General features: G+C 44.2%; 9 protein-coding genes and 6 non-coding genes across 27 annotated transcripts in view; 11 read left to right on the top strand and 4 right to left on the bottom strand.

Moving 5' to 3' along the window:
- Positions 1-2,298, top strand: part of RACK1 (receptor for activated C kinase 1) — a 7,483-nt gene extending 5,185 nt beyond the window's left edge. The window contains exons 6-8 of the mRNA XM_007431301.3: positions 660-800; positions 1,415-1,525; positions 2,152-2,298. Coding sequence (XP_007431363.1) covers positions 660-800; positions 1,415-1,525; positions 2,152-2,217 — 318 coding nt within the window. The 3' untranslated portion in view covers positions 2,218-2,298. The remainder of the gene's footprint in view (positions 1-659; positions 801-1,414; positions 1,526-2,151) is intronic.
- Positions 2,299-5,478: 3,180 nt separating this feature from the next.
- TRIM41 (tripartite motif containing 41) lies at positions 5,479-15,946 on the bottom strand. The gene is made up of 6 exons (XM_007431300.4): positions 14,407-15,946; positions 13,745-13,840; positions 12,646-12,876; positions 10,541-10,563; positions 9,042-9,169; positions 5,479-7,457 (listed from the first exon to the last, which is right to left on the bottom strand). Exons 1-6 carry the CDS (start codon positions 15,310-15,312, stop codon positions 6,937-6,939), a joined length of 1,905 nt encoding a protein of 634 aa, XP_007431362.1. The 5' UTR covers positions 15,313-15,946; the 3' UTR covers positions 5,479-6,936.
- Positions 15,947-17,798: 1,852 nt separating this feature from the next.
- TRNAV-CAC (transfer RNA valine (anticodon CAC)) lies at positions 17,799-17,871 on the top strand. The gene has a single exon. It is a non-coding gene; the product is annotated as a tRNA-Val (tRNA).
- A 348-nt stretch (positions 17,872-18,219) lies between these two features.
- Positions 18,220-18,292, top strand: TRNAK-CUU (transfer RNA lysine (anticodon CUU)). The gene has a single exon. It is a non-coding gene; the product is annotated as a tRNA-Lys (tRNA).
- Positions 18,293-19,170: 878 nt separating this feature from the next.
- Positions 19,171-23,891, top strand: LOC103062470 (uncharacterized). Of its 2 annotated transcripts, none has more exons than XM_025168599.2 (2): positions 19,171-19,303; positions 20,362-23,891. In XM_025168599.2, the coding sequence occupies exons 1-2, from the start codon at positions 19,294-19,296 to the stop codon at positions 21,489-21,491; spliced, it is 1,140 nt and encodes a 379-aa protein (XP_025024367.1). In that variant the 5' UTR covers positions 19,171-19,293; the 3' UTR covers positions 21,492-23,891. The 2 variants fall into 2 exon arrangements, with proteins under 2 accessions (XP_025024367.1, XP_007431368.2); XM_007431306.3 differs by having other exon boundaries at positions 20,359-23,891.
- A 459-nt stretch (positions 23,892-24,350) lies between these two features.
- LOC103060712 (E3 ubiquitin-protein ligase TRIM7-like) lies at positions 24,351-35,921 on the bottom strand. The gene is made up of 7 exons (XM_007431298.4): positions 35,432-35,921; positions 33,811-33,906; positions 30,195-30,413; positions 29,737-29,759; positions 29,356-29,471; positions 28,071-28,196; positions 24,351-26,835 (listed from the first exon to the last, which is right to left on the bottom strand). Exons 1-7 carry the CDS (start codon positions 35,687-35,689, stop codon positions 26,312-26,314), a joined length of 1,362 nt encoding a protein of 453 aa, XP_007431360.1. The 5' UTR covers positions 35,690-35,921; the 3' UTR covers positions 24,351-26,311.
- Positions 35,922-42,502: 6,581 nt separating this feature from the next.
- On the bottom strand, positions 42,503-54,967 carry LOC103060242 (zinc finger protein RFP-like). Its single transcript, XM_025174055.2, has 9 exons — positions 54,829-54,967; positions 53,358-54,073; positions 49,169-49,264; positions 48,845-49,072; positions 47,823-47,845; positions 47,188-47,303; positions 44,485-44,559; positions 43,096-43,275; positions 42,503-42,728 (listed from the first exon to the last, which is right to left on the bottom strand). Exons 2-9 carry the CDS (start codon positions 53,778-53,780, stop codon positions 42,682-42,684), a joined length of 1,188 nt encoding a protein of 395 aa, XP_025029823.2. The 5' UTR covers positions 53,781-54,073; positions 54,829-54,967; the 3' UTR covers positions 42,503-42,681.
- Positions 54,968-55,198: 231 nt separating this feature from the next.
- Positions 55,199-74,913, top strand: LOC107326025 (zinc finger protein RFP-like). 6 transcript variants are annotated; one of them, XR_003085971.2, is made up of 9 exons: positions 55,199-55,799; positions 56,524-56,619; positions 57,037-57,267; positions 58,449-58,471; positions 62,955-63,070; positions 64,502-64,534; positions 64,885-65,869; positions 67,980-68,059; positions 74,689-74,913. XR_003085971.2 is itself a non-coding variant. In XM_025174054.2 (7 exons), exons 1-7 carry the CDS (start codon positions 55,371-55,373, stop codon positions 65,394-65,396), a joined length of 1,440 nt encoding a protein of 479 aa, XP_025029822.1. In that variant the 5' UTR covers positions 55,199-55,370; the 3' UTR covers positions 65,397-70,694. The 6 variants fall into 6 exon arrangements, 2 of the variants coding, with proteins under 2 accessions (XP_025029822.1, XP_087990694.1); XR_015795028.1 differs by lacking the exon at positions 74,689-74,913 and adding an exon at positions 71,311-72,546; XR_015795027.1 differs by having other exon boundaries at positions 64,885-68,059.
- A 154-nt stretch (positions 74,914-75,067) lies between these two features.
- Positions 75,068-88,497, top strand: LOC148216788 (zinc finger protein RFP-like). The gene is made up of 7 exons (XM_088134584.1): positions 75,068-75,763; positions 77,795-77,890; positions 79,235-79,465; positions 80,750-80,772; positions 81,766-81,890; positions 82,634-82,690; positions 86,163-88,497. Exons 1-7 carry the CDS (start codon positions 75,368-75,370, stop codon positions 86,678-86,680), a joined length of 1,446 nt encoding a protein of 481 aa, XP_087990710.1. The 5' UTR covers positions 75,068-75,367; the 3' UTR covers positions 86,681-88,497.
- A 2,944-nt stretch (positions 88,498-91,441) lies between these two features.
- Positions 91,442-104,175, top strand: LOC103060480 (E3 ubiquitin-protein ligase TRIM15-like). 6 transcript variants are annotated; one of them, XM_088134556.1, is made up of 9 exons: positions 91,532-92,497; positions 95,877-95,990; positions 97,068-97,298; positions 97,854-97,970; positions 98,874-98,906; positions 99,134-99,156; positions 99,856-99,971; positions 101,771-101,827; positions 102,755-104,175. In XM_088134556.1, the coding sequence occupies exons 1-9, from the start codon at positions 91,547-91,549 to the stop codon at positions 103,336-103,338; spliced, it is 2,226 nt and encodes a 741-aa protein (XP_087990682.1). In that variant the 5' UTR covers positions 91,532-91,546; the 3' UTR covers positions 103,339-104,175. The 6 variants fall into 6 exon arrangements, 5 of the variants coding, with proteins under 5 accessions (XP_087990680.1, XP_087990681.1, XP_087990678.1 ...); XM_088134552.1 differs by lacking the exons at positions 97,854-97,970; positions 98,874-98,906 and having other exon boundaries at positions 91,447-92,497; XM_088134553.1 differs by lacking the exons at positions 97,854-97,970; positions 98,874-98,906 and having other exon boundaries at positions 91,448-92,497; positions 95,895-95,990.
- Positions 104,176-107,090: 2,915 nt separating this feature from the next.
- LOC103059856 (E3 ubiquitin-protein ligase TRIM7-like) lies at positions 107,091-124,552 on the top strand. 2 transcript variants are annotated; one of them, XM_007439640.3, is made up of 7 exons: positions 107,097-108,382; positions 114,548-114,643; positions 116,692-116,922; positions 119,128-119,150; positions 120,257-120,372; positions 121,405-121,440; positions 122,634-124,552. In XM_007439640.3, exons 1-7 carry the CDS (start codon positions 107,837-107,839, stop codon positions 123,146-123,148), a joined length of 1,563 nt encoding a protein of 520 aa, XP_007439702.1. In that variant the 5' UTR covers positions 107,097-107,836; the 3' UTR covers positions 123,149-124,552. The 2 variants fall into 2 exon arrangements, with proteins under 2 accessions (XP_087990691.1, XP_007439702.1); XM_088134565.1 differs by lacking the exon at positions 114,548-114,643 and having other exon boundaries at positions 107,091-108,382.
- A 2,531-nt stretch (positions 124,553-127,083) lies between these two features.
- TRNAT-UGU (transfer RNA threonine (anticodon UGU)) lies at positions 127,084-127,156 on the top strand. The gene has a single exon. It is a non-coding gene; the product is annotated as a tRNA-Thr (tRNA).
- A 574-nt stretch (positions 127,157-127,730) lies between these two features.
- On the top strand, positions 127,731-127,802 carry TRNAP-UGG (transfer RNA proline (anticodon UGG)). The gene has a single exon. It is a non-coding gene; the product is annotated as a tRNA-Pro (tRNA).
- Positions 127,803-128,329: 527 nt separating this feature from the next.
- TRNAV-AAC (transfer RNA valine (anticodon AAC)) lies at positions 128,330-128,402 on the top strand. The gene has a single exon. It is a non-coding gene; the product is annotated as a tRNA-Val (tRNA).
- Positions 128,403-128,859: 457 nt separating this feature from the next.
- Positions 128,860-128,941, bottom strand: TRNAL-AAG (transfer RNA leucine (anticodon AAG)). Its single transcript has one exon. It is a non-coding gene; the product is annotated as a tRNA-Leu (tRNA).
- Positions 128,942-138,952: the final 10,011 nt, after the last annotated feature.

Raw genomic sequence — 138,952 nt, 5'->3', positions numbered from 1 at the left:
CTGTGCCGTTTCTTCATCTTAGCTTTTTTCCTGGCGGGTGACATTCTTTCCATCCCTATTGGTTACAGGAAGTCTGGCTCAGCTATGATGAAACACACGAGCGCCATCTGACTTTATCCCCGTGCAGATAAAACTCACACTCTGTTTCTGAGCTGTCCAAAGTTTATATGGGAGGTCTCCTTCCTCCCCCCACAACACTTTGGAGAAAGTAATTTATCTCATTAAATTGAAGGATAGGGTATGACTTAATTAAGCGTTCTGAAGGGAAGGTAGATCCACAATTAAGTATGTTAGCTTATGGTATAATAGCTTGTGATATATTCATTTTTATTATGTGGCCAATTGAGACGTTCATCTGGCATTAAAAATGGATCTGTACGGTGACATTCATATTCAACCTGCTCACTTGGAAACTGGATGCAGTAGAGCGGAAGAGTGTGCTGGCCAGAAATAGACCTGGTGTTGAAGGGAATCCCTCAAGGGGTGTTGTATTACGAAGGGGGATTATGTAGTGTGTTAATACAGGTTTATTTTTGAGCTTTAAATGGAGAATATGTTAAATTTTGGAGAAGTACTTGAAAGTTTGCAACTTTATAAAGAAGGAAGAAGAACGAATGGCTAAAACGGACTCTATCAATTGACTTCTTTCTCCATTCTAGGATGGGCAGGCAATGTTGTGGGACTTGAACGAAGGCAAGCACCTGTACACGCTGGATGGTGGGGACATCATCAACGCCTTATGCTTCAGCCCAAACCGCTACTGGCTGTGTGCTGCCACAGGCCCCAGCATCAAGATATGGGTATGCTGAAATAGCCGATGTGTTCTAAGTGCTGTGCAAAGAAGAACAGTTAAGACAACCCCTGCCCACGGGCTCAGAGTAATAACTGACACAGAAGGACCAAAAAAAAAAAAAAAGCTTTGGAGCATTAATTTTAAAGAGTTCCTTCTGGCACTAGATACTGCTGCTCAGAGAGGTATCTGTGCCTCTCTTTGATGTCTGTTGGCTTTTGATATTTGTCATGCCAGTTCTAGGAGTGGTGTAAATTGTGTCTCAGGCTTACAGATTGGACACTAAGTGGAGACAACTAGAGAAGAACGGGAAGGAAGGATCATCAGAGGACAAGGGCATACCAGAATAGATACTTAATTTTTGCTGATGATGGAGAGAGCCATCTTTTGAGTTAGCATTGTATGCTCCTGACATATCTGTGTAGGTTTGCTGTGATTTCAGGAGCTTAAGGGCAAGGGGATGTATTTATGCTGTGATGAAACACAGAATGCCATCTGACATTACTTCCCATGTGGAAAACCAGAGGCTGTTTCTGAGCCTGTTGCCCTCAGTATAGTTGGAGATTGAGGAAAAGTCATGGTGATCTCTCTTTGATCTCTGTTTCCAATCTTACTTTCTGACAGGATCTAGAAGGTAAAATCATTGTGGATGAGCTCAAACAGGAAGTGATCACCACCAGCAGCAAGGCAGAACCCCCTCAGTGCACCTCATTGGCCTGGTCTGCTGATGGACAGGTAAGATAGGAGAATCCCAGCGGCCTCTAGGGAATCATGTAAGTGGCCTTCTCCATTAGGAGGGCAGGAGGCTTGACCAGTGGCTGGACTTTTGAGCGGGGAACTTGCACATAGAGATTTTGCGGCATGGTTCACTTTGAAGGGAAATCATTTAGGGAAGGGGTGTTAGTAGGGATGAAAATCCCATGTGCCTGGTCCCTGAATTCCTAAATCACTGGCATGTTTTCAGTGATTTATTTTTGTATACTATGGTAAGTAAATAAAATCAGTTGCCTTACCGAGCAAGAATAGAACCCCTGAGCATACTTGCTCCTACTTACATGGTATACAAAATATTTAAATACGTTACCGCATTTGGGCTAGCGGCCGTTCAGAGCGCTTTAGTTACAGTGCTTTGTCTTACGGCTGGGAGTTGTGGATGGCAGGAATAGTTGGGAGTGCTACCAGCATTCAGCTGTTGGTATAGATGGTGGGCAATTTTTGTGTGTTTCACCTAGTTCTGGGTGTGCAGGTTTCAAGGGCTGAGTGGGGGAGAGAGAACTTCAAGAAACAGCTTCAACACCATTTAGCATCCCGCCCGCTTACCCTTCGGTTCACATTGCTTTTTTCTCTCCTTGTCCTTTCAGACTTTGTTTGCTGGCTACACAGATAACCTGGTTCGTGTCTGGCAGGTCACTATCGGGACCAGATGAGAGAGTACAGTCGTTGACTCACAAGGCACAAGCTTTTCATTATGTACAAATAATTCAATTAAAAAAGAAACAAGGATTTGAGTGCTGGAAGTGACCTGTGCATTTTATGGGGAACTTAACATCCAATTTCTTTTTCTTCTTCTTCCCTCCAGAGGTAGTTTTTTTGGCTGACCCTCGTCGTATTTTGGAAGATCTGAAGGACTAAGTTAGGGACAGATCATCATGGAGAAAATGCATGTGTTCCCTTAGAGTTGACACTGACTTGATGGCACATAATCGATCGCTGTATTAATGTTCGTTTGGATGAGGCTTTGTATTTACCATTGTGGGTGTCCTGAGGGGCGTGAATGGTGAAACAAACCCTGCCAGGCAAGCTCTGCCCATTTTGTACATGCATTGTGGTGTCTCACACACATACAAAAAGGGTGACACTTGTGTCAAGATAATCATTTTGACATTTTGATGGAACCATCAGATCCTGCGGACACCTCTATTCCCTGTTCTTTTCAGTTAGCGAGACAGCACTTGAGTCTTGTACTGTCCAAGCTAACGTGAAAAGTTCAGCAAAACAAGTGAATGTGGGTAGCAGCAGTTTGAACAGGGCAAAGGCCCTGTTTAGAGATTAGTAGGAAAGGTACCACAAATGATGGATGTAGCCTTGACTTTTCTAAAAAAAGTCACGGTCCCACATTTTCAGTGCTTTTAAGAACAGCTACAAGCTGAGAAGATATATGCTAAGGGATTAGATCAGTGTTTCTCAACCTTGGCAGCTGTAAGATGAATGGACTTCAATTTCCAGAATTCCCCAGCCTGCAGGGAATTCTGGGAGTTCAAGTCCACTCATCTTACAGCTGCCAAGGTTGAGAAACACTGGCTTAGATGCATTTTCTCTCCAAGGTGTTTTATTTCACTGAGCAGAGGAGGGCCTCCTACAATAACTGCTACTCCTGCCTGCTCTGCTAAACACAACTAAAGTCTTCTGCTGAAAGAGGAGAAGCTTTGCTCTTAGAGCAGACATTGCTCAGGGCTCCAAGCTTTCCTCACTTCTCCCCACAGTAGCTGAGACCCAGTTAGGTGAAACCTAGTTAACCTTGGGTGATCTCAGAAAGCTAATTTGGGCTGGACCTGGTAAGTACCAGAATGGTACAAGGTGGTAGGCTAGAATGGGAAGTTGAAAAAACATTGCAGAAGGCAGCCACAGCAAATCTTGTGTATTAACACGACAATTCTGCAACTGACTAAAGGCATCAATAATCAGGCTTGGCTAGAAGGAGTCTACCTTCATAGTAGCTGGAGAGGATGCAGAGATCATTTGGTATGGGATTTCCTTCCTTTCCCCATCATATTCTGTAGCTGCCATCAGAGACCCTGGCTGCAACCGTGGGATGGAGCCCAAATGAACTAAGCAGTCGGTCCTTGCTGCCCTGGAGCCAGGCTTGTAGACTCTTCCCGTGCAGGCGGTTTCTCTAAGGAAAAATGGGAACTGGAATGTTGGCTGCTCACCGTGGTGCTGTCTGGTGTCCGCCCCGATGCAGTGCACTCCCATGAGAGTAGCGTGCAAGTTTACTAGTCCCAGACAAGAGTGTGGGACTTGGGTGGGTGTGTGTGGGTGTGTGAATGTGAGAGAGGAATCCAGGAGCAGCTCTGATCCATTCTGAGGGAGAGCCAGGCCCTGGTTCTTAAAAGAGGACACACACTATCATGAAATAAAGTATTCATTTTCAATTTTGCAAGCTGGACAAAATACCCCTCTAGAAGGGCTGCTGAGGCAGCACATCCTCTTAAAGGCTGCTTCAAGGGCTTCCTGAGGTGGTCTCTATACACGCAGAGGGAACACTTCCACTGAAATCTGTGAAGCAAAGTCTATGCAGGCAGCCTAGGAGCAACTGCTGAAATTTTCCAGATACGCTGGTCTCAATACTTAAAGGGAGGATAATTCCCAATCTCCCAATCTTCATAGTTAACAAGAATCAGGGCTTTGCATATAGCGCGATGTTACCTCCCATCCACACGTAAAAAGGCTTCTGCGTGATGATTCCCAAAACCACCTCCAGTGCGTTGCTTCCCTGTCTGGGACCCCTGCTTGGTTCCACCCATTTTTAGCCTTTATGGCTCATGGCTGGTTTATGTACATGGCTGTACTGGTTTTACCCCCCTTTTGTCCTAAGTGTACTGCAAACCTCCGTTAGAAAAAGTAACACAAGCGAGACATAAACAAAACCACTAAGATGTTCTTAGCTAGAACTGACAAATAGAGGCTGCCCCATTCTCTCTCACTGATCCCCAGCCAACTACTGTAGATTGCAAAACTTCTGGTGGGAGTCATCTAAGTAGATCTGGGAATGCATTTTGCTAAGCTTCAGTCTCGTTGCTTTGGCTGGACTAGCTCTTGGATCTTTTCTAAGCTTCAGTCTTGCTGCTTTGGCTGGACTAACTCTTGGATCTTACTTTTTGTGAGGCCTTTCTGCATCCAACTTTCTGCAGGTGGGCCCTTCAATAGATTGTCAAGCCATAATTTTTCAGCACTGTATTTTCCTCCAGTTAGAACAGCTTTAGGAGGATTCTCTCTACCACCATTGGAAAACAGAGTATTGGAATTAACTGCAATGCAGCCAACAAAGGACATTAGCACTTTACATGCTTTGTCTTATTGCCTTTGTTATGGTTTGGCTTCTGATTCTTTTTTCTTTTCACTTACTGAGTTCTCTGCACTTATATGAAACTGGGAAGGTGGGTCCTCTTTCCGCATAGAAGCAAGTGGGAGGAAGAACGCACTGTTGGCTGCTCTCTCCGTTACAATACAGAAAAGGACCTTCATGGTAAATCCATGTCCCAATTGTTTTTTTTTTAAAGCATCTAATGGTAATGTGAATAATTTGCAACCGTAGAGTATGAGTTTAGAACTTAATATACTGTCCAGCATATCAAAACATTTTATGGTTTTCATTAAAGAGATGTTTTACTCACTGCAGTTGAAAATGACTTGTCCTTGTCTGGGATCTGCCCAGCAAGTGAACAATCAGACTTGTTGCTGGGACTCAGCACTACCCAGTAGGATTATTAACAAGATTCACTTTCACAGCATTCTACTCTAGACCTTAGGCTTCGTTTTAACTAAAAGCACTGGATTGTGTAGTCCTTCCAGAAGAATATTCTAATTCTCCATATTGTTAAAAAGCAACTAAACCATTTTTGTCATTAAATAAACGAGTATTTCAAAGAATCTTGTTTTTCAACATTCAAATAAACCATAACAGCAAAGCATTTAACATGTCATTTATTACTTTATTTATCTCTCAACTTTTTCCCCAAAAAACTAGACCTCCTTTTAATTTTTTTTAGCGAAAAATAGTTCAGAAGCAGCTCTGTCAAGCCAAAAAGAATTTTAAAAACCACATATAGCTGGAATAGCTAAAGCCTCCAGAGGTTCAAGAAGACTCCACAGTGAAGGCTAAAACTAGTGAGTGACTAAAATAAGTTATTTAAAGCAGATGGTGGGAAGACAGAAAGAGGGAATGAGTAAGACAGTAATAATGAAATCTTAGCATCTGGTGGGATAGCACACACATCTACAATCATGACTCTACACTGACATTGAACAGCTCAACAGCACGTGGTACTGTCATTGCTCCAAATGGCCAGCATATCACGTTTTAGAATAGATAAATGGCAGAAGAGATGGGAATAACATCAAAGATTAGGAGACATTTCAACTGGGACATCACATGGAACCAGTGTAAAGCAGTGGGACAGAACTTGCAATTCTATATTTTTTTAAATTGGATATTAGTAAATTGCAAAAAAACAGGAATTCAGAATACAGGCATTGGAGCAATTAAAGAAGAAATCATAGCATTGGGAACCTGCCAAAATATTTCTGTATCATTACTTTAAAATGAAGGGCTATTGTGAGGGCTGCAGGAATCTGGGATCTGGTGATAGCAAAACAGAAACTGGGGCTAATTGTTTTCCAGATGTTGCTGAACCACAACTCCTGTATCCCACAACATAGGCTGTGATTGCTGGGGTTCTTGGAAGCTGTCTTCAGTAACACATGGAGGGCCACATATTCCTCATCCGTACTTAAAGCATGGACTTACATCCGACCCCAAGAACATAGTGGAACAGTCATCTCTTGACCAGCAAAATTCAAAAAAGAATAAAAAAGTTACCACACACAGGCCTAAATTTTGTTGTCTTGAATGCCTGACTAGGTAGATTTAGGTGTCTTCAGGGAAGTGAAGAACAAGTCTTGGATTGCAAAGCCCAAGCCCAGAAGCCATGGCAGATCCCACCAACCTTACAACTGAAAGACTGCATGCTCAATAAGGTCTAATTTCTCTTCTGAGATATTAAAGATCAAGGACTCCAATATCTAAAGACGAGAAAAGTATAATTGGCTGACATGTGATTATACCCCAAAGGTATAAGGAGAGAGAGCACAATTTTTTTGCTAAGATGGATCTGGGCCATAAGAGAAATAAAATCCGATCCATGACCTGGTCAAGCACCAGAGAAGTAGAACTGTGCAAAACTGGATTCACAGAAGGGAAGAATCCCTGTCAAAAGGAATCCAAAATAAGAGCTAGATAAGGAATCCACCAAAGTCCAAGGGTGGTGAGAAACTCTTATCAGGCATAATTAGGTGGGATGGGAGGACTATGATGAAGCAGAGGCCTCAAGGGATAAATTCAGGTATGTGCAGCAGCCGCAATGGCATCAATTGCAGATTTTGATGCGGGTTCCCTTAGAAAGAATGCGGAAAAAGGGGAAGATGCGCTCGCGGAATGAAGCATTGAAGGTGTGAATATGAGCCATGCTTTCAGCATTGTAGAATCCTAGCTGGCCTCGTTCATAGTCCAGGTAGACACAAAAGCGCCGTAATTTCTCAGCTGGAGAGAGGGATGTCTGCTCAGTGGTAGTCAAAGCCTGGTACTTCTTACCATTGGTTCCTACACACCAGATCTCCCGTTTCTGGTGGGAACCACTGCTGGATTTCTCTTTTCGTCGGGCCGATTCGCGGGCTGCCCCTACAGCCCACCCTCGCCGGCCACCCACCTCCACTTCCCAGTAGTGGCGACCATAAGTAAAGCCCTGCAAGGCCAACACACAGTAGTCAGAGTCGAAGCGTTTGGGGTTATCTGGCAGATCCCGCCAGCGTTCCCCAAGTCGGACGCTGCGGCAATCTGAGGAAAGTGTGAGTCGTGGATGAGCTGTTTCAGGATCCAGAGTCAATTCAGCTGTAAGAGAAAAAGAGCAAAACAATATAAATAGGAGGCAAAACATTTGTTCTCTGTATCAGTGTTTCTCAACACTGGCAGCTTGAAGATGTGTGGACCAACTCCCATGCTGGCTGGGGAATTCTGGGAGTTGAAGACCATACATCTTCAAGTTGACAAAGTTGAGAAACACTACTCTGTATAGATAGAACTCAGCTCAGGTATCATTCAGATTCATTGTCTGCCCGCCCAAACAGTTCTGGGCAGGTAAGGCATATATTATAATGTATTAGTAAGGCACGTGTGTGTGTGTGTGTGTGTGTGCGTGCGTGTGTGCGTGTGTATCCATCCATCCATCCATCCATCCATCCATCCATCCATCCATCCATCCATCCATCCATCCATCCATCCATCGGAAGACACATACCACCCATAGGGGTGAGAGGGGAATTTTATAATTTGAAAGTAAATTTGGTTCATGACAGAAAAGGCACTATGTCAGTCTTTTAATACTACACAGAATTTCTACAGTGCTGTCGAACAGAACTTTCAAACTATTTTACACATAGTCTCAGTAACTCTTACTATCATAAAAGGCTCAGGTGCTGTTATTCACACACAGTAAAGTTGTAGGGCAGATGCTTCTAAAACAGTCTCTTCTTTAAAGCTACCTAATGAGTCCATAATCAACACAGAGTTTCCTGGTTTACAGATCAAATGCTATGCACAGTGAGCTTTGTAGGAGGACCATGCACTTTTAAAATTCTGTTATTTTTGAAAGTCTCTGCTCCTCAGAATCTCCTTTCTTGCCTTTCCTTCTTACTCACTCACACAACCAATGCCCCATTCATCTGTTCTATCCACTATAGTGTTTCTCAAACTTGGCAACTTCAAGATGTGTGGACTTCAAGTCCCAGAATTCCCCAGCCAGCTTTTGCCAAGTTTGAGAAACACTGATCTTATTACCACCTCCAACCATCTGCCATTTTTTGTCATACAGCTTAACGTATCAAACTACCTCCACATGTCTCTTTTTATTATAACTTTCTCTCCTATGAATGAATGCTTTTTTAATAAGCCTTCCCATAGGATCCTCATACCTGGTCCTCCACTGCCATTGTTCCTCCACCTACACAACTTACTGTGAGGGTTTTAAAAAAACTTTAATCCTTTCTCCATACTAACGTTTTTCCACCAACTCCTTTGGGAATCAGTGTGGTGGTGCAAGGATTACGTGTTGGACTAAGAGTAACATCCAGGTTCAAATCCAACCTCATCCATGAAAACTGTCTGGATACCCTTGGGCCAGTCACATTCTCTCACCCCAACCTATCCCACAGGGTTATTGTGGGCATAAAATGATGGGAGCTCCCTATGTGTGATTCTGAACTCCTGCAGAATGTCAGGATAGAAGTCCAAGAAGAAAAAGCTTTCACATCATGAACTGTATGGGCTACTTCTGCACAGCTTCTACTCCTCCTCCAACGATAAGAGTTTTTTACAGTAAATAAATTCTTAGCTTCCATTGGGCAGTGGATGAATACATGACTGGAAGCTAGTCTGCATTTCTTAACTGCAAGAGAAAAGGAGCTCAGTGTCCTTTACCTTGAGGGGCTTTGCTGAAGACTTTCTCCATCTTCCTCATTAAAACATCTATAAGGAAGTAGTTCCGGTATTTCTTCCCTGCATCCACTGGTACCATCTCTGGATCTTGGAATGTAAGATTCTCACACCTGACAAAGGGACCATTTAGAGAGCAACATGTAAGACTGGAGATGGGTAGCCACTAGCAAGAAAAGCATTAAGAACTGAAAATGCAACATATTAGGACCTGATGAGTCTATTCCTAGCTTAACCTTCCAACTAACTGCTGCTATAGCTGTATCTTCTTTATTTTTAAAAGCTCTCCATATTATTTTAACACAGAAATGGAAGAGAAGCAAGGAGATTAACTCATTAAAATAGTAGAAGGAGAATAAAAGAAAAATAAACATTGTTGAGGAGATTTATTTGCCCCTCATCAACCTATTTATCTCTACAAGATCAAGCAGTTCTGGCCACATGCATATAAAGATTTTCCACTGGACCTACTTATTTTGTTCCCCACGAGAGTCATTATATTTTAATAATGACTGTTTTTATATATTTATTGCTTTAATTAATTGTTGTATGGCACCCAGAGTCACTTTTTGTGAGATGGGTGGCTATATAAATTTGATAAATAAATAAATAAATTATTCTTACACTAACAAAACTGACTGCTTTGCCACAAATACCACCCTTGAGCACAACAGAGAACAGCACTGAAATACTGCCATTTCCCTGGTCCCTAGATTAGCTATGCATTCTCTGGATAGTTTCAACAGTTTATAGAAACGCATGTCTCTTGACACAGAAAGGATACAATTGGATAGGTCTTCAGTAAATGTTCTAACAAAGTTTTGGAATAGCCACAGTTCTTAGCTTTTCAAATTCTTATAATTTGGAAGAGTTAAGCATAATAATAATCTGATGCTGTCTGGATCATGGTGAGAGGGTTTCATCAGGGTACATGAAGGTGGGAAAGACTGACTTAAATTAACCTTGCATATGACACTTTAATGTAGTCTAATGGTGCAGCAGCTAGACACATAGTAAAATAATTATAGCTGCACGTTACCAGCTTCATGATCTTTTGAGCTGAAACTATTAAGATCCTGCCACACGCACTTTTCCCCCATGACCAGACACAGATAAGTGGATGTAGGTTTCCCAGGCAGCCTGCCATACATGCATTAACAACCTCAGTTCTGCGTAACTTCAAACAAGTTGATCTATCCCAAGTTTTCATACTACTTTTTTGAGATGTGTCTTCCTGCTGATGGGCAGCTGGTAAAAAAAAAAAAACAGCTTGAGAAACTCGGCTAATGCAAAACTCAAACCAACTGACAAAACAGTATAATGATCCTTAGAGATATTCTAGAGTATTCAACCTCTGTCATCCTCAGAATTGGCTCAAAGGCATTTATGAAAAGCCATTAAATTCTAAAGAGATGCAACCTGGCTAAGTGAAGCACAAATCTCAGGAATGTAAAGCAGAAACAACCACAAGAAATTCAACCAACCTGACTAAAGTGCCTTTGAAATCCTAGAAAAGGGAAGAAAAGAAAAGAGGTTAGGATGATTATACATCTAGGTATTATAAAACAAATAAATAGTTTGAAAGACCATTTTTTTCTGTAGAATTTTTCTGGAAAGAGTTTTCAAGCTTGGGGGGGGGGATTTCTTGGGATTCCAAATCATGTGCTTTGTTGTCAAAAAGCTTTACATGAAGAAATACTATCTGTCAGGCTCCCTGGCTTGAATGTGGCAGAAACTATGCAGATCCTTGACACAGCATGGCTAGATATACCGCATACCAGGAGGAATCCAGTTTAAGCAGGTGACTGCCTTCTTAATATGAAAATGCAGTTCCCTCATATATCTTTGTCACTGCTCCTGCCCCCCAGCATTTCTCCCGAGGTCTGGATGGTCCCAACCTGGTTGGCCTTTCTTAAGGTATTAAAGACCTTGATATTCCCACAGGTGTTAACCCTGAGGTTAAGCAAGCCCCATTGCTTGATAGCATATTACTGTTGTTCCAGTGATTTGAAGTGGAATGGGTTTTTTGACCCCAGGTATATTCTACAGCATGTTTTTTTCTTTATTTAAGACATTTGTATAGCCACCCATCCTAAGCCAAACTCTGGGCAGGTTACAGCCAAGGATAAAAAAATATATGCATAATAAAGGCAAAGAACAATAAAACCAATAATAAAAAAACAGAAAAACTTGCCACACCCACACTTCCCTGAGGCAACCCACACATTCTCTTCCACTCTATCCCAACGCTTGGGAAAGAACCAGATCTTAAGCGCTCTCCTAAAACTATATATTGATTTTACAAACTGTGGATTTGGGTTTTTTGGTCTTAATCTTTGCATGCCATCCAGTGTGTCTTTGGTGAGATGGGTAGCAATACCAATTATTTAAATAAATAAATATCTCCTGCAGTTTACATCTGGCGTTTCTCTTTCCACCTTTCCTATGACTTAATGGACATCTAACTTTGTATTTCTCAGGCTTGGTGCTTGGAGGCAGTAGATTGTTGACACAATCAGCATTCCTGCCCTAGGAAACCAGCCTCCACAAAACTCTCACATTGTCAGTGTTGTTTAAAAGTATTATGAGTTTCTTATAAGACTATATGGGTATTAATCAATAGATTATGGGGATCTCTGACCCAGCCACTGAGCCTGCCTGCCTGCCTCTCTCTCTCCTTCCTTCTTCCTTCTTCCTTCTTCCCTTCCCTTCCCTTCCCTTTCCCTGGCTGCCCATCTCAAATTTGGCAGCTAACAATATAGAAAGAACAACGTAACAAACAGAAAGAACAGAGAAACACATAGAAACAGCAGCTGGGGTAAAAACAAACTCATAACTATAAATCAGCATAACCAATGTATGGGCTCAGTCACACCTCCTGACCCCCAGGCCCAGTGACAAAATTATTTCTCTAAGGCCTTACAAAAGGCCAATAGGATTGGGGCCAATCTGATGGAATGATATTCCAGAGGGTGGGTGCCACGAGAGAAAAGGCTCTCTTCCTGAGCCCTGCCAGATGGCGTTCCTTAGCAAACGGAACCCAGAGCCTCTTCTGCTACCAGAACCACCCCAGCTTTGGAAAAGTCCTACCTGCAATCTAAATCAGCACAGAACTGAATTTTTGTTATCTCCCACATTTAATAGCCCTTACCTCCTAATCAATGTTTTAATTCAAACACAGAAGGTGATTCAGAAAAAGCCACTTCTACACTTTGGTTGGTGTGTAGTACCAACCAAATCACACAAAATGATTTGGAGACATCTAATTCAATGCAATGACTTGAACAGATTTTCAAGTTTTCAAGTTCTACTTCTGTCCAGCTGAATATCAGTCAAGACCCCTTGACTGCTGTGCATGCTATGCTAATATACTACCCTCAGGATTGTTAAAGCACCCATGTTATAGATAACAGGCCAGGTAGCTTTTAAAGCAATATATATTCCGCATGGCAAACTCTTACTTTTAACAAATCCAGCAATGCAACGCCTGTACCTCTGCATCGATTCTTAATCATTAGAACTACAACAGCCAGCTATGCTTGGGACCAGTCACAAATGTGAATCCAGGCAACTTGGGAAAGAGATTTACCTTGAGCAGTTGCAAACCATCTTGCTTGCTCTTGTCTTCTGCTTCTGCAATAAGACGGCTTAGTGCAGCACCTTGCTCCTCCAGGTGGGTGATGTTGCTACTCTGGCTGGCCAGCAGTATCTCATAGCGGTCTTCCAGCTGGTGAAGCAGCATGGCTTGCTCTCCCACCAGGAATTGATGCAGCCGCTCAAAGTCTGACTCAAATTCTTTCATATCAAATTTCATCTTGTTCTGTGGCCGATGAGGAGATGGTTAGGAAGGCAACACTGTAGAGCCAAGGTTTGGGACTACGCCGCTTTATGGCCCAGCACATTAAATCTATGTCAACTTCTTTAGCGGGCAGCAGGACCAGATAACACCTGCCTTTATAAACAACCACAATCATAGCAAATGGCACAACTGGCACATTTCTGTGCTGGTCCGGATGGAAAAACAGAAAACATTTCCCCACCTCAGAAGTCTTGCTTGAGGCAAAATCACAATGACTAAACCAACCAACACTCATATAATTTATTAAGATTCTTTCTTCTGGATAACAATGCCAAAGGTTATACAGTTTATAATGAGAGAAAGAAAAATGGCTTTCTGCAAAGGGAAATCAATTCTGCTGATCTCAACTATTTTAGGCATTTTCCTGGGCAGAACATGAAATCACCTCTGTTTAGGCAATAAGGAATACTAAAGAAATTAGAAGACCAGGCCAATTCTAATACCTATGGTCCCATATACCCTCAGACTGAGGGATAATATTGGCAGATCCTCTCAGATATGTGCAGAAGAATGGGACCAGATCACACAATACTCATTGCTGGCAATAAAGCCATCTATTCTCTATAAAATATAGTTAAGACCAGGCCTCTAAAGTTCAGATCAAATCCCAGGTAGGCCAGTTAGATTTCTACTTTTATAAATCCATGACTTCAAGATAAGGAATCCCAAAAGAATCATTTTCTTAATACAAAGAAGACCATCTGCTCCTAAGACCAAGACAGTTCCTCTTCATCCAAGCTTTGTGAACAAAAATCTACACTAACAAGGTGATCATTCAGACAAGAGACTGACTGGAAATATAAGAGAATTAAGGGAATAATGAAGTTACCTTGAGATCTGCTATCTTCTCCTCTTCACTTGACTTCTGCTTCAGAACTGCCTCCAGTTTCTTTTTCAGTGGATCCAAGTGACCCTGGAGTTTAGCCTAAAAACAACTAGAATAACTAGAATACCACAACTTAATTGTATTTATGTCATACAAGCATGAAAACAGCAGTTGGCAGAAACTTTTTGAAAGTTCAAATTCAGCGTTCAGAGAAATAAGCATTAAATCTTCATTTCCTGGCAACATGGCTCTCATGCTGCATTTGGATACATCTGATACAAACAGATTTCTTATCTTTACAATACAACTTTACAGCTTCTACAAAATCCCACATCTCTTTTAAATGACCTAAACTTGTAGCTTCTATAGTTGAAAGGAAAAAATGAATTCTATACTGTTTTTGTTTGACAGAAAGTTAGAATCCAGAGCATCCAAATAAGAGAATTTTTACTGAGTACCTTGTACTGATTTATTTATATTTACACATTTGTATAAGCACATCATCCAGGGGTCTTTCCGCAGGCAAAGCAGGGACTCTGTAATTATCCTAGTATGCCACTACTGTTTGTCAAAGCCATAGTACCATTAATGCTTTTATAACACAAAAACCTCCAATTTAACAAGATTACACCCTAGCATTTACATCATCTTGTTCTATTCCGTACCTTATATTCTTGCACAACTTCTTCCAGTGGCATAACACTGTGGTGTTTATGGGCTCGTGACTCCCTGCACACTACACAGATGGGCTCTTCATCTGCCTCACAAAAGAGCTTAAGTGGCTCTTCATGTTTCTCACATAGGGTTCGCTCAACACTTGGAGCCTGACCTGCAGCTAAAGCAGACGGTGCCCCTGAGGAATCCCCTGCTGCTGCCAAGTCCACTGCTTCAGTTGATGATATCACAGGCTTCAATGGTTGTGGGTGCATCTGTCGGATGATCTGCACCATGTTGGCCAGCTGAAGATTGGGGCGGAAGTTGCGATGAGGAAAAGTTTTGCGGCATTGAGGGCAAGTAAAAGACTGACGTTGTGGAGGAGTAGGTGGAGTTGCCGGCACAGTATATTCTGTCATTTCCTCTGGCTCTTCATCCATTACTTCCTCATCATCATCATAATTATCAAAAAATAAATCACTCCCCATAGCATCATCCCACATTTCCTGGTCCCAGTACTCTCTGTCGTCCTCATCATCCCATACGTCGTCATCTTCATCATCATACTCATCCCTGGATACATCATCTTCCTCCTCATCGCCCATATCCCCATCACCCAAATAATCATTGTCCTCCAGATCGTTGTCATAATCCCCATCTTCTTCAGGTCCCAGGTCATCTATCCCCCCATCATCAGCACCCCCCTCTGAGCCAGATGCTCCTACGTCATCTCCTTCTTCTTCACCCGAACCCCAAAGCTGAGTGATGCAGACACGGCAAAAGTTGTGGCCACATCCAATGGACACCGGGTCTGTGAAATAATCCAGGCAGATGGCACAGACAGCTTCCTCGTGTAGGGTGGCAACAGGGTTCAGCGGGCCCCCAGAGCTACTGCCTGCAGCTACTGCTGCTGCCATGAGACCTCCAATTTCTTCGCAGCCCACGCCCCAGCCGACTGGGCACGCCGACACCTCCCTGCCTAGAAGCCCCCTCCTGAAGGGAGCGCCTCCCTCCCAAGCCAGCTATTTCCCTCTGTCCTACCAGGACCTCCACTCCCTTTCCTGCCTCCCCGCCGCAGAAAACTTCCCTCCCCAAAGATTCTCGGGAGAAGAGGGCACCCGCCCGCGTCCCTCCTGCCCCCGCAGCTCTTTCCCGCTCGCCCGGCCCCAGGATCTGTCGGCCCTGCGAGCCGCCGCCCTGCCCCCGAGGAGCTCGCGCCCCCCTCCTCGCCCGCCCCCAGGAGCAACAACCGCCGGTGCCAGGCTGACGGTCCCCCGACCGAACTCCGCGAAACTATCACCCCCCTCACACCGGAACTGAAAGAGAAAGCCTGTGAGGCGTTCTAGACGCCCTGTGGCTCCTCTCTATGGTACGGGGACGACTCGCCGGTGTCCTCACAAGTGCGCCGGGTTGCGCTTCATATGCGGGGCCTGTCTGCCGGCAGCTAAGTTTCCGTGCCCGTAGCTGAGCGGAGGGCCAAGGACGTGCGCTTTAAACAGGCACCATTGAAGTCCGTAACGATTTTGACATCCATGATGTTTCCATGTCGAACGTCGCTATGGTCACACGCCGGAAGATCCGGCTTTACAGGTTTCGACAATGCGCCGGAAGTCTGGATACACTATATTATTATTACTTTAGTCTCTATGGTTGCGGAGGATTTAGCGTCCAAGGTAGAGGAGACTAGCAATGTGCTACATAAAGAGCGGGAGCGCTGTCATTTTTGAATCCTAAAATGTTCTTGCATTCGCTTATAATTATTGCATGCTACGCTTTTGCTCCATTCTTTCTTCCTCCTCCTCTTCTTCTCCGACTTCTTCTTCTGCCTCCTCCTCCTCCTCTATTTCTTCTTCCTCCCTTTCCCCCTCCTCCTCCTCCTCTTCTTCCAGTGGTAAATTTCAGAATGAAAGTTAATTTTTGTGTTACAGATTTGAGTTTTTAAGACAACTTCTTGTATAAACGTTATTTTATAGAAATATATGGTTTTTCCTTATCCTACAAGAACTCATTGTTGGAAGGTTCATTTAGTGGATGGAGGCAATTACATTTCTGTAGAGTTGCAGCATGTGATAGCAATGGAAAAATGGAAGGAGAGCAAGGAAGCACGGAAGAGAGGAAGTTAGGTGGCAAAATCTTTCTCTTTTTAACACTCTTCACCATTTTTCGGACAAGACACATGGAGGCAGATGGATTATGTGCCATCAAGTGAGTGTTGACTGTGAACAACCACATAAATAGATTTTCACATGGAGGCAGGTCTAACCATTATTATAAATGGAAAATGGAAAAAAAATATTAAATTTTAATGATATGTCCAGCAGTCTTGACATGATTCCTTTCAAGGTTGTTTCATGTTGAAGGAACAAAATTGTCACACTCCAGATACCAATGACTAGTATGAATATCTCTGTGAATGTTGTTGCAAGGGGTATTAAGAACATACTATGGAAGTGAGGAAACATCTAGTTTTGTCTTCATGTGTGAAGATCATACATGTCTGTTTTACTGCAAGCTTGTATTGCAACAAGCCATAGAGTTCTGCTGGGCTTGAATGGCATATAAGCCCTATTAAATAAACAAACAAATCAACATAGATGGCAAAACCATCATACATGCACTTTGCAAGTTTCACATATTTTTATGCAGTTGCAGAGAGAGAGAAAAAAGCATTTTATATTTAATAACTAATAATTAATTATTCCCCCACCCACCTCCCACATGTATCTTTAGCCCAGGGGGTATAAGTCCCATGTAAACACACATGGGGTCACACTTGTGAAAAGGCTCCTTGTAATCCACGGTGTTCTACTAATGCTGCCTATTTTTTAACCTAGTTTTTCCATATGTATTCTAGACTTGAATATTAACATATTAATTATTTTATTGCATTTATTTTATTGGAAATCCATCATTCCCAAGAGGCAGCCTGTAAATAGAATAAATAAATAAAATAAAATGGAACGGAACAGGCTGATCCTACAGAAATAGCTAGGCTGCCAGAGAAAAACAGGAGCTGGCTTAGATGTGATGGAGTGAAACAAGCTGGTGCCCGGCCGCGTGGAAACAGGGCTGATTCCAGTTCTGGGAGGCCCGGGGGTGAAGGGGCAGGAGGCTTTGCTGGCTAAGAACACCTGTATTTAATAGGGTACTTGTGGATATATACTGTACGGATTTTATTGTAGACTTAATGAAGAAGGATTTCAGAAAGGATGGTTATAGTCTCCTGTATTCCACCCCTGCTGGCTGCTTCCCAGAAGTGGTTTGCAGGATACTTTAAAAAATACCTATTGATTAGCTCTGGAGGCTCAATATAATCACAACAGAGTAGGCGAAATGTTTTCCGAACATCTCCGCTCCAGCACCGGAGTATTACAGGTTATAGGGGAAAGAACAAAAGCAGCTGGTTTCTGTAGTGTAGTGGTTATCACGTTCGCCTCACACGCGAAAGGTCCCCGGTTCGAAACCGGGCAGAAACAACTCAGTATTTTGCTTTCCTTCACCATCCTCAAAAACAATTATTCAGAGGTCTGTATCTTAACGTAAACCCTTTTCCCATAATATATACAATGATTAAGGGCCGTTCAAATCGAAGTGATCAGTCTTTTGCGGATTTTAGGGTATGCTCTGTCCTGAATTTCGGAGCAATTTTCTAAAGTAGGGTAAAGTAGACAGTAGTACAGCACAGGTGTTACCTAGCCGGGTAACGAAACGTTTGCAAGAAAAGAACCAAGCTCAGAGAACCCCAAGGACCCTAAAGAGAGAAAGATAAATAGATTTGATAGTTTTCATGTTAAGTAATATTTTGGAAACCTCTTTGTGCAGCAGCCCGGCTAGCTCAGTCGGTAGAGCATGAGACTCTTAATCTCAGGGTCGTGGGTTCGAGCCCCACGTTGGGCGCTGGTCGTTACCTTTTGCTCTTCATCACACTTTTTAAATACAACAAACGAGTACCGTTTTTTTTCCGGAGCGTTAGCCACTTTGACCTTTTGCAGCCCGAACAACAACGCCGGGAATAGAGGAGACGAGGAGATCATTACAGAAGTGTTTTCTTCTACCATATTTTGGGGTTTTTCACTTTTCCATACTGCCCTGAGCACACCTAACTGTACTTTGATTGGGTACTTTCTTGCTTCACCGTTTTTCAACAGCGTTTTAATCCTCGTGCAAGACCCAGCGCCGGAATATACCCCCCCAATGCCTCTAAACGCGTGCACGCGGCACAACAAATCTTGCGACATAAGACGACCTTCCCGCTTTTCAGCCGGCAATGCGCACCGAACTTATTACAGACTCTGAACTTAACGGCTTGCATCAAGTTGACGGAGGGGGCTCTAGATTCATCTGCCTTAAAACTGCGTCCTCGGGGGCCGCATTGCAGAAAGAGGGGCCCGGGGCTCTGTCCCCAAGTCCCTCGCTTCGCCTCCACCGCCGCCCTCCCCAAACGGGATCCCCCTCGCTCTCAGGAACGCGCGGAAGCCCGCAAAGCGCAACACGCTCGCTTAGGAAGCGGCCCGCGCAGAGCTACTCTCTGAGCTTGGCCGCTTTCTTGCAAACGTCTCGTCACCCGGCTAGGTAGGAGCACTGAAGATGTCACCTAGCTGGGCAATGAAACGTTTGCAAGAAAACAGCCGAGCGCAGAGAACCCCAAGGACTCCACAGCCCAACCCTGAGCCATACAGATTCTCTTCTATTAGAACTACACTTCCCAGAGTGCCTCTCCGCGGCATCCCGCTATTCGCCCTCCAAACTACATTTCCCACCATGCTCCGCGGGGCAGCACAAAAGGCCGCAAGAATTCGGACGGAAAGTGGCTCTGAGATGGGCATCGGTTCTGCGGCGCTGCGCCCGCGGCCCCCTCGGGACTGAAAGTCCGCTAAGGCGGCGCGCCTCGCTCGGGCATGGAGCCCGGTGAGTTCCCGGGGTGGGGCTGGAGGGAGGCAGGGACCCGGGCAACTTCGCGGGCGCCTCCCGAGGAAAGGAGCTGACCGTGGAGCATTGCGCTGGCCGTTGCCTTGATTGGGGTGGCTTCTAGGCAGGGGGGCGACTGCGTGGAGGAACGCAGAGGAAATGCAAAACCTGCGGGAAGAGTGCGAGACCCTCCCGGGGGAGCCTCTCCTTTGTGACATGTTTGCTCACTTTTCCATGTCAGGCTCCAGAATCAGGGGTGGGTTTCTTTCCCCTCGCAAGATGCAGGCGCCCTTCTCGTGAATTTGGGTCCGCTGCCATTCCCAGATGGCGATTTTTAATCTGGATGAAATCATCCTTTGTTTTATTTATTAAATTTATAGAGCCGCCCGACTCACGTATGTGATTCTGGGGGGTGCCCAATAAAACAATCAAATAAACAGTATCAAACAATATAATCCAACAATTAAAAATTTTAAAACAGTTAAAACACAGATATAAATAAGACCGCGGGAGAATGGACCAACAGCCTACACACAGGGTAGCCACCTTGTGGACTCCCTACATCCCTGGGACCCCCAAGCCAACCGTTGAAGGAACCAGGTTTTAAGAGATTTCCTAAATGTCAACAGGGTCACATCTATAGCTGTGCTTCCTACGAGTCAAAAGTCACTCACTCACACGTTTTATCCTTTTAGTTTTGAAAGTTCCTTGATTACAGCAGAAGTGTTGGAGAGGCAATTAATCTTAATTCCCTCAGGCCTGGGGACTGGAGGTTGGGTGAGCCCATCATTGTGGATTGTTATGACTATGGCCTTATGGATTGTATTAGATTGTTCCTGGGTGCCTTTGTTATGTTTCTTTTGGTGTTTAAGATTTCAGTAAATATCAGAGCATCTCCACTAGGAAGAAGCCTTGAGCACAGGAAGAGATTTAAGTTCCTTTTTTTTTTTTAACACCTTCTCCCCATCTGTTCTTCTGTGGTCAAAATCCCAGATTCCTTTTGGCCTCACAGTGAAGAATAAAAATGGCTGATCGGCAGCGTCTCTTTCTTTTAGCAGGTGAAGACTGGATCAAGAGAGAAGGTGATGAAGGAACTCCCCAGCCAAGGGATCCCCTGCTGGTCGATGTGGAACAGCCGACAGAAAATTTATCTGAGGAAGGTGAAGATTTCCTGGAGTCTAAGCCATTGAAAACTCTGAAGAGGGATTTGGACGTTCATCAGAATCCATTCACAGAGGAGATTTGTTTTGACTATGAGAACAGCCCTCAGAAAATCTACCCAAATGACCGGCCGTTTAAGTGTGATGTGTGTGAGAAAAGCTTCCGCCACAGTTCTAGCCTGTTAACCCATCGAAGGCTGCATACTGGGGAGAAACCATATAAGTGCACCGACTGCGGGAAGAGCTTCAACACCAGCTCAGCACTGATCGTGCACCGCCGGACCCACACCGGAGAGAAATCCTATGTCTGTTCAGACTGCGGGAGGTGTTTCAGTGAAGGTTCGGTGCTCATCAAGCACTGGCGGATCCACACCGGGGAGAAGCCATACAAATGCGCCATTTGTGGAAGGGGCTTCCGGCAAAGCTCCCAGCTCCGGGCCCACGAGCGGACCCACACGGGGGAAAAACCCTACGAATGCCAGGACTGTGGGAAATGCTTCAGCACCAGTTCTAATCTCTCTGCCCATCAGCGGACCCACACAGGAGAAAAACCATACATCTGCACTGAGTGCGATCGACGGTTTGGTCACAAATCACATCTCATCTCCCACCAGAAGACGCACACAGAGAAGCTGCATGCTTGCTCTGACTGCCCAGCGACCTTCCGCATGCTCCATCAGCTCCTGGTCCATCGCAAGTCCCATCAGGAAGAGAGGCGCTACAAATGCCTCCTCTGTGGAAAGACTTTCAGCTACAGTTCAGCCCTCTTGGCGCACCAGAGAATGCACACGGGGGACCGGCCGTTCAACTGTCTGGAGTGCGGAAGGAGTTTTGTCCGGAATTCAGACCTGAACAAACACCAGCGGATCCACACGGGGGAGAAGCCCTACGAGTGTCCGGAGTGTGGGAAGCGATTTAACCAAAGCTCCCACCTGGTTAGCCATCGGAGAGTCCACATGAAAAGCGCTGCAAAGAATCCTGGGACAGATGTCAGTGCTCCAAGGGGACGAGAAATAGAGTCTTCTTGAAGAGCTCTCTTGGAACATTTCTTTGCTGAACGTTTAAATTATTAAGGCTGCAGTCTCCTTACATGAGAGTAAATCTCATCCCATCCAGTGGGACTTCATTTGTTACTCACAGGTAATAAACCAGTAAGACTGTGGTGGGTGTGTTTTACTCTCCATAGGAAAACAAAAGAAAATTCTGCTCCAAGAGATTTCAAATGATTCACTAAATGACAATAAGTTATATGGCCAGGATACCTTATGTAACAAGATATACGTTGGTTGATGTAACTGTTTCTGTAGAAAAGAGCAAACACACCTGCAAGACCGGGATACTATTTTCTGGCCGTTGAGAAATCTTGTTTAGCCCTTCTCTGGCTTCTGTTGTCTTACGAAGCATGTTTTTAAGCTTATCATTGCAATGATGAGGGTTTATAAATTTGTGATGTTGCTGTTTAATGAAAAGTTATATTCTTGACCCGCTACAATATGTGGCTAGAACCCTCTGTCTTATGAGAATGCAGAATGCCGATACTGTTTAAGACAACTGAGGCAGAATAGTGTTTCCTAATTGGGTTTTTTTTTTCAAGTTTTTTTTTCTATTTTTTTTAAATATGAAGGATCTCGCTGGTAAGACCCACCGGTAAAGCTAAAGTTTAAAGACAGTAGACTTTCCTTGAGGTGGGGAAGAAGAGCTTTAATCATTTTCTGGCTACCAAAGGTATGGAGAAACAACTTGAACTGACATTGCCTATTTTCTATAGATCTCATGTGAATGTACTATCAGCTATCTACTTTCAAAAGAAATAGAACTCCAGCTGGCTTTTAATAACCACATTCCATTAACCCCCTTCCCCTTGTCTTAATAAAACTTTAAAGTTGAAGAATAGTCTTAACAAAGGAGCTGTATTTTTAAAATAAATATGTGAAAGTTTTTGTTATTCCTTTATCAAATATAATGACTGGGTTCATTACTGCTTACTTCCATGCGATCCAGCACTTGAATTATTACAGAACTTGATCCCTTATGAATACTTCCCGTAGAACAGGGCTATGGAGTCCCCATCATCTTGAAGGCTGTACTAGACTCTGGGTGGCTTACGTAGAGCTGCACTTAAAAATGGTGGAGTCTGAACTCAGAGTGGGAACAGGCTCAGGAGTTTTCAGGGATGACATGTAGGTACCTCAAGGACCTCCATGGCTTAAGCCATCCATTTTGCTTCTTAAAACTTGTAACCCCACCCACCTCCATGTGAAAATACAGGCCAAATGGGTTTAGAATTGCAGTCTTATTGCAGGATCCTTTTTTACTCAGAAGTTCTTGGGATTTATTCTTAAGTCCCGGTTGACTTGAATCACTTTCATTTACTAGGATTCCATAATTATTTTTGGTCGGTGACAACTGAGAACTCTGTGTTTTGTTCCTTAATCTTGACTTCATTTTGCCAGCAAAATTTTTCTCTATATATACTGTATGGGCCACTTACACTTCCGTGTCTGCTTCATGTTTTTGACAAAGCAGATCTCTGAAACAATGAGTATATGCTGCAATAAATATGTTAGTCTTTAAGCTGCAACAGATGTTTATGCCCACTTAAGTGTGCACTGGATCACAGTCTCGGTTAAATGTTTTTCTTCTTGACAATAGTCAGACTGGAGAGCCTTTATGATGCAATAAGATTACAGCCACACATGCAAGGAAAATGTTGGTTTTGAATAAATATGCTTATGATTCTACTTCATGAATCAAATTATTATTTGTTGCAAAATCCAAACCTTACTGTATTGCACTGAATTTTGCACCTAGAAGATCAGCCTCTCTTCCCCGTTGCTTGCTGTATGGAGTTAGTGATGATGCCTCTGAATTTTTATTGGCCTTATAGGAGACCCTCTTTAGAGTGAGATGTTCTAATATATTTCTTCCCTTCCTCCTCCTCCACCTTCCATTCCATGTTTTTGGATCAAAGCAATACCCAAATAATTAGCTATTCAAATAATAGTACAGCCATAATTACAGAAAAAGTGTTATTTGGAAATAGACAGAAGGGTAATGCATGTTTCTGTAAAAATAATAAATTGAAGTTCACATTCCCCAGAGGCTTACTAGACAGCTGTTGTTTGTTGAATGGTCTTTTGGAGTCTCAAAGTACAACACTTAAGGTCCATACTACACTGCATTATGGTGTTTCAGAAGTACTTACTAAGTATTGTCTGATCAGTATAATGCTTGTCACATTTTGTGAGCTGGAGGTGTTTCTCTCCTCCTCTTTATGGCATTGATTTTTGAGTCTGAATGTTAGGATGCTCTTCGTCTTTGACTTGGTTCACACAACTTACTTAAGTGAATGGTGGAGCAGCACAGTGTTCCTCAACGTCAGCAGCTTTAAGATGTATGGACTTAAATCCAAATTGGGGGGGGGGGATAAAGTATTGTGATAGTTGTGTGATCCACTCTGTGTGTGTGCGCACGCGCGCACGTGCATGTGGGTGAATGCAATCCTGGTGTACCCAGACTAGCCATTGTCAGTCCTCTCAGCCACACCCACTCCCAGGCGAGGAGAAACCCATTAGCTCTGCAGAAAGTGGAAGGCAAGGAGAAGTAGGCTTGGCTTAGGTCTTGATGGGCAGAGAATGAGTTATATTGTGTAAGAGTGAATTTCTGTGTTGGTCAGGAAATTGGGAAGTAGGTAAAGGCTGAGAAAATATTTATTTATTTATTAAATTTGTATGCTACCCATCTCCCCCAGAGGGTGACTCCTTAAAATAACTCCTTAAATAGTTTAAGATGTTCCAAGGTAGTTTTAACTTAAGGTAATATTAAATATGGGTTCAGATGGCTCAGAAGTAATTGGTGGAGCTTCTCTGGATGTTGCAGTTAAGGCCTTCGGATGCCAATCCCTGGTGGGAATGCTGGTAAAGCACTTAATTGTGTCTTGGATCATGAATAATAATTACTTACAAGGCATTATAGAAGATGAAATGGAATGAGGTTCCCCCTGAGATCTGGCTGGCTCTCACCCTGGTGGAGTTTCAGAAGACCTTAAAGACCCAGCTGTTTTCCCAGGCTTTGGGCTAGGATGAAGGAAGCCCCTGATGGGAGGTATTTTGTAGGGTTTGTCGCTATTGTTTTGAGTGGCTGGATTTCCATCTTATTTTATCTTGTACTATTTTGTTTTATTGTGAGCCACCCAGAGAAGTTTGGAAGTCGGGCGGCACCTACATTGAATAATAACTATTTTCAGTATGCTTTAAATCTGTGAAATAAATGTGTTTTCAGTATGAATGTACTGCATTGGGCTGTCAGCATATATTGTATAAGGCTGCAGTCGTCTACCCATTTATCTGACAGCTTCATTTCAGGGAATGGGAATTATTTCTCACTCCACATCAGCCTTCAGTATTGGTTGGTTAGGGGTGGTAGGAGTTCAAATCAAGCAGGATCTCATGGGCGATACATTGTGTAGTCCTATCAGTCAAGGAAAGGCAGTGAATCGTAAGCCAGCACATGGTTTCTCAGGATTGAAGGGCATGATCTAGGCCAGAAGCAGAATTCACATGTGCCTTAAAATAGAGGAAAAATGCAGTCCATGAGCAACACATCATAAAAATCAATAATGTACACCAGGTTACATGTATATGAGTAAGTGCAAATCATAAAATTAACACAATGTATCAATCAACAGTGTTTTGCCGATGACGTAACAAAATTTAGCTATACTCAGAGTGATAGATTCACTTGGATTTGAAAGTACAAATTGTAAAAACCAGTCAGGGGGCTTGAAACATGCAATGAATTTATGTAGTGCAAAATGAAGCACAGTTGCTGCTTTGAAACAATTTAGAATTATTCACAGTAGTGGCATGGGTTTTCGTTTCAAAGTAGATGTGTCTGTGCAAGATTAGTTACAAAAAATGTCAAAACCTTGCTACCAGAAAAGCCCAAAGGTACTGAAATTAGTTACGTGCCCATACAAATCAATATAAGCATTGTGCAATGGAGCAGCCTTACAGAAACGAAGTACGCTTGATTGCCTTTGCTTGCATGATTCATTTTTAAATCTTTAAAACATTATTTCTAACTTAGTGTGAAAAGGAGGAGATAATTTCCTATGAACAGGCGGAAAAAGAAAGCAAATTCTGCTATCAGTTGAGGTGCAACTTGCTTCACACAGAAAACTCTGCATCGGGATTAATATAGGGAGCCCCAAGAGCAGTAGAAAATGAATGGAGGGGGAGGGTGAAGGAGTTTCAAGATTTGAAGCTCTCCTGCCTCCATGGAAGGAGAGAGAGATGGAGATGTAATCTACTTGCAGCGTCCCAGAAGGCTGTGTGTTGAAGGCTTTGACTTCAGATTTTGCCAAAAAGGCAGGTAGCCATCGGTGAGGCTTTCTCTCACAATTTTTCCCAAGCACTTTTCCATCAGCCACGAAGACTAGAAGCATACGCTTTGTGTTTCTGAATATTCTACTTGGCCGCCCCTCCAGCACATTTATTTTATTTTGCACTCTGTTACAGCTGTGTTATGGCAGGACAACTGTACCATGAGATAAGTATGTCCAACTATGTAAACATTTGCAAATTGCTGTTTTCCCCCCATCATAGCTTTCGGCTAGTCAAAAGCCAGTTTGTACAACTGCAACTCCTTCCATTAAAATATATCCTTGACTGGTGCTCTCAGTGAAGCACTTAATGCTTCACTAAAAATTCAAAACAAAAAAGGAGACGTTCCTTTGCAGACACAGAGTTAACAAAAGTAGTTCCAAGCAACTGTCGGGCTGCTGCTTTAGGTCCCAGATTAAACAACGCTTCTCAGATTGCTGAAATTCAAAATGCCAGGAATAACCTCAGGGGCATAAGGTGAGCTGAGATCTAGACCCCACCCAGAACCAAGGGTGAATCCTCTCTTGCTTGAAGGAGATAGGCGGAAAAGTGAAAATGGGAGCGTCCAGCTCTGCATCGAGAAACGCCACCCACCCTCCCTCGTAGTCTAGGCAGACTTTGATCCTCTTGGGCCTCCGGAGCAGAAACAAGGAGGTCCAACGAGAGGTCAGGGCTTGCAATTGGCCCCAGCACTGCTGTACTGCCCAGATGCCTTGCTCTGGGCTGAGGCTGAGGAACCCCTTCCTCTTCACAGACGCCTGGGCAATGCCAATGGCCCAGTTCTGCCCCTGCTCGACGTCCACCACCCAAGAATGCTTCCCACAGCAGAAGCTCTCGCAGGCCAACACGAAGAGCTCAGAATCAAATCTCTCAGGATCATCTGGCAAGGACTGCGCGTGATCCAGGTGCATCACGGTCTTCCGATCGGGGGAGAGGAGAAGATGGGGGTTGGCTGTATGTGGATCCAAGGTCACCCTGACTGGGGAGACTGAAAGAAAGAGAGAGAGGGTGAGTTGTGTGGCCTTCTCAGCTCCAACCTGCCTTCTCAATGATCCAATTAAAGCAAATGGCTGCTCATGCTGGGAAAGCGATGCAAACGCTCACAAGCGACAATGAGTGTTCATTGGCCCTGGAGCTTAGCCCAGGGATGGCAAACCTTTTGGGCTCGGCATGTCAAAAATTCAGAACATGCCTAACTTGACTCTGCTGGCGTGTCCCCCCCCCCAAGCAAAAGAGAAACCATTCTTTACCTATTATTTATTTTTAAAAGATATAGTCCAATCATGTATGGTGCTATCTATTATATAAAGAAACATCAAATAATTACAAAAATGAAGTATGAGTAAAACATACTCAATTTCTTTGGTAACTCAAACAGGGAGAATTGTTGTCAGGTGTTGGTGAACGCTGGCATCATGGCGTGTCACCTTTGATATGCGTGTCATAGGTTCGCCATTGCTGGCTTAGCCTCAGCATCCACTATAGAACCTCAACATGCAGTTGTTATTTTGGAGATCACCTACGAGTATCCACATCTCCTAAGCATTCTCTTAATCGTCTTTTAAGGAACCTACAGTTCCACCACCTTATGCCTGTGAAAGATCAGCCATACTATTTCTTACCCTTTAAAGTAGAAAATGCATGAAAACTGCCCCTGCAGCTTCATAGGGTTAAACGTAACACGGAAATAAACTGAGCCCCAAAGTCATTACCTTCATCCTTCTACTCCTTCTCAACAGGCTTAAACCTTCTCTAGAAAATCTGACTCAGAGCATGATACATGCAAACTCACTTCCAGCTTCTCCCCAAGGTATATTAAGTGGGGCCTCGAGCTACCAGAGACTGTCAAGTTCCTGATCTGGCAGTTCCCAACGAGGCCTGCCTTGTGGCCATGCACAGTGTGCGCCCATTTACCTGTTACGTAAAGAAATGTATTTAGCTCTGCAAGGCACTCTGGAAGCAGTGCCTTCTAGCTGATGCTCAAAACACACCTGGCCTGCAACGCTGCCTATCTGCAAGAAGCTCATCCGAGCAGCCACTGCATGGTTCACAAGTAGGGTCTCGCTGCGTGGGGCTGTGTGATAGGAAAGCAACATCCCAAGAAGCACCTCTTCAACACGAATGTTCTCCAGGACGTAGGAGCAGCAAACGTTTCACCCCACCCAAACTGCAAGCCCCAAGGGAGGCCAGAGTGAAAAACAAACCAAGCAAAGCCAGCCTCACCTTTCTTGTCTGCTCTCAGGGCATCATTGTGCGATACTGGCCAGAAAGCCTGGGGCTGATCAGCCTGGTTCGTGAGGACATTTACCCTCTGAGTTTTGTCTTTCTGAAATTCATCCATCAGTGATTCTAGACAAGAGAGAAGGGCAAAGATTTGGGCCTTCTATCAAGAACACATTGGAGAATTTGCAGATTTTTTTTATGTACACAAGTCTGTCTATCCATCCATCCCACATGCCCAGTGGGAAGAACTTGAAAATTTATCCTGCAGGGGCCTAGAACCTATGAAAGAAAGAAAAATCTGAAAATTAGAAAGATTCGGAACGTTTCTGCTTAAGGGATTCCTGCAGGTCTTCAGAAGGCAGGGTTAGCTGCTTCGGGAACCGAGTGAGGAATCAAATGCAGCAACTGGAGCAGAACTCAGGGCAGGTCTGCTTTCCTGTTTAGAGGTGACACAATCCTAAACATGATGCTCCAGACCTGAAGTGGGATACCTGTGGCTCTCAGCATTCCCTATGACTGGTCATGCTGGCTAATGCTGCTGGGAACTGTAGTTCAGCAACATCTGGGCAGTTTTAACTTCTCTGTCACTACTCCAGAAAAAGAAAATGGAGGTTTCTTTGCACAACTTCTTGCCCCGTGCTCAGAGACAAGGGAGGGTCTCATGGAAGACCACTAGTAAGAAGTGTACAATCTCATTTCCTGAAGTGTATGTAACAGGACCCCCTAGATCATTCTCAAGGAGATGTCTGCCTTGGACCCACTCCTCTTTTAGAATTTCTCTTTTTCTCATGTCTGATGTTCCAGTCATCTTTTTCAAGGGACTGGTTCTCAGGATGAGCAAAATATTTTGCTCTGATATGTTTTGAGTTCAAAACATTTTCTTGTAGGCTCAAAACACTACCGAAATGCTTAAACCTGCATTTTCACAGTCAAAGCAGCAGATCCATACATAAAATGAACCTTTTGCAAAATGCTTTAGGTCATGGTAAATCAGTATCAGGAGCTGCCATTTAAATTTCCCACAATACCCTCAACATTACCATAATGCTTCAGGACAATGTGGGATGAACATCGTTTCAATTTAAATACTTCTGCTATCACCCATAACTTATTTCAGTATTCATGAAAGTAGAAATTCTCATCAGATCTAGAGCAAGTCCTGAGAATTTATCTATTCCTCCCTTCCTCCCTCTCTTCTTTTTTCCCCATTTAGTGGAGATCATTTCACAGGAACAGAGTTTACCTACAATTACAGAAATGTGTGTTTGTTGTGTAGTTTCCATACCTTTAAATTTCTTGAAGTTTTCCATTAATAGACCACTTTGCCGAGAGATGGCACTGAGATTTTTTTCCAGGTTAACAGGTTTCTCTTGGAAGCAAAGGAACTCGCCCTTTTCACACCTAGGAGATCAGAGAAATCCCAAACTATTTTGGCTTTGTGGCTTCCCCTGATGTATGAGCTGCCTCCAAGCATCTGATCAGAGAAAAATGAGAAGGACAGCCAAACTGTGTCCAAATTAATTTCTGGCTGGCCTCTTTAAAGAAAGAATAGGGTCTTCGTCTCTGCTGGACAGAGCTCACAGGAGAGCAGAAAGGAAAATTCTTTTATATTTTCCTGTAACCACTCAATGTCATTATTAGCCTTGAAGAATTAAAAATCACATACCTGCTTAAAGTTTCCTTGAGATCCTAGACAAACCAGAGATATTTGAGTTACTTTGTGAAGAGGAAAAAAATATTAGACAATAATTTTTTGTTCGGGAGGATTTTACAGTTTTCTTTTTTTTAAAAAAAGAAAAATAACGTATAACTTTTTGAGATCTAAGGGAGATAGCCTGAAGCGGGAAGAAGACCCTAAAAGCAGGCTTCCTCCCGAAACTCTTAGAAACACTCCACTGAGCAGAGAGAGGCCTGGTTCGAAGCTTCAACCCCCCCTCCCCCCACCGCCCCAGGTTTGCTCCCTAAAGAAAGAATTTCTATCAGGGGGGTTCTGGGAAAACTCAGTGTCACAAGATTCTTGCTGAATGTGCAGTGCAGACTGCCGTCTTTGCTGCAGAGATGCTGAGGGTCAGCGAGAAACAGTCACAACACTTTATGTTAAAAACATAACTCTAGAATGTCCACCTGCAAAAACTCGCCCGCAGGCCTCTGACAGTGCTTCTCTAGATCCTGGATCAGCTCACTGAGAAAAGAAATGTTGGACGAAAGTCTGGTGCTAGTTTCGTCCTCTTCCTTCTCCAGTTCACTCAACTGAGCCAAGAGGCAACTTTCCTGCTCTTCTAGAAATGAGCGGAGCTGCTGGAAGGCCTGCACAATCTTTGTTCTTTCTGCTTTGATGTCTTCCTGCAGACAACAGAGAAACAGATAAGGAAATAAAAAAGTCAATGAGACTATGGTTGTTTCTGTAAAATTAACCATATATTTTAGACCCAGCATATTGTTTAATACCAGGGAGTAATGCCAGTATAGCACAGTATTACTATCATTAAATAATACCCAGTTGTAGGTATATTGCTAATGCTTGTCATTATGTACCAAATACTCACTGAATGCATGAATGGATATATTGTACTTGAAAGATGGGAATATATGAAACCCACCCAAATAGGTCATAGAGTCTGAAGGGTTTGTTCTGGAAGAGTTCACTTTGCATTACACAGTGGTTTTGTGATGGAATGGAATTATGAAGGCCAGGCTCAGGGAGATAAACATTTTCTTAGCTCACCAGAACCGCGTGGGAGGAACAAGAGGATGAGACTGGCACCTCCCTGAGGAATTCACACTGTTGTGGCTGGAGGACTTTGGGAACTGGGGTTTTAGTCTGGGAAGATTCTTGCTAGAGGTTGTAGCTAATAAACATAGCTGGACTGAATTGGCATTGTCTCTTGGAGTTCCTTGGGCTAGGCCTGACATCAATCAAAATGTTTATCTCCCGGAGCTTGGCCTTCATAATTCCATTCCATCACAGGTTTGTGTATTTTACAAGGCTTATAGGCTGCTCCAATTATACCTGACTCTGAGCAGCTAACAAATGTCCTCCAGATGATACAGGTAGTCCCCAGGTTAAGAACGTCTGGGTTACAGACGATCCATAGTTACAAACAGATCCTATTGTAGCAAAATTTGAGTTAAATACACAATGATTTGAGTTAAATATACAATGGTTCAAGTTCATTACACAATACTACTGATACAGTATTATACAATAACAAAGTTCCAGCTTATAATATAAATTCGACTTTGGGAGACCTTGGGAACTTAAACTTCTTAAACTGGGGACTACCTATAACAAATTTAAAATGAAAGCAAAACATCGTAATAGGGAAGTAACGGTTAAATCTGGATTAGAAGCTGGAAGAGTGCCAATTCTAGTCCTCCCTTAGACACAGGAGCTGTCTGGAAGCATATTCAGACTTGCAAGAGTGGTGTCAGCCCTTCAAGGTAGACTAGACTAGGAAACCAAAGTTATAAATGCTAATACTAATAGTGTAAGCCACCTAGAGTCACTTGTATAGTGAGATGGGCAGCATATACATTTGAAAGATAAATAAATAAAATAAAAAATAATAATACTTCTATAATAAGGTTACAGTAACAGAATCTTGCAAGTCTGAATACGCTTCTCCCCTCCCTCTATTTATGTTCATGAGAACTAGGGAGGGTCATTTCTGAGATGGTTTCTCAAATGACATTTCTGCCCCGGATTCAAATTTTTTAATCTGATGGTTGTCTTAGTTGCAGCTCTTCCTTCTGTTCCTCAAAGTTATTCCTTCTGCCAGATTTCTGGGGGAGGTATGGCAAACTGAAGACAGCTCCATGAAAAGCCAAGCAACTGGTGAGTAGGCTGGTTCCTCAGGACCTCTCTGCATAAGCAGAGGACAGGAGATTGCCCCCAGGTGCAGATGGCTGCTCCTCGCAAAGAGACCACAGGGCAGCGGTTTTCCTTGGGTTTGAGCAATGAGAGACAACAGGATCAGCCATCTTGCTCGCAACCATGGCGGAGCCTTTTAAAGGACGCTAAGTTCACAAACTTTCTAATCGCTTTTGGAAACTGCCGATTTACCACCTTAAAGCTACTAGAGACCTTCGGAACAACAAGTTTGAAAAGTCTTCATTGGGTGAGTTTATCTTCAACTCTGAACAAAAGAAAACTTACTTGTAAGCTTAAGAACTTAAAGAATCTGAAATAAACAGCAAAAAGCTCAATAAGATTTTGATCTAAGAACGTTATAAATGGATTAAGGGCCCAGATAAATTTGGAACATTGACTTTTACTATATGATTTTGGAATTAACTATAAAAAATAAACAGCTTCTTATGGGAAACAGACTTATTTTGGCTATCCTGGCTATTGTAAGTCATAACAAAGATAAATGATGATTTTAGAAACTGGACACTAGAGGAGACTAAAGATTCTAAGCAAAAAATAAAAATAAAAATGCAAGCCTGTTCTTGTTATCAGTTAATACTGGGGCTTATAAAATAACACAAAACATTGTAACATCGGAAATATAAAGGAGATCTTTGAAGAATGAAGCCAGACATTAGTAACTACAATATCAACACTGTCAGTAATGATGTCTGCTTCTATGGATAGACTATGTCTAACAGATGTTAATGAAGGTCATTAACATCTTTTAGATATAGTCTATCCATAGAAGCAGACATCATTAGTAAATTGGCTCCTACGCTCCTCTCTGGATAAAACAGAGAGATGCGAGATTGCCCAAGCTGTTTCTTCTTATGGTTACCCCTCACAAAGAGACTGCAAGACAGCGGTTTCTAGAAGGGGGGAAAATCAGGAAATGGGGGAATTCTCCATACGGTAGTCCTCACTTAATGACTGTTTGTTTAATAATGGTTCAAAGTTATGATGGCCTTGGAAAAAGTGCTTTATGACCTGTACTTGCACTTACGACCATCACAAACCATCGCACCCCCCCACTGTCATGTGATCTCAATGTATTCTTTTTTACAATGGTCATTAAGCGAATCACTGTGGCTGTTAAGCAAATCATGCAATCGTTAAGTGAATCACATGGTTGTTAAAAGAATTCTGGCAAAAAATGTCCATTGAGGAAGCTGCATTCGCTTAACGACCACATGGTTTGCTTAACAACCATCGTAAAATGGTCATAACATTGGATCCAGTCACATGCTGACTCACTTAACAACTGCCCCACTTAACGAACAATTTTCCGGTCCCTATTGTGGACATTAAGTGAGGACTACCTATAATTGCTCAAACCGCAAATGGAACCTTTTCAAAAGACATTAAGTTCATTTACTTTTCCCTTGCTAAATACCTCCGGAAATTGTCTATTAACTACTTCAAAGAAGTTAGATACCTGCAAAGTGGCAAGGCTGGCTCTGGAATTCTGGGAGTTGAAGTCCACACTTCTGAAAGCTGCCAAGGTTGAGAAACACTGCCCTAGACCCTAACCTACTTCACAGGGTAAAAAATCAAGCATGCCACCTTAAGCTTCTAGCAGAAAGACAAGTTGTAAAATGTAACAAATGCATGAAATAAATAAAATGAACCCAGAGAGCAGCTATAGTCTATAATCCTGCATTCTGGATTTAATGGGCCCAAATTGCTCATGATTATCTTTTAGAAACTTGAAATAAAACTGTATTTTATTTTAGGAAATGTGCAAAAGTCAACCAAGTGGGGAATGTATTGCAGTGAAGAGAAATTCTACACAGTAATTATTTTCCCTAGTATGAACAAGTTACCTACCAAATACTCAGCCATTTGCTTCTCCTGAGTCTGCTTTGATCTTTCAACAGCCATTCTCCCCAACTTCAGATTCTGTAGCTTGATCTGGATCTCTTCCTGAGCAAAGACAACCATTTTGGACATGTGTTAGGATTGTTCCCTACAATTATTGAAATGCTAAACCATAAAATGCCTGTCAACACCAGTTGATGGAGAGAAAAGCAGAGAGAAGGCTTGACCGTCTTGTGTTCTGCTTAAAGCCTTCCATGAGGCAATCTGTTGGCTAATGTGGACAGCAAGATGTTAAGCTAAATCAGTATTTCTCAACCTTGGCAACTTTAAGATGTATGGACTTCAACTCCCAGGATTCCCCAGTCAGCATGCTGGCTGGGGAATCCTAGGAGCTGAAGTCCACACATCTTAAAGTTGCCAAGGTTGAGAGACACTGGGCTAGACTGATGTAGGATTTTAGTTGGGATGGGAGGAAAAGGAGGGGAAGATGGGGTGGCTATGCAGATGCATAAAAAGTGAGACACTCCATGCATCTGATGAAGTGAACTGTAATTCATGAAAGCTTATACCTTTTAATAAAATGTGTTAGTCTGAAAAGGTGCTATCAGACTCCTCCTGATTTTTGGCTAGATAGACTAACATGTCTACACTGATCCTGGGAAGACTCTTGTTCCATTTTTTTTCTCAGTCACCCATGCCACAATCTCACCATTCAGCCTACCTAACTGAGCTGTTGTTAGGACAATAAAATCAGAGGAAAATCCTATTGCCCCTTTGGGTTCCCAGAGGAAAGATTAGATCTAAGTCAAGGAATAAACCACAGTAAAGCTCTTACAAACTGCATGCTTTTGTCTTGCCAATCTTGTCTGGATTCAAAAGTTAAGCAGGGTGAGATTTCTTTGGTGATGGAAGACTACCAGGATCCCAGCCAATGACAAACCGCTTCCATCCTGTTGGCAAGAAAACTACATGGATGTGTCCAAGAAGCTATCAGGAGTCAAGCTTTGTTTGAGGGTCAACCCCAAAGCTAAGATCCAATGATCTCCTCCTCTCTGCAAAGAAGCCTTGTAGCTGTGTCAAACTGCAACTTCTGCTCACTACAGGGATGGGGGATGATAGAAACTGTATTCTTGCATTTCTGGAGCTCATCTTCTTGGGGAAGGCATATCCAGAACGTACACACTTGATCCCATGGGATTTGGGAAGCTAATTTTGGGGGGGACTGAAGGAGCAGGTTCTGGAGCATCATTCTAGGTTTCTCAGAGAAAAAGCTAGGATAATTAGGCTGGGTTTGCACGATACACCAGACTAAGCTAAACCAGATTGAGTACTCTGTGGTACAGTCAGTCCTGGGAAACCCAGCCGATGCCTTAACCATCAGGTTAAGCTGTAATACAGTGGCTGGTTTGTACAGCACCTATTTAAATGACCACAGTAACCGTGTTGTTCAGCTGGCTTTAGGTGCTGTGCAAACCCAGCCTTTCGGAAGTAGCCAATCAACGCGCAGTGATCCAGGAGGACGCATCTTAAACTACGCAGCCCGGCTGCAGCAGAGCAGAAGTCCACCACTTCCACCAGCGAAGAGCGAGAGCGTCCACCTCGCCTACGCCAGCAAAACTGATTTCCTTACCTTGTATTCTTCAGCTGCCTCCTCGATCGGAAGCACCAGGTGGGTCCGGTGCTTCCTGGATTTGTCGCACACCAAGCAGATGAGGGCGCAGTCCTCCCAGCAGAAAACCTTCAGGGGCTCGCGGTGCTCGTCACAGAGGGCCTCTCCGCCCACCGCTCCGGCTGCCCGGAGACTCAGCCCTTCCGACGTCCCCGTCTCGGAGATTTGCTTCTGAGGGGCGTTCTCAGCACGAGACACGGGTGGCTCCAGGTCTCCCATGGTCCGGATGAGCCACAGCTGGGCAGGGGCGATCGCCTCCGCCTCCGGCCGTGGAGCAGCCCGGGTCCCCTCCAACACTCCAGGAGGGCGCAGGGGGAGGAGGGCGCAAAGGGGGGTGGGCGGGGAGGGGCGTTTCGCAGATCCAGCGCCCAAGTTTTCCTAGAAAACTCTCGCTTTCCTCCAACCAACCAACCTGGGCGGTGGGCGGAGTTGTGTCCATGTCTGATTGGTTGTGTGGACGCCGCGGAAGGAGTGCCAAGTGTGAGCCCCGGTCTCCGTTTGCAGGCTGCTGGCGACGGAGCGCGGGGGGAAACGAAAGAGCAAGTGGGGACTTCTGCAGACTGGGTGTGATCGTGAAGCGGGGGCTAAAGTGGCAGAGCGCTTTCACCGACGACCTCCTTATCGGCGCATTGTGCGATACGCTGATGATAACATTGAACTCCGCTCCCTCCAGGCTTGTGTTCTGCAGATGAGTATCACTAATACTAATTAGTAACCCTAATCAAGGAACCACCGACTCAGACAAACAGTCAGCCAGTAAACAACAGCCTAATCTAGGAACTGCCAAGGAAAAAACAGCTCCCCCACGACACTGACAGGGCAAGCTACTGTATATAAACAGAGAGCAAACCCCACTCCCTTCTAGCACTGAAGATGTTACCTAGTCGGGTAACGAAACGTCTGCAAGGAAACAACCAAGCTCAGAGAACCCCCAGGACTCCACTCTTCTCAGAGTTTGCTGCCAAAGCCTGTTTTGGCTTCTACACCAAAGATAATCTGTTGAAGTTTAGTTTCAACACGGGGAAGCTCATCCTCCAACAGTGCTACAGGCCTGTAAAGGACCACTGAGTTTCATGGACAGAGCAATGGAGTTTATTCCCAAGGATAAGGACAGGGCACCTGTGACTTTATAGAATAACAGCTGTGGAAGACAAGAAATTTCTGCTGGTATAGCAAACTGCACCTGCTGAAATCTCCTTTTCTAGAGCACTGTTAGAGGTGCAAGATGCCTGCTCTTGTGTACTTGGCTATCATGTCCCTGGGTGTTTGTACCATAGTTTGACTTCCAGTATGGTGAGCCCATTCAATTGTGTTCAATAAATTATGCTTAAAACATGGTTTGTTGTGATATATCAGTGTTCCTCAACCTCAGCCACTTGAAAATGTGTGGATTTCAACTCCCAGAATTCCCCAGCCAGCCAGCTGGCTGGGGAATTCTGGGAGTTGAAGTCCACACATCTTCAAGTGGCTGAGGTTGAGGAACACTGTGATATATGATCCTAGTCTTTAAGTTGGCACAAATCTCCCTGTTGTTTTATTGTAACATCCCCTTTAAATCAAGGTCAACTTTGGATAACTCCACAGACATACCCATGTAGTTTTCTTGGTGACAATACAGAAGTACTTTGCCATTTTCTCTTGGAATTTTTTTTCCTGATTTTCATGTAATACAATCCTGGGATTGTATAATTTGCCCTAAACTACAATCCTGGGCTTTCCTGGTGGTTTCTTATCTGAGCACCACTTCTGCCCTTCCTTATCTTCTCAAAATCAGCCAGTAGTACCTCTCCAGTCAATTTGTGCTAGACTTTTCTAAATAGCATTGTTACTTAGTTAGGTGCCTGGTTAGGGTTCTCTGTGTGACAACCTACTACTTTGGACACTTTAAGTGAAGACCCACCTCTCTGAAAAAAGCTGTAGTGCTGGGAATGGTGGAAGGAAAGAGAAGAGGATGGCCAGCATGGGGGATTCTGGAAGTTGAAGTCCACACATTTTAAAGTTGCCAAGGTTGAGAAACACTACTCTAGAGAGCAAATAAAATTAGTACCAAACTCTGTCTAGAAATGCTGAAAGTGTCTCCCCTTTCAGGCATTCCCTGATCACCCTGGTTGCTGGAGAATAAAAAACTTCCTTTGTAATCCTGAGCCACTTCTTTTATAGGAAGCACAGCATGAGGCCTATGTTCCTTGGCTTCCTTGTTGCACATCAGGCAGATGGGGATTCGATCCTTCTTACAGAAAACTTTCAGGAATTCCAAGTGTCTCACACAGTCCCCAATCTACTTCTTGGACTGCTTTGAGGTTCAGACCCTTCATTAATTCAGGATCCTTGAGAGAAGCTGATTCTCTGTATAGCTGTTCTCTTGGGTGTGAGCAAACCATTTCCAGGGGCAAGCCATATTGGTCTCCAGTTGCTCCCAGTACAGGTAGTCCTTGTTTAGCAACCACAATTGGGACCGGCAACTCAGTCATTAAGCAAAGCAGTTGCTAAGTGAAGCCGTGACTGTGCTTATGATCTGACTTCAACTTTCCTTTGCTTTACAGACTGCGAAGGTTGTAAATGTAAGGATTGGTTGTAAAGTTACTTCATCACCATCGTAACTGCGAATGGTCACTAAATGAGGCAGTCACTAAACAAGGACTACCTGTACTTGACAATGTAAGTTTGGCAGAAATTGTGCCCACAGTGGGGTGTTGAAACTCTCCTGGCAGAGAGAGCACAAAATTTGCTCATTCAGCCATCCACAGGAGCCTGGTCGTTTCCATGTTTCTCTCTGTGGGAGAACCCACAATTTCTCTTTCTGCTTGGATGTGTCACTCTTTCCTCTGTTCTCTGGAGTTGGCTGGGAAGACATCCTCAGGGCATGCTTGAAACAATAACTCCCTGCAGGCTTCCTTCCAAGGAGGAAGTTGAACCAATTCTGAACACACATATTTTGTGGTGAGAACAAATTAAGGCATTAGGAGGGTGGGCCCAGCGTTGTAGACCAGCTGGCTTGTTGACAAGGAGCTGCTGGAGGGCCAACTTTGCTGAAAGCAGAATTACAAACCGACTTCTTGACTTTTTATTTATTTTAAAGCATCAGTGGGTCCTTTGCTTTGGGGCAGCAATCCTGATATAGAATGTTGTCTATTTTTGCATTTTCACCAACACTTTTATCTTATGAAAAAGGTGGTGGAGGAAGGCAAAAAATCACAGGCCTGGACAAGGTATAACATCTGCATTTTAGACTCTATCCCACACATGTGTAGTCTTAAATTGGTGCCACATGCTGTAGCCTGTAGGTTACACCTAGGATGTCCCTTACAGGATCCTTTTTAGCTGCTCAGAATTGGGATTCCCACCATCTAAAGGGAGACTTTGCATTTAGAAGTTTCAATTTTTTCTACCCATCTGTCATGCAATATTCTGGCTTCAACTGACTTTTTAACTTAATGCACTGCCTAAAATTACTTTCTAGCTTTACTATGACAAATAAATCATATCTTCCTTTATTTCTTCCAGCTTCTCATCTAGAAATGTGTATTTCTCTGTAGGTAAGAGAGAGATCAAAGTAAGAGGTGGCATTTGGTTTCAAAAATGGTCTTCTCTGTGGCAATTAATTCAATCCCCGATGAATTCCACTAAATTGAATGAGAGGGTTTTTCTGGAAAATCTGTATAGAGGATTATAATACATATCTCCTTTTAACTGGATCCCTACAGCTCTTGGCAGGGACTTGCAACTCAGGTAATCACTTATAAAAAGAGAGACTGTTTAGGACTGTGAAGAAAATATACTTTTGGGTGAAAGAAGCAAGTTTTTAGAGGCCTCAGACGAATGGGATCGCCTTAATAAAATTGAAACACAAAGGAATTGCAGCACCCTTGAAGCTGGTGGGAACCAGGCTGGTTGTAAACCCCTTATCACAAACATCCCCATAGCAACCTTGAACTAATTTGTTTCTTCTTTTCTGAGACACTACTCTTTTCCCTGACAAGAGAGGAGCAGAAAGTAACTTGAGAAGTATTGCTCATTTAGGTATGCCTGCATCATCATATGAATACGTATGTGTTCTTTTTCCCTTCTCCTTCTTGTAGAACTCTATAAAGATCAGGGCATCCATTTTGCCTGCAGGGAAGGGTCTTCCACTAACCCTTGGTGGGGTTCCCCTCCAGTGCACACTGCCTAATAAACACTGCAGTGGAGACTCGATTATTTTGTATTTGTGACCTGCGTTTTGATTCCACAGGATCCGGATTCTAAGGTTTGCCAGGGCCTGCACAGCAGTGTGCTACACCAGTGTAAACCTACAAATCTTTCCTCCAACATAAATTCCTCAGCTGCTCCCAGTAACCATGCAGAAGATTTTCTTGCAGGAGATAAAAGCATCATGCCCTCTGTTCTTATTTTAATGATTTATTATGACTCTAGACAAGTTATGAAGTCAGTTTTGTACCTCCCCAAATTGGCATTTTTGGCCATTCTCATTCAATTTCATGGATTTTTTTTCCTTAAAAGAGAAAAATGTTGATGTTTGCATGATACAGAAAACTTACACTTATCTTGAAGATGGCAAAACCGTACAGGTAGTCCTTGTTTAGCAACCACAGTTGGAATCGGCAACTCGGTTGTTAAGCGAAGTGATTGCTACTGCAACTGTGCTTATGATCTTACTTCAGTTTTCCTTTGTTTTACAGACCTGCAAAGGTCATAAATGTGAGGATTGGCTTTTTCATCACTGTTGTAACTGTGAATGGTTGTTAAACAAGGCAGTTGCTAAATGAGGATTACCTGTATATGCAAGTCTTTTGTTGATTTGTTCTCTCTCCAGTGATCTGCAGTTTCCCTAGATTTTATTTCAATCCAGTCCCAATGGGAGACATGTGGGTGCTCCTGTAATGAGCCTTAGATTAGGAAGCGGGATCACTAGGGAGAATATAAATTGCTGATTGTAATAAGCTCAAAACTGACCACAAGGCCAGAGTTTGCTGAATAAACTGCAATGTCTACTCATACAGAGTGCTAGGCAACAGTCTAAGAAACCATGTTTTTGCTTAGTTCAATGTGTAAAACAGTCATATTTTAACAGGAATTTAAATGATGCCCCTGGAACTCAATCTGGAATGATACATTAGGGAGCAAGGGAAAAAAGGATTTGAAACCGGCATTGAATGGCACTTGATAGAATGTAAAAAGCCCAACTTAGCTAACGTTTTGCAATTCAAGACAGATAACACATTATCATTTAGCATAAGATAGTTAAAACTGAGATATAAATTCATGTCGATGGCTTTACTTTCCAGGAACAGTAAATAAATTCCTGCTTAGAGCTGCTCTAAAAAAAATTAAGCAGGAATGTGGAATTAAAAATGTGAGTTCTTAAATCCTACATAGTAATGGCAATCAATGTCTACGAATAGAGCCACATGTACCAAAATAACAGTACCCACCCTGGAAGATGATATATCAGGAGGCCTGGAAGAAGGGCAAGGTTTGCTAAAGCACGAAGGGTTTAGGATAAATTATCCTGAACAGCTAAATGAGGCCTAAACACACTCTGTGAATATGGCTGCTCATTGTTGAGAGGGGGAAAAAAAAAATTAGAGCAGATACAATAAGGGCCAGATGTAAAGGCAGACAGGACTCTGGTATTTTTACCAGTTGTGCAACAAGGTAGCGTTGGGCTCGATTTCTAGTGACTATTTTCTTCACAGTAATATGAAACTGCAATGCCTTTTATCACAATTTTTCAACTTTCCAGCCTAGGGGTTTCCTTGTAGTCTCCCATCCAACTATTAACCAGGTTCAAGCCAGTTTAGCTTTTCTGAGATCAGCCAAGTATTGCCATTCACTGTACAATCGGGTAGACAAAGGGAATTTCAGCAAGTCCAGCTTGTGGTGCAAGTTTCAAGGGTGGCGAGGCCCTATCTTTTTTTACATCAAAAGCACTATTGATCAAAACATTTTGCAGGTCCTGCATCTATCATCCAGTCTCTCCCTTTAATTTTTTTTTCCTAGCAAGAATCTTGAGGCAAATCTATGAGGTGGACTGATTTGGTACTGACCCATCCAGAATCTCCCTGCTTTATTCACCTGAGAAGGCTGGCACGCTAAATGTACATATAAAATAAATTAGAATCAGTGAAATATAGTGGATTAAGGCTGAATTATACTGAAGGTGGTTCCTTACTGCTGATTTAAAAATGCATAAAATACGTTGCCCTCCATTAGCCTTGGGGGGGGGGGGAGTGGGATGTCAAAAAAAAGTCAAGAGGATATGGCAGCACAACATACTTTTTTCTCCCTCCCCCCTCACTCCTCTGTAGACATTGCTGCTGCCATCACTGGCGATCCCTATCCTACCATAGATGTGATGCTGGGAATGGAGCTGTACTTCCTTGTAGAGAACAGAGCGTATCAAAGACATCCACCACCACCTCCTCCCACCCAACCAGCAGCTAGCAGGAAACCATCCACCAATCACTTTTCTTAAGAAAAGCTGGGACCGGCTTGGGTTAGGAGAGGAGGAGGCAAGTTTTGACAGTTAGACTGAGTTTAGTCAAAACATGCTTTGGTCTGGCTTTGCATGGGCGCATTCAAAGGGAATTATCAGCAATATCAGCTGATCACTGGGCTTCTTTGGGATCGTCAGGTGTCTTGCAGTAGGTTGGACTTGAACCAATTAGACAAATTTCCCAACATTAATAAGTAATCTTTATTGAAGAAAAGTTAGTAAGCTGTAATTAAAGAACTGTATTGACTGCTGTGTTTTAAGTGCTGTTATCACCTGGCTGTAACACCAAATGAGTGGCTGGTGAAATAGATCAGACTGCAACCCCAGCAAAAGGGCCACAGCTTCTGTCCTGCTTAAAGGAGAAAATGCTACTTTAACACTGGAAGAGCCAAGGACAACTTTAAGCTGCCTGCGGATCAGATGAACCCAACGTTAGGAAGATGTGGCTGAAAAAAAGAAATTGCTGGAAAAGTTTCTGCTGTGGTTATAAATACAAGTGGGAAAAGACCCTAAAAGGCACAAGACAAATCCAAACATTTTATATATTGATCTTCTCTTCACTCCTTTATTGATGTTTGATAGCAAAGTAGTCTGGAAGGAGAAGGCAGGCAGATTTACACAGATGTGAAGCATTTTTAAGTAATATAGAAGATACCACAGTGGATGTGTTGCTTCTACTGAAGTATCACTACGAGGATTTGGTACATAATTCCACCTAAGATAGTGGGCATTGAGATGATTTTTGATGTTTCTTCGTGTTAGCTAGACAGGAAGAGAAGAAAGAACATTAGAAACTGAGCAGAATCTTGGGTATTTATTTCACAGCACATGCTGAAGCTGATTATTGAGAGGTTTTTCCTGCAGACTCTGCTCCCCATATTTAAGAAGATAAAAAATATTTCCTTTACATCTGCTTATCATGATATTTTCAACTGCTAATGTCTGCAGATGAAATTACCATTAGTTACACTATCACACTAAGTTGATGGAGGAAGGGGGCATAACAAAAATTGGGAACTTAGTCTTTGCACCCATCGTTTACATCAGATACATTTGCTTACTTGTTATTGTTTAATGAAAGCTGAGAAAGGAGGGCAAAATACAGGCAAAAGCCTCGTCATGCACTTACTGTCTTCTACTGGCTGCTCAGATGGTGAGGAATGCATTCTGCTCTCTGGGGCACAATCAGAAGTCTCAACTGCAATTTGGTATTTCCTGTTTTTGGCTGGAAGATGAGAATGGTAGAACCCTTTTCTCTTTGCAGCAGGACAGCTGGACTCTTCCTGCTTCCTATCAAATGGTAGAACATCTGGTGGAAACAAGAGATCTGTTAGTACACAGGGGTAGGGGATCAGAATACCTGCTAAAAGTGACTGCCACCTCTTGGGTTTGTTACTACTTTATATTTACTACAGGGACTTGGAAAGGAGGGTGTGTATGGCGGAAGATAAGCCCTAAACAATTAAAAAAAAAAAACCTGCTCTGCTTGAAATAAACAAACATGTAATTTGTAATGTGAACTTTAATGTATGTGGTCAAAACTCCAGATGAGATTGTCAACATGTTCTGCTTGCAGAAAAATGCATGTCTACAGGCTGATCCTGTAGGAATCAGCTTGCTTTGACCTTGGAACCCTCAAGAGCTCATTTTCAGAATTATGTAGAGCAGAGACGGGAAGCTTTCTTCTAAGAAAAGACTTAAAATTAATCCTTAACATTAAGGATTAAAAAAAAAAAAACCTTTGAGCACCTTTGAGACTACGTAGAACTCAAGGTAGATGGGGTTTACAATACAGTAGAGTATGTAACTTTTCCTTTCTCTATACCTCCCTTCCATCTCTATCCACTGCAGTTCCTTACCATCTCCCCCCTCTGTTAACCCAGGTCAAATCTAACTGCATAAACATGACTTCCACTCCTCCTTTTATTCTGGTTCTATCCTTTCCCACACACTGTTGTTCATGCATCTGGCAAAGGAGAATCCAATTCTTTGTTTTGGTGTGTTAATTTGGTTTGCTTGCTAGGACATTTCTGTGTCTATAATATATGCAAACACACCTTTTCACTCCCATTCATAGTTCTTATTAAGCTGCTCATAAAAGCTTATCCTTCTGATATACATACCATTGGCTTAGTGTGTTATGTGGACATGGACAGTGGCCCATAATCACAATCTGAAACTTTCATGATCCAATTGTGGCTTCATGTGCTGCCCAAGTCAATAACTAACTTGAGGTTAAGTAGCTAATACTCTCAAATATAAGATGAGGTAAAGGGGAAGCCACAAATCTAAATGCCTGGATGACCCCCCAAATATGTCTCAAATCTCACGATAAAGAAAAATGATGTATTTGTTTAAGATACTTGGTTGTATCTCAGTGGATTTTATTCTTTTCCTGTGTTGATTTTAAATAAATGTGGGTTGGGGCCTTGAATATTCAAGGGTGCAAAAAACCCCACATCACTTCTGGCTATTAGTTCCTTCCCATTACAGAACTGTGGTAGGAGGAAAAACTTACTGCCACTCTCTGTTTCTTTTTCAGAATCTGTTGGAAACTCATAAAGATCTTTCTGTAGTTCTGAAGATAGAATAGCTAGAGAAAGAAGTAATCAGTTATGATTTTATAGAAAACAGTTGCAACACCAGGGACAAAACTAGCGCCAGGGCAGTGGAGTGCTCCACATTTGAAGGCAAAAAGGTACTTTAGAGCACACAAGGGCACACTTACAACACCACTCTGTGCACAGAGCTTTTCTCAGGATTGTATGCCAGGTACAGAAAGTCAACTGCAATCCTGGGAAAAGATGGAGTGTGCTCTAAAGCAGTATTTCTCAACCTTGGCAGCTGGCTAATTCTGGGAACTGAAGTCCACGCAGCTTAAAGTTGCTAAGCACTGTTCTAAAGCACTTTTTTGTTGTCAAATCAGAATGGTTGCTAATGAACACAACATGGCTAAGCAACAGCTTGACCAAATTAATGACTATATTATGGTCACAGGTAAATTGGAAGTCTCTCTCTTTCTTATAATGAAATTACTGACAAGCAGGTTGCTTTAAACAGTGAGAAATATGTATATTGCTTTTCTCGGCATAAAAATACAATGAGAAGAAATACTGTACTTGACTCTTTAGGATACAAATGCCCCCCCAGCCTGGGCATGAATATGTGCATTTTTACATCAACCTTCCAAGCCACTAATTCCCAGAAATATTGGTCTTTTCATTCTTGTTTCTATTTTCTAATGCTGCTTTTTAAACATTACCCTAGACAAATTAGGAATTTATATAGATGAAGTATGTACCTATATTTTTTAAAAACAAATAATTATTTCCAAAGGCTTGTCAACCGAATTATATTCCATGCATCTATGAAGGTGACTGTAATTCACAAAAGATTCTGCAGTAATAAATGTGCTGCTTCATTTCCACCTAACGATGGCATGAACGTGTCCAGATAAATCATGTTTTTTCTGCCATGTTCTCAGGATGTTGGCTTTGTCTCCTTCCAGACCATACTTGAGGCTTCTTAAAGTTGTCCTTAGCTGTTGCAGTTTTAAAATGTTTACCCTACCTTCCTAACACCATTTTTGCTGCTCTGGCAGCTTTGCTGACCATTTGGTTGCTCACAAAGTCAGAGGTTGGCATCTGCCAGTTCCTGCTGGCAACTTTAGGCTGCTGGAGGCACGTCCCCTTCTCCGCAGTGGCTGTGAACTGCCCTCTATGGCCATTTAGGCCTGGCCTGGATCTGGTTTCTGCAGAGGCACCTGCCTGCATAATGTCCAACCAGGGCTCTCCAAGGTGCTTGTCATGTTGTATCCGGGTACCTTACAGAAATGGGTTTAGCATACTTTTGAAAGAGCGCTAGTCTTGTGCTGCATACAGAGTTGATTTAAACTAGGAAAGAGATCCAGGTTCTGCCAGATGCACATCACAAAATTCTTTGTTGTAAATAATAGGCCCAAAAGCTTAAAGAGCGGGCATTACGAATGCGTAATTTCAAAAGTTATCCGATATCATGCAATCTTGGTTCTGATGTTCTACTTATTATTTAAACCTGATTAACCAAAACGTGATAATCCTCCCAAAAGAAATGTAGGTTACCTTTCAAAGTTTCAATATCCAGCCCTATTCACATAGTTTTATTCAGTTTTCCAACAAAATAATGGCAGAACCAATACATAATTTTATCAATGTCACTCTGGAGAAACTCCACTACTTCAAATGGCATGAAATCAGACTCAAGTAAAGTTATGGCAGAATTTGCTTCCTTGGCTGAAAACAGCTTCAGAGACTATCTTTCAGAATCACTCACTTTTAAAGCCTAGACTAATTTGAGAGAGAACCTTTTCTATGGGGGCCTCCCATAGAAAACAAGTGAAATTACTTGGTACTGTTGGTTATTTTTAGATGCCAAACTATCCCATTAGACTAAATTTTTAAGATCTAAGTGAGCCCAAAAGACTATTGATTGCTGCTGGGAGGGGAGGGGATTGTATGCATGAACTTTAGCAAATTGTATTACTCAGGATAAATTTGCGTAATTGTGCTTAGGCTACCTCTGGTTCTACCTGATTTCAAAAGCACTCTGCAGTACAGCACTTCATCTCTCAGGTAAGAGTTCTCCATTTCCCACAAGGACAAGGAAAATGCAGGGGATCAGGGGAAAAAGGAGGGGGGGAGATCAGTGTGTGGGTATCTGGTGCCTAGCAAATGACTCCCAATAGCTGATCCCTGGGGAAGCCTTGACAGAAAAAAGGTTGCCCACAATGACTAAGTTATGGTTTTCTAACCATGGTTTGCTGAATGTCATCATTGGCCAGATTCTCATGGGTTAAATCACATTGTGGCTCAAAGCAATGTGTAAACCCAAGCTTCAGGTCAATCACTCGTGCATCTTGCCAATATTTTCTGCTCTGATTGGAAGCAACCCTAGCAGAGGCCTGTCCTGCTGCTATTCACCTTCTCTGTTTCCCATTCTCTCTGTCACCCCAGCTGCCAGCAGGCTGCTTTGAAGGCTCTCGTGATAGAAAGGCAGGGTTCACGTCTTTCAAATAAGTAAATGCTATCTTCAGAAAGAGCAACTAGAGTGCCACAAAACAGATCATTCCTTTTAAGAACTTGCATTTAAGGTTCCTTTCTGTTCCTATATGCATGCAATGTATTTCTCGGTTTGGAAAGTTGCCCCTAGACGCATATTTAAATGTTACCAGTTGAGCTCATACCTTTGAATCGCTGCAAAGTCTGGGTGACAACTTCATTTTGTTTCATTAGAAAAGCAAGCCTTTCATCCACTTCAGGAAAAAAATCATTTAACCCTTGAAACTTATTTTTCTTTAACCTGAAAAAGGAAGGAAACGTTCATATGCAGATCAGGTGGATGGTTCTAGGGTGGAAAGGGCCCACAGGGCCCATTTGTGTCACATTTGCCCTATGTGTCAGGAAGGTATAGGGGTAAACTTTCATGGAACATTTGGGGAGGGCTGAGTATTAGGACAAATGGGGAGCTGGGTTTTAGGGAGAGTTTAGCAGGGTGCACAGTTTTTGCACATGAGTTGACACTATAGTTTTCATTTGATTTTCCCATCTCAAAATGGCAGCCATTGATTTTGTGCATTCCTGATCAGAGGGGCCTCTGTGGGCCACAGAAAGGGGAGTTGTAGGCAGCGGGTTGTTCAGCTGCTGGCGTTAACCGTCTCACCGCAGCTGAACAGCTTCCATCTTATTACACTCAAGAAGGAATGGTGCTTATTATGAGCTGATGGCCACACTGTTTTGCTCATCGGCTTTCATTTTATTTTTCAGTTTATGCATTTCTTAGATAGTCCAGCACAGATCAGAAGGCAAAGAAGACAAATACCTCGTCAATGTGGCCTGCATCTCCTGAGAGAGGGAGATAAGAAGTAGTTTAGCGTTACATAATACAAGCAGAATCTACAACAAAATGTTGCCACATGGACTGGAGTCACTAGTCTTCTTCCAAGATGTTCCATTTTTCCCCATGACTTGGCTTCCTATTTCTCTTTTAACAGACCCTCAGCATGCTGTGGCTATTGAGTGTGCAAAGCCTGCTCTGAGTTTTTTCTCAGCTTCCCCTAAGCCAGTGTTTCTCAACCTTGGCAGCTTTAAGATGGGTGGACTTCAACTCGTCAATGCCAGCTGGGGAATTCTGGGAGTTGAACTCCACCCATCTTAAAGTTGTCAAGGTTGAGAAACACTGCCGTAAGCCTTTCTGATACTCCTTCTTTTATGTGGATGTGCCATTTCAAAGACTAGTGTCAATTTTTCAATTAATTTCATTAGTACACAGCATATTAACTATCTGGTTTTAACAAGGCATAACAGCACCAATCATGGCTTAGAAACCACAACCATAAACCAAAACAAGGTGTGAATCCAGCCTTACACCTGGAATTATGGAAGCCAACTTTTTCCTATGCCACACATCACTTTATAAGCCTCTCTCATAGGTATCCCATGTGGGAAGTAATGGCTTTATTAAGCTACTTTTATCTAACTTTGCCTACCCCAAGCTACCTTCCTCCAGATGCCCTTGGTCATGCTGCCTAGGAATGTGCAAAACCAATACATCTAGATCAGTGTTTCTCAACCTTGGCAACTTTAAGATGTGTGGACTTCAAATCCCAGAATTCCCCAGCCAGTTGAAGTCCACACATCTTAAAGCTGCCAAGGTTGAGAAATACTGGTCTAGTGGGACTAGTTTGGGAAAGAGGGATCTAACATAAAACAGTGACTGTCTGTCCGTCCCCAATTTTCTTGTTCTCCTAGATTTCAAGAACTATCCTGGAGCTAATCTCCAACCCCATCTTTCATAAGAGAACTCTCATTTACCACAAAAGGAAATAGCGTCAACTTTCTAACCTGTAAAACCTCAAGCTCTAGATGTAGCCATCTTTCTTCTGCCACAGTGATAAGGCTATCCAGGCGACAAATCTCCTCTGAAATTGCGGCACTATGTAGTTTGTGTTCCTCAGCTGCTACCCGGAATGACTTCCACTGGGTCAGCAGCAGCTGCTTCTGTTCATCAAGAAGTTGATAAACTGGTTTAAAGGCTACTGCTGTTTTCTGCATCTCGGCATTTATTGTATTCTGCAATACATTCCAGCAGGGAAACATTTGGTTACTACTCTAAAATGCAGATTGAGGGCAAATTCCCCTCTGCTAGTAATAAATTCAAGAACCTACCAGGGCTTCTTTGCTTCTCGCTGTATTCACTGCCTGAAATTTAAGTAGCTTCTCTTTTTCTTGCTTCAAAGATATCAGTTGGTCTTGGAATTCTTGCTGAATAAAGGAGAAGAATGTTCTGACTTATGATACCTTGTGGCCTCGGATGCCTTCAAAGAGAATTTTTAACAGGCCCCTTATCCTCCCAATGGGGAGCATCTTAATCCAGCTAATTATTCCTTGAGTTCAGTCTTCCAACTAGCACATTTAAGATTAAACCAGGCACTGATGCAATATATCTACATTCTAGACTTAACCACTCTCAATGTCTATCTTTCAAGAATAATAGGGAAACTATAAGCTTGTGAAGCTATAAACCATGAACTTCAACCATGAAGAGTCAACATAAGCCTGTTCTGAACTTCAGCTCCCATAATCCACCGGCCAGCATTGCCAACAGCTGGGAGATTATTACAGTTGAAGACCAATACAACCAGAGGACACCAGACTCTGGGGAAAGCTGGTCTACCTTATTCCCAAACTAGAACCCCCAAGATCATCTGAAGAAACATTTGGCAGCAAAAATGATAATAAACCAATGAGAACCTGCCCTGTTTGCTGCAGTTCACAAGCACAGGCTTTATTTGCTTATTTTGGCTTTCTGAGGAGTGTTTTCATATAGCATTAGACATTTGGCTAATCTTGTAAGCATCCTGTGTGTGAAAAAAACACAGCACTGGGGCCTCTAGTTGGATACAAGAGCAAAGAAAAAGTAAAGAAGAAAAACAAGGTAGAACCCACCCACAGTCCCATGCCCCTTTCTTAGGGCACATCCTCCTGCGGAAGTAGGTCCTGATGCTTGCTTTTTTCTGCCACACGTTGTGGCTTTTGTCTCATCCCCAGCACAGAGCTAAGGCAGTTTAACGTCATCCTCAGCTGTTCCAGCTTCAAAGTAATGTTTGTCCCCTCCTGCCAACAGAGTTTTTGCCATGGATAAATTTCTTCATCAGTGAATCTGAAGAAGCTCACAGCATCTTTTCCAAGCAACAAATTTGGTCAAAAGGGGTAAACTTCCATGAGCTGCAGTTCATTTTATCAGGTGGAGAAGTGGGACTACAACACCACCCCTGAGCGAGAGACTGCTGAACTCAAGAGACATCAAAAGGTTTCAGGATATCTCAGAAGGTCTCAACAAAACCCAAAATGGGTTTTTAACACATTATAATTCTTAATTGATAATTGTAATACATTTCACATGTAACCTGCATCTGCAAAACTAACCAGTCTTCCCCTCCCCCACCTCGCCTTAGTTTAAATCCTAGATCAGTCTAGCCACTCCATGCCTCTGATGAGTGAGTTGCAGCTCCCAAAAGCCTATGCCTTTTAATAAAATGTGTTACCTGGAAAAAGGTGCTACCCTACTCTGATTTTTTGCCACCACAGACTAGCACAACTCTTCTCCTACAATGTTTACATAAGCAAAGTGATTGTGGATGAAATCAGGGGTTGGGATATGCCCACCTTGAGGCTGTGTAGGCATGTTTGAGCATGAAACTGAGCAAACTCAGGGAGGCAGTGAAGGACAGGAAGGCCTGGAGCAATATGGTTCATGGGGTCACGAAGAGTCGGACACGACTTAACGACTAAACAACAACAACAACAGGCATGTTCCCTCCCATCTTGACCCAGGGCACCCTGCTCTATAATCATCTTGTTTGGGCCACAGGACAGACCAGAGGCCTGGTTTCTACTCAGCTAGCTCCCCACGTAATACCATCCAGGTCACAAGTATAGAAAACCTCTTAGCGGCACAATTTGAAAGGCAGCTAAACCTACCATTTTAACCATCCATCTACACTCACCCAACTACACGTAGTTCTCACTTAGTGACCACTCATTCAATGACCATTTGTTTGAAGTTACGATGGCACTGAACAAGGAGACTTATGATCTGTCTTCGACGTGGCCATTGCAACATCCCCATGGTCACGTGATTGTGATTTGGGCTCTTGGCAACTGGCTTGCATTTACAATGGACACAATGTCCCACAGTCATGTGGTCGCCAATTGTGACCTTCTCTGCTGGCTTCTGACAAGCAAAGTCAATAGGGGAGCCAGCAGGAAGTTGCAAGTTGCAGCCATGTGACATTGTTCTTAACGACCATGCAGGATTCGCTTAATGACTGCAAACTGGAACTGCTGGAACTGCCATTGTAAGTCAGCAATGGCCATGTGATTTTTCACTTTATGACTTGCACTGCTTAGAGTCAGAGTTCCTGGTCCTAATTATGATCGTTAACTGAGGACAACCTGTATACCCTTCTCTATGTTACAGAGAATGATTGTTGGCTGGGGGAATAAAGCCAAGGGAATCCACCAAACCCTTTCCTTACCTGAAACATAAGGACATCACCCATTGCTGGTGTCTCTGCCAGATTAGGGATCAGCAATGGGAAAGCGCTATTTATACTGGCATGCTTTTTTGCTAGCTACTATATCAGGACTGCAAAGCTCCAAATGACCATTAGATGGCAGCAAAGGGATGGCATTTATAATATCTCTTTGCTGCCATCTAATGGTCACATAGATGTTTGAAGTCCTGATGTATGCTTACGAGATGGGAAAAGCTGATCTACAGGTAGTCCTCAGGTTATGGCAGTAATTGGGACCGGAATTTCTGTCACTAAGTGACATGGTCATAAAGTGCAATGTCACATGACCACATTGCTTATTGACGGAAATCCCGGCAGTCCCCGTGGCCATCACTAAACAAATCCCACCAGTATTTATACAAGGACCTGCTCCGATCCAAGCCATTCCTGGCTTGGTCCCACCCAGCCCCAAGCCTTGGTGGGGTAAGGGACTGCCTCCTCTTCAACTCCCCCCACCCATCTATCTCCCCGCCCCATCTTTGCCCTTTTGGACATCCTGCACAGCAGCACTCTGTGGTGGCACTGGCACTGGGGCTGAAGTAGAGGTCCAGGGCCGTGTGTCACCTCATGCCCTATGCTGCAGCCAGCTGCCTCGCATAGGGCCAGGCCGGGCGTGCCTCGTCAGTAGCGGGAGGAGGAAGATGGTGAGGGTCAGCTGGGTGTGGCAGGGCTGGCAGAGCGGAAGGAGGTGAGGGGGCTGGGGCTTTGCACTGTGGCGCTGGGGTGGCTGGCCCTGGCAGCACTGGGGCTGAAGTAGAGGCCCGGGGGTGGCTGTGGTGGCTGGCTGAGACTGCTAAAGGCCCAGACCTCTACTTCAATCCCAGTGCTGCTGCTGCCACCAAGGAATGCTGTTGTGCAGGGAGGCCAAAAGGGCAGAGATGGGGGGGGGGAATAGGTGGATGGGGGGAGCTGAAGTGCCCCTGCAGCCATAAGTGTGAGTGGGCTGCCAAGCACCCCAAGTTTGATCACATGACCACAGAGTCACTGCAAAGGCCATAACTTTGGGGGCCGCATGTAAGTACCATTCCTTCAGTGCCGTTGTAACTTTGAATGGTCACTGAATGAATGGTTGTTAAGCAAGGACTATCTATACTTTGACTGGCAGTTATATTCCAGGTCTTTTAATATCTTCATCAGCAAACATTTGATCTGGCTACAGCAGAGGAAGTAAGATGGCAAGACAATTCTTCTCTATCAACTTTGTTGCAAGTAAGGGCCGTTTTGAGTCCTCCCCTCACCAAAATATCCCCATAAGCAGCCATTGTACCAGCTCATTATGTAACTGATTCTTCATTTACTGACCGCCAACCAACCAACCTCTATTTTTTTCCCTATCTGCAGAGAATCACAAAGCTAGTGTACCAAACATCTCAGACAACAAATGAAGAATATGTGGAAAAGTGTCAGGCCCAGCCTAAGAACAACGGTGAAACAGTCCAGTTGACTTAAGTTCCTTTATTTGCTTATACCTCATAGACAGAAACTTGCCAGACTAAATCTATACTACAGCAACTAGTGGATATACCCTGGGAGATTCTAGGGAGTGGCTATCCTGAACCTCTTATGCTTCCCACGCTCCCCCTGCAGACTGTGTTGTCTCTTGTTTCCCTGCCCTTCCTGGAATGCGCCCCCTCCTTCCTGATAGCCTTGCTCTCTGCTGCAGTCCACCACATTGCCCTCCCCTTCATAGATACATTCCATCATGAACAGTGGTATACATTTTAGCCCAAGCAGAAGAGCATATGCCACCTAACATTAAGGACCATGTTTGATCCTACCTCGAATTCTAGGATGGCCTCCTCCACAGGAAACACTGTATGGTCTTTGTGCTCTTTAGATCTGTCACACACCACGCAGATCGCCATTCGATCATTTTTACAGAAAAGTTTCAGTGGCTCCTGGTGCCTCTGGCATATCTTCTCTCTTGTCTTTCCTTTTTCTTCTGTCTTCTCATTCAGCTTTGGGACGATCTCAGCAATGTTTCTCAGCTCCTGGTTGGGCTTCAGAATTTTTTTCCAGCTGGTTTCTCTACACCGAGGACAGTGAAAGTGTTTCTTTTCCAACAGATCCCAATATTTAGTAATGCAGGTTTGGCAAAAGGTGTGCCCACAGTGTATGGAGACCGGGTCACTGAAATATCCCAAGCAAATGGAGCAGATCAGTTCTTCTTTGAGCCTTCTTGTCATTTCCTCTGTGGACATGATGGCTCCCTGTGCTAAATGTCCAGTTCTTTTCTGGCTAGATATCCCTCTGGGGAAACAGAGCTACGTTCTCACTGCTTTCACTAAACAATCAGAAATCTTGAGGATTTTTTTGTCCTCAAGATTCAGAACAACAAACAGTACCAACAGCAACGAAACTTCTGAATTAATAATTAGGGCACCACTTGACTGCAGAAGACATCAGAGCTTCGTATGCAAAAAAGAAAGTAGTTCAAAAGTTAACATCTGCCATGGAAAGTGCAAAGCCGTGTATTTTGGGCTCAAACAAGGACCTGAAAAGAAATAATTGAACAGACGTAGATGGAAGGGCTGCAAACGATGACTCACATACCAGACGTCAGTATGAGACCTGCCTGATCCTGTATGAAGACAGGGTTTTGTTGGGGCTGATTGGCAGAACTCTGAACTCCTGGATAAAGAGGAAATGTGGGATTTCCTCAAAGGGTGGAAGCATTTAAGCTACTCCCATAGTAATAAATATCTTAAGTAAATATTTAGCAAGCCCTAGAAGCAAATATGTACACCAGAATACTTTCTATATTGTATTTGTGGTTAGGCTGCAAGAGGAAGTTCGTCACGGCAGGTAGAGCTAGCTGAAGCTGTGATTTAACATTTACCAGGTACAGCACAGAAACTATTTTAAAACGTCTCTTTATAATGAATTTGTAACCAATCGCATTCATAATTTTGTATTTCCTTGTGGCTTGATTATAAATACACCCTGTTTCCTGTGTATCCGGGTATGGCCCATGCAATATTTGTCAAACACGTCCACGGGTGCTTGATCTCGCTCTGCAAACCCATCATAAAGTATTGGGAGGCTGAAAAACGCTAGCGTCCTGCCTGAGTAGCCAAAATGACCCCCACCCCCAGAAGGGAGAGGAAACGCGTAAGTTGCACGTGGGATGGAACGGGAGTTTCCTCTTATAGTTCTTTCTCCAACAATTAGCTGCTGAACTACAGTCCTCGCCTCGCTCACCCTGGGCGATGCTGATGGACATCTCTCCCCCCCCATCCCCTCCCGCACCTTAGGAAGGAACGCAATTTGCCAGTCTCCTGAGCTGCCCCCCCCCCCCCAACCGGCTTTCTAGCAGGCAGACGGGATGGGGGGCAGCAGCGCGCAGCCGCCTAGTCGGAAAGCGGCTTGATGGCGAGCAAGCTCTTCCTGCAGGGGGCTCGAGCAGCGCCGCCCCAGACCTTCGCACCGGCGCCGGCCGAGGCTGCTGCCGTGGCGCCGGGAGCCCCTCGCGCGGCCGTGCGGAACTGAGCGGGCGCTGCCGGCGCTTCCGCCGAGCGATGCCTTGCAGGCTCCGGGCCTTGTTCCAGACGCGCCCGGCTGCGCTCGAGGGGGCCGATCGCAAAGGCTTGCGCCTGCTGCCCCCTGGTGTCCCTCCCGCCCCAAATCCACCGCGATTTTGGAAATCAGGGTAGTAGCCAAGCCCAAGAAGGTGACGTTTCTCCAGCGGGCGGAGCGCCCAGACCGGAGCCATCCTCTCCGGAGCTCAGTTCCGCTGCCAGAGCGACCGGTACCGTTGATCCGCGACGAGGAGAGGGGGAGCCTCGGTCGCCATGGAGAACCCGGTGGAAAGCCTGCACAAAGAAGCCACTTGCTCCGTGTGCCTGGAGTACTTCCGAGACCCGGTCTCCATCCCTTGCGGCCACAGCTTTTGCCGCGCCTGCATCACCCAGTGCTGGAAGGAGCAGAGCACCAACTTCTCCTGCCCGCAGTGCCGGGAGATCGCCCTGCAGAGGAATTTCAGACCCAACCGGGAGCTGGGAAACGTGGTGGAAATCACCAGGCGGCTGAGCCTGCACGCCTTGCAGGGGGCCGCTGGGCAGGAAGGAGGGGAGGAGAAGCCGCTGTGCGACAAGCATCAGGAGGCGCTGAAGCTCTTCTGCAGCGAGGAAGAAAGCCTCATTTGCTGCATCTGCAGGGAGGCACGAGCTCACCGGAGCCACACGGTGTTCCCCGTCGAAGAGGCCGCCCAGGACTACAAGGTACGCGGAGCCGCGCGCGCCCCCCGCCCCGCGCAGGTGTGCGCCCGCGCGCTCGCCTTCGGGGCGTCTCCAGGGCCGGTTGCAAATCCCCGGAGGCCGGGGGAGGGCAAGATCCTCGTTTGACCGCCCCTCCCGTTTCTTCTCCCGGCATCCTGCCTCAGTCCGTAGCATGCGGAGAAAGCGGCGATAACTCGTCCTTACGTTTTAACGGATGGGTTTGCTGCTTTCGGTGAAAAATGCCGATCCGATCATTTCAGACACGAAATTATGCTTTAAATGGGAGGCCCTCTGTAAGGATGGCTCGGGGCAGTTGCCCAGCCCTCCAAAAGGCTCTGTGCCTCCATTGGCAGGCTGGCATTTTCTACAGAATGCATCTTGCTCGTTTAAGATGAGAGGAAGATATCCCCGACAAAGGAAGGTATGGCTTGTTACCCCTCCCCCCCCCCCCCCCCGATTTAGTGCAATACTCAGGTATCACCCAACTTTGCTCTTTCAGACAACCCCTCCCTTGCCCTTTCCTTCAAGCTGCTTCTCAAAGTTATAGTGATCTTTTCTATGCCCTGCCCCACATCAGGAGTGATTATCTGGTGGTCTCCCATCCACCTATTAACCAAGTTCTGCCTTGCGTAACTTGTTCAGCCAGGTATTGCTAGCTCCTAATCAGGGAGGAAAGGGGGCAATTAATAATAGCTAAATATTTCAAACTCGGATTCTCTTTCTTTAGAAAGAAATTGAATGCCGTCTGCAGAAACTGAAGGAAGAACTGGAGAAACTTCTACGACTAAAACTGGCTGGTGAGGTTAGACATCAGGAATCTCTGGTTAGTATAGACTCTATTGTCAGGTTTCAGTGGCTTACTGGACACTTAAATTCCCCCATTCCCCACTCCCCAAGTGGTCTCTCTCTACTCTGCTTCTCCCTCCCCCACCCCAGAAGCTTGGTGTTGTGCTCACCATGTAACACCATGTTTCTTTTCCCTCTAATTCTTTATATTTTTAAAGAGTTTGGAAACAGTGCAGGTCATGGAGTTTTAGGCTGTCTCCCATCCTGACCTTGACCTGCTTACCTTTGTCTGAACAGCTGCTTTGTGCATCTTGGGAAACTGGGTTCAAGACCCAATAATTCAGATCCTCGTCCACTTATTCCAGGAAATTGCATCCAGACATTCAGTGGCTGCTTATCTTCCACAAGCCTCGCCCTACCTTTTTCTCACGTTCATCTCACTGTTACATTACAGAGTCAGACAGACATCGAGAGGCAAAAGGTGGTGATGGAATTTGAGCAAGTGCATCGCTTTCTGGATGAGCAGGAGAAACTTCTGCTGGCCCAGCTGAAGGAGATGGAGAGGGAGATTGTCAAGCACCAGAAAGTCTACGACACAAAGGTTTCTGATGAAATTGTTGCTCTCACCATCCTGATTGATGAGATAGAAGAGAAGTTTGAGCAGCCAGACAGTGAATTCCTTCAGGTGAGACGGGTTGGCTTCAGAGGGGAACCTTGAAAAAGGAGGTGTGCCAAATACACTGTGATAAAGCCTTGGTTGTCTTGGGCGGTGGGATGGACCCTCTTCACCTGTCCAAACAGGCTGGAGATACTGTAAGAGAATTCCACGTATTTGAAGAGATTATTACTCAGCTCATACAGAGAAGCCCGTAAAGAGAAGCACTTTTGGAAATCAATAAAAAAATCCATATTCTAAAAATATAGGTGGAATTAGGCATCTGCATGACTGTCCCATATCCTACCTTGCCCACACCAAATCCCTAAGTAGCAACAGAAGTAGAATCTCTTGATCGGTATGTTGTATGCCGCATTTTTTTTCCAAATTCTCATGAAGCGATTTTTATCAAAAATCTGCTCATATAAACCCCAAAGCAAAAGCTTTTAATTCTTCGTGTTTCTTTATTATTATATTTATATTCTTGGAGAGAGTAGATTACAGCTACCCTGCTGTGTAGTCCGTTGCTAATATGACTGATCCAAAATGGAACTGGGGATAGTTTTCATTTCCAGTCAAAAATCCCTCCCCCTCTAGTTACAGCCAGTGTCCATCCATTGCAGATGCTCTCTGGTGAAACCTCTGTGTGTGCTGCAGTGGCTTGCATGTGTGCTGCTTGGGTGTTTAAATGTGTAAAGGCAGTAATGTTGAACAAGAAGAGTAAAGTTAGAACATGATTGTTGTTGAGACTAACTCTTGATGTTTCACCCCATCCTTCCTTCCTGACCAAGAAAACAGTACAATATTTTGTACTGATGCGTCGGGAGGTCAAAACCATCTGTGTATTTAAGTGTATTAAGATAGTGAGAGCTATCTGAGAACATACTATAGAAATAGTGAACAATATTGTTACATGTATTTTTTTCAGAACCATTGGTATAATTTGCTCTGTAATGCCTACAAGTCTCTCCACAATCACCAAGATCACATCTGTGTATTGTCGTATGCTTTCATTCCGGTTCATTCATTTTCTCACCAGTGTCCTTTTCCTTATAACGATCAGAAGGCGACTTAAAAGCGGTTGCGCTGGTGTCTCAAATATACTTTCTCTGTTCCTCAGATATAGTGGCTCTAATGAGAATCAACTGTTATATTCACTGTCATGCAGAGTTCCTGTCTTTCTCTCCCCACCCACACTTCTCTTTCTCTAGGATATCAGAAGTACATTGTGCAGGTATGTGGCTCCACCCTCTCGACTTGAGGCACATTTTCCTCAAAGGTTGCCCGTGCTCATTTGGGGGCAGATAAGCTTGCCTTTGAAAGCATTCGGCATCAGAAGTCGACCCATACAAGGGCTCTTCCTCACAGCCACGGTAGCATGCATGCCTGTGGTCCTTGAGCTAGAGAAACCTATCCTGGCCAAAATCACATTCTGCCTCAGGGGTGAGGTTGGTGGCTGGCGCTGCCCTATGTGGGACTGTTTAAGGGCAGTGGCTTGATGGATTGCTCTGGCTTTATTCCCCCTCCCCTGCAGGGTCGCTAGCCAGCAGGAAAGTCGGCCACCACGTCCTTCACTGGGCATGGACAGATGCCCGGGTTATAGGGTTAGCTACTTTTCAAGCTGCCTGAGTGATAGGTCATTGGGACAGAGGTTCTCTACATGTGCACCCTATCACTTCCGGCTCTTTCTGGAAGAGCACTAAACCAGTGTCCAAAAAATAGACTGCCTGATAGGTCGCACATGCACTGCAGGGGGGTGGGCCTTAAGCGTGATTTCCATTTTGTCCCGCACCCCTCCCCTTTCTACGTGACCTGGTAACTGGGCTATTGTTTGGACACTGGCTTAGCTCTCTTCTAGAAGAGCACTAAACCCATATTCAGAAGTAACCGAACTGACAAGTCGTGGGCCAAACGGAGGGGGTGTGAGGAGCATCAGGAAAGTAGCCTCTTGCTTTGACCCGTGCCCCCTGCTGTGCTTGCGGCCTGTCAGTCAGGTGTCAGGGGAAGCGGGGGTGTGATCAGTAAGAACTGCAAAGGAATGGCAGTGCTGGCAGCCCCTGTCTATGGCCAGCAGCCCCTGCTTCTGTGACCTGTCACTCAAGCTGAAGGCAGAACTCTTTGACAATTTCATACACGCACACCCCGGCCAATATCCCAAGTCAATAAGTGCTACAAGGGAATGCAGTGCTGGCAGCAAGAGGTCGTGCACTGTCAGCGCTCTGAAGTAGGCCATGGAGTTCCCCTCCCCACAATAAAACCAAAAAAAGTATGGCTGTGTGGAACCCCTTGTTAGCAGAACTAGCTGAAAGCCTCTTAGCACATTCACTTGAGACAAAACCAGCAACAAACAGCTGGCAGAAACCTACCCTCTTCCTTGGTTTACATTGACCAATAGGCTAGTCCAGAGTTTTTAAACACAACTCTAGCATTCTTTCAAAATATCAACAAATCTCTCTTTAAAACAGGGTCTAGAACTCTTCCAGGAAAACACAATATTGTGTTGTAATGTAAGAAGTCTCTGTAATGTCCAGTCAGGCTTTAAGGGGGCAGATGCAACCGTGGCTTCTGCTGTGGCCCAAGCCAAAATGTGCATAAAGGGCAGTGCCCAGTGACCAGAGGGGAGAAGGTGTGACTGCAGCAACCTAGAACAGCCAAGAGGAGCTGGGCAGATTCCAGCTTGTGAGTGTACCATCACCAACATCATTAGCGAGGGGTGGGAGATGGTAGCTATAGCAAGCCTTACATTGGAAGGAGAGGGAAACTAAAACAGGAACAGTTAAATAGGTCATAAGCTACCTTCACAGTGGACTGGGATGAGATGAAGGCAACGTCATGGGGATACATCCTGAAAAAAGAGTTAGCAAGGCATCTTTGTGCAAGGACGTGAAGATGGATCCTCACTGTCAGTTCTGATACTGTAACTTTAGGCAGAGATTCTCTTAATTAGTTAAGAGTGTTTTAAGAGGAGAGTGGGATAACCTGGGGGTTTGAGCCTTCAAAGCACAAGTTCTATCTCTGAGGCTCCCCACTGCTGAAACTGGTATGGCTATCCTATTTCAAGATTGCTTCTCTTCTGGGGTTCACATAGGCCTGCTAACTCAGTTGAAGGATGTCTCTAAGCTCTTCATGCTGCACAAGAGGAAGCTTTTCTATAGTACTGTAGGAAAAAGGATCACTAGAAACTGGGAGGTAGATACCCATTACCTTTACAGGATTGCATTTCACAGAATTCTTTTCAGACATTTCTAGTTCTTCTACTCGGACACAGATGGGCAAACTGCAGAGAGCGGGAGGTTTCGTGGGTCATTTTGAGAACTGGGAACAGATCGTGTCCACACAATCCTGGTCACATCAGATGATGTGCTGAGGGGCAGGATGAAAAGCTATCTCTTCCGCCAGAGTTCCTGATTCTGCCCCAATCCGGATTAAGATTACAGTTTTCTTTTGTTGCTAATAGCGGTGAGCATGCAGTCATCTGGGCAGCAAGTAAAAGTAGGTGAGTGGTCACCTGCCCAATGCTTTGTAGGATGCAGAGGAAGCAAGTGAGAACCATGTATTGTCCACATATTTGCTAATAAGTTTTCTGGGTGCAAAATAATGCACTGACACATGAAGAAAGGATACAATGCCACTTAGCCAAAAGACAATGTCATTTTTTTTCAGAGAGATGAAAAAAGGGCATTTTATGTGGATCCCCTTTCTGAGAAAAACACCAGCTCCCCCCCACAGCAAGTACAAATATCACTGTGATGGGTAATCAGGAAGACGAATCTCTTTTGTTCAGAATAAAATTTTCTTCTCCTTTGAGTGCTAGCAATACAGAGAGACAAAGACTGCCTCTTTCAAAATGGTGTCAGTCTCTGTGCAAAATGTAGAGATATATCATGAGACAGACATGTACCAGTTGAAAGGCACACATATTATTTACAGTTCCTTTCCATCCCCCCACTTGTAATTAAAAAAATGAATTAAATGAGGTACTCAGGAAACTTCTCACCCAGTGAGATCGACAGACAAATCAGTAGAGCCAGATCAATTATCAGAAGGACTTTTGAAAAGGCAGACCACAAAAATAGAACACCACAGATTGTCACCTATAGCTTACAACTCAAGCCATTCAAAGGCATTATACTGGACAAGGACATTGCACTTTCTTAGGCTCTGGGTGGCAGGCCCATACTTGCATACAGTCAACCACTCAGCCTGAAGCAGATTTTCATAAGCAAACAGAAACAGCAGAAACATGACATCAATATGGGAACCAGACCCTGTAACAAACCCAAGGGTCTACTTTGCCCCCATATTTATATCAATAGCACCATCACAAGTCCCAACAACTTCAGACGCAGGGATTAGAGGTACCTTCCAATGTGATAAGTATCATTTGCCAGCAATGCCTCTCTGGATTCTATGTAGAATAAACAGGCCAGACTTCTGCAGAAGAATGAATAGATGCATGCTTGACATTGGGGTGCAAACCAGAACAAAATAATAGCAGTGCATTTTAACCTCCTAGGAACTGTTCTGAAACAAACTTTGCCAGCACAATTGAGTGGGAGACCGTGGGTCACATATATCAAAAGCTTTCAAGCAATCTCAGAAGGTCTTAACACACACATTGGGCTTTTAACACAATAGTTAATTGATAAGGTACTTGTAACCTGCATCTGTATAACCATATTTTCTCCTCCCTTTCATCTCCCCAATTTAAATCCTATATAGCAGGTTCCTCAACCTTGGTGACTTGAAGATGTGTGGACTTCAACTCCCAGAATTCCCCAGCCAGCCATGCTGGCTGGGGAATTCTGGGAGTTGAAGTCCACACATCTTCAAGTCGCCAAGGTTGAGGAACCCTGCTATATCAGTTTAGCCACTCCATGCAACTGAGGAAGTGTGCTGCAGTTCATGGAAACTTAAGCCTTTTAATAAAATGCACTAGTCTGAAAAGATGCTACCAGACTTCTCCTGATTTTAGGTTAAAAAAACCCTCATGCAATATTTTGCCTCGGTGAAGCAAGAAATGAGAAAACAGAGTCTGGCTAGTTGGTAGAAAGTATGAATAACGGCCAATTCCAACAACGGTTCACCCCAATCTTCATGGTTCCTCAAAATTCCACTAAAGCCAGTTTCAATAATGCATCGAATCTAGATTTAGTAGTGCCTTAACAATCCAATAAATAATTAAATGCACCACCATTAGTAGGACTCCCATTAATCATGACTAACCCACTGCACCAATGTCAGTTTGTCCAAAATTTTGGGGGGAAAACTCTTCAAAAGGCAGCATATAAATCTTTAAATACTCTGGATCCAAATCAGTAATAGGGCAGTAAAAAGAAAATTAGAGAGCAAACCATACATCAAGTGGGCATCAGTGTAATTTCTAGTTAATCCATTTCCTTGGATATAGACTGCCGGTCATCACAGACAACAAGCGTCAGCGATGGGCAGCGTCTGTTAATAAGGTGGGGCAGTTCATCGATTATCACTCTGTTCACAGGTTTGCAGATCCTGTAGGGTTTCAAAAGAAAAGAGCATGATTAGAATATTATTATGATGGTTAATATTGTTCGTAAAGGTTGCACAACACACTAGAAAAGTTCTCTCTCTCGTTCTCAGTGAAAGTCATGCAACCTTTACAAGCAATGTTAACCATCTTAATCACCCTCAGATATCCGCTCCATGGGGGGAAAATGACCTGATCCTTCTCTTTCTAGGTTTGATAAGGAGCCCTTTCAGGTCCCCGAGGGGATTCCAGCCAAGATGGAAAAGAGACTGGAGGAATTCTCTGAGAAAAATACAGCACTTGCAGAAATGCTGAAGAATCTCAAAGGTACGGAAGATCTGCTCTACAAATTAGGACTAGACTCAGCAGCAACATAATGTCATGTGAAGGGTTCTGGCCAACCTGCTAGCCATCCCTTCTTTTGGGATTCTCTGTGACATTCCCTCCAGTTTTTCTGCCTTTCCCTCTGCTACCCCTTGAGATAGATAGTAGGCATTCTGGGTCCTCTGGTCCTGCTCAGACCTCACTGGGTTGTTTGAGATGTTTTCCCCACATGCATTAAGGCTATGTCGTTCTAATACCGTACCATACTTCTTGAAACCTTGGAGTGCCCTTGAACCTGTTGACACCTTTTTTTCCTCTGCAGTCATGCCCTGGCTACAATCTAGTTGGCACCCAACACCTGTAGTTTCTATCAGATGGAACAACTGGGGGAAAATCTAACTCAAAACTTCTTTTGAAAGTATTACAAAAGGCTCAAATCCAACATTGTATTTATGTTTTCTCTAGAGCCTCCGGGTGAATGATAATATGAATGAATGTTATGTTGGTCTTTATTCATTTCTTTCTAAGCACTTTTCTGGTATTATTGTCAGTTCCTTCTGGTTAGAGACGACCTTGTACGTTGTAATTTCCACTTGTAAGCCTCCTAGGTTTCTACAACGATTTACATTGTGTTTTTGTTTTCCTTTTGACATATCATCCTGGGAATCAGTCCTCTAGAAGCACTCTTAAAATCTGTGGTTTTAGTTTAAATAAATACTATAAACATTTTTTTTAAATGTTAAATCAATATTGTCACTTGCAAAATAGATACAATAGTTAAATCAACTGCTGAATCAATTTAACTTTTTTTTTTCTTCCTACCATTTTTCCTGCAGGTGCAGGATCGGCTTTTTTTGTTCCTTTTTTGGATTGCAACCAATGAATGAAAAGAATAAATACTGTACTAGTAGTGATCACAAATTCCCCAAATCTCTGAATAGTTTTTTTTTAAATAAATATGTGTTCTCTCTGTGTGTGTGTTAAAGAGTTATTTATATACTTACTTTATATATAAAACTGCATATATTAATATTTTAATGTCAAAGGGTTCAAATCAAATCATGCTCATCTCAGAGTGGTGTATTTGTGTTGTTTTCTTGGCAAAAATATAGAAGTGGTTTAGCTATTTTCTGGGATGTTTTTTTCAACTTCCCAGGGTAGTCTGCAATCTGGGACATACTGCCCCTGTTTAGAGATCAGCCAAAGTCAGCTACATTCTAACACATACAAATTAAAATAAAACACTATAAACAAGGGGCCTGTTTTCTGACAAAATTCACCCTTTGATACCATCAAAACGAAGTGCCTTCAGTGATTCATCGCAAGTGTATGGGACTTAGTTGCAGGCATGCTCAAATTGTAACATCTTTAGCCATTTTGAAAATTAACAGCTTCTTTGAAATAAAATGCCCTTCTTCTCTTCCTTTTCTTTAGACACTTTGCCATCAGAACTAGGAACCGAATGGGGTAAGTATGTGATAGACATATTTGAAATAAAGTTTGTTCATGCTTCTTTGGCTCTGTAAGGAAATGATGGCTATTACAGTAAGATTTGCCATAAGTTAGCTAGTTTAATGCACTAGATCAACCTTGATGCTTTTATTTTTGACTTTGGTTCTCATCATTCTGTCCAGGTGAATATTGCATGAATATGGATGTGCTATAGGTTTACCTTCAATACGAGAAATCCAAGATCAGTCAAAATTGATCAGCTGCTGTCACCTAACTGGGTTATTTGCATTAGCATTTTGATAAAACTAGTGCCACAATTTTCATTTTGATTGTCTCATTCATTCTTCACTTCTTTCTCTCTGCAGTTAACATAACCCTTGACAAAGACACGGCAAACCCCCAAGTCATAATTTCTGAGGATCGAAAAAGTGCGAGATGGGACGTCACCCGGACTGACGTGCCACATAATCCTAAGCGATTTAAGTCTTCTTGCTGTGTGCTGGGTTGTGAAGGATTCACATCTGGGAGACACTATTGGGAAGTCAATGTAGAAGATGGAGGCATCTGGGCCATAGGAGTAGCCAGGGGCTCTGTGAGGAGGAAGACAGAACTCAAGCTCACTCCAGAGGAGGGGATTTGGGCCTTGCAAGGAGATTTTGGTCAATACCAGGCTCTCACCTCACCTGTAACAGCTCTGCCACTCCTTTGCACTCCCAGAAGGATCAGAGTATTTCTGGACTATGAAAGGGGGCAGGTAGAATTCTTCAATGCCGACACAAAAGATTCAATCTTCCTTTTTCCCTCAGCATTGTTTGCTGGTGAGAGAATTTTTCCCTTTTTTAAGGTGTTGCTGGCTCAGCTGACGCTTGATGGCTGAAGAGTTTCCTTTGAGGAAGATGTACCGGCATTACCTCAAATCTGAAATCAAGAGGGGTTTAAAGGAAGAATTATGCATGTTGAATGAAGTTCTGGTCTGCTTTAATAACCGCAAGTACTAAAAAGTGGAAGTGGTTTCTCCAGATGTAATTAGTATAGATCAGTGGGGTGCTGTGTTGTATATATGACATTGAATGTGGATGATGTCTGCACTGTAATCTAGGAAGTGGATTAGAACAATTGGTTTTAATTACATAGTAGCCTGCAAAGTTGTATAGTTTTGTCGATTCACCAGTTCCTCATCTGTTGTAATAGATCCATATCATTTTGTCAAAGAAGACGGCATGAACATCATCTGAGGCCTTTGTGTTTTGTCTGTTACTAATTTTTAATGATAAATGTTACCTTTTATTGGGTTTCTTTTTTAGACAAGCTGCGTCCCTATGGACTGAAAAACAGGGTGAAAATAATAAAGTGAGTCAAATCAAATGACAAAGAAGAATAGGCGCTTCACATAAGGCTTCAAAATACAGTGGTACCTCAGTTCACGAACTTAATTTGTTCTGCGACTCTGGTCGCGACCCGAATTGGTCACGACCCGAATCAAATTTTCCCATAAGGTTCAATGTAAATACGGTTAATCCATTCTAACCCCTCTGAATTTGGTTGCGACCCGATTTTGGTCGCGTCTCAAATCAAATTTTCTCATAAGGTTCAATGTAATTACGGTTAATCCATTCTGAACCATATGTATTTTTCTTTTAAAACCGCAAAAATATGAAACAAAATACAATACGAAGAGAGAGAATGCTAACCTTGCTCGACGTGACTTCTGGCGTGGAGGACAGGAAGGCGGGTGGGGAGGCGGTTATTGCTTGGAGGGAGAGTCCCCCTCCCTACAGGAAGCCACGACCACATGTCACAGCAGGGAAAATGGCCGCGGATCCTGTTCATCACCTGATGCGGCGTTCGCGAACGGAAGCAAAATTTTGCGAACGGAGCTGTTCGTGACCCGAATTGGTCGTGAACAGAAGTGTTCATGACCGGAGGTACCACTGTATTTGATTTTGTCTGATTCATTAGATAGAAACTCCCATAAGATAGAATTTCCTATTGTTTATTCTGATTATGACTCCTATTATACTGGTTGCCTTTGCTAATTATTATTGATTTGATTTTAGTAACAGTTAACATTGATAAAAATGAAAGGTGTAAACAGATGTTTACCATCTTTTGTATATTAGGTAATAAGATGGTGTAGAACAAAACAATTATCCATCACCCAGGTCTGAACCTAGCCTGTTCTTCCACTAATATATTCTTCTCAATCACCCAATCCTCTATTTTTCTCAAGAGATGTTTTGCAAACATCTTAGCTGTTATATCAATAAGGCTTATGAGTCTAATTTTTGGGGTCTTCCTTGTCTCCTTTTTTTGTGTATGGGAACTATGATGGAGAGTTCCCAACCTGCTGGGATATAGCCAGTGTTGTCTATCTAGGTCAGTGTTTCTCAACCTTGGCAACTTTAAGACCTTAATTCCAGCTGGCTGGCGAATTCTGGGAGTTGAAGTCCACAGGTCTTAAAGTTGCCAAGGTTGAGAAACACTGATCTAGGTAATCAGCCCTGCCAGCAGTGAAGCCCACCAGTCAATGTGTGTCCTGAAAAGTTCTGGGGGTAGGAAGTCTTTACCAGGTGCCTTACTGGGTTTCAGTGACTGAATAATGTGTTTAATTTCTGTCACTAACACTGGTGGCCAAAGAGGGAGATTATCAAGGGTCAAAGATTCAGTAGTCAACATTTATGGATGATCCTGCTCGGAGTAGTTAGCAAATAAGTTAGTATAAAAATCCTCCCAAATTGTAGCTGAGATTCGGATATCAAGTAAAAGCTTACGCTCCTTCAGCATGCCAGATACGATGTTCCAAAATATGACTCAGTTGGACCCTTTTGCTGACTTTTCTAGCTCAGACAAAACTGTAGCTGTGTATTGAACCTTCTTAGTGGCTGTTAGTTTCTTGTAATTGTATCTGCTTTAAAATCCTGGCATGATTGTTTGGCGTGGGGTTTCTTTCAACCAAATGCATAGCTTCTTTTAGGGTCTTTTTTGAGTGAGAGCAATCAAGGTCAAACCAATTAGATCTTGTGAGCTATGAGTTCCTAGCTGGCAATTTTTCTATTAAAAAGTTTTTTAACGTATAACACAGATTGGCATACCCAGTAAAAGTTCTGTTTGGGTCTTGGGTAGATGTAATAATTATCTTCACCCAGGACTGGGCCCTCTCAGAGTCCATGAAGCTGGCAATTGCCTTGGTGTCCACCTTAGACCATTGGAGCCTCCTAGCTTGCCTCACTTCAAGGTTAGTGAGTAGCCTCTTGTTATGTGGTATGGGTTTTCTTAAATCAGAACTGCCATAAAAGTTAACTGCAATTGGTTGATGGTCACTGTCCTCCCTCATGTAAGCTTGAATGTCTGAGAATAAGTCAATTTTGTCTGTTGAGACACATATGTAATCCAGGACACTAATAGCATTCCCAGCATGGAAGGTAAAGGGATATATGAAGCAACTGTCTTTGCCTCCTAGGATGTGAAGATTGCATGTGTAGATCAAGGAGATCTGTTTGGAGCCTGCCATGTTCTTTTTAGAGTCTCTGGAGTGCCAGGGTGAGTCATTTGATAAATAGTCCTCGGGTATGCTGCCTAAGTGGACATAATCATGCAAGGAAGCCCCCACCATAGCGTTGAGTCTCCCAGTAGGATCACAACGGCTTTACGATGTTTTATATTTAAGACTGTCTTTTCTAATTGCACCCAGATGTCAGGGGAGAAGCAGGGAGAGGAATATGGGGATAGGTATACATTTAGCAGCACAACTTCAGATGATTTGAATTTAAATTGAATAGCTGGAAGATAGAAGGAGTCTTCTCTGAAGGTCAGTTCCTACCCTTGCCAGCCCTACTCTGCCTTGGCAAGTATGCATAATCCCCGAGGCCCGCCCTTTTAACTTGAATTTACATGCTGGTGTAGACCATGATCTAAAGCCTAGTAGGTGAGCATCTTCATCACCGGTGGTTAACCGTGTCTCTTGGAGTGCTATGATGTCGAACGTGGAGAGGAATTCCAACAGATCTCCGTTTGACATTCTGTTCTTCCATCTGGCTATATTCCATGACAATAGTTGAAGAGAAATTTCTTGTTTGTTGTCAGAAGGGGTAGCTGGCAATTTGTTGAGGTCTGTGGTTGGATGGTGTGGCTCATGCAGTCATTCTACAGGTGAGATGAGGTCCAAAATTCATTCAGTATCTAGGAAGGTACACTGATTGTAATTTGGCCTACCTTTTCTGCTCTCTTGCTGCTGTATCGAGTCAGGTAAGTTTTGTAATAGTTTATGCATAAGATAGTGAACTTTAGCAAGTTGTTGTTTCATGTCTATATCACTGGCCAGAGCAGTTGTCACAGCCCTGGACAGTGGTCTTCTTCCTACCTCAGGGGCTACCTTTGCATAATTTCCTGTGGTTCCTAGAGCAGAGGTTTGCCTGGAGAGCTGGAGACTATATGGGTTACTGGATGTATTTAGGCTACAAATATCCATTTCATGTTCCTGGTGTGGCCCATCATCTAGCTCTAGTTATGGTTCCCAGGATTTTAGACAGTTAAGACCATCCTCTTGTCTATTGACAGCATCCAAGTCAGGGGAGGGGGCCAAGATGCCCACAAGTCCTCTCTCAGAGTACTTACAGTTGCCTTGGGTGTTTGGTAAAACCAAATGGATTAGAAGTTCGTCAGCGTTGTGTGTTGTCACTAAAGTTTCTCTCAGATCATCCAGCCTTTTAATAATGTCAGCTTGTTCCAAGTCTGACAAGGCACTGAAGGTGTTAATCAGGTTTTCTTCCAGGAGGTCATCTGTGCCCTGTCTTGCTGTAAGCAGCACAGATTGTTTGCCTGGACAGTCATTTTGGACAGCAGAGCTGGTAGAATGTCCTTGAGGTTATCTAAAGTTGAGTGGTCACATTTGTTCTTGAAAGCGACCAGATTGGCCAGACTGGCTTAGGAGTGGGCTGAGTTCTGACTGAAACACACACAAGTATTGGAAAAATTGAAAAAATATGCAGAAAGGGCCTCATTTTAAACAGCATGTTGGAGATTATGGATGGCCTAAATGTAAGTAAAATTTTCTCAAGGCTTTTGCTGGATGGAAGCCATTCGGCTTTCTGTCAGGTTCAGCCCAAAGAACTCCAAGAGCCAATGCAAATACAGTTCTGTTGCATTTATTAGCTACAACCTCCAGACAGAAAATCTCCCCAGACTGAGCCCCAGTCCCCAAGCCAGCCAGCCACAACACCGTGAATTCCTTAGGGAGATGCCAGCCTCATCTTCTTGAACTTCCCACGCTCCTGTTGGGGGCTAAGAACACGCTTATCTCCCTGAGCCTGGCCTTCATAAGTCCATTCCATCACAGAGATCTGTTTTAGCAGCCTGGCCCTTTGATTGGTTTCCCATAAGCTTTACAAAGGCCTCTTTAGTTTTGACTTTGGACAACAGCTCGAGGATAGAACAGACTGTGCGGTCAGCAGGCTTTGTCTGGTTAGAAAGTCAGTTATATTTTCATTTTTTAGGTTTATCAAGTTTGTATTCCCACCCTCGTCCTGTGAAAGCTGCTGTGCTGATTGCAGCAATGTGTTGGGGGGGGGGGCACGTCCTTTTCCATAGAAGAGGAGATCTTTAAGCTGTTGGCTTTTGATCTCTGCTTGTAAATCCCACTCTAGAGGATCATCTCCATCAGAAGGACTGGAGAGGATTGGATTACTCACAGGAGGTGGCTGCCTGCTTGTTAGGTAACTGTCGACTTACAGCTCTTCTGTGGGCTTGGCTGTAGCTTGCGTGGCGGAATGTGTCTGGGGTCTCTTCTTTCTTTTTCCCATGATGGTTAGTGATGTCCCTGAGTTTTCTCTACTCTTTCTATATGTGGAGGGTTCCGATAGGGCAGCACAAGGCTGTCACACTGAAAGCGTGTGTGGAAGGGTAAATATAAAGTAAAATGGGCTGGTATTTAAAACAATAATTAAGAAAAAATGATAAAAATAATAAACTTTTGGAGGAGCTCTTTACGGCAATTGCTACCTCATTGCTGTCTTGGTTCCTCATCCGATTATCTTTATATGTAATAGTACTCATCTAATGTTACTTTGAAAATTCTTGTTGTTTTACACAGCTTGTAAATCTATTTCTTTTCTTGTTTCCTGATTGCGCTTTTATGTGTACGTTAAAGTAAAATAAAAATTTAAAAAAGGTGCTTCAACACTCATACTCCTGTATTAGATTGCTGTCTCGTGACAAATTTGGAGGAATAAACTCCAAATGTCCCACTTTCTGTGGTAAAGCAAGCCTCATTCATTCATTCATTCATTCATTCATTCATTCATTCATTCATTCATTCATTTTTCACATTTAGTCACCACCCATCTCACTCACAAAGCCTTCCTTTGCGATCTAGGAGCAGCTTTTCAGTGTGTAAGTAGGAGTATTGCTGACTTTCACACAAGATTGTTGGGGGATGAAGTATTTCAGTTGTTAATAAAATGCTATATACGGTTAATGACAGCCTGTCTTTAATTATTATGTTGGAAATATTAAAAATACAGAAAATACAGTGCATTCAGAAAGTATTCAGACCCCCTTCACTTTTTTCAATTTTGTTATGTTGCAACCTGATACTACAATCGTTCAAATTCATTTTCTTTCTCATTAATCTACATTCAGGACCCCATAATGACAAAGGGAAAACAGAATTTTAGAAATGTTTGCAAACGTATGAAAAAGGAAAAACTGAAAGTGAAATATCACATTGGCATAAGTATTCAGACCCTTTGTAACACTTGAAATTTAGCTCTAATGCCTCCCATTTCTCTTGATAGTTGCTGAGCTGTTTCTATACCTTGATTGGAGTCTACCTCTGGTAAATTAAATTGATTGGACATTTTGGAAAGGCACACACCTCTCTATAGAAGGCCTCACAGCTGACAATGCATGCTGTACGAGAGCAAAAGCCATGAGGTCAAAGGAACTGCCCGCAGAGCTCAGAGACAGTATTATTGCAAGGCACAGATCTGGGGAAGGCTACAAAAAAATTTCTGCTGCACTGAAGGTTCCCAAGAGCACAGTGGCCTCCATAATTCTCAAATTTGGCACAACCAGGACTCTTCCAACAGCTGGTCGCCCGGCCAAACTGAGCAATCGGGTGGGAAGAGCCTTAGTAAGAGAGGTGACTGAGAACCCGATGGTCACTCTGAGCTCCAGAGATCCTGTGTGGAGATGGGACAAAGTTCCAGAAGGACAACCATCACTGCAGCCCTCCACCGATCTGGGCTTTCTGGCAGAGTGGCTAGACGGAAGCCTCTCCTCAGTGCAAAACACATGAAAGCCCGCTTGGAGTTTGCAAAAAAGCACCTGAAGGACTCTCAGACTGTGAGGAACAAGATTCTCTGGTCTGATGAAACCAAGATTGAACTGTTTGGCCTCAATTCTAAACATGATGTTTGGAGAAAACCAGGCACCACTGATCACCTGCCCAATACCATCCCAACAGTGAAGCATGGTGGTGGCAACATCATGCTGTGGGGGTGTTTTTCAGCAGCAGGGACTGGGAGACTGGTCAGGGTTGAGGGAAAGCTGAATGGAGCAAAGGACAGAGATATCCTCAATGAAAACCTGTTCCACAGTGCTCAGGACCTCAGACTGGGCCAAAGGTTCACCTTGCAACATGACAGCGATCCTAAGCATGTAGCCAAGACAACACAGGAATGGCTTAGGGACAATTTTGTGAATGTCCTAGAGTGGCCCAGCCAGAGCCCTGGCTTGAACCCTATTGAACATCTCTGGAGAGACCTGAAAATGGCTGTCCACCAATGGTCCAACCTGATTGAGCTTGAGAGGATTTGCAAAGAATGGCAGAAAATCCCCCAATCCAGGTGTGCAAAGCTTGTCGCGTCATACCGAAAAAGACTCAAGGCTGTAATTGTTGCCAAATGTGCTTCAACGAAGTACTGAGTAAAGGGTCTGAATACTTAAGTACATGTGATATTTCAGTTTTTTTCTTTTTAATAAATTTACAGACATTTCTAAAATTCTGTTTTCACTTTGTCACTATGGGGTACTGAGTGTAGATTAATGAGAAAAAAAAATGAATTTGAACGATTGTAGTATCAGGCTGCAACGTAACAAAATTGAAAAAAGGGAGTCTGAATACTTTCCGAATGCACTGTAGGTTATTTCTGCACTAGTGATGTTATAGCTTCTTCATAGCATCGGCCTGCCATTGTTGAAGTGATATAAAGCCAGCCTGCATTACTACTATTTTGGCACAAAGATGGTTGGATGAGTCTTTGGTTGATTATGTGCTATCTAGTTGGTAGTGACTGTTAGTAGACACAGATCTTTTCTAGGAAGGCCTGTCCCTAACCTGGTCTTTCAGGTCTTCCAATGGTGTACCCATTGTCACTGTAACTGAGTCTATCCACCTTGCTGCTGGTTGTCCTCTTCTTTAATTTCCTTCCAACTTTTCCAGCATTAGAGCCTTCTTCTCCAGAGACCTGGGTCTTCACAAAATGTGCTCAGAGTAGGATAATTTGAGCCAGGTTATTTATGCCTTGAGTGAGAACTCTGGATGGATTTATTTGATGATCCACTTGGTTTCTAGACTGCCCATGGTATTCTCAGGAGGCTTCTCCAACACCAAAGTTCAAAAGTGGCAATACTATTTTTATCCTGCTTCTTCAAAGTCCAACTTTTCCCTCTCTAGAATATAAGAGAAACCCATTGCCTGCATGATTCTTTGAAGACATGTCACAGTATGGGAATATCTTTTCCATAGCCTTCACTGCTACCCTACCAAGTGCTGATCTGCAATGTACTTCTTGATAGTTGATGAGAAAAGGCAGAAAGTATTCGCCCTTTCAATGTTTCAATCATTCCTAAAGATAGTTGCAGTCCCTGCTATCTTTTCAATTGGTCTTCTTTATATTCAATTATAGTCCCATTTTTCACTGTGTTGTTTGACTTTCATTACAAGGCCTTACAGATCATTTGCATGTTCAACTATCAGAGTAGTGTCATCAGCAGACAGAGTATTTACAAGCATGCAAACATAGATCCCTTCATAAACACATATACACAGGCAACATTGTTTTAAAGGACATTTGAAAAAGAGGGTATTTTTTAATCTCCAAATGGCAGTTAATATGAAAAAATGTCAATATGGTGATTTATGGTACAGCAGTACCTCGGGTCATGAACGCTTCTGTTCACGAGCAATTCGGAGTCACGAACAGCACCGTTTGCAAAATTTTGCTTCCTTTCGCAAACTCCGCATTGGGTGACGAACAGGATCCACGGCCATTTTCCCTGCCGTGACACGTGGTCGTGGCTTCCTGTAGGGAGGGGGACTCTCCCTCCAAGCAATAACCGCCTCCCCACCCGCCTTCCTGTCCTCCATGCCTCAAGCAAGGTTAGCGTTCTCTCTCTTCATACTGTACTGTACTGTACTTTGTGTCATATTTTTGTGGTTTAAAAAAAAAACATGGTTCAGAACAGATTAACCGTATTTACATTGAACCTTATGGGAAAATTTGATTCAGGTCGCGACCAAAATCAGTTGGCGACCAAATTCGTAGGGGTCAGAATGGATTAACCATATTTACATTGAACCTTATGGGAAAATTTGATTCGGGTCGCGACCAATTCGGGTCATGACCAGAGTCGCGGAACGAATTAAGTTCGTGACCCGAGGTACCACCGTATATTGCTTATGTGCCATCTGGTTGTTTTCGACTCCTAGTGAACACATAGATCGATTTTCTTCATGACAATATTTTCTAACCATGTGATTTTTCTGGGTAAACATACAGGAGTGGTTTACCATGGCCTTCTCCCGCGCAGTATGAATGATGCCTTTGCCTCTGTCGCTCAAGTGACCATCTGCCTTCGGCATCTTCCTGTCTCGCTGCTGGGCAATATAGGTGCCCGTTTGCTTTAGCGGGGCAGCTGGGATGACCTTCCTGCCTTGGGTGACCCTGCTGGGAATGTAGACTCTGGGTGTCCGTCCCGGGGCCCTCCGCTCGTCCCTCCCAGGAACACCCCCACGCCAGCCACAATGAGGCAGCACAGCAGGACTTGGGAGGGGGGCAATTATGTTTTGACATGAAAGAAAAATGGAAGTAAGCGTGCCTCCCCTTTGTCCAAGCTACTTTGGATGCAACACGCTGCAGTTCTCTAAATACTCTCCCTTGTTTCTGCAGAATTGGATGGATGGTGATAAAAATCCTACAAACGAATTCACGCCCAGCAACTTCCCCCTACGCCAGTGTTGTTTTGGCAATTATGTTGTTATGGCAATTATGTTATGACATGAAAGAAAAATGGAAGTAAGCGTGCCTCCTCTTTGTCCAAGCTACTTCGGATGCAACACGCTGCAGTTCTCTAAATACTCTCCCTTGTTTCTGCAGAATTGGATGGGTGGTGATGGTGATAAAAATCCTACAAACGAATTCACGCCCAGTAACTTCCCCCTACGCCAGTGTTGTCCAAACTTGGCCACTTTAAGATGAGTGGACTTCAACTCCCAAAATTCCCCAGCCAGCATGGCTGGCTGGGGAATTCTGGGAGTTGAAGTCCACTCATCTTAAAGTGGCCAAGTTTGGACAACACTGCCCTACGCAGTACAGCGCTGTAAAAACGTGGCTTTCTTCCCGGCGTTGCAACAGGCCGAGGCGCGCCCCCTCCTTCTTCCTCGGGAATCCGCTCTCTCCTCGCGGGGAGGGATCCCTTCGGCTCCCGCCTTCCGCCCAGCTGGAGGCTTCCACGCGCGCCCCCCGCCTGCCCCCGGAGCCAATCCAGCTCGTGCAAGAAACCACGCGACGGAGGAGGCCCGGGCGACCGGCGTCCCGTCCCGTCCCTGCCTCCTCGCCCCTTCCAGTCATGGCTACCAAGAGCTCCCTGGAGCCGCTGCAGAGGGCGGCCCGCTGCTCCGTCTGCCTGCGCTGTTTCAAGAAGCCGGCGTCCTTCGACTGCGAGCATCACATCTGCCAGTCGTGCATCGTCCAGTGCTGGGGCCGCACCGCCTGCCCCCAGTGCCGCCGCTGGTCCCGCAAGAGGAGTCGCGAGCCCAGCGAGGGGGTCCTACTGCTCGCGGAATTGCTCAGGCGGTTCTGGCTGCTCGCGCAGCTGAACCTGGAGCTGTGCCAAAAGCACCAAGAGCCGCTGAAACTGTTCTGCGAGGAGGATGAGACGCCCATCTGCGTCGTCTGCAGGGAGTCCCGGGTGCATAGAGCCCACCCCGTGCTCCCCATCGACGAGGCGGCCCAGGAATACAAGGTAAGGGAGGCGTCGGCTGGGGGAGCCCGGCTCTTCCTCCAAGCAGGTGGCCCCTCCCGGCTCCCCCTGCAAAGAGGGTCCGAGTCCCTAGAGCAGTCGGTTGCAGCCTTGGCAACTTTAAGATGTGTGGACTTCAGCTCCCACAATTCCCCAGCCATTTTAAAAGTTGCCAGGGTTGCAGAACACTGCCCTAGTGGGTAAATGCACCAGGCATGCTACCTGCCTTTAGCCTTTGCTCCCTTTCCGTGAGTAGACGGGGAGTGAGATCCTATCGAAGACTGCAACCGGTTTGACCTGTGTGGGTATGCCTGTTGCAAGATAGGTGGGGATCTCCTCCAAGGTATCAGCCGTTTGAGGTGGTCCAGACAGGAAACCAAAGTTGTGAATGCTAATGCTCCTTTTATTACAAGTTGCAGTGGCAGAATCTTGCCAGCCTTTACATTCAAGAGGATGAGGGAAAGTCAAGTCTGAGGTGCTTCCTCAAATTCCATTCCTGCTTTGGACTCTTATCTGACCATTGCCCTGGTTGCAGCTCTTCTTCCTGTTCCTCAAGGTTATTCTCACAGCCCATTACACAAGGGGTTTACAATCAAGATTACAGATATTCCATGCCACTGGAATTTTGGTTACTTTAACTTCTTCTGGTGCCCAACTTTTGCTTCATTTTCTTGCTTCCCTTTTTCCTCCGTCTTGTAAACCTTCCACTTCAGGGTGGCATATAAACAGTGTCAAAAAACCCCACAAAAAAACAGAAGGACAGCACTTGGTAAAAACAGCACCCAAATAAATTACTAAAACAACTTGATTGTTTTGTTATATTTATGGATACAGTAAGTCACTGGACCCTAAGCCTCGGGAGCTAAGAGCCCAGAGTAAAGATTTCAAGAGTGTGTGTATAGGTTACCAACATCTTAAATTGTAAGATATATATATATGCAGTACAGTTTAGAATGCAGTTACAGAGGCAGTTAGAAGATAAGAAATTAGGTGCGACTTCTACATTTTAAATGATGAGACACTACACCGAAGTTTCTCTAACTTCTTTGTAATAAGAGCATACTAGGGGTTTTGTCTGTCAGCTGTCGGATCTCCTTAGTAGCCTGGAATTTCCTATTACATTAAACAGGGTCCTCTTTTGCCCTGTTTATAATCTAAATTCTAAATATTTTTGGTTGCTCTGAAGTTAAAAGGTGCTAAGAAATTTATCACATATATTCAAGGGTTTTCTCCCAGCTAAAAGGTCCTAAGAAATTTCTAGCTGAGAAAGCAATTTATTGTTTGCAATTCAAAGGCTTTTAATCAGGTTGCATTTTATTGCAAACGGATCTGCTTTAAAGTGCTAGAAATTTCTTTCACAGTAACAGTAATTTTATTTAGTGTGAGCTTATAACTACGTACAGTAGAGATAAATAGAAAATTATTCAATATTTAAGCCAGTATCAGCAATAAAACAATATAATAATGTCAGTACAATACAGTATAATAATCAGTATAAGACATTTTCTAATAATAGCACGGCTTTAACTTACATTTCTGGAGAATAATGAAAGAGAAGGTTCTTCTGGCTTCACAGAGGGCCTTTGTGAAAAGCAATGTTTTAAGGATCTTTCTAAACTTCAAGAGATTGAATATAGATTGCTTTTGTGGTACTGATTCTTTCTTTCTTGCAGTTTATTTTCCTTTTCTGCTGCTTGAAGTCTTTTAATCTGAGTCCTCAGTGACAGTAAATGCCAGTTGGTTAATGGTTGACACCTCAATTGCCTGTTTACTTTGTAATGTAGATACTGTTATGATACTGTTATCAATATTTCCCAAAGAAGAGCTAATTAAAATTTTATATGATTCTGTTGAAAATGTTCAGCTCTGATCAGGGCACACTTTTATGAATGTCAATGTTACTGAACTCAGCATGGTTAAGGACTGAAAAATCATACAGAAATTAGGATTGCAGGCTGCATAAATGCAAAACACAAAGCCACCTTAACAAAAATATCTAAGAACATCCTAAACAAATATTTTCCCTCTGTTCAGGAAAAGGTTGCCATCCAAATGAAAGCTCTGAAGGAAAGAAGAGAGAAACTAAAAGAATTCAAAGAAGATTTGGAGGGCAGGAGCCAGGCTGATCAGGTTGGAGATTCTTGTTCCCTGGGAAAGAGCAATATCACTTTCCTCTGCCATTGAAGTGGAAAGATGTATTGTGCAGAGAATCTATACACTTGTGGGTTTATTTGTTTGTTTTGTATCCATAATTGTACTTACTCTACAAGGCTGTTGGAAGGATAAAATTAGGTGGGGTAGGGTGTCCCCTGAACAACATCTAGCTCTTTGGAGAAAAATAGGATATGGGATAAAGAAGTGAACAGTTATGGGCCAAGTAGTATTGCCCCAAAACCATAATGCAGGTTGTTCCCCGCTGGAAGTCAATGGGGAAGCTGGCAGGGAAGGTTGCAAGTCATTGGGGTAAGTCTCCTCCCCCAGCACACCCTCTCCCAGCGCCTCTGAGCTTGAACCATGCTGGCCATTCGTGCACCCTCCCTGACCTGCGCAGCACCTCTTGCGCACCCTCCCCAACCCTCGCAGCATCTCTCGCATACTGTCCCCAACCTGCACCTCTTGCACACCCCCTCACACCCTCCCTGACCCTCATGGCACCTCTTGCACACCTTATACCCTTTCACACTGTCCCTGACCTGCGCGTCGCCTCTCACATACCCTGTGCAACCCCCCGACCCATGTGGCACCTTTCACGCACCCCCTCGCACCCTCCTCAACCTTCCCCAACCTGCACAGCGCCTCTTGTACATCCTCCCGCATACTCCCCATGCCTCCCCATTCCTCTCGCGCATCCTCCCTAACCCTCCCCCACACCCCCTTGCTCCCTCCCCTCCACCCTGCAGCAGCCACTTACCTGCCTGTGGGCCTGGGACTTGACTTTGGCTGTAGGAAGCTGGCAGGATGTTGCCTCGTCCAACGGCCATGGGATTCAATTAATGATGGCAAGCAGGACTGCACGGATTGCCATCTCTAAGCAATGCGGTCGCACTTTGTGACTGCATTGCTTAGCAATGGAAATTCTGGCCCTAATTGCTGTCCTAAGTCAAGGACTACCAGTATACACACACACAGAGTATGTGTGTGTGTGTGTGTGTGTGTGTGTGTGTGTATATATGTGTATATATATATATAATTTATTTATTTATTAAATTTGTATGCCGCCCATCTCCCCCAACAGGATATATATTCTCTCCCATATATATATATATAAATAAAAATTAATTAATTAAGCTGGACTGTCTTTAAAATATGCAATTGATTTCCATAGCTCACAGGAGACAGTTCATATTTGCTTGGCATCTTTGAAGAATGCCTAACACCATGTAAAGGACTGCTGTGAGAGAGTGAAGGCTTTTTTACATTCCTTGTATTGTTTTTTTTTCCCCCATCCTGACTGTCCCCCTTTTCTTATCACAGGATGATGTACAAACAGAAAAGGAGAAGGTAGAATCTGTATTTAATCAAATACATGAGTTTCTTGAAAAAATCGAGCAATTTCTGATTATTATGCTGAAAGAATTTGACAAGGAGATTGACCAGAAGAGGGATGGAGATGCTAGTAAACTCTCAGAAGAGATTGATCGCATTGATGCTTTGATCAATGAGGTGGAAGAAAAGTGTCAGCAGCCAGCAGGTGAATTCTTGCAGGTGAGATTGTCTTAGGATTCCTGGTTTGTAGAGCTAAAGCTGAAGAAATGTAGACACCGTTGAAAAAATATGTTAGACTGTGCCCTCTGATGGATCACTCTGGTGCAAGTTCTGGAAGGTTGAAGGTCTCAGGTGAATGATGAAGCTAACAGCCCAGACCTGGGCAGAAATAGCAGAACTTGAGATATATTAAAACAATATATGTAACACCCCTAATAATTACTCCATGGCACTTTACAAGACAATTATGAGCCAAAAGAAAAAAAAAACTTTTTGCCTAAGGAGCCTATGATCTTGATTTTTGTTATGGAAAATGGAAGTGGAGTAGTCAGATGACAATCCTAAGAGCAAAATTTGAGTAAAAATAGTTGTGTGAAATTAGTCTTTGTCTAAATTGGTTTGGGGATTAAGAGATTAAACCAAAAGGTTAATGGAAACTGTTGGACATGTCACACACATCTATTTTGGTGTTCATCCTTTTTTTATTACTTGCATAAAAATTATGCATACTGTGGTAGTACATCAATACCATATATTGTTAAATAAAAACTCATGTGGATAAGAAGCCTTTTTTTCAAAAATGGGAATTTCTGTACGTATACTGTATGAATATTGATGGTTTGTGTGATACAGATACTTGTACATTCTGTTTCCAGTTCTTGACATTTTGAGCGTTACAGCTTTGGCTAGCAAGTCATTATAATCCTCCTCTTTTATTTGGCCCAGTGAAGCTCAAAAGTTTTAGCCAAGGCTGAAATGGATTTTTTTTTAAGTTTTTTATTTTTTTACAGCAAACACAAACATACATAAACAAACAAGAACATAAAAGACATAAAAACCCTCTTCCATCTTAAACTGTGTGTCAGCCAGTTACCAATCATTTGTGCCATCCTTTCATAGTCTTCACTCACCATTTATATAGATTCTCATATTATCTATCCAACATATATTTATATATTTATCAGTTATCAATTATTAATCATTTGTGACTAGTCTATCTATAACACCATTTATTACGAGAAATTATAGCTTTCATTATAAGATTTGTATCATTTTTGTCCATTGATTATATATATATATATATATATATATATATATATATATATAATTTATATCAGTTTATCGCGTTTCTATTATAAAATTACTGAAATGGATTTTAAACAGATACTAGTCCAGGTCTTTACCAGGCTATATTCTCTTTATTTGCCATCTTATTTCTGAGTACTTGGACAATATTTAATAACAAATGTGAGACTGATCTTTCTGTTTCTCTCAATTCCTAAGGACATCGGGGCCATCTTGAACAGGTGGGTAGCTCTTTTGCAGACTCCCATCACTGTCTGTGGAACTGGGTTAAGCTTGCCTTAAGTCCACCTTTACTAAAGTTTTTAAGGCAGTATTGTCATCTGAAGAAGGAATCTTGGTTTATCTTCCCTTGCTCCATCCATGGCCATCCATCATTAAGGCCATTGCTGTGAACCTGGCTTTACGGGGTTCACTTCTCACCCTATGGCCATGCTCGCTAAGAGTTCTTGGGGTTGAGGCCCTTACATCTGGAGAGCTTCCAGGTTGGAGAAGGACAGAGCAGAGGGTAGGTATATCTTCCAGATAGCCTGAAATATAGTCTAGCACTATTGCTAGTACACTTATGGAACATTGCAGCTCCCTTTTCAAGGAGTGAGGAGGGCTGCACTGGAATAAGCGCCACATCCATGGAGCAACCCAAAGAGGAAGAGATATGTGTTGCTTTTTTTTTTAATTCCCAAAATGAGTCTGTGAGTTGGAAAAAGGAATAAGAAAAAAAAAGAAATAGCCTAATCAAGACTGTTGTTTTCATTCTTTTTTACAGATAATATTTATGGGGGATGGGGAAGGGAGGGAGAGAGAGAGAGTTAAAAATACCTCTCTTGGCAACTTTTGGGTACTAAAGCACTATGTATATTTATATGTGTTATTTCTCCTTCTAGTCCCTAGGGTATTGAAGTTTCAGTCCTTTTTAATGATCAGACTTTTATCTGTGCTGTCTCTCAATTATAAATCATTTTGTTTTTCTCTGCAGTAAACATTCTTCTTGCCTCAGGGCCCATTGCAAACAAGGAGATATTTCTCATCCCTTATAGCAGAAGGATTCCCCATTAGATCTTGGAATATTGCTAAATATTCTTTGACATCATACAGACTTAATGAGTTGGGAAGTGAGTGGCAAGGAGGTTTAGGATCTCTAATTTTAAATCAAGCCGTTGCCTTAATATATCAAATTATATTATTGCAGTACAGTAATTCTGTGCTATCCACTGTAGATGTCAGAATGGACAGCTGCCACAGTTGGTGGAAATTTCCTCTTCTCCGACGGATCTGAAAAAGAAACTTGGCCATTTTAGTCTGAATAATATTGTGATAAAGGAAGCTCTGGAGAAATGTCAAGGTACAACAATAACACATATGATTTCACTTAAAATATTTACAAATTACCTTTAACTATTGTTTTATGAAAACTGAAGATTTTTCTTTTTGTCTAACATAGTACAGTGAAGTGTGTATTATGAATGGAGCTGTGCAATATATGTTCTGCTTTCTGTCAAGAAAGATGAAGAGGAAAGAACATATGAACTGGGATTGGTGGGAAGGAGGAGAATTCAGTAAAAGGGAGAGAAAAGCATTGATTTGGAACATAATTATGCCAAGAATTGGAAAGTAATCTGTTGTGTTCTGGCTTCAGTACTTCCTTAGTCTCCTCTCTCCATGTTTTATACTTTTCAGGGGACAAGACACATCTCAGCCAGATCTATTGGTATTTTCTACATAGGTGTTAAATATAAGATAGGCATGGATCTATGATACATGCTATTCTAGAATATTAAAACTCTTTTGTACTAAAATCTCCTAATTTAGCATATTTCAAATTTAGCTGTTGTTTTGCGTCATGTGCCTCAAATTTAAAAAATGAAACCAACTGATCGTTCTACATAACAGTTTCAGTAATTGTTCGGATGTCTTTCTCTGTTCCCACTCTTCATCCAGTTTCTGGTGGAGAGGCAGAACTTTAAATAATGTTATGCTAATACTTCCATCCTTTCCTGGGAGCATCTGATGTTTTATCTCTTTTCATATTAAGTGTCAACAAGTAGAGATTTCTGATTCTTAAATTATCCTGTCCTTGCCCTACAGAGATTATGAACTCTGAAATAGAAAAAGCAAAATCAATGGAAACAACAGCTAAAAAAGGTGAGTTTGTTTTTTAGTGGCATAATAACTTTCTGAGATGACAAGCATAGCATTTAGTTTTGAGGACTCCATATGTCAATAGCCCTGAGATTTCTGCTGGCCTCCATGAAATTTTCAAGGCCCTCTGCTCTGGACGAAGCTGCCTGGCTTCTCCATAACTGGAACTGGAACTCCATAACCACTCAGCTCTTGGCAGCTGAACCTTTTAAGGACATACTGACTTAGGGTACATATTACCCTAAATCATGTTTGCTTAATCATGATGGATGATGATAAGAAGGGAGGAGGAGGAGGAAGAGGAGAAGGAGATTGTTGCTGTAGGTGGCTAGGTTTACCAACATGCTGAGCCAAAACAAAACTAAATGGTAATTTAGTCTGACTTCTAATTAGAAAGGAGTCAGAGAATTCCAGCATCTATTTCATGCTATCTGGTTAGAAGAAGCATTTGTTGTGAGCTGCCCAGCATTGTATTTCATAAGATGGGTCGTCATATCAGTCTTAAACAAGAAAACTTTGTTTCTGGAGTGTCATACAATCAGCCACACATCCTGGAACATCTAGATAGTTTGTATTTATGCATTTGTTCATTTTTATCCCCTTTTCTATTACAGGTAGTCCTCAGGTTACGATGGTGATTGGGACTGAGATTGCCATCGTTAAGCAATGCGGTCATAAAGTGAGACATCAGGTGACCACATTGCTTAGCGACAGCAGTCCTGGCAGTCCCAGTTGTTGTTGGAACCCCAGGACCGTCCGAGTTGTTAAACGGAAAGAGGCAGGAGTCTCAGGCAATGGAGATGGGTGGACCTGTGGAAGCCACGTGAGGGTTGTGGGAGGTCTGGGGAGGGCCACAGAGGCCACGCATGGGTCAGGGGGCTGTTGCGAGTGGGCATGTGCTACAGAGGGTGGGTGAGTGTAGTACTAAGGAGTATAAGATCCCTGGGACCTTGTACTCTGTAGTGGGCTCCTTGGGAGAAAAAGCGGTTGGAGTGACTTGTGACCTTCCCTGCTAGCTTCCCCATTGACTTTGCTTGTGGGAAGCCAGCAGGGAAGGTCACAGATGGCAATCACATGACCATGGCTTGCTGCGACATTGTAATCATGACTAGATTGCAATCAAGTGACCATAGGGGTGCTGCGACTGCCAGAACTTCAAGGACCAATTGTAAGTCCATTTTTTCAGTGCTGCCATAACTTTGAATGGTCGCTGAACGAATCGGCATAAGACGAGGACTGCCTGTAGCTCATAGCATTCACTCCTCCAATCTTCCCCTATGAAGTAGGTTGGCCTGAGAGGTTGCTGCTAGTCCAGAATTTCTTAGTGAGCTTCTAAGGCTGAGGCAACGTGAACCTGGGACTCCCCAGTTTAGTTCAGCGCCTGAAGCGCTTACAGAGCAACCTTTAGATAGCTACACTCTAGTTGTAAAGCACTTGACTATTGTTTCTCTTCTTCCCACACACTACCTTTTCATCCTTTATACCTGCTTTTCCACTTCTGGAAAATGTTCTATATTTCTGTGGTCTTAATCCCTGTATAGTTTTATTGTCACTCTCTATAGAGCTGTGTGTCTCTTTCTGTAGAGTTCAGTGGGCCTTTTATCTTTCTTAAGTTTCTGTATTCTATTTTTTTTCTGCTGGTTTGTTCCTGGCTGGGCTTCTTGATTCTTCTCCTCTTCTTCCAAATCTTTACTCCATCTGAGGGAAACAGTTTTCCCTCAGGCCGGTCTGAGGGGAGGAAATAACCTCTTTCTCCCTGCCTCCTTTCCAGTCGCCTCTTCTCATCAGGGCTATCTTTCAGTTTGCCTCTTTATTTGACTCCTAGGTTTTGGCTCTGTTTGTTCAGCTTCTTCCTCACAAGCTCTCAGGCAGCCATCTTGTCTTCCCTCCTCCTTGCCTCCTGCCCAGTGATGCTGTTTGACTGGCAGCTGGGTCATCCTGACCACAGGGAAGGGCCAAGGAGGGAGGGGAGGGAGGAGTGCAGGGGCTTTTAATCTACTCAGGCAGGCAGTCCTCCCACAACAGGTGCTTAACTTTGTGTTCCAAGAAGCAACTTTCTCTTCCTCTTGCCTGCAAAATAATTCTGCAAGTAACAGGAGGCCAGGAAAAAAATAATTTTCCCGTGATCACCTAGGCAGCATTGGACTAAGCCAGGATTTGAACCCAGAGCTTCCCAGCACTCTAACCACTGTATCACACTAGCTGTCTTTAAGGATTTGAATATGACCTTCACTTCACCAAGTCAGTACTGGACTAATACAGATAATCCTCATTTAGCAACTGCCTCAGATAGTGACTGTTTGTAAATACAACAGTAATAAACAGTAATAAAAAATTGATTTTCTGACCAACGCCCACATTTATGACAACAAAAGTTTTCAGTGTGAAATTGATTAAGGTCCGGTCAGTTTCAGGGAGGGTTCTAATCAACTAATTAAGATCACAGAGCTGAGCTTTTTAATTTGCCATAGCCGTTTTAGAGATGCATTGTGTTGTGAAGAAAAGCAGCTCTGGAAAAGATAGCTCTTTTAAGCAATCTCTCTGCCCTGTGAAGGGCAAAAAAAGGGGAAAAAATGAGTCAGGCACAGGGCATATATGAGAGAACTTTATCTAAATGAGAAGCAACAACCTCTCAATCACATGTTCACTTTGCAACCATTTCTCTTAACTACTGAGTTGTGGGAACCAATTGCAGTCACTAAATGAGGATCACCTGTATTTGCTACTGTTGGGTGGATTCACATGTTGCCTAAGCCATAATGTGGCTTAATTGGCATTACAGTGGTACCTCTAGTTACGAACGCCCCTCCTTACGAATTTTTCAAGATACGACCAGCTCTGGCCCCAAAAATTTACCTCTACTTGCGAACTCCGCCTCTACTTACGAACCGGATCCGTGGCCATTTTCCCTGCTGCCACGCAGTCGCGGCTTCCTGTGGGCGAGATCGCGGTAGCAAGGAGACGTTCAGTGAGGCTTGTGGTGTGTTTTGTGGTGTTTGGAAGGTTTTTGTGGTGTTTGGAAGGTTTTTGAGGTTTAAAAATAAAATGCATATGTTTCAGAACTGTTTAGCCGTATTTACATTGAATCTTATGGGGAAATTTGCCTCGTGTTGCGACCAAATTCGGAGGGTGGAACGGATTAACCGTATTTACATTGAACCTTATGGGAAACTTTACCTTGACTTGAGACCAACTCGAGTTGCAACCAGAGTCAGGGAATGGATTAAGTTCGTAACTAGAGGTACCACTGTAGTTTAGCATGTTGTACAAATCTGGCCATGGCTTAAATATATGGACCCATCCTTTATATACTAGCCAGCCAGGATGATTAAAATGGGCCTAACAGCTATTTTCTCTTATTGTATTTATTTTTTATTTTTGCAAGGCCCATTCCAGTTTGGATTTGAATTTTCCACATGTGCTGGCACTTGGTTGTGACAGAGTCCTTTTAATGCTTGTTTTTCTCTCCCTTCAGCAAGCATTACTCTGGACCCCAGCACAGCTCACCCTCTCTGTGTGGTAAGCGAAGATAAGACAAGTGTGAAGTGTGGAGACATGGCCCAGCTACTGCCCAACAATCCGGAGAGATTTGATTCCACTCCTAATCTGCTGGGCTGTGAGAAATTCACCTCGGGAATCCATTATTGGGAGGTGGAAGTTGGGGACGGGCAAAATTGGGCACTTGGCGTCGCCAGGGAGTCTGTAGAGCGGAAGGGACCTGTGGTTTGTTGCCCTAATCAAGGGATATGGGCTTTGGGGCTCTGTGGGAATGAGTACAAGGCTTTTACTTCCTTGGAGACTAAGCTAACCTTAGATTATGCTCCAAAGAAAATCCAAGTATTTGTGCATTATGAAAGAGGTTGGATAGCATTTTTCGATGCTGATTCTATGTCCCTTATTTTTATTTTCCGTTCAGTTAAATTCTATGCGGAGGAAATCTATCCTTTCTTTAAAGTGTGGGGTCTAAATACAGAACTGAAAATGTGTCAGTGAAATGCTACCTGCAATATGTTGGTCTGCTTGTTGTTGTTCAGTTGTTAAATCGTGTCTGACTCTTTGTGACCCCATGAACCATATTGTGCCAGGCCTTTCTGTCCTTCACTGCCTCCCTGAGTTTGCTCAGTTTCATGCTCATTGCTTCAGTGATGCTATCTAACCATCTCATCCTCTGCCGGCCCCTTCTCCTTTTGCCTTCAATCTTTCCCAGCATGAGAGTCTTTTCCAAAGAGTCCTCTCTTTGTATTAGGTGGCCAAAGTATCTGAGCTTGAGCTTCATTATCAATCCTTCCAATCAGCATTCAGGGTTGTTTTCCTTTAAGATTGACTGGTTTGACCTCCTAGCAGTCCGGGGGACTCTTAAGAGTCTTCTTCAGCACCACAGTTCTGCTTAGCACATGTGATACCATCCATTGGTCCTTTTGGAAGTTAGTTATAAATGACGCAGAATTTCAGTTTTCAGAGAAGAAAGATCAGGCTGGGATCTGATCTTTTTGCTCTGTTTACAGAATTAAGTTTCATTCCAACAAAGAAAGTTGTATGCATAGAAAAGGCTTTCCAGGATTTTGGTTCTTCTGTGAATGGAAGTTTTATGGATATAAAAATCAGGATCCAAGCCAAAGGTTTCAGCTTTGAAAGTAAGTAAAGAAGAAAATTTCTTCCATCGGTATTTTTTTAACTTCCTATATATATATATAACATACATACATACATGCATACATACATACATACATGAGAGAGAGAGAGAGAGAGAGAGAGAAGATGGAATATTAATACAATATATTGTGAGTTTTTTGCCATATGGGATTTTCTGGGCCTTATTGTTTTAATCTGTGAACTGTGGAATATATGCTGCTCAGAGTCATACTGATTGCCGTAGCATATAAGCCCTAGTAATAAATGAATAACTGTAAATGTAAAAATAATATATTTCCCAAGTATTTAATTTTGCATTACCTGTGCTAATCAATTTTTCTCCTTAATGTTTGTTTAGAAACAAGTCCTCAGCATTTTCATCTGTCTTTGTTCCGCCTCAGAATATTTAAGATTGTAATATTTTAACTCTGTTTTTTTAAAGTTCCATATTTTGAAACTAGTCTTTTTCAAATTATGCTTGATTTTATTTAGTTGATGTGTTTCTGCTCCATCATTTAAAATACTTAACTTGCTACAAGACAGCCTACAACATAAAAGCCACAGAATGGCAGAAAAGAGGATTGGGAAGAAAGCACAGTCAGTCGATAGCTTCTTTGAGGCAAAAAGACAAGCAGGAATATAATAGTATAAATGAGAGAAACCCAATGCTGCTGCTCTCTTACTAGACTCAGGTCCATCAGCCCTCCTGTCCTCCATTTTCTGATTTGACCCTGATTGAATAGCTGCCTTTCTGCTTCCTCATTGATTTCTTTCTGTACAGCTGTAGTGCTGTTACCTGGAATTTTAGGCTTCATGATTAGCATTTTAAAAGGCGATGTTATTATTTTTAACATGGCAGTCTAGGCTTCTTTTTTAACTTTAGGAAACCAGTTTTACCTTTGATATGCAAAAGCTAGCCTTTTCAGAAACTAAACAATAGGGAGCATATTCTGGAATCCCTGAATACACTTGCAAATGTTAAGAAACAGACTCAATTGGAAAAGGGAGTGAGGTAGCCTATAAATTTGCCACTTGATCTAGAATCAATGTCTTCTATTGTTTGATTTGTTGCTTCATGATGCATCTAACGCAAATATCGAATGTATGTATTATTTGTTTCTGTACCCTATATAAAGACTTGACCCCCCCCTTAATAAACGCTTTTTGCTTTGCCTGAATTACTTGTGGTTTGTATTGTGTGTGTGTGTGTGTGTGAAAAAGCCACTTTGCAAAGGTAGTGTCTCTCTCCCAAATTTCCTCTGTCAGTTTGGATTTGACTAAGATTGACTGCACAGATTCAAGTTAGTCTTTGAAGGATTGTTTAAACATTAAGAATATAGAACATTAGAAACATTGGAAATAGGTGAGTAGCAGCTGTTTAAGCAGCAGCCTGTATACATCTTGCATTTAATGGGGGGTTGGACTACATGATATTTGGCAAACGTTCTACTGGGAAACTTCTGCCTTGACTGGCAGAGGCTCTCTTAAGACCTTGTGAAGGGGCCTTATCCTACATGATACTTAGAAGAGGGCAAGGATTGAACCTGGTCATTATACATATTTTGTATGTATTTTAGTAAATCAAACATTTCTTAATAGTAATTTATATTTATTGAAAGCAAAGTCTTATCTGCTGCTACACAAGGGGTGTGGTAGATTTTGGTTGAACACTAGGGAAACTTGATGATGATAAAAGCAATTGGAGAATAGAGTCTAATTATACAGAGATGTGATCAGCATGTTGTACCTAGAATCTTCCAGCAAACGCTAGGCAGCTGTGAAAGGCTTTAATGCTATATAGCAGATTAACTAGATAGCCATCAGGGTCCCGTGGAACTCTGTGGTTCTGAGATGGTTGTGAACCTGTGCTTAGCACCAAGCTACAGGTCCAGCCAGATTTTTTTACAGACAGTGGTCGACAGCGGTCGACAGCGGTAAAGCTATCCTGTTTCCTTATTTCATTATGCCTGCAGCTGAATGAGCTGCAAAGAGAGAGAGAGAGAATAAGGAACGCTATTCAAGTAGCCCTTGCCTCAAGTCTAAACTTATGACTTGCTATGAGAAAGGCATTGTAGTTTAGACCCATTGACTAGAAATGGACAAAATATAAAATTCGCTGAATTAAGATTGCAGTTGTAACCTATCAAAGGCTACACATTCCTTACTTCAGCTATATTGGCAAATAAATGGGAGTGACTTTTAACAAACATTTTTGAACTTAAATTTGTGGGTGTTCTGCCAAGCGTTGGCCAGGTGCTAGACAGTCATTTTTTTTAGGATCCAGAGACAATGAGCATACCAGTAAATAAAGGTATTTTAAGCTTTATTGTTAAAATTAGCAGGCAAATTAAGCAGAAACATGAAAGCATATAACATATAAAAGCATAGCACACCAAGCAAGATGATACCCAGTCTCCCTTCAGCTGTCGGGAGCCCTGACGGAATGACAGTGGAGATACCCCAAGGCAGCCAATTCACACAGTGCCTGGTACCAAGTCTGTCTCGAAGCTCCAAGCTCAAGGGGCAATCTTAAGGTTTTTATCAAAGTCTGGCATTAAAACCTCATGACCCTGTGTCCATGTGACCAAGACTGCAGGACCTGACCTTGGCTAGATGGTGCACTTGCTCATCAGAGCCCTGGAATGTAAATCAAGAGCCTGGGAACTATACAGAAAACCCAGTGCTAATTTGGATAATGTTGAGGTCCTCCTACAACTGTGTAAAGATTCCTCCCTTTTCTTGATTTACCAGGCAAAAGAAAAAACAAGCCAGCTAGACATTATTATGACTCAGAGTGAACTCTAAGCTTCTTAATATGAAGGAGAAATTAAAAAATGTCACCTCACTCCTCGAAATATAATGGTCTTCTGCACTGCCACTATAGTGGGTAAAAATACATAAGGTAGCATTGTAAATGATTTCCAGATTGCATTTATATTGACTAATTTTGCATTTTGTAAGTTGTGGATCTTTGTTAAGAGTCAACAGATTTGTACAGATTTTAATTCAGAAAAAGTCACTGCATTAAAATCTATTTAACATTCTTGTATGTTTGTTGATTAACAGTACTTCAAGGATCCCTTCACTAATTTAGAGCTAAGGTTAGAATTCAGCAGTTGGAAGATCAAAGGCAGGGGGTCTTAAGCTGGGATCCACAGACATCTTTGTGGTCTATGGATAGATCCATGAATTTGCTAATCCCTGTATTAAAGACAGTTGTTGGGTTTACATCCCATTATAGTATGGCTGCATTATGATGGTTTTAAGTCACAGTTCACTTTCTGGGTTCAAGTAGACCACTTGGCCAAAAACAGAAATTACAGTATGTCAATGCAATATGATTTAGCGTGTTGTAGGAACCGGGTCACTGCCATTAAATTGATACATCTTGAAGTAGTAGATTCATAATTTCCACCCAGCTTTCCATTTATTTCAGGATTTTGTTCTGAAAAGATAATATACAAAGCATTTTCTGCAATATGTCCTTTCTTTTTGTTGGATCCATAGACAGAAAAGTCACCAAGGAACTGGGATCATTCCCTTATGGGTAAAAGTTGGACTTTTTTTTACTGTATGCCTGGCTTCATTACATTTATATCCCACCATAGTCATGTTCATCTCCGATTTGCTTAATGATTTATAAAATAATAGTGAACTGAGTGTGATTTTAAGCTGTAACCCAAGGTTTACAAAACATTACCACATAAAATCACAAGCAAATCATATTTTTGCTTAGCAGGATATGTGAACCAGGTCATGTCACTCAGTAAATCTCGCTTTTGGGTTGCTGCTAGAAGTGTAGAATGAACAAGTTTAGTGATTCAACCCAGTCATAACTAGCCAGCGCTCTAGCGTTGCGCAATGCACCAGGCTAAACTGTGGTTCGTTTGTGATTCAAATAACCAGACAGACAATCGCCCTGCTAGTTTGTTTGGGGACCGCAACTTCCAGCGGCCCGGACTACAATTCCCTTCCCCCCCACCCAGCGTGACTAGCAGGAGTAACAGGAACTGAGTTCCAACAAAAGGGGACTTCCTGCTCTTCTGCCCCCACTTCCGGCGCTCCAAGCGTTACCGCCCTAACGTCTCTCGTCACGGCGCACTTCCGGAACGTCGACTCCTCAGCCGCGCCCCTTCCGCGAGGCAGCTCGGCCAATCGGGGTTCTCGCCGGAAGGGCTCCGCGCCGTCCTCGCGAGCGGAGGGCATCGTGCGCGCCCGGCCGGCACCATGAGCGGAGGCCTCGGCGGGATGTCGGCGGAGCAGCTCTTGCAGCAGAGGCTCCTCCGGAGCCGCCTGCGGGGCGCGCAGCACCCGGGCCTGGCCGTCGGCGGCCCCCTCCCGCCGCCGCTGCTGCCGCCCGCCCCGCCTTGCCTGCTCTCCCCGCCATCGCCGCCCGACTCGCCCCCGCCCGGCACGACGCCCGCCGAGATCCCCGCCGGCCCGCGCTACCCCAGCGAGACCTGGTGCTCCTTGTGCCGCGTCTACTGCCCGGACCCGGTGTGCCTGCCCTGCGGCCACAACTTCTGCACCGCCTGCATCGGGCAGCGCCTCGGCGAGCCGAAGATCAACATCTCCTGCCTGGAGTGCGGCGCCAGCGCCCGCAAGAGGAACCTCCGGCCCATCAAGCCGCCGCCGCTACTGGCCAACCTGGTGGTGGAGAGGCCCAAGCGGCAGAGGCTCGACTCCTTTCCCGGAACGGCGGCGGCGGTGGCGGCGGTAGCCACAGTAGTCGCCCCGTCCGGCGCAGGGGTAGCAACAACAGCAGCGGCGGCGGCGGCAGCAGTAACAGCAGCGCCGCCGCCGCCGGTGGCAACGCCGACAGCCGTCCTGCCGGCGCCCGCAGCCGCGGCGCCCGCGGCCCCGCCGCCGCCGTCCCCAACGCCGCCGCCGCCGACCCCTCCGCTGCTCCCTCGCGCGCCGACCCCGACGTCTCCGGCCGCCCCCACCACACCGCCCCCGGCGCCTCTTCCAGCCGCCTCCCCGACCGCGAGAAGGGCGCCCGCCGCCATCGGAGCGGCTGGAGATGCCAGCGGAGAGCGGCTGTGCGAGAAACACCAGGACGTGCTGCAGTTCTTCTGCGAGGAGGACCAGACGCCGATCTGCGCGCACTGCGACCGATCCCAGGAGCACCGCGCTCACACCATCTTCCACGTCGAGAGGGCAGCCCGGGATTACAGGGTAAGGGCAGTCAAGGGGCCCTCCGTCTAACCCCCCCCCCCGTCCCCTTCGTTTTTAGACAAGCCTTTTGTATTTTTTCTGGGTGCTGTGGAAAATTATTTATCGGAAATGCATGACAAAAACAGCATCTGTTAAAATTCTGGTTTCCAGCTTAGGATGTGTTTTCCCAACATTGTAAAATAATAACGTGGTGATGATTTAATAGAGCCACCCATTCCAGAGGATTTGGCAGCTTACACAATATAATACTAAATTAAAGCAATTAAAAACATAAAATGAAACAAGGTAGCCTGCGCTAAAAACAACCATTAAAACAAAGCACCACAGCCGCCCCCCCCCCAAACATTAACCCCAGACCTGGTACCAAAGCCAGGTTTTAAGAGCTTTTTGGAACCCCAGGCAAGCAGGTGCCATTTGTATCTCTTGGATGCTGTCCCAGGGGGCATGGACTATGACAGAGAAGGCACACTTCCTAGGTGCCATAAGATGACAGCGTTTAATAGAAGGTACCAAAAATGTTCTGTCCAAAGGTACCAGCCAGCCAGAAACAATGGGAGAAAAGCGGTCCCTCAGGGAACCAGGTCCTATGCCATGAAGGGCTTTAAAGATAACAACCAGCATCTTGAATTGCGTTCAGAAGCCAACTGGCAGCCAGCTCAGCTCACTAGCAGTAGTGACACACGGGCACAGTGAGAAATGCCCATGACTGTTCATGGCACTACATTTTGAACCGGCTGTAGCTTCTGGGTGATCTTTAAGGGCAGCCCCATGTAAAGCACATTGCAGTAGTCCAATCGTGAGGTGACCAGGGTGTGAGTGAATTGTAAATTGATAGTATGGTCCTTTAAGTGTTAATTTGACCAAGCTACCTCCTGTGTTGACAGGAAGGTTACAAATAAGGGTGCCCAGCAATCTCAGAAGTGCTAAACACGTTTGTGCAATGATCTGAAAGGCTAGAGACTGTTGCTATTTATCTTTATTTGACTTGTTTGTTTACGTTATCAAAGTATCTGCCTTCTGGGCCAAGTATAGCAGCAGCAATTGCCTATCAAGCTACTAATCTTTAATGTTCCCTTTTTATAGCACTGAAAGCTAAGATGCATACAGTTCATATGCACATTAGTATACCACATGGAATGCACAACATCTTAAATAAGCATATTTCCATTTGTAGCTTAATCTCATACATTCTATACTGATTGATCTTAACATTTACTATATTTTCTTCTGTTCCTTTAACAAGACTGGGTTCAGAAGAGAAATTCTTGTTTTGTTATATTTGTTTATGCTTGCTCCACTATGTTCTTATAAGTTAGTGGCCCCTGGTTGACCTAAGCATTAGGCCTTAGTGCTTGGTTGGGAGACTATTGTACACTAGTGTCTGATGGGTTATTTTTTTAAAAAACTACTTTTACTTCACAAATTTATACAAGCATCTGAAAATTCAACCATCAGCCACATTAAGCTCTGGAAGAACATTTGCACCACAGGTGGTCCTCGGGTTACTAAAATTAGCAGCTATTCAAAGTTATGGCAGTGCTGAACGAATAATACTTATGCCTGGTCCCCGAAGTTATGGCTGTTGCAGCACCGCTGCAGTCACGTGATAAAAATTCAGGTGCTTGACAACCCACCAGCACTTAGCACCAGCAGAAGTGCTTCAGTTCTCCCCACCCATTTATCTCCCTCCCCATCACTGCCCTTTTGGCCACGCTGCACAGCAGCACTCTTCTGCAGGAGCAGTGGGGCTGGGGCTGCAGTAGAGGCCCAGGGCCTTCAGCAGTCTCAGCTGACTGCCACTGCCTCTGGGCCTTGACTTCACCCCCAGCACCACCACCGAGGAGTGCCGCCTCAAGCCCTGTGCCACGCCCAGCTGCCACAGTGCAAAGCCCCCACAGCCCTGTGCTCCACAGCCCCTGCCGCACTCAGCTGACCGCAGCCATTTTCCTCCTGCTGCAGACGAGGTGCACCTCGTCTGGCCCTATGTGAGGCAGCTGCTGGCCATGCCAGGCCTTTTTCCTGAGACTGCTTGTGCTGTTGTTGCAATACTTTGGAGGGCCTCAGGTCACCTGGGTGTGGTGGAGCCTGCAGAGCTCAGGGCAGTGGGAGCTTTGCACTGGGGTGGCTGGGCACGGCGCAGGACTTGAGGCAGCACTCCTTGGTGACACTGGGGCTGAAGTTGAGGCTCATGGGTGCTGGCGACTGGCTGAAACTACTGAAGGCCCCGGGCCTCTACTTCATCCCCAGCGCTGCTGCTACCGCTGAAGAGTGCTGCCATGCAGGGCGGCCAAAAGGGCAGAGATGGGGGGGAGATGGAGGCAGAGGAGGCAGTCCTTTACTTTATTAAGGTTCAGGGCTGGGAAAGACCAAACTGGGAATGGCTTGGATCGGGATGGGTCCTTGCCTAGCAACCAGTGGGATTTGGTTAATGACGGCAGTGGGGAATACTGGGATTGCTGTTGCTAAGCAATATGGTCACTACCTACAACTTATGGCCTTTCCCTGTTCAAAGTTTATTTATTGAAGTTTTGAATCTGAGACTCCTAAAATTCAATATTTTCACCACACCCTGCTGTTCAAGAAAAATAGACTCCCATTAACTGGCCCAGTTATCACTTGGGGGGAAAAAAGGCTGATAACCTCTCTTTGACAAGAGTCAACATTTCTATTTTGGTCTGTTTTTAGTTCTAATTAAGTAAAAGCTGCAGCTGAATGGGGTATTGTGAGCTCTGGTGTCTGATATCAAGGTTTTGTGTATTCCATTGGTAATCTCAGTGTGCAAATATGGGGTTGGATACAGGTAGAATCAGTGGCATAAGGCCCTTGGGTTGTGCTAATGAAGCAGGAGTTAGCTTTATGTCTATCACCAATTATGCAGCCTAAAAAGCCAAGAGCACTGAAGCTAGTGGGGATGGGAAGACTTCAGTATTCTGCATTGTACACATATCCCTTTTGGATAGCCATTATGACACTGTTTGTAATAGATAAGCAATATTGGCCCAACAACATTCTAATCTATACTGCAATTATCTAGTTCAGTCTTTCTCAACCTGGAGGACCCTTGAAATAATTTTCAGATCTCAAGGATTTCAGCATACAAATTATTATATCTACAACTAGCATTGTGTGGCCTGCAAAGTCAATCACGATCTCTTGCTGAACCCCTAGCGACTTCTCGGTGAACCCCAGTTGAGAAAGGCTTATCTAGTTTGTGTGCAGACCCATCCAGAGTGCTTCATTTATGGATTAGTGTGTTGTGTGAACTAGCCAGTTGAGGTAATTCAGTCGATCAAAGATTAGCATATTATATGAACGCAGCCTGCCTATGCTATAATTTCCAAGGTCTTACTGCCTCTAATCTTCTTCCTCCTATCTCAAGCCATTTTTATTTATTCAGGAGCGGGTTCAGGCACAATTAGAGATTCTGAAGCAAGAAAAGAACAATCTGTGGAGTCAGAAGCTGACAGGCGAGAAGAAAATCCAAGAATACACGGTGGGTGCCATTAGCTGTCACAAGCAGAGATGCTAGGCTTGAATTTATGGGTCAGAATGAATTCACTCCTCTGGGATTCCTATTCCTTTTAAGTGAAGGAGGGAACGGTTCTAACTCCTATCTTATAATGCAAGTAATGCGGTGATTGAGTTCAGACATGGTGCTAAGGATTTGCTTTGGTTTGGCTTAGTGTGATACACAAATCCAGCTACTCAATTCTGTAAACCTTGACAGCATAGGTCTGTATTTAGCTTGTGCAGTTACTTGATGACAGCACCTTTAAATTTAGACAAGTTTAGGAGCAATCGTATGTATGTATGTATGCATGTATACAGAGAAAAGATTGTGGGGAGGGGAGACAGTTGTTTTTATATTTTTGGGGACTGGCAGTCTTGTAAAACAAGATTATTTAGCTGTTTGCCTAAAGCAGTGTTGTCCAAACTTGGCCACTTTAAGATGAGTGGACTTGAAGTCCACTCATCTTAAAGTGGCCAAGTTTGGACAACACTGGCCTAATGGATGGCCTGTTTTCTGCCGTCCAGTGGCAGACTGTGTGACAAGTAGTTGACAGTCTAAACAATATTCTGAGTTTATCACACTGGTTGCCCTCTGTAGTTGGGCCCTATTTATTAGATGAAGAGGCCATTTGCCTCAGATAGTAGCCTTTCAGGGGCTGAAGAAGCAGGTTTGTAGATGCTAAATGGTAGCCAAATGTGATTTTTAGTAGCTCCAGGTTCACTTGGCAGGGGAAGAAAACATATTGGGGATGATGGGGAGTGGTGGGGAGAAGGGTGATACTCATATGAAAAGGAAAGGTCCAACTTTAGAAAATGCCCACATGTTCTTCACCCACCCCCAAAACCCCCGCAAAAATTCTCCTTGGGTGTTTTGATTATCCCTTTTCTTTCAAAATTTACAATGGCCATTTCTTTTGTGTCTGCACTGTCCATTGTGCAGCAGCTATAACACAGCCAGTTTTGCATTCTGGGTCCTTCAGCCTGTAATGATATTCTGGTTATATGCCTCACTGGGAAGGTTCCCTGTGCTCCTTTCTCATCCTGCCTCTGGTCCTTACAGGAAAAGGTTCAAGCTGAAAGAAAGGACATCGTAACTGAATTTGAACACCTGCATCAGTTTCTGAAAGATCAGGAGGAACGCCTGCTGACCCAGCTAGAAGAACTAGATAAAGACATAGAGAAGCAGAAAGATGACATGCTGACCAAACTCTCGGAAGAACTTTCCCGTCTTGGTGATGTCATCACTGAGATGGAGATGAAGTGCAAGCAACCAGCGAGTGAATTTTTGCAGGTGAGGCTTTGCGATCACAAAGATCTCTCTTTCTGGCTTGGAGGTGAGCTTAGCGATGGGTCAGAGGCCCTGGCATTGTGCTCCCAAGTCACTGGATGTGAGGTTTGTGAATTCCTGGCCCTCAGACGCAGTTGGTCAAATGTGAGCTTGGATGTGATCCCTACTAGAACCAGCGCAAGGATTCATTCATTTATTCCTTAGAAAAAAATCTACATATTGGGGACAGTGGGGTACAGGCCACAGACAGGTAATGGGGGCTTTTCTGAAGAGTGTCCCCCCTTCCCTTTCTACTCTGCACAGGTGCTGGCATTGGCCCTTCTGGTTGATGTGGCTGTTCATGATGAACCCAGATTAATTGAGTGCTATGGGCGGGAGTATTTCCCACCCTTGTGGAGTGTTGTGAAACTGACCTTCTATGGGAAGATGAAGGGGGACCTTACTAGGTTGGTCTGTGCTCTTGTGGAGTGCCCTTGGACTTCTACAAGGGAGAGTTGGAGCTCTGTAGCTCCTCCCATTGCGGAATGCTATGACACCATAGCATTCTGCTGTTGGCAGATGTACTTCCAGGTCCCTCAGCCTGACCTGAAGGCTGTTGAGAAGCTGGCCTGGATGACCCCATTCCTTCAGGTTCATGTCGGGACCCATCGGGTATGGCTGCCATGCAGACCTCTAGTACGTACTGTCCTGTTAATACGGGTTCTCTCAAGGGTGCTTGGGTTCTTGGGCTGCAGCCGCTGCAGTTACGGGATGGGATTAGATGTTGCTCCTGACGTTCGGTCTGTGGAATAAAGCGGATGAGTGCATGCCGTCAAGGATACAAGGGTGGGGGGAATTAACTTGTGTATATAGTGAACAAGCGGGGTTTCTTTTGTGGAGAAGAACAAGAGGGTGTTGTGGAGTATGTGTGCCTGCAAAAAAGCCTGCATTTTCTGGGATCTCCTTAGGGTCTTCCTGTGGTCCACTCCGTGGCGAACAACATATGTAGCTATTCCAAGGATGTGAGGCTGGTTTATTTTAAAAATCGAGCAGCACCTCCTGCGCACTTGATCTCTTGGCACAGAATCCTTTTTTTTTTTTTTAATTATTTTGCAACCAGCTTTCTGATCACAAGCAACAAGGACAAGATTTTTAGGTAACCTGTGACGTGCAGAGAATCTCTCTGAGGCACTACGGGTGATGGTGAAGAGGCACCGTGATCCTGGGATGGGGCATTGTGGGGGGGCCCTTTGGGGTCCTTCCTTCTGGGCCTGGGCTTGTGGAAGCAAGGCACAGTTGCCTCGGTTGGGCTGAAATAAGATGTGCCCTCCTCTTCATTAGGTGTGCCTACCAGACAGCACACTTAGATGTCATGTGGGTGGTAAAGCAAGGTATAGCTGGTGGGCAGGCCCTGGAGGGGGCGCAAAGCCAGCCTGCTCACTGGCAGAAAGGGTGGGCGGACAGTTCGGGGAGGAGAAGGCTGCTGAAAGAATTAGGGCAGCCCTTCTCCTCAGAGAAACAGTTGCAGCACCAGGGAGAGCAACGTGGCCCGAAGGCTCCCGTGTGTAACCGGAGCATCCCCCACCTCTTGTCTTGAAGCAAACACCAGATGTTCCACCTCGGGGATTACAGGTAAGAGCCTGAGGGTGACTGGGGGGGCAGGCTACTTCCCCCTGCCTTGTAAGCACCCGAGGCTAGAACAAAGCTTCCACCTGTCATGCCTTGGACAGCGCTCATGGAGTCCTCAGCAGCCCGAGACAAGGGTGCTGAGGCATGCTCCCCGTTAGCCAGTGATGTACCGCCGGTGTAGAGCATTGTGAGGCTCAGTGTCTTTTTTCTTTTCTCTTTTTCTCTTCCAGGACATTAAAAAAAACATGACCAGGTAGGTGTGGTTCTCCTCCTCCCCCCCGCGCTGCCTGCCCCTTCCCCTTGGCCGTAGTGTTCAGCGGGGTCTTCCATTCTAAAGCGCCATTCTTGGGTTTTGTAGACAAAGGAAAGGTCACACTCGTTGCTCTTCCCTGCTAAAATCAGGGCAGTAGAGGTTCTTTCAGGGAAACAGAGTTGTAGTTCACATCAGTGGAACCATCTAGTCCCACCGGGAAAGTGGAAACATGGGCTCAGTTGCCATAAAGAGAGAGAAACGATAAATGTGACAAAGCAGGAAGATTTTTTTTTAGGATAGTGTCGCTGCCACTCTGCATTGGTAATGCTAAATAACACAGAGCATAATGTGCCATGAATTCTCCAGGGCACATATCAAAATAGATGTTGGAGTATTACAGAAAAAGTCCAGTAGTTTCTATTACTGATGTCATTTAACAGCACTCAAAAATCTGCCCTCTGAAGCAATGACATCTCCTTACATGCTTGAAATAGCATTTCTGGAGCAAGAAAGGCAAACACATCAATAAAAGTGAGGTGCTAGAATCTAGTATGCATTTTGCCTCATTCCTTGGGTTAGGATTCTAGGCTAGTATATTCTTCTTTGTCTAGTCTATAAGAAATACACAAGAAAAATGCACAGCATGACAAACTGGACTTTTTTTCATAAGTGGTGTAAATTTGCTCTTTAAAAATGCAGATGCACCGCAGGACAGTTTCAGCCGTCTGAGGAAGCGACATCCAAGCTGGAAGAGCGATTGGAGTTGTTGTCACAGAAAGGGGTGGCTCTGAAGGAAACTGTGAATAGATTTCAAGGTATGCAAAAGGGATTAAATAGTCAGTGAACTCTGACTGCTAACTCAGGTTACTGTTGGCCTGGTTAATTTTTAAAAAAATATACTCATCCTAAGACATTTTGTGTGCTATTTATTTATAAAAGGCTAGTCTTTAAATCTTGATTTAATGTGTTGAATGCCAGTTCAGGTAGGAGGAGCCCCTGTTTTACTTCTGGAAAATCTGTGATAAGCAATAAGGAAAAGGGAAGGTGGGGTTACTAAGCCTGCTGAATGTCATATCCTGCTGCCTTATGCTCCTAAATGAAAAGACAGGATATCGGTCTAACAAATAGAATCGTAAATAAGATAAAAGCCTGCATTGATTACATGTTTCTAAGCCAGCAGGACTAATGCATGTAACTTTCTGCAATCTGGGTGCCTCCCAGAATTCTCAGCAATGGTCCTGCAGGTTTTGCAATTCGGAGACTTGAAGTCCACACATCAGAGAACTGTGAGGGTGGGGAAAGCTGCCGTAAGTGAATGACTTTGGAGGCCTTCTGACCTCACACAAGAATCCTAGAGGAGGGTCGAATATTGCAACTTTCAGTGGAATGTTGCCAGGATTATACAAGTAATCCTCGCTTAACAACTGCCCTGTTTAGCGACTATTCGAAGTTACGAAAGTGCTGAAAAAGTAACTTTACAACCGGTCCTTGCACTTACAACCATTGCAGTGTCCCTGCAGTCACGTGATTGAGATTTGGGCCTTCACAACTGGCAGGTGTTTATGACTGTCACAGCATCCCATGTTCACCATTTGCAGGCTTCACAGGCAGCTTCCAATAAGCATAGTCAATGGAGAAGCAGTCAGTAAAATCGCAAGTTGTGGTAATGTGATGTCTCGCTTAATGACCGCATCACTTAGTGATGGAGTTACTGATCCCAATTGTGTTCGTTAAGCGAGGACTACTTGTACTGAAGAATTCTAAACGCTTGTGACAAAATTGAGTAGTAGTGTGTAGTACTGTGGGACAGCTTTTGGGAATCATCACTGTGCCCTTGAAGTCTCCTGACTTCATTTAACCCAAATCTAAATGGAAGAACACTGCACCATAATGATCTGCTGAAATCCCAGTACACTTGCAATGAGCATAAAACTTAGTGGCTATAGGCCCCTTAACCCAGGACAACAGTGAAGGTGTGATGACATGACAGTGATTCTTTTATCTTGGAGGACAGGGAGGGGAAAGTTAGAGTTTGATGTTTCAATTTTAAGTTGTCCTGAGTGCGCTCTCAAATTGTAATGCCCTCTAGGTGTGTTGGGGTCCAGAATTCCCAGGTGAGTTGGCCTCAGGGAAGTCTCAGCTCATCTGGAAGTTTGCACTTCAAATATGTTGGAACCAGATTGAGAAAAGGCTGATTTGCAGGGTGTACACACACACACACACACACACACCCCATTACAATGACATGGCAAATGGAAGCATTGAGTTCTTGTTACAGGGTTAAGTCAGAGTGTGATCAGGGGCAGGAGCTGTGGGAAAGGGATGAAGAAAAACAAAATGGTTCTGCAGGTTGAATGTGCTGGGAAAGTAAATATGGACGGAAAAGAAAGTTCAGCTATTAGAAGCCATTCAGTGGGCGACAGCTGGGGTGGCGGAATAGTTATTTGTGTGTGTGTGTGTGTGTGTATATGTATATGTATTCCAAACATGTCAGCACCCATCTCACTGCAGTCACTCAGATCTACTCTGCTAAAAGCAAGTTGCATCCTCTGGAAGATAAAATAATGCTTTACTAACAGATTGATCAACTTTGACAAATACCTGTTTTCTCTAGATAATGTGACATATACCATCGAGAGAACAGACACTGTGAAATCACTGAATGATAAAGGTGAGTTTTCAGGAGACATCTATTGAGTTTGTAAGCATCTGTGTGTTCTTTGTTTCCAACGAAAGTTGCTTTAGCTACTGAGGATATATTGCTAATGCAGAGTGGGAAAATCATAAACATCACTCTTTTTATTCCAGTACTGTGTATAAACTAATGCAATTTCTTAACAAGGGTTATTCATCTCACATTCTTAATTATTTGACAGAGTATTTTGCCAAAGGGCTAATGATTGCAAGGTTATTAAGGATAGAAAATCAAAACTGTAAATTCAAGGGTTAGAAACAGCCGGAAGCTGGAGATTATAAAAACTAAAATACTAAAAGCATTGTGTGGAACTCCCTTTTATTTTTTAGCCATAAGCAGATTGGCACTTTGATTTTTTTCTCTCTCTCTCTTAACTGTGTGAATGAGACAATAAAAAACACTCTGCAAGATTGCAGACCTGGGACATATTGGCAGGTACGTGAATGAAAAGCAGGATGCTCTTTGGAGTGTGAGACTATTATCTGTAATACAGCTATCCTTTACTTGTAATACTCAGAGTCTAGATTGTATGGCTTTTGGGTGTAACAAGTTCTTTGAGTTGGATTTGAGGATCTTTGTCCCTTGCTTTAATCTGCTGGTATATCTAGTTCCATCTAGTGGCTCTCTAGATGGAACCCAAGATCACCTTAACTGGAGATGCAAGGATTTGTGGCTCAGTAGATAATTATGCAGGGGGTCTGCTGATTCCATGCGGTTGAGATTTCCAGCAATCCCAGCCAGAGGTGGAGTTGCATTGTTCCTGAATTTTGGGGAAGTTGCCAGAATAGCTAGTGATACACAGCAGAGATGTAGTGATACTGAGCTGAGTAAACAGGGCCACAAGCGAGCATCAGCAGTGGGGAAATAAAGGTGCTGACAAATGTTGCTTCTTTCTGCTCACAGAAAGTCCAGCTCTTGATCCGGATTTATCAAGTGCTCTTCTGCCCCTGGACCAAAGAAATGCAGGAGACGGAGGATCTCGGCACAGGCTGCCTGCCTTACATTATGTCCCTGACACTCCCCAGAGATTGGATTCCAGGGCTTTGGTTCTGGGCTGTGATGGGTTCACCTCTGGGAGATACTTTTGGGAGTTGGAAGTGGGTGATGGGGAATTCTGGGCCGTGGGGGTCACCCGAGATCCTTCCAAGAAGAAGGGGATGATGGACTTCAGCCCAGAGGAGGGAATCTGGGCTGTGGGGCTGTGGAAAGGCCAACACTGGGCCCTCACTTCCCCTGTTACGGCCTTGTCCCTGAGCAAACACCCCAAAAGAATCCGAGTGTCCTTGGACTACGTGGGGGAGTGTGTGACCTTTACTGATGCAGACACAGAGGACCCCATCTTCACGTTCCCACCTGCTTCTTTTAACGGGACGCGTGCCCATCCTTTGCTGTGGGTGGTAGGTTTCCCAGCCCAGACTGTCTTTCTGAGGCGTATGGGTATAAAATATCCAGTTGGGGTACATGAAATGGACATAATGAGTCCATGATTTTAAGCATCCATGTACCCAGAGAAAAAAATTTATAGATCTCTAACCTGCCAGATCGGAGCAGGGCATTGAGCCATTTTGAATTAAAGAAATTTGAAAGATTGGTTGTTTTAACTCTGCCTTGTCTACTGCAGAATGTGACCCAGAAGCAGAACGGCTTTCCTTGCACACCGAGGCCTTAAGAATGTTGCCCTCGGGGATAGAGAAAGAACTGGGAAGAGAAGGCTATCCTGGCCTTGACATGGTGTCCCTTTTAGGACACCATCTTTTGCCAAGGGATCAACATGACCCCTTTCTAGTGGTAGGCTCAAACTTTTTTCAGTTTGAAAAAAAGAAATTAGCTATTAAATTTTGCATTTTTAGCTCCTCTTCAATCAGTTCACATTTTGCGTTTTAATGATTTTATTTTAAAAATGACTGCATGTGTGTCAGCTGCAATACCAGGCAGCATGTTTTCCTTTGAAAGGAAAGGCTTTAACTCAATCCTTTGTGGTGAAAAATGTTTTGAATACCCTAGGCACAGAGATCCTAAATAAGCACCAGGTCTTGCATCTGTGGCAATTTGGACTGGGCGGTCCTTCCACTACACTGTAGGGTAGCTTCTCCTCTTTTGCTGCCATAAGTCTGAAACTTAATTTCACTCTTCCACGTCTTCGGTCTGATCCTGGAAATAAAATGGACAGATGTTTGTGCCATAATGATCTGGTTGTTCTGATTTTGAAGATGAAATATTCACAATGTCTGAAACATATGTAAAAGGAACCCTGGGGTTATGGTTGATGCCTACAGAATATAAAAATCATAATAAAGACTTAGTATGTTCTTTGGTATATTTCATATTCTGTTTTTGTAGTATCTCTTTTCTGTATGCATTTTTTTTTTTTTTGGTATAATTATGCCATGGCTGCTCATTGAGCACAGCATGTTTCTGTAAGAAGGAGCAAGTACCCAAAATAAAGCTGTGGGATTTTTTACTCATAATTTTGAGAAAATCAAGACCCGGTTTTAATAACGTTATTTTTCAGTCATATGCTTAGCTTGGGTCTTCCTGCGCTGAACAGCACCCCAGGCAAGGAGTATTTTCCAGTGATTTTGGTCAACAGTAGTGGCTTCTGCTTCAGTAATATGGAACTTAAAAAAAACAAAAAGTTCCAAAATACCTTAGTATGTATCAATCATATTTCCCCACTTTGACAGTGGATTTCAACTCCCAGCTGACCTACTTGATCTCAGAAAAAGCCAAGCATTTTTAAATCCCTGACTAAACTAGGAAGTGAAAAGAAAATGGAAATGAGCAATGGGAAACTCCCTTCATACGGTTGCAAAGGAAATTACATGAAGCTTTGCTGAGACAAGGGAGTCTTTCCCTTTTAATTGTGAAGAAAGTAGAGGGACATACACAAGCTATGAAACGTGGCTGTAGTCTCTGTTAATTGAAGCAGCCTTCCCCAACCTTGCACATATGGATGTGTTAGGATGGACTCCATTCTTCCATGGTAGAGGAGGATGGGAGTTGGAGTCCAGGTTATCCGTAAGGCATTAGTTGGAAAAGAGCATTCAAAAGTATTAAGCCAAGAGCCTTTTGGCTGTCATTTATGAGATCTGACTTCTCTAACCGGGCACGCAAGTCATTGTTTTACTTCTTGCTAATGCATTCATGGAATTGAAATATTCTGATGTCATCTCAGATACAAATTATGGGATGGATCAGGAGCCAGATTTTTACTTGGAACTGGAAGAAAAAACTCATGCCTCCTGGCTGCTGAGTTTCAGTCTAGCCAGTGCCTTCTATATTTCCACCAGTAAAGTAAAAAGTGCAAAAATTGATGCTCTGGCCTGCGATTTGTCTCCCCACTCTTATCGCCTCACCACATTTGCTTTGCAGCGAGGAAGATACAGAGAAACAAGTCTAGGATGCAGGAGGGGTGGGGAAGTGGCATTGGCTTTGGAGGACTTTGGGCTGGTGGGGGAGAAGCCCAGATAGTTTCAGCTCCAAGGTGTGTTCGGTGCAAATTCCAAAAATTCAATTCCAGGTCCAAAGTTATTCAGCATTCCCTGGGTGTCATCCCCCTGCCAAAGGAATAATACCTTGTAATGCAGTGAACTCAGTCCTTGAGTTGCACTTCCCTTCCACATAATTGGCTGACTCCATATTTATAGAAAAATAAAGCAAGCAAACAAGTATACGGTCCTATGTCAAACCTTAGCAGTCCCATCTCCAGAGCATGCAGCAACAGCATGGGCTTTTCTTGAGCTGCATATGAAAATGCAAACAACCGCTTTACTTCACTTATTCGCAAAGTCTTCCTCAGAGAGGTTGGCCTGTCAATACAAGGGTGTCCACAGAGGTCCGAAAGGTCAGATGGTAGCCATAACTCTGTGATTGAAACCTACTCCCCTTTTTACATGTGTCATCGTGCGTCCTTCCCATTTTTTTCCCTTGATGTGGGGGCATGGGAACATGGGAAAGTCCCTTGTTTACCCCAAGCTCCAACTCGTAGCAGGAGGAAGCTAGGACCTAGTATAATGGTAAAGACTCAGTGATGGTGTTAAGTGAAGGTTGGGGGAGGATCCACTTTGCAAGTAGATCTGAGCCATAAGCTGCTTGCATGATATACTATGTATTTATTAAAAGAACTTATATGCCACTTGAGTTGAGCCAATCTATGTGGCTTACCTGCATAGCAAAACACAAAAATAACTACAATCTAAAAAAGTGATAGGCATTCATTCCGTATTATAATTTCATAAAAAAACACATAATAAATAATAGTGCTATCCCTAATTCAGCATTTAATTATCACATCCCTAGTACCCAAATGCTGACTTGAATATTTATGTTTTTGTTTGTGAATACAAATTTTCATTTTTATTCCTAGTTCAATTTTCTAGGCTGCCCAAACTTCAACAACCCTGGATGTCTTGATCTATAAAAATAATTACAAAAAAATCCAACATAAAACTCCAAAAGACAGCATCGTCTGGTAGGAATGATAGCCAATTCTGTCCCCCACCCATGGAGAAGACCCCCTTCCAATCACCCTAACCCAAAGCCTGGGGGAAAAGCCATGTTTTTAATGCTCTTTTAAAGGCCAGTAAGGTGGGACTAATGAGAATCTCTGGGGGAATGCTGTTCCCAGAAGGCCAGGAGCCTTCTCCAGAAATAACAAACAGATACTGCATGCTGAGTTTACATACCAGCTAAATTTGATCTAGACTCAGGCTAAGATGTTTGGCATCATTCAGGACAGCAGATGCACTGTTCTGGCTGGATTTTTAAAAAATACATAGAAAATATGTACTTGCCATCTGAAGTGTCATTTCTTTATTCTTTCTTGTCTCAGGCACAAATCCTAGGGATAAACATGCAGCATCTATCAATATTCACATTAGTACTCCGATGACTAACCACGGTGGGGGAATAATATAGCTGTCCAGAGTTGCTTTGTATGAGATGGGCGGCTATATACATGTGCCATATAAGCCTGATTTTGCTCTGTTGCTTTTCTGCAAGAGGTCAAAATGCATTCTTGCCTCAAAGGAAATTCAAGAGCTCTTCTAGAAAGAGAACAGGAGGAATTGATGGCAGCCTCAGCCAAATACATGGATTGACAAGCTTTGGCCATTGGTGGGACGAATGTTGATTTCACTGTTGAAATATTTCAAAGCACTCAGAATAGCTCAGGATACATTAGCTTGGGTCAGCAGTTTCAACAATAGCCCTGCACGAAGGACCAGCATTATAACACTGAGACAGGGAGAAGAGCAATTTGTCTAAAAGAGTGCTTCTCAACCTCCGCTGGCTGGGGAATCCTGGGAGCTGAAGTACACACATCTGAAAGCTGCAGAGGTCGAGGACCACTGGTCTCAAGCTGTCTAGGCAATGTATCAGAATTTAATTAATTTTCTACTAATTCTCTTGCTTCCAGTTTATACAACTGTCAGACCCAGTTCTTGAATTCAAAGAATTAGAAATGGGTGCATCTGAGGTTGTGCAGAATGTTTTTCATCACTTGGAAACACTATCATAGCAATGCAACGTTAACTGTGATGTGAATGAAGGCATCCATCTTCAGAATTTTTCTTCCTGCTCTGTGTATTATTGTAATCATCTGAAAATGTCATACGTTTAAAATCAGTGCAAAATCAAGTTAACTTTGGTGGCTGTGGTGAGTTTTCTGGATCTTTGCTAATGGCTGATTATTTAAAAACAAGTTTATTCAAGTGGGCTAGCCAGGACAACTTCTAGGTCAGAGGGAATGGCTTTGTTGGCAAGCTGAAGCTTCTCAGTGCTAATGTTAGAAATGAATCTCTGTTCTCATCTCAGTCAGGACTGAAAAACAATATCAGTCATGTGGAATCTGGAAACATCCCTTTGGTCTCTCCAAACCGAATGAAGCCCCCTGCTCTGATTTTCCTTCTCTACACTCTAAAGAGCATTTCTCATCCTGTCTAGAGGCTGAATCGTTGCCAACGTAAGAAACCAGAAGCTTCCGAGATGACCTTGCAACACCAGCTGGCTTCTGGCACAGGAACCCCTGCCCTGTGTTTCGTGCCCAGCATTCGCTCTCTGTATGCTGCAGGGAAAGCAGGAAGGGGAGAAGGAGAAGGGGATATCGGTGCAGCCATGGCTGCCGTCTTCCTCCCAGGAAACCTTCAAGATGAAGCCACTTGCTCAGTTTGCCTGGAATATTTCAAAGACCCCGTGTCCATCCAATGCGGGCACAATTTCTGCCGGGCTTGCATCACCAAGAGCTGGAAGAGCCTGGAGATGGATTTTCCTTGCCCCCAGTGCAGGGAGGTGTTCAAGGAGAAAAGCCTCAGGCCCAATCGACAGTTGGCCAACATGTCTGAGATCATCAGCCAGTTCATCCTGCATGGTGGGAAAGGCCTTGAGGAGGACAGGATCTGCGAGAAACACAGGGAGGCTCTGAAGCTTTACTGCAAAGATGACCAGAAGACCATCTGCGTGGTGTGTGACCGGTCTCGGGACCACCGACCTCATGCTGTGGTGCCTGTAGAAGAGGCAGCCCAGGAGTACAAGGTACGTACCTGCTAGTCCATTGCACAAGTATTCTTCCCAGGCGTGCAAACGTCTTGGGTCTACCTGTCTCGAAAATCTTTCCACATTGTTCTTGTTCTTTGCTGAAAAGAACGGGGCACGAGCTTGCACGGAGAAGGTCCTAGTTCAATCCCAGGTATCTCCAAGCAGGGTTGGGGGAAAGCCCATCTCTGAAACCCTGAGGAGCTGCTTAATGTCTGGGTCAAAAATAGCAGGCTGAGATCTGACTCCACAGCTAGGTTCAGACAGCATGCTAAACCCCAAACCTGCTATATCCCCAGAACATGCTGTGTGCAAATAAATAAATAAGCCAGACTGTGACTTAATGGGATGGATGGCCTGTTTCATCCAACATGCAGCCAAGCCAATGGCTAGTTTTCCACATCTACTGAACCAGAAGCTACTCAGTCCCATTTTAGTCTATGTTGTGCAAAGGTAGCCTGTCTTTTTATGTTCCTTAGCTTTTCCAGAAAAAAAAATCTAGGGACAGGAAAGCAATCTAGAGAAGAAATAATGGTAGGCACAAAACATCCAATCAACACTTCCTATCAAAAATAATTGTTAACCTTTCTGTTTTTCCTTTTGACTTCTTTCATTAATATCCCCCCTTTCCTCTAAAAGCTTAAGGAGGGATACATGGGGATTTCAACCAAAAACAACAACCCAGAATGTTGGCCTGAAATATGACAATGGCTGGAGAAGTCACCCAGTGAGCTCTGTGGTTGCGATTGGGATTTAGATCTGTGCCTTGATGGTTCCTTTCCAAAACTTCAACCACTGTCCTGCTGTGATGGAAAAACACAGGAAGACTTCAAATGGAAAACAGGGTCATTTGGATCCCCTGTAAAAATCTGTGCATGAACCCTCGGTGGGTGAGTGGGGGTTAGACAATGTAAGTCCCACCTTGAATGAAATTCCATAACTGTCCCCCAGATTTCATTCCAAATTAAGCCAGGCTCAATCATGTCTGTTGAAAAGTAATGGAATGGTTTTCGTCTTCAGCACTGGGCGAAATGGGGGCTCCTGGATCATTCACCTCTAAGGATTGAACCTCCCAGAATGGAGGTCTGTAACTGGTCCCTGCCCATGTATTTCCCTTTACAGCAGTGTTTCTCAACCTTGGCAGCTTTAAGCTGTGCGGACTTCAACTCCTAGAATTCCCCAGCAAGCATGGCTGGCTGGGGAATTCTGGGAGTTGAAGTCCGCACAGCTTAAAGCTGCCAAGGTTGAGAAACACTGCTTTACAGTGTTAAAAACTGCAGGGGGCATGGAGGGAAGAGGTCAGCAAAGCCCTCGAGGTATCAACAGAATTGGGGCTGCTCGGTTTGCCAGCTGTGTTAAGCAAAGGTTCTGCAGACTCTTAATATCTGCTCTGCAAGGCTGGTGTGGACATGGTCAGCTTGTAGGACACCATGTCCTGGATTTTGTGAGTTGGGATTTTCAGGGGGCAGGTTTAGCCCCCTGAGTATTCCCACACCATTGTTTTTATTATTGTTAGCTGCCCAGAGTCACTAGTCTGAGATGGGTTGCTATATAAATTTGAATGAATGAATGAATGAATGAATGAATGAATGAATGAATGAATGAATGAATAAAATGGGGCTTTTTTAGGTGGGGAGCAAAGGGAGGAACTGATTGTGCCTTAAAGTACAAAGATTAGACTCGAAAAGTTTTCCATTCAAAAATTTATTTACATTCCAAGACCAAACACAGTTTTCCAGTTCTCATTTTCTGCAGTTTTCCATTTCCATGTTTTCCCCCCAACAACACCACTTTGTAAAGATTTGCTCTCAGAGAGGTAACCCTTTTAATCCCTTGCATTAAAACCAGGGTATCAAAACCAGGTAGAATCTTGTACAGTCTTAGTTTCACACATGTCTTATTCCACGTAGACTGTGATCCATGAAATCTTGCACAGTAATACATTTATCCATCTTTAAAGTATCCCAAGGTTCTTCATTACTGTAGCAATGGTTACCTTTGTGGTCCCCCATTATACCCATTCCTTACCCCTTTAGCAGAATTACTAAAATCACCTCAAAACACTCAATGAGTTCGATGAGTTTGCAGAGTTTGCAGAGTTATAGTCAAAAAAACACCCTGGTTTGATCCAATGGCTATAATCACAGTTTAGCATGAAGGAAGGAATCTGCAGGTGAAGTTTTTACACCACCATGATAAATAAACCTGTGCCATGGTACACTCCTCCCCCAAGTTCCTACATTAATACTGAAGATAATACATTTTAAAACAATGTAGAGAAAGTAAGTTATTAACAAAAGATGAAGCTTGCAATTTTCATATATAAACTTCCAAGGCTGTCCACAGATGAGCCCTAATCTCCATTTGGAGTTGATGACTTTTAGAATAGCAAAATAGGAATTTCCAGATGGGCTGATTGCAAATCTGTAGCCATTGGGACAGTCCATGTCAGGCAAGAAATGGTTAAGTCAAAAACCAAAGTCCTGTTCTATTTCTGGAAGGAAAACTTCCCAAACTGGGCAGAAGATCTCAGACTGACACTGATTCTCTGGAGAGTAGGAGCCAAGCTTGTTCTTTGCAGCCCTGGTGCCAATATCTAGCTAAAAATAGAAACTGCAGCTGATAAGGTGACAAGAGCAGATATGCTGAGGCACCCCAAGAAGATCTTGGAAAACTAGTTCCATATGTAAGCTAGAGGACCTTCGTGTTATGTACTGCAATCCTTCCTTTTCTACAAATGGCCCAGGAAGAAATGTAATTTGCACATCAAGATTTATTGAGAAGAAAGAGATAGTTTCCATAAATCGGGCAACTAAACTGTTTCTCATTTAGAACCCATCTATCACCCTTAGTTTTGTTTCTAAGAGGCTTCCTGGGATCTGCCAAGGAGGAGGATCTTTTCACTCATAATGGAAACTCTTGCAGCTGGCTATTTACATCAACATTTCAGGAATGGTTATCCCTCTGGGAACAAACTTGCACACTGCCTCTCTCCCTCTTCCATCTCAAAGCCTGGAGAATCCCTTCCCCACTCCTCCCTCTAGGGAGAAATCACCAGTTGAAGAACAGCAGTAAGAGAGGTCACTCAACTGGATCTCCTCCTGTTCTTCTTTTTACTTTAAAGCAGCCATCTTAGGAGGAAAGCTTCAAATGTTATAACCCAACCCTTTGTCTACATTTACAGATACCCAACCTTGGTCTCTACAACATGGGGAAGATTAGTGATTTAAGGCAGCTTATGCTTTAAATCAGCTTTCCCCACTGCAGTGCCTCCAGATGTCCTGAGCTATAAAAACTTTACTTTCCAGTTGAGCGGGGCTGGGAATGATGGGGATTGTGGTCAAACATATCTGGAGGATGTCATATTGGGGAAGACTGGTCTAAACGCATACTGTGGTACATTTTGAGGTTGTATCACTCTTGCATATTAAACAGCATATTAAAAAGCAGAGACGTCACCTTGCCGACAAAGATCCGCATAGTCAAAGCTATGGTTTTTCCAGTAGTAATGTATGGCTGTGAGAGCTGGACCATAAAGAAGACTGAGCGCCGAAGAACTGATGCCTTTGAACTGTGGTGCTGGAGAAGACTCTTGAGAGTCCCCTGGACTGCTAGGAGGTCAAACCAGTCAATCTTAAAGGAAATCAACCCTGACTGCTCATTGGAAGGATTGATACTGAAGCTCAAGCTCAGATACTTTGGTCAGCTAATGCAAAGAGAGGACTCTTTGGAAAAGACCCTGATGCTGGGAAAAATTGAAGGAAAAAGGAGAAGGGGACGGCAGAGGATGAGATGGTTAGATAGCATCACTGAAGCAATGAGCATGAAACTGAGCCAACTCAGGGAGGCAGTGAAGGACAGGAAGGCCTGGCGCGATATGGTTCATGGGGTCACAAAGAGTCGGACACAACTTAACGACTGAACAACAACAATCACTCTTGCGGTTTGCAAGAAGAACACTTCCATGCACAGTAGGTGTTGGAGTGGACTTTGGCTTTGTATGGCCAGATATGCTCAGACCCTAAGCCTATGTGATTGCAGCACAACATAGCTATTTTCAGTCTTCAAATGCTCAGACACAGTTCTGAGTCAAAGTTTAGTCCTTATTAACAGCCAACTCAAAATGCAGAGCCCATCACATGATGAATCCCTGCATTCTCCAGGTAAACAACAGATGAACACAACGATACAGGTAGTTCCCAGGTTAAGAACACCTGGTTTACAGATGACCCATAATGAAGAACAGAGCCTATTGTAGCAAAGTTCACTTTAAATACACAATGATTCGAGTTAAATACACAATGGTTCGAGTTCATTACATAATACTACTTATACAGTATTACACAATAATACTGTTCTAGCTTATATACAAGTTTGACTTAAGGACAGACCTTGGGAACGGACCTTGTTCTTAAACTGGGAACTACTTGTAATGATAATAATAACAATTTATTAAATTTATATGCCACTCAACTCCCAGCAAATGCTACCCAACTAGTGACTTCTCCACACCATCAATCCATGGTCTGTTTTGTTTAAAACATCAAAATACCTGGAGTTGGAAGCTTCCCTATTCCTCTGCTCAATTTATTGAAGTAGCAGAGAAATTCATGGCATTAAGCTACAGCCACTCAACCTCTTCTGGAAGAGGTTGACATTCTCAGTGTGTCTGCTGAAAACTTGGAATTAATCTGCTTCAGCCAAAAGTAAATTGGTTTAGCCAAAATCATATTGGTGGATCATGTGTGTGTGGAAGTAATCCACGAGTGATCCAAAACCACACATTGTTACTATGGATGTTATCCTGAGGACCCAATGTACTTTGATTGCCATCTTGTTGGACTATGACTTGGAAGACCAATATTTACTCTGGTTAGCTGGTTGCAGTTGATTATATATGCCCTGGTCAAATAAAGAATGGTTGGTCTCCTGGATGCCAATCTGCCTGGAAAAATAGAACATCCTGTTGCTTTCTTTAAAAAAAAATTCAATAGGGATAAATATATAATATCCATGGTGACCTCACAATAGTTGTACCTCTGCAGACTTAGAAGGAATTAGCCCTCTTGTCCTATTTGACCATCAGTCCCATCTTGTCATGTGGCTGGGAATAGGGGGGAGGCAGGAGTATGTATACATAATGGGCAGATATTTCCTGGAGAAGCTCCATTTTTGAAGGATTATTTTAAGATTAGGACATAATTCCTTTTCAGCAGGAGGAAGAGAAAGTCATCCCTTACTAACTTACTTCTCTATCTCTTCCTCTAGTTGGCCTGGCAGACTAGAACTGTTTTGGCCTAAAACTAACTCCTCTAATCCTGCTGCTGACTAAATTGTGAAGTTTATGCAATGCACAAATGCCACCCAGAACTTAATTAAGCACATTGGGCAAACACAGGCTATATTATATATGATGTCTGGGGCCAATTCCAGCTCAATTCTTTCTCATTGTAAAGTGTCCAATAGCAAGTCAACTCTACAGAAGCTTGTGTGCAACTGCCTGGTGCCAGGTCAGACCAGAGGTCCATTTTGAACAATCCTGTTCATTGCACTGCCTGGTGTGGCTCTCCTGAGTTTCCCGCACAAATATCTTCCTTGGAAATGAATGAGATTGCACCTGAGACCTTCTCTAGGCAAAACAACGGCTCTGTATATTACAACCCCCAAGAAGATTTGAACTCACAGCGTCTGTGTTGGAACTTTTTTGCTACAAGACCTATATTTTTTAATGAGAGTCATCTAGCATATGAATTTTATAGAAATTATTGTGGCCCAAAGACTATGGCAATGTATATCTTCCTTCCTTCCTTCCTTCCTTCCTTCCTTCCTTCCTTCCTTCCTTCCTTCCTTCCTTCCTTCCTTCCTTCCTTCCTTCCTTCCTTCCTTCCGTATCGTGCTGAATTTTTTAGACTCATAGTGGCTTATAACAACATATTGAAATAAAAGTAAAATGTTACACAATAAATAAGAGTAACACAATAGAATATGCCATTTAATTTTGTGGTGATAAGGATATAAATCATAGTAGCCAGGGGCTCCATAACACTTGTTCATAGACTCTTAGTTTCCCCTGTGGATGCATAGAATTTTCTCAGCAGGACAAATCTTGATTGCCTCAAAATTGTGGAAACTTTAAAAAAAATAATGGTATACCTTGGACCTTAGGAACAAATTCAGACTCGTTTGGATTTTCTGAAAAAAGAGAGACAAGGGCTCCTGGAATTCAAAACACAGGATGACAAGAAGAGCCAAGAACTTCTGGTAGGTACCTGTTGTTACTCAGAAGTTGGCAAACTTGCTCAGCATCGTTCAGTCAGATGCAGGTATGTGATTCTGTAAGACTTTTGAAGAAACCAAGAAGGATTAAGTTTATTAATGTCACAACCACAGGACCAAGAATGAGATTTCCATGTTCAGAAGCAGTGTGTCCCTATTTCCACATGCTGGGGAGAAGCAAAAAGCATGTCACTTTATCATATCTGCTGCTAATAGTTCTTTGAAAAACAGGAGGTAAGCAGAATAATATATCAACATCCTGCCGGAGAGCTTCCCATCAGACTGGAAACTTGTGAGAACCCTTTATTTATAGAATTCAGTTTGTATCTTGCTTTTCTACCTACAGAGTATCTATAATACATGTTGTCTGCACCCATCTGAAGTTAAAACTGACTGAGGACGTAAATGCATGATATAAATTAGAGTTGTGCTTGCTTCAAACATTGGGGCATTGTTTTGGACTTCATGCAAACACAGTATCCATCTGCTGTTACTTAAAGCAGCCTCTTTTTTCATGTTTGAAGAGCCCCATTAACTTTAGTCAATCAACTTATTAAAGTATCCACATCTTTTTTTCAGGTTCATGTGGAAGCCTAAAAGAAGGGGGGCTGCTTTAAAGAATAGCAGAAAGATCTGTGTTGGATGGAGGGAGAGCCTTTGTACATATTACCCCAATATGAAAAGATAAGAGTGTTTTTGGTCAGGGTTAGGGTTAGGTATTTTCTTGAATAGAACTCACCAGATGTTTAAACAAACTTCCTGGCTGGCTTCTGTTAGATGAACCTATTTATTATTCCTGTCAATTTTAGTCAATCAAGTAGAGATTGATTTGGCAATCTCTACAAAAGGTTATCCCTTGTGATAAATCTGTTAGCCTTTATGGTGCCACCATACTCTTTTGCTATAAGCAAAAACTGAATCCAGTGCTCTGTCTGAAGGAGAAATACCTTTTAAAACAAAATTGTCAAAGAGCACCTAAGCCACAAAGATGAGAACTGCAAATATTTAAAAGCTAACTATTAGGGGGGAAAAAAGCTTTTCCTTTCATTTACCTGTTGAGTATACTTCTTATTATATTATTTTGCTATTCTCTCCATTATCTTTCACAACTGTGAACTGTAGAACACTTTCTTGATATTTGGCTCCATTCTAGCTGCTTCTTGAATTTTATTAGAAACGGTTGAACAAATCAGCATTGTCTCTATCCTGATAATGCTCCTGTAATATTAAATAATAAAGAGGTGGATTTTAAAAGAAAAAAAATCTTGAAGTCTGGAGCTGATGTCTGGATTTCTCAAGATACGTTTTACAGCTCTGCGCACAGATCATAACTTCTCAGAACAACCCTTCAGAGGGGCACAGCTATACGTTGAGTGTACAGCACTGTAACCTGGCACTGTGTGTATAGCCAGAAGGCAAAACTCTTACATTCAGATGAGCAAAAGGGGGAATTTGTTCCCCGAGGTGAGGTTGGCTCCCACTCGTCTGGCCTTCTGGAAGAGCATTCAAGACCTGGCTGTGTCAACTAACAGGTGGATTCAATGGGGGCTCACAGCACTGGGGTTGGTTGGTGGCTTGAGGACGTTCTCTCTGTCTTTTAACTTTGTATATTTTTGTAAAGATTTTTATAGCTTTCTTTTTTACTTGTTAAGTTGCCTAGAGTCACTTATACAGTGAGATGGGCGGTGTATAAATTTGATTAATAAATAAAATAAAATAAATAAATGTGTATGGGGCCAACTTTTGTCACCCCATTGGTATCCCATGTATGCAGTTACACCAGCCCAAATTTCTTCTCCCCCATAATAATAATAATAACTTTACCCTATTGTCTTCTTCATAGCCTAGCATCAATGGGATAATATTCTAGTTTTAGGCTAGTCTTTCTCACACTGGCGCTCTTCAATAGCATTGGGAGCTGGCAAGGCATGGCGGGTGATTAAACTTGAGAAGTCTGTCCCAGTGATAATTGTTTAGGGATACTGTAATGGTCCTTCTGCTTCCACACCCTCTTTCTTTGACTTTTCAAAAAGAAAACCATAGAAACCGAGAGACAGAAGGTCCTCTCTGAATTTGAAGGGCTACGCCAATTTCTTCATGAGCAAGAACAGCTTCTCCTTGGTCAGCTGGACAAGATGGAGAAGGGCATCATGAAAAGACAGAATGAAAACATCACAGAGCTATCCAAGGAAATTTCCCTCCTCAACAAATTCATTGCTGATCTGGAGGACAAAGTCCAGGAACCATTGCTTGATTTCCTCAAGGTAAGACTTAACAACAGACAAGCATTGTAGACATTTTGTATAAAGTCAGGCCTTTTTGCATTTGCACATCACTGGATCTTGTGCAAACCCAGCTATTGTTTACTCAATACACCACAATAACATGCTGGCTGGGGAATTCTGGGAGCTGAAGTCCACTCATCTTAAAGTTGCCAAGTTTGAAAAACACTGATTTAAATGAATTGAGTTTTTTGTATGTCCATGAACTAGGGCCAGCTTTTTCTAATGTTGTAACAGTTCTGGGAAGTGCAGAACTGATAGAAAAAATTTGTCTGCAGCTTGGAAACAACTATGATTGCTTGCTTTTATCTATAAATCAAGCTGTTATTAAAAGTACAGTAGCAAGAGACACTAAAAACCAGTTTAGTCTTGCCCTTCATGGAGACTTTAATTCAACAGCCTTCTCAAATATAGGTCAGTGACTCTTTGTATTTATTCAAGGTAAATCCTTCTTTCTCTGTCACTTGAAAGTTGCAAAAAAAAAAAAAAAAACAGTTCTCCCTGGCCTTTGGTTTTGGCCATGACTACTACTCTCATGTTACACCTGATGTTTCCATACTATAGAATTTCTTATGACTATTTAAAGACTGCCACATTCTTTTCTGGAGACGGTAGCACTTGAGAAATTAAGGTTAAGGTCCCCTTAAATGTGCTTGGTATCTATTCGTAGCTTACTGTACTTAAGGATCTTGGTGGGAAGATGTGGTGATCTGGGCAGTGGGGAGTGGGAGGTGTATTGATCATTCTGCAGCCTTTTTCTGAGGAGAGAGTCAACGTTCATCTGACTTCAGGGCAACTTCAGAGAATGCTGAGCTGGTTTCACTTTTTCAGGAATTTTACAGAAAGCTTTCCATGATCCATTGACTAAGCCACATGACTTCCTCAAGGCAAATATTGATTATGTGGTAGATAATATATTTTTTAATCCCACCCCTCTTTTAAAAAGTAGTGTTTCTGACTGAACTCTTCCCTGTTGCTTTTACGCTTACAGTCATCTGGTAAGGTAGGTTAGGATGAGATGCAGCAGCTGGTCCCATATCATGTCATGAACTTTCAGTCTGGATGAGGATTGAACCCAGGACTCTCTCTGGTCCTAGACTAACCTGCTAATAGCCCACACCATGTGCACTAGTGGCCAACACATATAGATTGGAAGAAGAAGAAATTTAAATTATGTTTTCATTACAGAATTTTTGATCTCATAAGCCAAACTATAGGCAGTGAAGCAGAATATATCATTCCTCGAAATGATATATTCTGCATGTGTTACATGATATATTCTGCATATGTTACAGAATTTGATGGACAGCTGTTGCAACTAGTGTATTGTATGGCATGCAAGAACTTTCTGAGATGAAGGTGGAGGGTGGTGGTGGTGGGATGTGAGACCCCTGTCAGCATCATGCGTTAGAAATGCAGCCATAGTGTAGGATAATTCCTGAAATGCAAACGAAGTGAGAAGCAGAAAGAAGACTAGAAGGCTAAGGAGAAATAAGGCAAATTTATCATTTAGTTATTCATTTTTCAAATTTCTGTTTGTATGTGCCTGGCAAAGCCAGCCTGCAGTGGTTTACAATATTAAATAAAAGCAACCTTTAGTGAAAATGAATAGACCTAGAAATCAATCATTATAAAAGCAGGATATCAGAATATTAAAAATAGCTGTCGTTACATAATGTTCAAAGAACTTCAGGAAGGAAATGCCAGCTTATAAAAACAGGTTTTCAGACTACATTTAAAAGTAATAAATGACAGCGAAGAAGTAGTCCTTGCTTAGTGACTGCCTCATTTAGCAACCATTCGCAGTTACGACAGTGATGAAAAAGTAACTTTGTGACCAAATCTTGCATTTATGACCTTCACAGGTCTGTAAACCAAAGGAAAGCTGAAGATCATAGGGACAGTTGCAATTTTACTTAGCGACTGCTTTACTTAATGACTGCGTTGCCGGTCCCAATTGTGGTTGCTAAATGAGGACTACCTGTACTTCAGTGAGGATGGAATTCCACAGCAGTGGGGCCACTACCAAGGCAGCCAAGGGCTTAGTTAATTGCAGCCAGGCCTCCTTTCTTGGTGGCACCATCAAAAGACTCTTGGATGATGAGTGGAGCTCCCAACTAGTAGTATAAAAGGCAAGGACATCTCTTTCCCCAATCCTCTGTTCTTTTTTTCCTCTTTCCCTTGTAGGATGTGACAACTACTATTGCCAGGTATGAAGCTGCATTTCCACCCTCTCTTTCTGTTTGTGCATGAACGAATTAAAAGGTCAGTGACAGCTGTTTGGAGAAATATGGTCTCAAAGACACGCTGTGGCCCAGCCCTCTTGGATCAGGATTAATCCTAGGCTGCTGCTGATTTATTTGTATGGAAATAAGATACTTTTCTGCTCTGAAAGTCTTAGGTTTCCTTCATCAATATAAGCAGTGGAACTAGTAGGAGCCAGATTGAAAGATGGGGGTGAGAAGAGTTATTTCTATTTATTCAGGGAGCTTGAGTTCACTCCAGCTCAAAGCTGGAGCTTTGACTAAGGTTGTCCAACTTGTCCTATCTCCACAAACCCTAGTATGTGGCTTCCGGAACCCCAGTGAAAATTGCCACTAAACTGTAATTCTTAATGTGACAGAGGGGAAACTGATTAAACATGTGGGTGTAATTAAATTCGCATGAAGTTAAGTTCAACACAGTTTTACCCTGACCCTACCCACTTTTTGGAGTGTTGCTGTCCATTAGCAGGTCAGATGCATCTATCAACCTGAAAAGGGGTTTGCATTGTTGTCTTGTGCCAGCCTTCCCAAACAAGTGGGATGTGTTTCAGAACTTCCAGAACTGCCTTTGCGGGAATGAAATTCTGGGAATTATTCTCTTAACGTATCTGGAGGGCCCCAAGTTGGGTCATCCTGGAGAAAATCTATCCATGTGATTCCTAAGAGTCTCCCCCCAAGTTGATGTTACTTAATCAGTCAATCCAACAAACACCAAGCTGGGGGAAGGGTAGCTTAAAGATTCAGATGATTTCAACCTTTCCTTCCCAGAAGTGTGAAATAGACCAGTACATGTCCTTGAAGAATCTATCTGCAGGTGTTTTGCTCTACTTCGTAATGCAAAATGTGAAAATTTACTTGGAGCCAGAGAGCTTGTGTGCATTACAAATGTTTCCCCTCTTTTTTTGCCATTAAATTTCCACTCAGATCAATAGCACAGGTGAGAAACACAGGCTGTTGACACCTCAAACTTGCCAATTGTCTTGAACTATAAGGGAAAGTTTGGGATAATACAGCTATCAGTCCTGACATCCTTCTTTTTCTTTCTTTGTTAGAAGTGACAATGTCAAATGTCAGAAGCCTATTCCAGTTTCTTCTGACATGAAAGGCCACGTCTCCAACTTCTCTCTGAAGACGGTGGCTCTCAAGGGAGTGCTTAAGAAGTTCAGAGGTAAAGAAAAAGAATACTTGCTGTGTAAATCTAATTATTTTAGCATCTAAAGAAACCTGAGGTATGGAAACTCTGATGTTGGCAGAGAACAACAAGAGCTACGTGATTGTTCCATATATGTCTATGGATGGAAAAAAGGAAATCAACAACAATTTTGTCCTATTACAATTAACATTAACACTTAAGCTAAAAGAGTGAAAATTGCACAAGTACTATAAAATCAACATACATGCTATATTTACAATTATGTTGCAAATATAGCATGATGCAAAAGAAAGTACATAGATTGGAGGACTATCCTTTTATAACTCTTAATAGTAAAGTAATTAAAGTAAATAAAATAAGTAAATCATATTAGTAAAGCAATTAGTAACAAAATCCTATACCTCTAACTTGACACCCAGCTGTCTGACTTTACTGATAAGGTTTACAACAGGATAGCGCCCCCCCCCCCATTTTTGCCACACACCATTCTCATGGAGCACGTAGTGGTCTGGCCCTGAGAGTGGTGCTCAAGAAGCTTTTGTAGATAGATGGGGAATCCCTAAGGTTGCCCTTGAAACTGGGCCAGAGATCTTTATTCCTGATATTATGGTTGCCAGCCTGAAAATGATATTATCTGTTGGCCAAGATGCTGGGAGATATCAATCTGTAGAATTCATTCCCAAAAGACATAATGATGGCTACTTTTAAAATGGAGTTGGATAAATTTGTACCACAGTCTACCAAGGGCTTTTAGTTTTGAAGACTTATATCTGTGGCTTGAAGGCAGTCTGCCAGCAAATACCAAGGAAGTATTACAGAGAAAGGCTCATGTCTGCCCCTGCTTGTGAGAGCCCCAGAGGCATCTGACTGGCCATTGGAGAAACCAAATGCTACAGTAAGATGGCCCTTGGTCTTGTTCTTATATTCTTATGAGTCACACTTAACACGTATGGAGCATCTGAGATTGAGGAAGGCTGGGTTCGAGGTGTTTAGACGAAACTGCTTTCTGTTGCCTTGTAGACCTGACGGTGTGTTCTCTTCTTTCAGATCATTTACGGGATGAACTGGGGAAAGGTGAGAAAGGTAAATGTTATAAGCCGATGTAATGGTATATGGGAATGACCTTGGGAGATGGGAGGAAGAGATGCTGCCTAGGGAACAATCAGATAAGAGGTGGGAGGAGCCCACAGCTGCATAATGGGAACAGGAAGAAACTCAGAAAGGATCCACCCTAACTTATCAGGCTGTAAAAAGAGATGATGGGAGATTTGTACTTTCACACTTGCAAGATTCTATTAATGTAGTGTTACAATAAAGTAGAATGAGCTCATCTTGTTGGGCTTCCTGTCTGGACTACCTGGGAGGCTGACAGCCAAACACATATTGTGAGAGACAAAATCATGCACGTAATGTGTAAGTGTAGACTTTCAATGCTCCCTATTACCAAGGTAGGGCAATTTTTCAAGGTTTGTATTAAATGATGCCCTTCTCTCTGACATTTTGTTTTTCCATTAATTTAACAGAATGTAGTCATAGTAGTTCATGGTTGCTATTCTGGATTTGATGGAAAGGAAAATAAAGTAGATAAAAAAGTGCTGTTTCAGCAATGGATTTCTTGCATTGACTAGGGTTGGACTAGAAGACCATTAGGAGTCTTTGTTTCTAAACATCCATGCATAATAAAAACACCACCACAAAAAACAGTAACCAAAGCAAAACAAACCAGCATAGGCAATGGCATTAAAATTTGAGCTATGATTAAGTGTTCAGTAATTCAAGGAACCCCACAAACTTTCTGGATAAGATCCACTTTCCTGAAGCTTGATAATCAGTAAGAATAGAGCAGGAAGTAAGACAATCCAATTTCTGGTGCCGGTATGATGACCTAACATAGAGGACAAACCCTGTCCAATAGATAGTGTGAACATGTGGAACAAGGCCTCTGAAAAAGATGGAGATGTACAGGTAGGTTCAGATGGAAATCCTCTGGGTTTCCCATTAAGCAAAGAAATTTCAGTGAAAAATAAACATGTTGCCAATGCTCTTACAATGGCCTGCTTTGGTCCAAGAAGAGAAATCCTTTTTACTTGCCGACTCTATTTAGGCATAAGTTGCTTTTTTTTAAAAAAAAGAAAAACAAAGCAAAATACTCAACGTGAGAGAGGGGAGCACTCTAATTTTGGCATGCTGGCCTTTACACCTGCTCTTCGCTGCTGCTTTTCCTTGCTATTACTATGGTCGTAATAGTTGACTTAATGCAATGTGTTCCCCCTTAGAGGACTTGCTCCTGGATCCGGAGACAGCCAACCACCTCCTCCTCATCTCTTCGGATCTCAAGACGGTGCGGATGGGCTGTCGAAAGCAAGATCTCCCCGACAACCCCAAACGCTTTGACACCAACTCTCGAGTCCTGGCAACGGAAGGGTTCAAGTCCGGGCGGCATTACTGGGAGGTGGAGGTGGGGTCTGCTGATGGCTGGGCCTTTGGAGTGGCCAAGGAATCGGTCCGAAGGAAAGGGCTGACTCAGTTTTGCCCTGAAGAGGGCATCTGGGCCCTGCAGCAAAATGGTGGGCGATACTGGGCGGTCACCACCCCTCAGCGCACCCCGATTTTCCTGAATGAGAAGCTGATTAAAATTAGAGTCTACTTAGACTACGAAGGAGAAGAAGTGTCCTTCTACAACGCTGACACCATGCAACACATTTTTAGCTTTAACGTTGCCTTCGCAGAGAGGATGTTTCCGCTTTTCTCAGTTTGCTCCACTATAACCTATATTAAGCTTTGCTCCTGAAATGAAGAGGATGCTTTGTTGGAGGCCGGGGAAGCCACGGCGATGCAAGGACTGCTTGTTTTTATGTCGGGCTGACCTCCTGGGAGACACGTGGGAGTTTGGAGAAAAATATGTGAGGAATCTGGACGTGGCCACCTTCCGATAGGGCAAGCTGGTCAAGGGTGCCGAAACCTAAATACGGTGCAAAGCAGTAGGAGATGCCACCAATTTGTCCTGAGTATGCAGAAGTCATGTCAATAGGTTTGATGTTTGAGTTGCTGTTTCTAACCCCAATCCTATCACACAATTAGGCAGGATTGCATCTCGCCGGCCCGAATTTTGAGAAGAGGGAGGTGTAACTGTTTTGTTCCTTTGGAATAGCTATAGGGAATAAGCATGGCAAAGAGAGAGTGAGTGTGCCAAAATTGCATACAGGACTGTCTTTTTTCTAATCATTATTTGCAGTTTCAGCTGCTACGTCTTTCCTGCAAAAGACTTAGGAAGGTCATCATTTGCAGCCAGGAAGAGGCAGATGGAAGGCTTTCTCTCGCCTGGCTCTTTCTCTCCTGCAGAGTCTCTGGTTCTGTGTTAATTCAGATGTTGAGCTTGAACCTTGGCGTAGGAAAAGCAGCTGGGGAAGAGATTGCAGGAGAGGGTCAAACGTTCTGCTCTTTGCATTTGGCGTCTTCTTAGGGCCTCTTAGTGGAGGAAAGAGAGCGCTTGGGATTTTGCAATATGAGATGCCCACGGAATGTGCAGTTCCAAAGGGCAGTTTAAGGAAAGACAAAGATTTCATCCTATAGGAACAGAGAAACAGAAAAGGAACTAGAGCTAATGTTTCTTTTTACTATTAAAAAATAATTACCTTAGCTAAGATGTTTATTTTTGTTTATTGTTTAGTTCTTGGGACCCTTGGGGCGTCTCTATTCTGGGAATGCAAGTGATGTTTGAATGGCTCTTGAATGCAGGCAAGGCTCTCTGCCTGGCCTTGCAGGTTTTCTGCCCTTGCTGTTTAAATCCTGCAGCGCAGAACGGATGGCTGGTGGTGCAGAGGCTTCTGCAAATCAACCCTGAAGATGCAGTTGGAACCCTGAAGACCTCCACCCCCACCCCTTGCATATGTGCACCCCTAGGATTGCAAGCCATCCTTTGTCTGGCTGGACCCATGGTTGGGATTCAGTGGGCCCTGGCTTGCCATCATCCCAAATAGTTCAGACTGTACCATCCATAGGATGGGGTGCTGTGGACTTGTTTTACAGTACAGCTTCGGTGTGGCTGGGAAGAAGCAAATTTGGGGAATACAACACTGACATTCTAGATGTGGATTGAACATGCTCTCCTGCAAACTTCTGCAACCCTGAAATCATGCTGACTCAACTTGTCCACGTGTAAATAAAACCCATTCTTATCAAGACATGTGGTCCGTGCAGTGTTTTTTCTTTTTTCCTTTGGAGGAAAATCCTATCTTGAAGCTCCCATGGCTGGAGGAGGGGGGGGGGGCTGGGGGGGGGCAGGCAAAGGGAAGAGAGTTATTTTAAAGAATTAAAGGGCATAAAGTCAATCATTTCTCATTTCCAACTTAATGATTCCAGGGTCCTGCCCTTCCTCCCCTTGGACCAGCCCTGGCATAAGTCAGAGGAGGCATTAGCCTTAAGCAGCAGATGCAAGTATGGGGGTGAAAGCAGGAGTGGGGTGTGTTTGGGGCAGCAGAACCGGATTGCACCCCAGGACCTGCCCCACACCCACTTAAGGATTGTAGGCAGGGACGCATGTTTGTTTAGCTACATGTGAGGTTATCTGGGTCCTTCAAAAAGAAAAAAGGAAGGAAGGAAGGAAGGAAGGAAGGAAGGAAGGAAGGAAGGAAGGAAGGAAGGAAGGAAGGAAGGAAGGAAGGAAGGAAGGAAGGATGGATGGAAGGTTGGTTATTGGTTGTGCATATTTTCTATCTTTAACATGATATGATAGTTAATACTACATCATCTGCATAGAATTTGAGGTTGTATTTCTCTCCAAGAATGTTGGGGCCTGTTATTTATTTATCACCTCTGACTTTTTCTGCCAGTATTTCTAACACATTGATAGGAGAGAGTGGACATCCTTGCCTTGTTCCAGTACCGATTTGGAAATCTGCAGAGAGCACTCCATTCACCACCATCTTTGCTTTTCTGCACTGATATATACTTTTAACCCAAGCTTGCATATGGTACTCACAGCTCCTTCTCCTATTTGACTTTTCTGTCAGTGAAAGTCTCCCCAACCGAAAATCCCAGGCTAAGCTGCTGAACAGTGGATTGCATTTAAACCCCACCTCCCTTCAGAGCCTTAAGGGGGTTCCACAGAACTCTCTCCTCTTAGGTTTCCCCATAACAGCCCTGTGGGGTAGGAGAGCTGAGATGCTCAATTAGGAAGAAAATCGGAGTCACCTCAAAGCCACACTGCTCCCCGATATCCAGAGGCTTTGCTCTTTCTTAGGGATATTTGGGCCTTTTAAAAAAATCACGTTAGGCCTATTTTATGGTTTAATAGCAGCTATGGGAGTCTACAGCCTTCTCAGGGTTTGGATGTGTTATTTATTGTACGGTGACCATATTTTCTTGGAAACAATAAAGGACAAACCTGAAAAAGCAGCAAATCTGAAAGAGGTTCATAAGGATAAAAAAACCTTAATTGTTTATAACTTTGCTTTACAAAGGAAAATTCAAGAGCAAACCCAAGAAAAACTAACCCCCCCCAGACATTCTAATAAAAATGTCTAAAATCAAGCGGTCTATGTAAATTTATTTTAAAAAGACAATCCATTTCCATATTTTTCACATGAATTTGAAGGACTGGGCACGAAGTGGTATCATTTGTACAGTAAAAGTTAAATGATGAAAAGAAAAGGCAAAAGTGAGTTTTTGAAAAATAAAAAATCTAAAGGACAGCTTTCTGAAATAAAGCACTGTCCTTCATAATAAAGCAGGGTTCCTCAACCTCAGCAACTTTGAGATGGGTGGACTTCAACTCCCAGAATCCCCCAGCCAGCTGTCAAGTCCACAAAGTCCAAACCCCAGTCTAGAAGAATTCTCGTGAAACCAGGCCTGGTTCAGATAAATGCTCCTTTATTGGTTGGTACATGCAGCTTGAAGCAAAGCATTGCTAAATCTAAAAGCCTGTGTAAGTTTCCCTCTACTTTCCCCCCCCTTTCTATTTTGGCGCCAAGTTTCTTTCTCACAGGATCGTGGCCTTGTGCGTTCCTCCCCTTGATAACACAGTCCTTCCTGGCCTTCAAGCTACCACCGGTTTCGTCTGCAATCAGGTCTTGCTGTGCATTCCCATATCAATGTAGCGCCTCTCCATCTCAAAGCAAAACCCCAAGCACAGCTATGAACTACCATTCCCCCCCCCCCTTGTCACAAATGGCAGAATCAGATCAAGCACACACCCACTGACTGCTATAGCTCTACAAAAGCCTTTTTTAAATTAATATTTGATTGATGCAGGTTCTGACACCAGCCATGCTGGCTGGGGGATTCTGGGAGTTGAAGTCCACCCATCTCAAAGTTGCTGAGGTTGAGGAACCCTGTAATAAAGGACGTTGGGTCACTGTATTATACTGATTTATAAATGCGGCTGTGCACGGGGCCCGTACGAGATTCTTTTCCCCCCATCCTATTAGTTGGAGGGCTGTGCCTGTCAATACTCATTCTAGACAGCAGGAGGCACTGTTCCCACGCAGTCCCTTTTCCCCTGCAAAGTATGTTAGCACAGCAGGGAGCGCTTCTGGGTTGCTGTGGAGCTGCGGCCTCCGCCGATGTGGGAGCGAGAAAATGTAGGGCTAGCTTGGAGGGATCCTTGGCTAAGCTCTGAAGATGGTTCCCCACGTAGGGAGGTATGACTTGGCGTTGCGCAATAAGGCGCTAGCGAGGAAGAGCCTTGGCCTTATCCACGGGAAAGAGGAGAGCATGTAGCATGTGGGCTCCATAGCTCAGGGGTTAGAGCACTGGTCTTGTAAACCAGGGGTCGCGAGTTCAAATCTCGCTGGGGCCTTCCCTTTTCCTACCGCGTTTGCTTTCTCTGCCTTGGAGGCTTGAAATCTGTTTTTATAATCTTGCAGCCAACCCTTGCTTCAAGCAACAGCGGAATTTCAAAGCTGGGTTTTGCACAAGATCCCATTTTTGCATAATAACCCTATCGCCTAGATAAATGGGCAACCCGGCATCCTTTCTTCTTTCTTTTTTTTTTTTTTTTGGTAAGCCTTGAAAAAATAGGCTAACTTTAATTCTGCTCATAAATTCTAGAACAATTCCGGAGGGGAAATCGGTGGTGAAGGGTTGATTTGCAATATGCCCTTCTTGGAAAAAGCTGGACTAGGAGGCATTTTAATGAACAGGGCAATAGCTTCTTCAACCCCGAATTATGTCAATCATTGCATTGTTTGCCGCCTATCAGGCGAGTTAAAGAAGCGAGGATTAAGAGGGGAAGTCACGGTTCAGCAATGAAAGAAGGATTTCAAAACAAATAAGCAAAAGGCAAAGACAGAGGAAAACCCACGAAAACAAATTGTTTCCGCACGGACAGAGAAGGACTAAGTAAGCTGCTGTGAACAAAACCTCCTACCGGCGGCTCGTTGGTCTAGGGGTATGATTCTCGCTTTGGGTGCGAGAGGTCCCGGGTTCAAATCCCGGACGAGCCCTTTTTGGTGCGTCCCCCTTTTGAAGAGAGAAATCCTTCCGGCTTTCCAGAACAGGACTTTTCGGCCCCAGGACCTGCAGAGCTTACAGTTTCTCCTTTTATTGTCGCCCAAAAAGGCACTGAAGACCTGCTCCTTTCAGAAATGAGCGGAAGGCCTAAGCGTTGAGCTGCGCCTGGCTCCCAGTCGGGAAGGCTTGCAACAAAGGGAAGCGGTGGGGCGATAAACGCTCTCCAGAAAGTCCAGCCCGTTTCAGGACTCCCCGCCTGCTGGGAGGCAAGAGGCAGACGCAGAAGAAATGGAGGGTTTGTGCTTGGTTGGAAATACACGCGTCTACGTCCGCAGTGCAACCCTGGGTTTCCTTTTGGCGGGGTGAGACAACAAGGCCAGCCGAAGCCTTCGCGTGGCTCCGCACCGCTAAAGGTTTCCCTGTTATGTACCCTCAGTTCGATAAAATGTTTAACATTGTACAGTCCTTCGTCCCCGAAAAGTAAAATAAGGACCGCTCAGGAAAAGCGAAAGTGGAAGCGGTTTCTGTAGTGTAGTGGTTATCACGTTCGCCTAACACGCGAAAGGTCCCCGGTTCGAAACCGGGCAGAAACAGTTCTCCCCCCCTCTTTTTCTAGAAAATGAGTCACGGCGTGCATGTGGGTAAAATGACCAATTAGTGTACACCGCAATTCTTGTATAGCGCAGTGGGATTTCCCACCCAAAATGCATGCAAGTAGTGGGCGTCTTTAGGGCTCCCCCCAACTTCCCAAATGTGTATCGTTTGTGGGTTTTGAACGACCCGCTTAAAGCTTTGCGTTGATTTTACGGCTTGGTCTTAGCGCCTGAACAAGGGGATCGGATCAAGACCTGCAAAAATTAGGGCGAGCGAGAGGTGGCAGCTGGGTTCTGCCTCTCTTCTATCCAGTGATCTCTCGGATCCGGAAGCCGTATAGGCACAGCGATAAAATGCAATTATTACCGACTGCCGTATTGCCGTTTGCCAGCATGAACCCCGATTTTCCCTGAACGGCGTAAAGCGAACCGGGGGAAAGGGCGGCATAAAACTGAATGGCAGCGGTGGGATTCGAACCCACGCCCCCGAAGAGACTGGAGCCTTAATCCAGCGCCTTAGACCGCTCGGCCACGCTACCAGCTGATGTTATGCTCGTTCTTATTTTCCAAATTCTGTTTGTTTTGACAATGTAAACTACGCCAATGTACCCCTTTTAGTCCTGGTGCTTTTAAAGAAAGTCAGTCCATCCTCCAGTTCAGAAACCGTGAAGAAGCGCATCTTCTTTAAGATGCAGATCATAAAAAAGTGTCAATGCAGCCTCAGGGCCGTGGCCATCTTAACAGCAGGTATATTCCAGCCTGCATAAATAGAAATCCAGAAGAAACATTGCAGCAATCAAGAAGTTTGAAGGCAAACTTATGACCCATCAGGACAATCCAAACACAACTCTATTTACATAGAAGGAACTCGTCACTACAATTTAGCCCCAATCCCAGGAAAAAAATGATGCCTTCTGTAACGTCTAGATGGGCTGGACCACAATTCTCACCAACCCCAGTTGGTATTTCAATGCCTACCTAGATCCTGTGCTGGATTTGAAAACTATTAAATAGGATTGCAACGCCCAAAGATAGGACCGTTGTTCCCAGTGAAAAGGTCATAGATCTAAAACCAATTTCATATATTTTATGAAATAGGAAGCATTCAAGTATTATGGAATGTATTGTATTGGCCAGGAGGACTTTTGCACAGCTTCGGGTTGTGCACCAGTTACATCCTTTCCTGGATCGGGATGCCCTTTGAACGGTCACTCATGCCCTTGTTATCTCCCAGATAGACTACTGCAATGCGCTCTACATGGGGCTACCCTTGAAGAGTATCTGGAAGCTTCAGCTGGTCCAGAATGTAGCCGCGCGAGCTATTTTTGGGGTCCGAAGAAGGACCCATATAACACCATTGCTCCGTGAGCTGCATTGGGTACCGGTTTGTTTCCGGATCCAATTCAAGGTGTTGGTTATCACCTTTAAAGCCCTACATGGCATGGGGCCAGGCTACCTGAGGGACCGCCTCTCCCCCACGATTTCAACCCATCCCACCGATCACACAGAGAGGGCATGCTCCGGACCCCCTTGGCAAAAAAACTCTGACTAGCGGGGTCCAGAAGGCGGGCCTTCTCTGCTGTAGCCCCCGCCCTTTGGAACATCTTGCCCCCGGAGGTGAGACAGGCCCCCTCACTCCCGGCCTTTCGGAGGGACTTGAAAACCTGGCTCTGCCATCTGGCCTGGGGTGGAGAGGGAGGTCATCAGATATGGGGTTGGCTAGCCCCCTAGAGGCCTGGTGTTGCTTCCATTGGCCTCCTGGATTTTTCCTCTTCCTTCTACTCTGTGTAAATGTGTGTTTTATAAATTTTAACTGTATATTTATTTATTGTTTTAATATGTTGTAAGCTGCCCAGAGTCCCCCATTGGGGGGAGATGGGCGGGGCTAAGTTTGATAAATAAATAAATAAATAAATAAATAAATAAATAATTGTATGTGTTATGTATTCTGGAGGTCTAATTTGCAACAGAATTCATGATTAATGCACAGCTGTGGAATCAGTCAATGGAATTAGGACCTGGGTCTGCTGGTGCACACAGGCCAGCTATTCTCTTCTTCATGCATTTGCTCTGTAACGCCTGACGTCTGTTTAATCTGCAAGAAATCAAGAAGTGGGAGAAGAGAACATCTTGATTACTGGCTGAAGGCTGAACACCATCAACATCTGGCAAGGCAAGACAGGGGTGGCAGCAGGATCAGGACAAGACTTGCAGGATGTGATGTGCAGATGGCCAAGAACAACACTGATTTTATTACCAGCAAAAGTACTTAAACTTCATTGGGTTTCCCTCAATACCACTGTTGTCACTACGCCATCAAAAACTTAAACATAAGACATGTGTTTGCAACTGATAACCACTTTCCTAATACTTGCTCTCAGAAAACACTTTACCAAGAATGAAGGGTCTGATCTGGTGGCATCAGTTTTGCTAGAAGCTGCAAAGTGTTTCTTATTAATGCTCTGAAGCAGAGCTGAGAAGTAGCACTTGGACCCAAAATGGAAATGATTTATAGAACTCTCTGGGCTTGAACATCTTCCTTGCCACTCCTAGATGTGCAATGCCCGGCCGAATATGGGAAAATTCCCTGGATGTGCCAAGGGACCTGTTCCTTGAAGCCATGCTCCAGGCAAATGAAAATAGGCCCCGGTAGAAAAGCCCTGGCAAGTTTTAGCTCATTGAAACTCTGACCCAGAATAACATGATTTTTGCTGCAGCCCAAAGTCTACATGTACAGTTGCATAATATGTGATGGGATCAAAAAAACCCCCAAATTAGGCCCATAGACAACCCCTGTTGTTCTTCAGTAGCTACATCCTATTTTGTTACTAATATATACACATCTGTAAAGACACATCTACATTAAGATGCCACCAGTAGGGCCACAAAAGATTGCAATGTGGCACGCACCACTTCTGGGTATCAGCCGGCCACATCTTTCTCCAGGATATTTCATTCTGCATTCACTCTTCTTTTCTCATTCTCTGTGCCCACTCTCAACAGCCCTTGATAGCCAGGGAGCATGCTTGAACCTCATTATAACTGTTTGGGTTTCAGTGCAGTTTTCTTAACTATATACAGTGGTACCTCTACTTACGAACTTAATCCGTTCCGTGACTCTGATCGCAAGTCGAGTTGGTCGCAAGTCGAAGTAAATTTTCCCATAAGGTTCAATGTAATTACCGTTAATCCGTTCCGGCGTCTGCGGACCATGCATCAGGGGCGGAAAAACGGCCGCTGACCACGCGGCAGGGCAGAAAAATGGCTGCGGACCACGTGGAATGGTGGAAAATGGCCGCAGACCACGTGGAATGGGCGGGAAAATGGCCGTGGACCACGTGGAACAGGCGGAAAATGGCTGCGGACCACGCGGCAGGGCGGAAAAACGGCCACGGACCACGTGGCACGGGCGGAAAAATGGCCGCGGACCACGTGGAACGGGCGGAAAATGGCCGCGGATCCGGTTCGTAAGGCGAGGCGAGTTCGTAAGTAGAGGTAAATTTTTGGGGCCAGAGCTGGTCGTATCTCGAAAAATTCATAAGTAGGGGCGTTCGTAAGTAGAGGTACCACTGTATACATATTCTGCCAAGCTTAGGGTTTCCTTAAGCCTCCAAGGAACTTCCCCTTCTGCATCGATATAATCTTTTCCCTATATAACAATTGGCCCTCAAATAGTGAATTTACTGTTATTGTCTATCTTCTGTAGTACACAGATAGCTATTTTTCATGTAGAGAAAGCTCAGTTAGAACAATTGTTTTCATTTCTATTTCATATCAATTTTATGTTTTCCAAGGGTTATGCTTAACCAAAAAGGCAAATACTTGCTTTTCAAACAGTGCAAAAAAGCTTTCACAAAATAAATAAATGAAATGAACAATGCATGGGACACAGCCTAGCAGACATGGAAACGTCTGTTGTTTTCTCTCATTTTTCTGATACTTAGTATATTCCATCCCATTTCGGCAACTTTCTGAATTTATTTAAGATTTCACAAACCTTTGTATATATTTGTACAAAATCCTCATACATATGTGCATTTTGGTACCATTTTTGCCTAATATAAAACATTTTTGAAAGCACATTTTCTTTTTAATGCTTCTTGAGTACATTTTATTTAACAATAAATGCATTTTTATGAGCATGTGACTTGCATGTATTTGTTTATTTTTCTCAGAAACTGCCAGTGCAGAAATGCTAATGCTGAAGAATAATTGGGTTTTGGTTCACACATTCATTTGTGAAGCATGACTTTGGAAGGGTCTTGTTAGAATATGAACTGAATGAAATGAGTACAGGTGGCTGAAGACTGTGAAAGCAACTCTCATTTCTGAAATGGGGAGGGGGGTTACACCCTGAAAATCCTCTGAGTGACTGAAAGAAACGGGAAAGACATTGGGAGGAAAACAGGGCTTGTGGGGTCTTCAGAAGATCCAGGTGATCAGGAATCTATTCTGTAGTTTCGCCATTTTGCCTGCATTTCCCAAAACATTTACTGTATTCAGTACTTTCAGCACATCTCATTCCTCAGACTGTATATGAAGGGATTCAAGATGGCCAGAACAGCAGTACACATCATGGTGAAAATCATAGCTTGCTGTGGTGGCCGCCCAAGAAGGGAATGGCTTGGATTGGAGTGGGTCCTTGCCTAACAACCAGTGGGATTCGCTTAATAATGGCAATGGGGACTGCTGGAATTTCTGTTACTAAGTGATGCAGTCACGTGACATTGAGCTTTATGGCCATATTGCTTACCAATGGAAATTCCAATTACTGTCGTAACCTGAGGAATACCTGTAGGGGAAGAATTGTAATTATGTAAGCAGCAGGCCTGCTTGTTCTGCAGTTTAGTGGCTAAATATTAGGGAAGTATGTGTGGGAGTGAAGTTGGGATTGCTGTCTGCACTTGGAAAAAGCAGCTGTGGTCAGGCAGAAATTCTTCTCACCCCATTTCCCTCATGCATTCGTACATTCACTCGCAACTTTACTCACAAGCATCCAAGCCGGTGTTCCAGCTGCCTATAATAATTGAGCCACACCCTGGCATTTTAAGGATGTGCCGACATCCAGAGGCCACCTCACCCCCCCACCCTGGCCCTTAGCTTACAAAAGCAAAGGCTAAAACAGAGTGGGGAGGTGTCTGTAGGAGGAAAGGTGATAAGCAATCAGCATTCAGACAGGGAAGCGGAGGTGACGTCTGGAGATGGGCAGCTATTATGAGCAAGCAAGAGGACTATCCTTCAACTGCCCGGACCGGAAGCGACGGTAAGCAGCATATCCTGGTGGGAGCCCTGCCTGGACCTGGGAGCTTTGCCGGGAGCTCAGTAACAACTAGAAGAGGAACGACCACACTGAGACAGCGCCTCATCCCACCTAGTGCAAGAACTTTTGGTAGGAGGCAAGGTTGTACGTCATTTTACAGACTTTGAGACTTTTGCTCGGACTAAGTATCAAGTATTAAAGAACCGAGCATTAAAGACGTATTTACATGGCAAGATCACCTTGCAAGTCCTGGAAGGGTGGAGAGCAAGAGTCTGTTGTTGTGGGCTGTCATAAAGCATTGTGTACAGATTTATTTATTTATATGTCACATTTATATAGCTGTGTAAGGTTTGCCCCGTTCGACAGAGAAACTCCCGTGACACGTGTGGTTCACAAAAGAGGTTTACTCATGTGTAACGTAGCAGTCACAAGCAAAGCCAGGACTGGCTTGGTACAATTGCATCACTCGTTATATTCCCCCCTTCCCGCGCTTTTTTCCGCCCCGCGACCGCGTTACCGCTGCGGATTATCGGCCCCCCAATAATCCCTCTTGATTGTCCATGATGGCAGGTTTGGTCAGGGTCCATTGTCCTTGATTGGCAGTCCCCTCCAGCTTGGGTTGGTCCCTCCCCGTTATGTGCAAGCCCGAGGGTTCTGTGCTGCGCGGCGATCTTGTTTCGCCGCCTGCGGCCCCGTTCATTGTTGGCTCGCGCCGTTATTAGTGTATAGTTAAAGCTTCCGCTGCGGTTTTCCTGTTTGGCTGGGCGCAGGTGGCCCATTAATTAGCGGCGCTTTCAGTTCCTCTTTTCCTCGCTAGCTACCGCCGGTGGAGTTCGCGTGGTCTGGCTGCGAGCTTCCCCGAAGCCCCGTGCTGACCGAACCTGACATACCGCCCCCCTGAAGACAACTCCCCCCCTGACTTTATTTCGGTTTCCCGGGGTATTTATTGTAAAAGTCCCGCACTAGGTCCGGCGCTCTTATGTGGGTTTTGCTTACCCATTTACTGTGGGACTTGGGAAAATGTTTCCATTGCACTAGGAGCTGGACCTGCCCCTTGTGCCTCCTGGCGTCCAGTATCTGGTTGATCTCGAAATGCTGCTCCCCACCGACCATGATGGGTGGTGGCACCCCCTCTGCCTTGTGCCAGGCGTTCCCCGGCTGGTGCAGCTTTAGCAGGCTGCAATGGAACACCGGGTGGATCTTCCCGAGGCTTTTCGGGAGCGTCAGCCTGACGGTTACTGGATTGATGACCTCTGCAATGGGGAACGGCCCCACAAACCTCGGGCTGAGTTTTTTCGATGTCTGGTGCGTCTTTAGGTTTTTGGTTGACAAATACACCTGGTCCCCCACTTTCCACTGCCCCTTGGGGAGTCTCTTGCGGTCCGCGTGTTTTTTGTAATCGGCTTTGGCTCTTTGCAATGCCGCGTGCGTCGCTCGCCGGGTGGCGTCGATTTGGGCGAACCAGGCGTCCAGGGAGTTGATTTGGGATTCCGGCTGAGGCAACTCTGGCATGGGGACGAAGTCTCTCCCGGTGGCTACTTTGAATGGAGAAAAGCCGGTACTCTTGTGGATGGTGTTATTGTATGCTACTTCCGCGAATGGCAGTAGCTCCGCCCAATCGTCCTGTTGGTGCCCCACGTAGCAGCGCAGGTACTGTTTGAGCCCCCCGTTCAGGCGTTCCGTGGCTCCGTCCGTCTGCGGATGCGCCGCGGAGGAAAGGGCTTGCTTTGTCCCCACCCGCTTCAGGAACTCCCTCCAGAACCGCGTGATGAAGTTGCCACCCCGATCGCTGACGACCCGTCGGGGCGCGCCGTGCAGCCGGTAAATATGTTGCACAAACAGCCTCGCCAACTTCTCTGCCGTGGGGACTCGCCGGCACGCTACAAAGTGCGCTTGTTTGGAGAATAAGTCCGTAACCACCCAAATGGCGGTCTTCCCCTTACTCTCCGGGAGCTCTACTATGAAGTCCATGGCGATCTCTTGCCATGGGCCGTCGGGCTCCGCTACCGACTGGAGTAACCCCCTAGGCTTGCCTTTGGCCCCTTTTGCCGTCGCGCACACCGGGCAACCCCCCGAGTATGCCTCCACGTCCTTCCGGAGCGTTGGCCACCAGAACTGCCGCCGAATTAAGTGGAGCATCTTCACGAAGCCGTAATGCCCCGCGTTCTGGCTGTCGTGGGCTCTTTCCATGACCTCCCGTTGGCACCCCTCGGGCACGTACAACTTCCCTTCGTGCCACCACAAACCCTCTTGGCTGGTTAGCGCTTCTCGGTTTTGCTTGAGCCAAGCGTCCCACTCCGCCGCCTCCGCGAACCCTTGCTTTACCTCAGGCGCCGCGTCCCGTCGCTCCCCCTTGGTCTGGCTCCGGGTCACCGCCTTTGCAGCCAGCCTGCTGGCAGGGATGATGGAGTCCACGATCTCCTCTTGTAGGCTGGCGTGCTGGGGCATGCGAGACAACCCGTCTGCTAGGAAGTTGCGCTTCCCGGGGATGTGTTTTAGGGTGAACCTGAACCTCCCGAAGTATTGGGACCACCGCGCCTGTTTGGGGGATAGCTTACGCGGGGCCTTCAGGGCCTCGAGGTTCTTGTGGTCCGTCCACACCTCGAATGGTTCAGCTGCCCCCTCCAATAGATGCCTCCACGTGGCTAGCGCCCACTTGACGGCGTACGCCTCTTTCTCCCACACCATCCACCTTCTCTCTGTCTCTGTGAATTTGCGGGAGGCGTAGGCGCATGGGTGGATGGCCCCCTCCGGACTGGGCTGGAGCAGGACCGCCCCCGTTGCCACGTCTGACGCATCTACTTGGATGATAAACCGCCGATCTGGGTCGGGATGGCGCAGGATTGGCTCCGCTGTGAACCGCCGTTTTAGCTCCTCAAATGCCCCCTGGCATTCTGCAGTCCACGCAAGTGTCATGCTGGGCTTGGGGGGTTTTCCAGTGCCCTTGGTTTTTAGCAAGTCTGTTAGGGGAAGGGCGATTTGGGCGAAGTTCGGGATAAACTGTCTGTAGAAGTTCGCAAACCCCAAGAAGCTTTGAAGTTGCCTCCGGGTTCGCGGCGCTTCCCGGCCCAGAACATCCTTTACTTTCGCCGGGTCCATCTCAATTCCCCGACTAGATATCCGGTAGCCGAGGTAGTCCAGCTGCTCCCAATGAAACTCGCATTTTGATAGCTTCGCGTACAGCTGCGCCTTCAGCAGTCTCTGGAGCACCGTGCGCACCAGGCTCACGTGCTCCGCCAGGGTTTCGGTGTAGATGAGGATGTCGTCCAGGTAGAGTAGGTCGTGCAGCACCTCATTTATTAGCTGCATAACCCCCCCCGGGGCCCCTTTTAATCCGAACGGCATCACGGAAAACTGGTAGCTTCCGAGCGGCGTGTTGAACGCCGTTTTCCACTCATCTTTAGCGCGGATCCTGACCCTAAAGTAAGCTTCGTGCAAGTCCAGTTTTGTGAACACCCTCCCCTTAGATAGGTGCGACATTAAGTCCTTCATCAGGGGGAGGGGGTATTTGTACTCGGTGCTGATTGCGTTCAGCCCCCGGTAGTCCACGCACATCCGGAGCGAGCCATCCTTCTTCTCCCGGAATAGTACCAGGGCCGCTAATGGTGACTTCGCGGGTTGGATGAATCCCCGCGCTAGGTTCTTGTCTATGAACTCCCGCAGAGCCCCCATCTCCCTCACTGACAGGGAGTACATTTTCGGTTTGGGCAGCGTTGCCCCTGGCTCTAACTCGATGGCGCAATCACTGAGTCGGTGTGGAGGGAGCTGGTCAGACTCCTTCTCCCCGAATGCCGCCGCCAGGTCTCGATATTGCCTCGGGATTCCGCCGCTCGTCGTGGGTTCCCCGGACCCTGTCTCTCGTTTTGCAGTTGTTCCGCCAGTCGCCGCTGGCTCCCCACGCCTCGGGATCATTGCGAGTCTCCGGGGTTCCGGCGCTGCTGTTGCTGCTGTTGCCGCCCGGGTCTCGGGCTCCGTCTGCTCTCGCCTCGCCTCCCTGTGCCTCGGATCCTCCACTTGCCCGTCTGTGGTTGCGGTCGCGCCCGTTGCCACGGCCCGGTCCCCTCTGCTCTCGCACTCCGCCGGCCTGTCGACCCCGAATCGCACTGCCTCCGCCGTCCAGTCGACCCGTGGGTTCCGTCGCCGCAGCCACGCCAAGCCGAGCACCACCGCGTAGTCGGCCACCGGGACCACCACAAATCTTAGTTCTTCCCGGTGGCTCCCGATCGTCATCTGGACTGTCTCGGTGTAATACTGAGCTGGCCCCCCCGCTGCCAGCGTGCCGTCTAGCTGGCTGAATGCAATGGGCTCCCGGAGGCGCCTCAGCTGTAGTCTGAGTCCCGAGACCACAGCTGGGTGCATCAAGCAGTAGGTGCAGCCTGAATCCAGCAGCGCCCGCAGCTGTGCCTCCCCTCCGGATCTCACCCCCAGGATGTATATCCTTACCCGGAACGGAGGGCAGTCCTCATCCCCGATTGGGTCCGCGCACCTCGGTTCCCCTGCTCGCACTGGGACGCCGTTCAGTGCGAGCGCGCCTCGTTTCCCAACGGCTCCGAGTCCTCTCTGGAGGACGCCGTCCCCGGGGTCAACCACCCCCTCCATCCTCTTTCAGTCACCGCCGCCACTGCACTCTTCCGCGGTCAGTCGCTGGCCCTTTTCCCGGTAGGATGCGGGGGCTTGACTTCGGGCCGTGGTGAGGCTCCTTCCCGCTCCGTCGGGCACTGCGCCACTCAGTGGCCTCTGCCTCCGCACCGGAAGCACAGGTTCGGGGTTCTGGTCGCCTCTCGCCCCCCGGTGGACTGCCGCCGACTGCTCCGCCTTTCCTCTGGGGGTCTCTCCCTCGGCCGGTCCCTCGTCTGGTCCCGTCACCTCGTGCTTTGTTGAATCTGCCGCCACGCCGATTCCGCTGTTCCGGCCAGCCAGATCCAATCTTTCACTGTGGACGGGTCATCCCATCCCAGTGCCCGCTCCAGGATCTCTGGATTGAGCCCCCTCTTAAAATACTTCACCCTCAGGGACTCCGGCCAGTCCGTGAGCTTTTCTACCAACCTCCGGAACTCCAGGGCGTACTCCGATACCGACTTGTCCCGCTGTCTGAACTGCAGGATGTCGTCCTCAGCCCGCTTGGCGCTCAATGTGTCCTCGAATCTGTCCCGGAGCGCCTGCATGAAATCCGGGAAACTCCGCAGTTCCGCTGCGTTGGCGTCGTATAGTCCGATCACCCAGCTAGCCGCTTGGCCGTCTAACAGCTCGGCCACGTAGGATACTCTATCCTCGTCCCTAGCGAATAGGT

The sequence above is a fragment of the Python bivittatus genome, unplaced genomic scaffold, assembly GCF_059951505.1.
Source record: "Python bivittatus isolate LINGU-HERP-01145 unplaced genomic scaffold, Pbiv_v1 ctg000080_np1212, whole genome shotgun sequence".
Lineage (NCBI taxonomy): Eukaryota > Metazoa > Chordata > Lepidosauria > Squamata > Pythonidae > Python > Python bivittatus.
The sequence above is the reverse complement of the archived record's forward strand: the minus strand, read 5'-3'. Positions and strand labels throughout refer to the sequence as shown.

What these genes read in the sequence shown, in the direction of transcription:
- LOC103060242 (XM_025174055.2), bottom strand. Translation starts at nt 53,780, where the DNA reads ATGTCCACAGAGGAAATGACAAGAAGGCTCAAAGAAGAACTGATCTGC. An exon ending in TAGAGCTTGAGGTTTTACAG is followed by an intron (nt 47,846 to 48,844) that starts GTTAGAAAGTTG and finishes TCCCTCTCTCAG; the next exon opens with GAGATGCAGGCCACATTGAC. An exon ending in AAAAGAAACAGAGAGTGGCA is followed by an intron (nt 43,276 to 44,484) that starts GTAAGTTTTTCC and finishes TGTTTCCACCAG; the next exon opens with ATGTTCTACCATTTGATAGG.
- LOC107326025 (XM_025174054.2), top strand. Translation starts at nt 55,371, where the DNA reads ATGGAGAACCCGGTGGAAAGCCTGCACAAAGAAGCCACTTGCTCCGTG. An exon ending in CAGACAGTGAATTCCTTCAG is followed by an intron (nt 57,268 to 58,448) that starts GTGAGACGGGTT and finishes CTCTTTCTCTAG; the next exon opens with GATATCAGAAGTACATTGTG. An exon ending in AATGCTGAAGAATCTCAAAG is followed by an intron (nt 63,071 to 64,501) that starts GTACGGAAGATC and finishes CCTTTTCTTTAG; the next exon opens with ACACTTTGCCATCAGAACTA.
- LOC103060480 (XM_088134556.1), top strand. Translation starts at nt 91,547, where the DNA reads ATGAGCGGAGGCCTCGGCGGGATGTCGGCGGAGCAGCTCTTGCAGCAG. An exon ending in GGGCAGCCCGGGATTACAGG is followed by an intron (nt 92,498 to 95,876) that starts GTAAGGGCAGTC and finishes TCCTATCTCAAG; the next exon opens with CCATTTTTATTTATTCAGGA. An exon ending in ATTAAAAAAAACATGACCAG is followed by an intron (nt 99,157 to 99,855) that starts GTAGGTGTGGTT and finishes TTAAAAATGCAG; the next exon opens with ATGCACCGCAGGACAGTTTC.
- LOC148216788 (XM_088134584.1), top strand. Translation starts at nt 75,368, where the DNA reads ATGGCTACCAAGAGCTCCCTGGAGCCGCTGCAGAGGGCGGCCCGCTGC. An exon ending in GCAGGAGCCAGGCTGATCAG is followed by an intron (nt 77,891 to 79,234) that starts GTTGGAGATTCT and finishes TTCTTATCACAG; the next exon opens with GATGATGTACAAACAGAAAA. An exon ending in AGCTCTGGAGAAATGTCAAG is followed by an intron (nt 81,891 to 82,633) that starts GTACAACAATAA and finishes CTTGCCCTACAG; the next exon opens with AGATTATGAACTCTGAAATA.
- TRIM41 (XM_007431300.4), bottom strand. Translation starts at nt 15,312, where the DNA reads ATGGCAGCAGCAGTAGCTGCAGGCAGTAGCTCTGGGGGCCCGCTGAAC. An exon ending in ATGGTTTGCAACTGCTCAAG is followed by an intron (nt 10,564 to 12,645) that starts GTAAATCTCTTT and finishes TCCCTTTTCTAG; the next exon opens with GATTTCAAAGGCACTTTAGT. An exon ending in TTCAAAGGCACTTTAGTCAG is followed by an intron (nt 9,170 to 10,540) that starts GTTGGTTGAATT and finishes TCCCTTTGTCAG; the next exon opens with GTGTGAGAATCTTACATTCC.
- LOC103059856 (XM_007439640.3), top strand. Translation starts at nt 107,837, where the DNA reads ATGACCTTGCAACACCAGCTGGCTTCTGGCACAGGAACCCCTGCCCTG. An exon ending in AGAAGAGCCAAGAACTTCTG is followed by an intron (nt 114,644 to 116,691) that starts GTAGGTACCTGT and finishes CTTTTCAAAAAG; the next exon opens with AAAACCATAGAAACCGAGAG. An exon ending in CATTGCTTGATTTCCTCAAG is followed by an intron (nt 116,923 to 119,127) that starts GTAAGACTTAAC and finishes TTTCCCTTGTAG; the next exon opens with GATGTGACAACTACTATTGC.
- LOC103060712 (XM_007431298.4), bottom strand. Translation starts at nt 35,689, where the DNA reads ATGGGAGACCTGGAGCCACCCGTGTCTCGTGCTGAGAACGCCCCTCAG. An exon ending in AAACTTCAAGAAATTTAAAG is followed by an intron (nt 28,197 to 29,355) that starts GTATGGAAACTA and finishes TCTCTTGTCTAG; the next exon opens with AATCACTGATGGATGAATTT. An exon ending in CCTGAGAGCAGACAAGAAAG is followed by an intron (nt 26,836 to 28,070) that starts GTGAGGCTGGCT and finishes TCTTTCTTTCAG; the next exon opens with TCTCCCCAGTCAGGGTGACC.